At 46.2% G+C, this 113,380-nt stretch overlaps 3 protein-coding genes, 1 non-coding gene and 1 pseudogene across 6 annotated transcripts; 4 read left to right on the top strand and 1 right to left on the bottom strand.

The window, feature by feature from the left end:
- Positions 1–3,924: 3,924 nt before the first annotated feature.
- LOC101601504 lies at positions 3,925–4,907 on the top strand (annotated as a pseudogene).
- Positions 4,908–7,152: 2,245 nt separating this feature from the next.
- On the top strand, positions 7,153–9,891 carry LOC101601792 (zinc finger protein 764). The gene is made up of 3 exons (XM_004671015.3): positions 7,153–7,351; positions 7,458–7,571; positions 8,585–9,891. Exons 1-3 carry the CDS (start codon positions 7,153–7,155, stop codon positions 9,484–9,486), a joined length of 1,215 nt encoding a protein of 404 aa, XP_004671072.3. The 3' UTR covers positions 9,487–9,891.
- Positions 9,892–34,080: 24,189 nt separating this feature from the next.
- Znf768 (zinc finger protein 768) lies at positions 34,081–37,382 on the top strand. Its single transcript, XM_004671070.2, has 2 exons — positions 34,081–34,973; positions 35,262–37,382. The coding sequence occupies exons 1-2, from the start codon at positions 34,886–34,888 to the stop codon at positions 36,878–36,880; spliced, it is 1,707 nt and encodes a 568-aa protein (XP_004671127.1). The 5' UTR covers positions 34,081–34,885; the 3' UTR covers positions 36,881–37,382.
- A 5,458-nt stretch (positions 37,383–42,840) lies between these two features.
- On the bottom strand, positions 42,841–109,512 carry Itgal (integrin subunit alpha L). 3 transcript variants are annotated; one of them, XM_045131356.1, is made up of 31 exons: positions 109,375–109,512; positions 107,777–107,879; positions 104,411–104,505; positions 104,234–104,301; positions 101,769–101,886; positions 101,530–101,660; positions 98,419–98,564; positions 87,934–88,066; positions 87,674–87,824; positions 83,391–83,464; positions 83,165–83,297; positions 74,897–75,048; positions 74,222–74,359; positions 70,486–70,683; positions 70,212–70,342; positions 67,472–67,632; positions 67,211–67,362; positions 61,580–61,666; positions 59,955–60,011; positions 59,781–59,851; positions 59,296–59,437; positions 56,025–56,135; positions 55,601–55,680; positions 55,021–55,107; positions 53,661–53,736; positions 50,225–50,338; positions 49,944–50,000; positions 49,756–49,854; positions 48,772–48,867; positions 48,151–48,261; positions 42,841–44,173 (listed from the first exon to the last, which is right to left on the bottom strand). In XM_045131356.1, the coding sequence occupies exons 1-31, from the start codon at positions 109,424–109,426 to the stop codon at positions 43,997–43,999; spliced, it is 3,501 nt and encodes a 1,166-aa protein (XP_044987291.1). In that variant the 5' UTR covers positions 109,427–109,512; the 3' UTR covers positions 42,841–43,996. The 3 variants fall into 3 exon arrangements, with proteins under 3 accessions (XP_044987291.1, XP_044987292.1, XP_044987293.1); XM_045131357.1 differs by having other exon boundaries at positions 59,955–60,008; XM_045131358.1 differs by having other exon boundaries at positions 107,788–107,879; positions 109,375–109,489.
- Positions 80,287–80,393, top strand: LOC123453839. Its single transcript, XR_006633017.1, has one exon. It is a non-coding gene; the product is annotated as a U6 spliceosomal RNA (small nuclear RNA).
- Positions 109,513–113,380: the final 3,868 nt, after the last annotated feature.

The raw sequence follows: 113,380 nt of genomic DNA, 5'->3' as shown, positions 1-113,380 counted from the left end.
GCAGTTAAGCGCTTGCCTGTGAAGACTTAAGGACCCCGGTTTGAGGCTCGATTCTCCAGGACCCACGTCAGCCAGATGCACAAGGGGGCGCACGCCTCTGGAGTTCGTTTGGAGTGGCTGGAAGCCATGGTGTGCCCATTTTCTCTCTCTCTATCTGCCTCTTTCTGTCTTTGTCACTCTCAAATTAAAAACAAAACAAAACAAAAAAAAAAAAAAAAAACAGAGTGAATTCCAGGTCAGCCTGGGCTAGAGGGAGACCCTACCTCAAAAAAAAAAAAAAAAAAAATCCACAAAACCTTAACTTTGATCAAAGTACATTTATTAGAATCAGCATGGGACCATAGTTTCCTCCCATCAGTGAATCCAGTGGCAAGATTTGGGTTCTCCTGCACAGATTTTTGTAAGCATTATTCCTCTTGAGAACAGAATATAAATAATAATAATAATTTTATTTGTAAATTGAGTAAAAGTAGCTACTAGATGAGAAAGTCCCCAGGTAGTACTTTAAAAAAAATTTTATTAACATTTTCCATGATTATAAAATATATCCCATGGTAATTCCCTCCCTCCCCACCCCCACACTTTCCCATTTGAAAGGTAATACTTTTTTTTAAAGGAAGGCATAAAAACAAGCTATATCAAAATAAACTATCAAAATTAAAGCCAAACATAACTTTTACCAACATAACTGTAAAGGTGATGAAAACATAGAATATATGACTCAAAATGATAGAATTATATATGTGTGCAGAAATTTATATAAATGTGGAAGGCTATAAGCTCTAGTATTTTCTTGGAGAAAGACAACTTTTTTATTTTTATTTTTGTGAGAAAAAGAGGTTTATTTTGGCTTATAGGCTCAGGGGGAAGTTCCATGATGGCAGGGAAAATGATGGCATGAGCAGAGGGTGGACGTCGCCCCCTGGCTAACATCAGGTGGACAACAGGGACAAGAGAGCATGCCAAACACTAGCAAGGGGGAGCAGGCTTTAACACCCATAAGCCCGCCCCCAACAATACACCACCTCCAGGAGGCTTTCATTTCCAATTGTGATCAACTAGGGAACCTAGCATCTGAACACCTAAGTTTTGGGGGACACCTGATTCAAACCACCTCTGGCCCCCATAAACTGATAACCATACATGATGTAAAATATAATGCATTCATCCAACTTTAAATGTCCCATAGTTTTTATCAATTCCAATGATGTTCTAACATCCCCATAACCCAAGGCCTTTTAACTGAGCCATAATAATGAAAAATAATCACCAGAAAAACTCCATAATGGCACAAAATAAACACTCACACCGCCAAAGATGATGGCATTAGACTTAGCAAAGAAATATTCAACCAATACAAGATTTAAAACAACTAGGGCAAACATTAAACTTTGTAGCTTCAAGTCCAACAACTCTAGCCAGTGACAAATCTTCAAGTCTGATAATTCTAACCAGCAACAAGTCTCTGGACTTCCAATTCCACCCCTCCAGCTACGCTATTCACAGTCCTAGAAACCTTCATCAGGGCTGGCAGCTCCTTAGCAGCCATCTCGTGGTCCCGGTATCTCCACTGGGTCTCCACTGCAACCCTGCTTCACACCACCCATGGCCATTTCCAAAACACCTACCACACTGCAAACTCAATGACCCTCTCTTTCCCACATTTCTTATATTCCATAATAGCAGGTAGGGTGCCAATTTGTTAATTCAGGGGGGGATAAAGCAGACTTTGAAGAACAGGACACTCCTTGAGCACTCAGGCCCCTTCAAAAGAGTCTACATTCTTCCTGTTGCCCCAGTGCAGGTCAGCTGGCCCAATCTCAAAGGTTGTAATTTCTCAATTGCAGCTGAATGGGCAGCAGTTCACCCAAAGATTTCATTTTTTCTGTGCCATATCTCTCTGGTCACATCAGTTCATTTCTATGCAATGCAACCGTGCACAGCTCCTTAGGACACAGGCACAACAGCAAGCTTCTCACACAAACTGCCTTTAGCCCAGTCAAGCAAAGCTCTTTCTCACCCTCATAAGCCAAACCTCACAGTCCATAGTTATTACTCTATTCAAGTCTCTCAACTCTGGCCAGAATAGTCCATCAAGCTGTACTTAGAGCACTGCAAGGTGTCTCTCAGGCCAAGGTTTCAAATCCTTCCACATTACTCTTGAAAATCAGTTTCAAAAGGTCAAAGCCACACAGTTAAGTGTCTAGAAGCAATCCCACTCCTCGGTACCACTTTACTGTTGTTGTCAGGTTTGCATTGCTGGAAGAAATCACCCAACCAAGAGTAGCTTTTGGGGGCTGGAGAGATGGCTTAGCGGTTAAGCGCTTGCCTGTGAAGCCTAAGGACCCCGGTTCGAGGCTCGGTTCCCCAGGTCCCACGTTAGCCAGATGCACAAGGGGGCGCACGCATCTGGAGTTCGTTTGCAGAGGCTGGAAGCCCTGGCGCGCCCATTCTCTCTCTCTCCCTCTATCTGTCTTTCTCTCTGTGTCTGTCGCTGTCAAATAAATAAATAAATAATTTAAAAAAAAAAAAGAGTAGCTTTTGGGAAAAAGTTTTTTTTGGCTTACAGGCTCAAGGGGGGAAGCTCCATGATGGAAGGGAAAATGATAGCATGAGCAGAGGGTGGACATCACCCTTTGGCCAACATCAGGTGGACAACAGGGACAGGAGAGTGCACTCTTTGTTTTTATTTATTTGACAGTGACAGAGAGAGAAAGAGAGAGAGGGAGAGAGAGAGAATGGGCGCGTCAGGGCCTCCGGCCGCTGCAAATGAACTCCAGATGTGTGTGCCCCCTTGTGCATCTGGCTAACGGGGGTCCTGGGGAATTGCCTCGAACCAGGGTCCTTAGGCTTCACAGGCAAGTGCTTAACCACTAAGCCATCTCTCCAGCCCTCTCTTTTTCATTCTTGACTCAACCTCCTTTTGTCTTTTATTTAAGTTCTCTTGGTTATGGTGATATGAGCTGTGCTAAAATGTTTAGTACCCTAGAAATACACATTTATACATACATGCTGATAAATAAGAGAAAGATATTATTGTTATGGACTGTAACTCCTTTTTCAATGTTTCCCATATTTGCTTTGTCACCATTTTCTATTATTTTTTCTTTGAGCCATTTGAGAGTATAATATTGCAGATGTACTTCATAAGAATAAGCATACAATGTTCTCTGAGAATAGTTAGGAAATCAGAAAACTAACATGTATGGGCTGGGAGGATGGCTCAGTGATTAAGGGTGCTTGGTTGCAAAGCCTACTGGCCTGGGTACAATTCCCAAGCCACACATGTAAACTAGACACAAAGAGTGGCACAATAATCTGTACAGCAGGGAAGAGGCCCTGGCACCCTGCTACCCTCCAGAAATAAATAATAAAAGCATTTATACAATAAAAAATAAAATAAAATAAAAGTTGGGCTGGGGTTAAAGCAGTTAAAAGAGCTTGTTTCCAAAGCCTGAAGCCCGGATATGAGTCCCTCAACACCCATGTAAAGCCCAGACTAGAATGAGACCCGACCTCAAAAAAACAAAACAAAACAAAACAAAACAAAACAAAACAAAACAAAACAAGGGACTGGAGAGATCACATAGTGGTTAAGGTGCTTGCCTGTGAAGCCTAAGGGCCCAGGTTCGATTCCCCAGTGCCTACGTAAGCCAGATACACAAGGTGGTGCATGTGTCTGGAGTTCTTTTACAGTGGCAGGAGGCCCTGGAATGCCCATTCTCTCTATCTACCTCTCTCTCATAACAAACAAACAAACAAACAAACAAACAAACAAACAAACAAACAAACAAACAGGGGCTTTCCCAGTCCTGCCACTGTGTGCGGCGGGTTGTGCTGACCCTCCACTGGCCATAGATTGCTAAGGCCTCTGGTGTGGTGATGCACAAGGATACTCTCAGAGCCAGGATTGAAACTCTCAAGATGCCTAATCAGGATGCTGGGGGTATTAGCCCCTTCAATCTTCAACAAATGGTGGCTTCAGCAGATGGGGCTGTGGTCACCTTCCTCTTCATGATGCCCCTGGACGTGGTGAAGGTCTGCCTGCACTCTCAGAAGCCCTCAGTGACCAGTGAGCTGACACCTTCCTCAAGATTCTGGAGTCTCTCCACCAAATGGAGCTGCCTTCTGTACTGCAATTGTGTCCTGGAGGCCCCGTATCTGTGCCCAAATTTTAACCCGCTGCACAACATGGTTTCAAGATCCTACCCACTTCACCGGCAATGTGGATGCCTTTGTGAAGATTGTGAGACATGAGGGCACCAAGACCCTGTGGAGTGGCCTTCCAGCCCACCATCTACTTCACTGCCTATGACCAACTCAAGGCTTTCCTTTGTGGTCGAGCTTTCACCTCTGACCTCTACATACCCATGGTGGCTGGCGCAATGACCTGATTGGGCACTGTGACAGTGACTAGCACTTTGGAGCTTGTGTGGACCAAGTTGCAGGCTTAGCATGTTTCATACTGGGAGCTAGCCACCTCTCTCCAGTCTGTGGTGGCTCAGGGGAGTTGGTGCTCACTCTCAGCTCTCTACTGGTTCAACGATGAGCCTGTGAAGAGCTGGCTGAATGGGCATGGACCAAACGACCAGACATCCATGGGTGTCAGCTTAGGTGGCTGGTGGAATCTTATGAATGGTGGCTGCCTCCTTGACTCTACCCTTTGATGTTGTGAAGACCCAATGGCAGGTTGTCCTGGGAGTAGTGAAAGCTGGGAGAGTGAAGCCCCCAGGAGCTGACTCCACCTGGATACTGTTGTGGAGAATCAGGGCTGAATCAGGCACCAGGGCACTGTTTGCAGGTTTCCTCCCAAGGATCCTCAAGGCTGTGCCATCATGATCAGCACTTATGAGTTTGGCAAAAGCTTCTTCTGGAGGCTCAACCACGAACAGCCTCTAGGCCACTGAAAGGGCTGAGGAGCCATCCAGCCCTCGCACACAAGTAGGGGCAGGAGACAGCCAAGTGTCTTTGCCTCCGAACTAGGGAGGAATCACATGTCCTTTGCTCCCAACCTGGTCATCTGGGTTATCCTCACACTTTGATTTCTGCTGTCCCCTTCCCTAAGTTCCTACTTTCTCCCACCCAAGTTCAAGACCAAATCTGACAGATGCCCTTTCTTTGTCTTTGCTACTGTATCTTGGTCCCTAAGAACCTGGAGCCAGGCTTTGTTATTCAAGCCCTGTTCTTCCCTGTCTAAAGATGATGCCCTTTTGTGTGCTGTACAAACAAACAAAAAACCCAGCACTAAAAATTTAAGAAGATAACTCAATATAGATTTAAGCATGAGGGTCAAGGGAGGTGCTCAGAAGAAAAGCAAGACAGCCTCCCACCCCAAAGTATGGGTGTTGGCTTCTCTTAAGAGCTGCAGAAAGTAAGACATACCCAAGTGTGGGTGTGAGCTCCTCAAAAAGAATCACCATTTGGCCAGCCAGGCCCAGTGAGCCAACGGGTACAATAGTGGCACATCTGTCATGGTGGAAAGCAACTGCCCTCTAATTGGACTGGAGGCCTGCGCCATGGGAAGGAATACATCCCTGATACTGAAAACTTAAAACAGGGGTAGTTATGAGCCCTAGGGGTGTAACATCTGCTGCTGTCTGGCTAAATGTATACACTATGCTCACCAAACTGCCCAGTAAGCACTTCTCTTCATGTTCATATTATATTAATGCTACTCTCACTTTTGGTAGATAATCTTCTCTTTTCAGATGGCAGTGACCTTGGGATGACTCAGAAGGCATCATGGGGCTGGAAAGAAGTGACAGAGGAGTGCTCATTACTGAACTATCTCTATCACACCTTCCAAGGTTTAGAGTCTATTGTGGAAGAGGTGGCAGAAAGAATGTAAGAGCCAAAGGAAGGGTAGGACTCCTTACAACATGCTCCCCCCAGACACAAAATGGCCTGGATATCCATGACCTCACAGTACCTGACACTACCTACATAAAACCATCATAATAGGAGGAAAAGATCATGACATCAAAATAAAAGAGAGAGGGGGAGGAGATATGATGGAGAATGGAGTTTCAAAGGGGAAATTGGGGGGGAGCATTACCATGGGATATTTTTTAATAATCATGGAAGTTGTTAATAAAAAAGAATTGGAAAAAAAAGAATCACCATTAAGTGTCTTTTTTTTTTTTTTTTTGGTTTATTTGTATTTATTTGAGAGCGACAGACAGAGAAAGAGGCAGAGAGAGAGGATGGATGCGCCAGGGCTTCCAGCCACTGCAGAGGAATTCCAGATGCGTGTGCCTCCTTGTGCATCTGGCTAACGTGGGTCCTGGGGAATCGAGCCTTGGACTGGGGTCCTTAGGCTTCACAGGCAAGCGCTTAACTGCTAAGCCATCTCTCCAGCCCTAAGTGTCTTATTATCTTATTCATTTGATGAAAGAGAGAAAGAGAGAGAGAGAATGAGAATAAATGGGCCTCTAGCCACTGCAAGTAAATTGCAGATGCATGTATCACCTTGTGCATCTGACTTACATGGGTACTAGGGAATCGAGCCTGGGTTCTTAAGTCTTTGCAGGCAAGCACCTTAACCGCTAAGCCATTTCTCCAGCCCTGTCATGCAGTTTCGAGGTAATGACAACAAAACAGGAGAATGATGGGCTGCAGTTCAACCGACCAGAGATGCAAATTAACGACGAAATTCACCAAGACGCAACTATTTCCCGCCTTGGGCGTGAAGACCTTGAGCCGGGTGTCCTCAGAGCTGGGGCCACGGGGATGCCTCAGGGCCTCCCGCCTCCCGCGCACTGAAGGCCCCGCCCGCCTGGGAGGCTCTCAGGCTGGCACTAGTAGCCCCGGTGGCCATGTTAGATGAGGGCGACAAGACAAAGACCCAGAAACATCAGGGTGACGTCACTTTGGTCACGACTGCCAGTGAGCAAAGTTCCTGAGGTCCCATTGCCACCATTTTTATGAAGGCATCTTCCGGGCCTGACTGCACCCGCCGCCCTGGGCGGTCACCTTTCATCCACGTTCGTGGCCCTTGGCGAGGCTGGCTTCTGTCCCTTCCCGCCCGGGAGCCGGCCTGGCCCGGTGGAGGCGTGCCGGAGCGCGGACGCTGGGCGGAGCCCGCGCCGGGCCCGCGGCGGAGGGGGCCGCCCGACGCCCACGCCCACGCCCACGCCCGGGCCCGTGGTTCCCATGGCGCCGTCTCGGGTCCTGCTCCTCGCCCGGGACACGAGCGCGGCGGCGACCGCGGAGTTCTGGAAGCCCGGGGCCGTGAGCTTCGCGGACGTGGCCGTGTACTTCTCCCCGGAGGAGTGGGGCTGCCTGCGGCCCGCGCAGAGGGCCCTGTACCGGGACGTGATGCGCGAGACCTACGGCCTCCTGGGCGCGCTCGGTGAGGGCTCTGTCCGCCCGCTGGGCGCCTCGTCGCCGCCTCGCTGTGGTCCCCGCCTAGTGGGTCGGCTTCTTCGCAGTGTGGGGTTTGCTTTCTCTTCCCCCAGGAGGAGGAGGCGCCAAGCCAGCGCTCATCTCCTGGGTGGAGGAAGAGGCTGAACTATGGGGTCCGGATGCCCAGGATCCAGAGGTGGCCAGGTGTCTGACAGAAGCAGACACAGGTGGAGTACTGGGTGCGCGGGCTTTTAGGGACTGCCCTGGGGCTAGCCTATCATAACTCCAGTTATGTACCTATCACTTTCTTCCCTGAATCCCACCAAAAGTCATGCCTAGCGCCAGGATCTAGCCTAGAAAGAGATTGTGATTATGACGTAGGCCTTGTTGGGGTCCACCACTCACCCCTCCTCTCACCTAGTTAGGACTCCAGTGTCATCACTGGCTCCTCTGCCACCCTATGTTGTCGCCTTTCTTGTACATCTTTCTGCTTTCTTTAGTTCGTCCTATCAATTTTGTCAGCTGTTAGACCCCCAAACTTGTGACTGTGGCCCCATTCTGGCCATTTTTTTTCCTCGCTGATCTGGAATTCACTATGTTGTCTCAGGCTGGCCTTGAACGCACAGCTCTCCTACCTCTGCCTCTGCCTCCTGAGTGTACACCTGGGATTAAAGGTGTACACCTGGCTTGTTTTTTAAAAAAAATACTTATGTTTATTTTTTGCAAGAAGACAGAGAAAGAGAAAATGGGCACACCAGGGCCTCTTGCCACTGCAAAGAACTCCAAATGCATGTGCCACTTTGCACATCTGGCTTTACATACATGGGTTCTGGGAATCAAACCCAGGCCATTAGGCTTTGTAAGGAAGTACAAGTGCCTTCAACCACTAAGACATCTCTCTTGTCCAGCCTTTTTTTTTTTCCCTTCAAGGTAGGGCCTCAGTCAAACCCATAAACTGGCCTGGAATTCACTATGTAGTCTTAGGCAGGCCTCAAACTCATGGTGATCCTCCTCCCCTCAGCTTCCCAAATCCTGGAATCAAAGGCATGCACCACCGTGCCCAGCTATATCTTGCCATTCTTTTTGCCTTTCCTGCCATCTGTACATCCTGTCTAATCTAGCTCAGATGTTGTCCCCTACCCCACATGTACCTCTTCCCCAGCCCCATATGTGACCATTGGGGATGTGGGGAATCAAGGAAGAGGATGAGCCAGAGTTTAAGCTTGTTATCTCCCAGCAGGTTCTGGAGACAAGGAAAAGGAAATTGTACTGAAAAAGACACCTCGTACCCAAGCTGGGTTGAAGGCTCCTCAGACCCTGTCCTCTGGTCCCGCTTATGCTTTGGAGCTGCTATCCAAAGCACCTCACCAGGGCCAACCCCCTCATGGTGCTCACCCCTCTGTCCCAAGAGCAGACCAGCGTCATGGCTGCTACGTATGTGGGAAGAGTTTTGCTTGGCGCTCCACACTGGTGGAGCACCTCTACACCCATACTGGTGAAAAGCCCTTTCGTTGCCCCGACTGTGACAAGCCCTTCGGCCGAGCATCCTCCCTGAGCAAGCACCGGGCCATCCACCGAGGGGAACGGCCCCATCGCTGTCCTGATTGTGGCCGAGCCTTTACGCAGCGCTCTGCCCTTACCACCCACCTGCGGATCCACACTGGGGAGAAGCCCTACCGTTGTGCCGATTGTGACCGCTGTTTCAGCCAGAGTTCTGCCCTCCATCAGCACAGACGGGTGCACAGTGGCGTGACTCCCTTCCCCTGCACAGACTGTGGCCGAGCCTTTGCCCATGCCTCAGATCTTCGGCGCCACATTCGTACCCATACTGGTGAGAAACCTTACACATGCCCAGATTGCGGGCGCTGCTTCCGCCAGAGCTCTGAAATGGCAGCTCACAGACGGACCCACAGTGGCATCCGCCCCTACCCTTGCCCTCAGTGTGGAAGGTGCTTCAGCCAGAAATCAGCTATGGCCAAGCACCAGTGGGTCCATCGGCCAGCAGCTCTGGGCGGTCGGGTTAGGGAAGCCCGTGAGTTGCCTTTTCCCACGGACCCTGGCCAAGGGGACCTCGAACCACCTGTGGGTTTCCAGCACTATCCAGAGATATTCCAGGAGTGTGGGGGATGGTGTTCAAAGTGACAAGGCAGTGGATGAAAACCCAGACATTGCCAGAGGCCCTAGATGGTTCAGGGACATTTTCAGAGTTTTCTAGACCCCCACCAGCTTCATTTGCAGACCCCCTGCTCCTACTAATCCTGGCTCCAAGCTTTCACTGCCAAGGCAGGGCTGAGGTAGGAAACCACTCTAGTCCTCCAAATGGGAAGCTAAGGCCCTTTCTTGGCTCAGGAATGTTGAGAGACACTTGTATGACCCCATTGCCTGTTGTTTTTATTTTGTTCGGTTTTTTCCAACCATGTTCAGCCTCATTGCCTTTGTTTGTTTGTTTTTCCAGGTAAGGTCTCACTTCATAGTTGCAGGCTGGCCTCAAATCCCACTTTTTGTTTTTGCTTTTTGAGGTAGGGTCTCACTCTAGCCCACGCTTACCTGTAATTCACTATGTAGTCTCAGGGTGGCCTCGAACTCATGGCGATCCTCTTACCTCTGCCTCCCAAGTACTGGGATTAAAGGCATGTGCCACCATGCCCAGCTTCCCTATTACCTTTTATTTTTAGTTTTTAGACACACACACACACACACACACACACACACACACAGAGTTAAAAAAAAATTATGGTGAAGGTATGGTAGCACACCAGAGGCAGAGGTAGAAGGATCAAGAATCTAAAATTAAACAAGTGTATAAAACAAATTAGTGGTTGAAATTTTAAAATCAAAGCATTTCACACAAAAATCAAACTTGTACCAGGCATGGAGGTACATGCCTTTAATCCAAACACTTGGGAGGCAGAGGTAGGAGGATCACAGAGAATTCAAGGCCACCCTGAGACTACATAGTGAGTTCCAAGTCAGCCTGGGCTAGAGCAAGACCCTACCTCGTAAAAGCAAAGAGCCAGGTGTGGTGGCACACTCCTTTAATTCCAGTACTTGAGAAACCCTACCCCGCAAAACCAAAAATAAATAAATACACATTAAGGAAAAAAAAAAAAAAAGCATTGAGCTGGGTGTGGTGACACATGCCTTTAACCCCAGCAATTGGGAAGCAGAGGTAGGAGGATCACCGTGAATTCAAGGCCACCCTGAGACTCCATGGTGAATTCCAGGTCAACCTGGACTAGAATGAAACCCTACCTCAGAAAAACAAAAACAAAACAAAACAAACAAACAAAAAAAAAAAAAAATCGAGCCTGTAAAATGCCTTCAGTTCCAGCACTTAAACCAGGAGCTTGAGGCCAGCCTTGGGTAGAAGCAAGACTGCCTGCAAAAAGAAAAAGAAAGAATCATCAGGTATTTATTTGGAGATAGGATCTCATGTAACTGAGGATGGCCTTGAAGTCCTGATCCTCCTGATTATACTTCAGTGTGTGTGTGTGTGTGTGTGTGTGTGTGTGTGGTTTTTTGAGGTAGGGTCTGGAGACGCTCTAGCCCAGGCTGACCTGTAGTCTCAGGGTGTCCTTGAACTCACAGTGATCCTCCTACCTCTGCCTCCTGAGTTCTGGGATTAAAGGTGAGCACCACCATGCCTGGCTATACTTCCTTAATACCAGGATACATGCTTGTGCCACCATGCTTAGCCTTGTGGTCCTTTTAAAAAAAGGACAATGCTGGGCATGGTGGCACACACCTTTAATCCCAACACTTGGGAGGCTGAGGTCAGAGAATGGCCCTGAGTTCAAAGCCATCCTGGGCTACAGAGTGAGAGTTCAACCTGGGCTAGAGTGAGACCCTACTTTAAAAATAAAAATGTTCTCTCTATCTGCCTCTCTCTCAAATTAAAAAAAAAACAAGAAAAAAATAAAAATAAAGCTGGGCATGGTGGCGCATGCTTGCTTTCAATCTCAGCACTCGGGAGGCCGAGGTAGGAGGAGGATCACTGTGAGTTCGAGGCCACCCTGAGACTACATAGTGAATTCCAGGTCAGCTTGAGCTAGAGTGAAACTCTACCTCAAAAAAACAAACAAAGAAAAAAAAAGATTTGGGAATGATAGTAGATATTATGAGTAGTGCCTGTAAGGATCCTGCCATATTTCTGATTCGCCAGAGCACGTCTGCTTGCTAGGGACACCCTCTATCCCTCTGTGCAGTGTATCCATACCACACTCTTCCTGCTCATTACTTGTGTGTTAGCTGTCTCAGTTATTGGGTCAGCCATCCAGAACTGCAGTGCTGTGCTCAGCCTTTATTTAGCTTACAACCAGGGATAGCGACACTGGCAATTTGCATATGCCAAAAAGAGACCTTAAAGTGAAATGATGAAAGCTTTTGACTGAATATGGAGGGGAAAAATCATGCTGAGATATGATCAGTGATAAAAATAAATCTATGTGCAATTGCATAGGAGGTAAAGGAAAGTCATGCTAGTTTTGCTTTACCACTTCAGTGTGGAATAGTTGTGACTACAGTGCAAGGTAAGTGCTTAGCTGAGATAGTGTGGCATGGAGCCACACACCTGTAATCCCTTTACCTTGGAAGTGGAAGCAAAAAGATCAAGAGTTCAAAGTCATCTATGGCTTCACATATCAAGTGCAAGGCAAGCCTGGACTATATGAGATTCTGTCTCAAAAAAGAAAAAAGAAACACCAGAACTGTTAACAGCCCAGTGCTGTGTTGCAAAGCCTGTACTCACTTTGCATAGTAACCAGATGACAAAATGTTCATTTTGCAGTAGTATCATTGCTGCTAACTGAGTTGTGGTGAACAACAAGAAACTCTGCCTCAGGGAGGTAGAAGGTGGGCCCGAGCCCAGGCATGGTGGCACACACCTTTAATCCCAGCACTTGGGAGGCAAAGGTTGGAGGATCTCCATGAGTTTGAGGCCACCCTGAGACTATAGTAAATTCCATGTCAGCCTGGGTTAGAGCGGGACCCTACCTTGAAAAAAAAAAAGATAGAAGGTGACAACTAACACTCAGGGTTGTCCACTGAGCCCCACGCCCTCGGCATGGCACGGACATGTCCACGCTCACATATGCGAACACGCATACACGAAAGACTTAAAAAATGTCTTTTAAGTGAATGGTGCTGGGACAAATTGGATTTCTACTTATGTACGAATGAAGTTAGACTCCTACCTTCAATGACATAAAAACTAATTTAAGGGCTTGCCTGTGAAGCCTAAGGACCTAGTTTCAATTCCTCACTACCCATGTTAGCCAGATGCACAGATGGCACGTGTGTCTAGAGTTTGTTTGCAGTGGCACGAGGCCCTGGTATGCCCATTCTCTCTCTCTCTCTCGTCCCCCTGCCTCTGTCTCTCTTTCAAATAAATAAAAAAATATATAAAGAAATTAATTTAAGAGCTGGACATGGTGGTGTACATCTTTAACTCCCACACTCAGAGGCTGAAGTAGGAGGATTTCCATGTGTTCAAAGCCAGCCTAGGTTACATAGTGAACTGCAGGTCATTCAGGGCTACAGTGAGACCCTGCCTCAGAAAAGCAAATCGCGCCAATGAGAAAGGGGAAAGGAGTGGGAGGGAGGTGACTCGGTATAGAAAGCACTTGCTGCCCATGTGTCAGTACCTGAGTTTGGATCCCCAGAGGCCACGTAAAACCAGACTGTTAGCCCAGTACACCTAAAGCAATAAGAGAGGCTGAGACGGAAAACGTCCTCCAAAAACTCATAGGCCAGCTACCCTGGTGAATGAAGCGATGAACAAGAAGAGACCCTGCCTCAAACAAGGTAGGACTGGTGCTGGAAGTTTTCCTCAGACCTCCAGACAATGCTCACACTCACATACATGACCAGGCACATGGACTGAACAAGGGGGTGGGGAGCCAGGCATGGTGGTACACGCCTGTGATTTCATCTCTGAGAAGGTAGAGGTAGGAGGATTAGAAGTTCAAGGTTATCCTGGGCTACATGAGATTGTTTTGTTTTTTTTTTTTTAAAAACAAACAAACAAACAAAAAAACCTGAGCCAGGGTGAAGGCACATGCCTTTAATCCCAGCACTTGCAGGCAGAGGTAGGAGGATAGAGATGAGTTTGAGGACACCCTGAGATAACTTAGTGAATTCCAGGTCAGCATGGGCTAGGATGAGACCTTACCTCAAAAAACAAAAGAAGGCTGGGCATTGTCACACATGCCTTTAATCCCAGCACTCAGAGGAGGCAGAGGTAGGAGGATCATTGTGAGTTTGAGACCACCCTGAGACTCCATAGTAAATTCCAGGTCAGCCTGGGCTAGAGTGAAACCCTACCTCAAAAAACAAAACAAAACAAACACCCCAAACTTCTTAGATTAATCCATCTTCATTCCCTAGTTGTCTGAGACCTTGTCCAGTCACTTCACACTCTTAGAATCTTTATTCAGAGTTCATTAAAAGTCTCTTTTGGAGCAATAAAGATAAACCTAGGATTTCTAAACTAAAAGGGTTAAGATTGCAATAAACAGAAGAGAAAAGTCCAAAAAAGACATGGAGTTAGATATTGGAGGAGTAGCAAAGTAAAAGGTTGGGATGCAAGCCGGGCATGGTGGCACACACCTTTAATCGCAGCACTGGGGAGGCAGAGGTAGGAGGATTGCCACCTGAGACTACATAGTAAATTCCAGGTCAGCCTAGGCTAAAGCAAGACCCTACCTTGAAAAATCAAACAAACAAACAAAAAAGGTGGGATGAGGGCTGGAGAGATTGCCTAGTGGTTAAAGCATTCTCTCACCCTCTCTCTAATAAATATAAAATATTTTTAAAGCCTGGCATGGTGGCACATGCTTTTAATCCCAACACTTAGGAGGCAGAGGTAGAAGGATCACCATGAGTTCGAGGCCAGCCTGAGACCACAGAGTGAATTTCAGGTCACCCTGAACTAGAGTGAGACCCTGTCTTGAAAAAAACAAAACAAAATCTCATGTAGGGCTGGAGTGGTTAAGACTCTTGCCTGCAAAGCCTAGGGACCCATGTTCAACTCCCCAAATCCTATGCAAGCCAGATGCACAAGGTGACTCGTGTGCAAGGTCTTACATGTGCGCAAGGTGGTGCATGCATCAGGAGTTTGATTGTAGTGGCTGGAAGCCCTTGCATGCCAATGCTGTCTCTCTCATTATAAAAAAAAAAAAAAAAAAATCTCATAGAAATGCTTCCATGGCAGAACATGTATTTCAGGGCAAACTGAAACTCTCAGAGCCCAGGCCTGGTGGCACAGACCTGTAATCCCAGCTACTTGGGGGTGCTGATTCAGGAAGAGCAAAAGTTCAAGGCCTGGGTGGACTACAGGGTAGTTTCAAGACCAGCCTGGACAAGTTAGTGAGATTTGTCTCAAAGGAGACAGGGGAAGTGTTTGCCTAGTATAAGTGAGGCGCTAGGGTTCATTTCCCAGTATACAAACAAATCAACATGCTCGTTCCTCCTTTGTGGTTAGAGGAGTGTGCTTTGTGCACACAGTTTTGGTGTTAAGGCCCCATAGACAGTCCACTTTCACCAGAGAAGTTGTCTGTGTCAACACCACATACCAGGATGGGCCCTCTGTGCTTAGCCATCACTCTTATCTCCTTGGGAGTATATTGGTTAGTTCTCCCTGGGCCCAGACCTCCCCTTTGGTTTGGTTAACATATCTGTTGGTTTACTCTGAGCTGGTTACTAGTTATCCTCATATTTGTTTCAGAGCATTGTTGCAAATGAACTGCAGATACATGTGCCATCTAATGCATCCAGCTTTACATGGGTACTGGGGAATTGAACCTCGGTCCTTTGGCTTTGTCGGTAAGCGCCTTAACTGCTAAGCCATCTCTCCGGTCCTCAAACATCTTTTTTAAAAAATATTTTTATTTATTTGATAGAGAAAGAAAGAGAGAGGGAGGAAGAGAGAGAGAGAGAATGATGGGCAAGCCAGGGCCTCCAGCTGCTGCAAATGAACTCCAGACATGCACCACCTTATGCATCTGACTTTATGTGGCACTGGGGAAATGTACCTGGGTTCTTTGGCTTTGCAGGTAAGCACTTTAACCACTAAGCCATCACTCTAATCCTGACCTCTAACATCTTTAACTGCTGAGCCATCTCCTCAACACCACTTACCTTATTATTATTATTGCTGTTTTTTTCAATGTAGGTTCTCACTCTACCCCAGGCTGACCTGGAATTTACTACGTAGTCTCAGGATAGCCTGAAATTCACAGCAATCCTCCTACCTCTGCCTCAAGAGTGCTGGGATTAAAGGCATGCACCACCACTCCTGGCTCCATATTGTCATTTTTTGAGGCAGAGGCCTCTCACTGAACACAGGGCTCACTAACTTCACTAGATTAGCTAGCCAGAAAGCCCAAGGGTCTTCCTGTTTCTGACTCCTAAGTGCAGGATTTTGGGTCCAGGCAGGGATTAAATTCCAGTAAGATGCAAGAGATTCTAGGCTGTGGACCTCAACTTTTGGATTCTTATCCAAATTAGCAAAAGAATTGACAACACGGACTCCAAGGAGGCTAACTTATGAATTATGAGGTCTATTTTAGGGAGTTAGGATCCATAAGGAATGCTATCAGGAAGCTCCAAACCTAAAGGGAGAAATTCTCCCTCATATATGGAAAAGTCTGAGCATACACACAGAATACAAAGTATAAGAACCAAAAGCACAAGATCTCCTTTACATAAGATATCAGAGAGGATAAAGAGGTAGTGAAGGACTCCCAGAACAAAGAAAGATCATACATGTGGCAAAACAGGAATGCTCCACACCAAAAAAAGGCAGGAAAGGCAGGATGAGAAGAAACCCCACCCCCTTCCAGCCATGCTGGGAATGGGGAAAGAGACTTTTACACTTATGTGCAGGATGACCCAGAGGATGAAGGGACAAAAAAAAAAAAGTTCAGCTACTTTATATGGATCCAATTAGGATGAGCCTCATCATCAGACTCTGGTGAGTAAGGGAGTAGCACAAATGGTTGGTAGACTTGGGAGGATGACCCAGGAAGGGCCAGCCCACTCAGGTGGGCTAAGCTGAGGAAGAAGCAGGAAGCTGCTGCTGGGGAGTGTCGCTTGCAGCCATCTTGGATGAGGCTGAGTAAGATGTGGGTTCTAGTCCTGCTAGGGCAGGCCAGGTGGCATCCATGCTCTCTGTCCCTGACTGACTGCCTATAAAACAGGTATCTTGGGCTGGAGAGATGGCTGAGTGGTTAAGGTGCTTGTGTACAAAGTTTAAGGACCCGTGTTCAATTCTCGGGGTCCCACGTAAGCCAAACACACTAGGTGATGCAAGTGCTCAAGGTTGCACATACGCACAAGGTGGTGCATGAGTCTGCAGATTGATTGTAGTGGCTGGAGGCTCTGGCACACCAATTCTCTCCCTGCCTCTCTCTCTCTCTCTCTCTCTCTCTCTCTCTCTCATAAAACAACAAATAAATAAAAGCTATTGAGAGCCAGGTGTGGTGGCACATGCCTTTAATCCCAGCACTTGGAAGCCAGAGGTAGGAGGATTGCCGTGAGTTCGAGGCCACCCTGAGATTACATAGTAATTTCCAGGTCAGCCTGAGCTAGAGTAAAACCCTACCTCAAAAAAGAAAAAATAAATAAACAAAAATAAAAAAGCTATCAAGATTTTTTTAGCTGAGTGTGGTGGGTCATGCCTTTAATCCTAACACTCAGGAGACTAAGGTAGGAGGATCACCATGAGTTCAAGAAGAGACTGGGCTGTGGAGTGAGTTCCAGGTTAGCTTGGGCTAGAATGAGACCTTGCCTCAAAAAAAGAGGGAGGCTATCTTGAACTGGTCATGGTGACACACACCTTTAATACCAGTGTAATGGAAGTTTGGGGTTCCTTGCCAATTCATCAACAAATTTAGGGTATTCATGGATCCTTGTCTTATTAATTTAAATAATTCAAATCCATAGATCACAGGGTAAGACTTAGACTCTTTATTAGATTAAGAAAAGAGAAGGAAGGGGCTGGAGAGATGGCTTAGCGGTTAAGCGCTTGCCTGTGAAGCCTAAGGACCCCGGTTTGAGGCTCGGTTCCCCAGGTCCCACGTTAGCCAGATGCACAAGGGGGCGCACGCATCTGGAGTTCGTTTGCAGGGGCTGGAAGCCCTGGTGCGCCCATTCTCTCTCTCCCTCTATCTGTCTTTCTGTCTGTGTCTGTCTCTCTCAAATAAATAAATAAAAAATTTTAAAAAAAAAGATTGAAAGAAAAGGGAAGGAAGTACAGGGCTAGAGAGATGGCTTAATGGTTAAGATGTTTGCTTGCAAAGCCAAAGGACCCAGGTTCAATTCCCTAGGACCCACGTAGGCCAGATGCACAAAATGGCACAGGTGTCTGGAGTGTTTGCAGTGGCTGGAGGCCCTGGCGTACCCATTCTCTCTCTCTCTCTCTCTCTCAAATAAATAAAAATAAAAACAAATATTAAGAAAGTTATCTTGGTCCTGTTCCTCCTTCAGGATTGTAGGTGCATATTTCTGTGTCTGGCTTTTATATGTCTGCTGAGAATCCAAACTGAGGTCCTCATGCTGGCACAACAATCACCAAATTGACTAAACCATCTTCCCAGCCTATGCCTGTTTTTTATTTTACTAAAAGAGAGAGGGAGAAAGAGAGAGAAGAGCAGAGAGTCAGGTCAAAAAAGCTGCATGTAGACTGAATTTATTCCTTGGCCCATGCTCACAATCCCGTTAGAGTGAGTCCCACTTGCCTAACTAGCTTTTCTTTCTGGATTATTGTCTCTCTCTGAGTGTCCTGTTTTCCTGCTTATATATCTCCTGCTCCTCAGAGATGGAGTTACTCTGATGCCAGAGCCTAGTAAAGGAGCTGCCCACTGACTGTGGATTCCTCAGAATAGAGGACACATCTTGAGCAGGTCCCCACAGGGGAAACTCATTCCAGTATGCTGTGGTCTAGCTAGTGTAAATGAGCCATCTGCCAAGGAGACGTGTGGCAAACCATTGTTGGCATTATTTGGTGTCTAAGGCCTAGAGGTGGTCATAAAGGACAGTGGCTTCAGGTGGGGAACTCTCCTGTCCCATGTTCTTTCTGGGCATTTGCACTAAAGTGTCAAACCTAATATACTTTACAAATGAGTTCTCTTCAGTGTTTGAATTTGTGGTTGCGATAAATTCTTCCCCAGATATTTGCATGTTCCTTGTTGCATATAATGATGGAGCTAAGGCAAAAGTAGTCTTTTTTTGTGGGGGGTTAGAGGTAGGGTCTCACTCTAGCCCAAGCTGCCCTGGAATTCACTATGTCATCTCAAGGTGGCCTCTAACTCATGGCAACCATCCTATCTCTGCCTACAAAGTGCTGGTTAAAGACATGAGCCATGCCTGGTGTACAAGATAATCTTTTGAGGAAGTTAGTTAGTTATTTATTTTGAGATATAGGTCTAACAGAACACAGATGCCAACCTGCCCCAGCAAGACTAAAAGGGAAACTCAGTCTGACTCAACATGGAGATCAAGAGCTGCTTCCTGCTTCCTCCTTCTAAGAAATCTTTCCACTGGCTCCCCCATATCCCACTGGTGGGTTCTTTCTGAGTCTGAACTCTGTTTCCTGGCCCACCAACAAATCAAGGTCCCCCACTGTGGTGGTTTGAGTCAGGTGTGCCCCATAAATTCATGTGTTCTGAGTGCGTGGTCCCCCAGCTGGTGGTAATTTGGTAACTGGAGCCTTGCTGGAGGTGGTGTATTGTTGGGGGTGGGTTTGTGGGTGTTATAGCCAGCTTCTCCTTGCCAATGTTGGGTACATTCTCCTGCTGCTGTTATCCACCTGATGTTGGCCAGGAGATGATGACCAGCCTCTGTTCATGCCATGTTTTCTCTACTATCACAGAGCTTACCCATGTATACTTCAACCTGGCAATAAGGCTCATCCCAGCTGGATGTCTAATTTACATCTTGAAAGTTAGAAGAACTGACCCAGATTGCTGTGGGGATTTTCCTGTAAGGGGCCACTCTAACTTGGGAGCTTTCTTGCTTTTATTTATTTATTTAAGAGAGAAAGAGGAAGATAGAGAATGGGCATGCCAGGATCTTTGGCCATTGCAAACAAACTCGAGCTGGGAATATAAAGGTGGAAACACCCTGAAGTGTCAGGACAAGCATGCTTGGCATTTCCACTGGCATCCAAAGAAGAGAAAGAGGGCTGGAGATATGGTTAAGGTGGTTGCCTGCAAAGCCAAAGGACCCAGGTGTGATTCCCCAGGACCCATGTAAGCCAGATGCACAAAGGTGACACAAGGGTAAGGTAGTACATGTGCACTAGGTGGCACAAACACCTGGAATTTGATTGCAGTGGCTGAGGCCCTGGCATGCCAATTTTCTTTCTCTCACTCATTCTCACTTTAAAAATAAAACAGCGGGCTGGAGAGATGGCTTAGCGGTTAAGCGCTTGCCTGTGAAGCCTAAGGACCCCAGTTCAAGGCTCGGTTCCCCAGGTCCCACGTTAGCCAGATGCACAAGGGGGCACACGCGTCTGGAGTTCGTTTGCAGAGGCTGGAAGCCCTGGCGCGCCCATTCTCTCTCTCCCTCTATCTGTCTTTCTCTCTGTGTCTGTCGCTCTCAAATAAATAAATAAATAAATAATTTAAAAAAAAAATAAAATTAAAAAATAAAAATAAAACAGCAACAACAACAATAATAATGCCTACTTGTTAGAACCAGAATATTTCTATTTTTGGACTTGATTGCCATTTCTTTGTAACTCTCTGTTTCCCAAGAGTGATGCAGACCAACCATTCCAATTATCACTTTCCTAGAATGGCCCAAACCACCTGTTTGATTGCCAGTTCCCTGAAGTGGCCCAGGCCCTGAGGCAAGGTGGACAGTCCTGCAACCAAAGAATTCCAGTGCCCCTACTGCCCCATAAGTACCCTCTAGCTGTAACAGCAGAGGCTCACATGCCTGGTCACAGCCCTTCTCTGTCTTCCCCAATAGCTGCTGCAAACTCCAGATGCATGTGCCACTTTGTGCGTCTGGCTTTATGTGGGTACTGGGGAATTGAACTTGGGTCATTAGGCTTTGCATGCAAGCACCTTAACTGCTGAGCCATCTCTTCAGCCCTCTGATCCCTTTTTTTGCTTACCTTCTGCAGTATTTGAATATAACATGTCCCCCATAGCCTCATGTGTTTTGAATACTTGATCACCAGATGGTGGTAGTTTGGGAGGTGGAGCCTTGCTGTAGGAGGTTACTTGGGACAGATCTTGTGGTATTGCAGCTCAAGGTCCTATTGTCAAAGCCAGCATACCTAACTTCCCTCACCTACTGGCTGCTCACTATGCTATCCCTATGATGATGGATCTTCTCCTTGAACCTGTAAGCCAGAAAAAAAACCTTTTCCTCCCTCTCATAAGCTGCTTCTGGTCAGGTGTTTATCTCCAGCAATAAGAAGGTTACTGCTATAGAGAATTGGTGCCAAGAAGTGAGGCCATTGATGCAATGAACTGACCATTGGCTTTCCTAGTCTTTTGCAAATTTTGTGGAAGGAAGATATGGACAGATTTGGAACTTTGGGCTAGAGAAGCCCTGTGTGCTATAAACAGAGCTTATGAACTATTCTGGTGAGACTTTGAAGTCAGAGAGAACTATGGACTGTGGAGGTTTGATTTATGAAATTCCAGAGGGGGAAAAAGACTTTGCCAGGAACTGAGTTAAAAGTTGCATGCTATAAAAAAAAAAAGTTGCATGCTAGCCTGGCATGGGCGCACATCTTTAATTCAAACACTTGGGAGGCAGAGGTAGGAGGATCGCCGTGAATTCGAAGCCACCCTGAGACTACATAGTGAATTCCAGGTCAGCCTGGGCTAGAGTGAGACCCTACCTCGAAAAAAACAAAACAAACCAACAAACAAAAAAAAGCTGCATGCTGCCTTAGTCCTGAGAACCTGGATTTGTAATGGTCTAGTGTGTATGATGGAAGAGAGGGACTGCTGCTCTAGCTGTAGCTGTTTAAGAGATTACCACCACTGGGTATTGGGCTAGTTGCTCTGCATTGGGACATAGGATGAGTGCTGAGGGGGACTGAGGGAAAATACGGAAGTTTTCAGCTCCTCCAAGGTGTCTTAATTGCCCCCTGGATTAACAAATTTGGTGGGCCACCTGGTACTGGTTGTGAAAGTATGATAAATGTAGTAAAAAGGAAGTTATTGGATTTGCAACATGTTTTTTCAGTGATGTGGATAAAGGTCATAGTTCCTGCATAGTGGCCATGAAGAACCATGGCATGGAACTGTGAAGATGAACCATGGGTTGCAGAGGAGATGCCAGGATTTTAGAGATACCAGCACTATGGGATGGCACCACAATAGCTACTCATTGTTTTGTTTTTTTCAAGATAGGGTCTCATTCTAGCCAGGCTGACCTGTAATTCACTCTGTATTCTTAGGGTGGCCTCAAATTCATGGCAGTCCTCCTACCTCTCCTAAATTCTGGGATTAAAGGACCTTTTCCATTCAATTTAACAAACAAGTTATTTTTCCTTCCTAACCTCCCTCCAACTGAAAAAGCCCTATAAAGTCCACTACCTGAAAACGTAGGTTGGCTGTGCTCTGCTTTTGATAATCAGCCGCAGCAGCTCATGCTTTTCCCAAATCAAAGCTTTCATCATTGCCTCAGAGTGGTTTGCATGGTCTTGGTCACTCCCAAACCTTATAAGAGCTTCAAGTAACTTCCAGATGCACAGAGGCAGAGTTGTGCCCTCCATTCAGCAAGCCCTGGCTTGTGAGTACATGGGATTCTGTGGCATGTGTAGCCACTGTGGCCATGTTGGATGAGGGCAAGCAGACAAAGGGACCCAGAAATGCCACAAAGGAGCAAAGGTCATGAGCCCAGCTGGCTGCCATCTTCGTGAAGGCTGCACCTGTGCTATGGCAAGGGCACCATTGTGGAGCAACCGGGGAGGTGGCTGGGGGCTCTGCTGGTGCTGCCTCCACCCCACATCTCACCAGAGAGAAAGAGGCATACAGAGAGAAGATGGGTGCACCAGGGCATCCAGCCCCTGCAAATGAGCTCCAGATGCATGCACCACCTTGTGCATGTGGTCTAAGTAGGTTATTTGGCTTTGCAGGCAAGTGCCTCAACCACTAAGGCATTTCTCCAGCCAATGTTTCTAATTTTAATCAAATAATTAAATAGACTTCTGGTTAAGATGGTGGTGTAGGTACCACGCCAAAGCAGCCTAGGGGGAAAAAGCCACCCCCCCAAAAAAAAACCCTCAGCAAAATATACACTTTTACTAAAATGTGAGGTGTATAGGAAATTGAAACAGCAGTGCAGAAGTAGGTGAGATCCAGAGCATCCAGAGCCCACACAGGCAGGCAGAAGCAGCTCCGGCAGGTCCGCCAACCGCGGTAGCGATGGTGGCACAAGAGAAAGCCACCAGGCTTGGCTTGAGCTGCAGGAAAAGCCAGGTAAGGGGATTTTCCACTCACACTGGAGCTCTCCGCAAACTCAAGAAACGTGAAGGGAGAATAGCAGTGGACTACAGAGGAGCAGATCACAAGGTAGAAGACCACGTGGAACAGCAGGAGAACTAGAGCAGCATCGGCAGCCTCCCCTCCCCCACCGACAGTACCCAGCTCCAGCAAACAGAGCAGTGGTCCAGGGACCCGGCCACACCTACTTGAACCAACAGTGGGACCAAGCAGGAACAGAGATAACTAGGATTACACCAGGGAAGGGTCTCATCTGGTCACAAGCTGACTTGGAACCCTCAACAGGTCAGAAATCTTAACCTCCTTGTCGTCAGGATTAAGGGTGTGGGTGGGGCACCACACACCCTAAGGGACAGTTAGAGGATATGGTTGTCATAATACCTACTCTTGGATAAATACCCTGAGAGTCTTGAGAGCCACACCTAAAGCCTTAAGCTCCTACCCTGAAGTTATATAACATCAGATTGTCTGAGACATCTAATAATACCCAGCTAACTAGAAAATCCAATCATTAAATAATCCAGGATGAAAAAATATATACAATATAACACAAGAAACACCAAATATCAAGACAATATAAACCCACCAAAAAGTGTTAATACATCAGAAATGATCTCCAGTGAGAACGAGTTAGAGGAAATGCCTGAGAAAGATTTCAATAGAATGATTGTAAATATGTTCAAAGAAGTCAAAGAAGAAATCAAAGAGGAAGTCAAAGGAATCAAAGAAAACATAGGACACCAATTTAATGAAATAAAGAGGTCAATACTAGACATAAATAAGGAAATAGAAATAATAAAGAAAAACAAGTCAGAATTACTAGCAATGAAGAACACAGTTAATGAAATAAAAGCACCCTGTAGAAAATCTCACCAGTAGAATGGATGAAGGAGAGGACAGAATATCTAAGCTCAAAGACCAGGTGGAAGATCTAATACAGTCCAACAAAGAGAAAGACAAACTAATAGAAAAGTAAGAGTAGGAATTTCAAGATATTCGGGACACTATGAAAAGATCAAGCATAAGAATTCAGGGCATGGCCTGGAGAGATGGCTTAGTGGTTAAGCGCTTGCCTATGAAGCCTAAGGACTCTGGTTCGAGGCTCGATTACCCAGGACCCACGTTAGTCAGATGCACAAGGGGGCACATGCATCTGGAGTTCGTTAGCAGTGGCTGGAAACCCTGGCGTGCCCATTCTCTCTCTCTCTCTCTCTGTCACACTCAAATAAAAAAATAAAAAAAACAAAAATTTTTAAAAATTATTAAAAAAAAAAGAATTTGGGGCGTAGTAGAAGGGGAAGAATTTCACTCCAAAGGCATAGTAGGCATCTTCAACAAAATCATAGAAGAAAACTTCCTCCAAATTGGGAAAGAGATGCCAATGCAGATACAGGAATTCTTTAGAACACCAGCCAGACAAAACCTGGAAAGAACCTCTCCTCGCCATATTATAATCAAACTACCAAACACATCAAACAAAGAAAAAATATTGAAAGCAGTCAGAGAGAAAAATCAAGTTACCTACAAAGGCAAGCCCATCAGGATGACAGCAGATTACTCAACACAAACTTTAAAAGCCAGAAGGGCTTGGAGTGATGTATTCCAAGTCCTGAAAGATAACAACTGTCAACCAAGGTTACTTTATCCTGCAAAACTATCCATTCAAATAGATGGAGAAATAAGTACATTCCACGACAAAAGCAAGCTAAAGGAGTATTTGAAGACAAAACCAGCTCTACAGAAAATACTTGAAAGAATCCCCCATGCTGAAGAAAAAGAAAAGCACACAAATAAGGAACTGGAAAAACACAAACAATACTCACATACTAGTTAACACAAGAGAGCAAAGGTAAAACCAGAAGAACTACAAAAAATGGCCAAAATGTGTACACACCTTTCAATATTATCTCTTAATATCAATGGCCTCACTGCCCCAACCAAAAGGCATAGGTTCACAGACTGGGTTAAAAAGCAGGAACCTTCAATTTTTTGCCTCCAAGAAACCCACCTTTCTACAAAGGATGGACACTGCCTTAGGATGAAAGTTTGGAAAATGGTGTTTCAAGCAAATGGACCTAGAAAATAAGCAGGGGTTGCTATCCTAATATCTGACAAGGTAGACTTCAGTCCAACATAAGTTAAGAAACATAAGGAAGGTCACTATATATTGATTAAAGGCACACTCCAACAGGAGGACATTACAATCCTAAACATATATGCACCTAACATGGGAGCCCCCAGATTCATCAACAAATGCTATTAGAACTAATGTCACAGATAACACCAAACACAGTGGTAGTGGGTGACTTCAACACCTCACTCTCATCAATTGACAGGTCATCCAGGGCAAAAATAAACAGAAAGGCATCTGGACACAATGAGGTCATAGAAGGAATGGACCTAACAGATATCTACAGGACATTTAATACAAATGCTGCAGAATATGCATTCTTTCCAGCAGCATCTGGAGCATTCTCTAAAATAGACCATATATTAGGACAGAAAACAAATCTTTTAAAAAAAATAAAAAAATTTTTTTTTGCTTATTTTTATTTATTTATTTGAAAGCAATGGACAGAGAGAGAAAGAGGCAGATAGACAGACAGAGAATGGGCACGCCAGGGCCTCCAGATGCATGAACCCCTTTGTGCATCTGGCTAATGTGGGTCCTGGAGAATTGAGCCTTCAACCAGGGTCCTTAGGCTTCACAGGCAAGTGCTTAACCACCAAGCCATCTCTCCAGCCCCAGAAAGCAAATCTTAACAAATACAGGACAATTGAAATAATTCCTTGCATTCTATGTGACCACAATGGAACCAAAGTACAAATCAATAGCAAGAAAGACTACAGAGCATACACAAAATCATGGAAATTAAACCACACACTACTAAATGATGAATGGGTCAATGAAGAAATCAAGAAGGAAATCAAAAAATGTATAGAGTCAAATGATAATGAGAACACAACATACCAAAATTTCTGGGACACAATGAAGGCAGTCCTAAGAGGGAAATTTATAGCTTTAAGTGCCTATAATAAGAAATTAGAAAAGTCGCAAGTAAATAACTTAATGCTTCACCTTAAAGCCTTGGAAAAAGAAGAACAAGGCAAACCAAAAATCAGTAGACGGGAAGAAATAATAAAGATTAGGGAAGAAATTAATGAAATAGAAACAACAACAAAAACAATCCAAAGAATCAATGAAACAAAGAGTTGGTTCTTTGAAAGGATAAACAAGATTGATAAATCCTTAGCAAATCTGACCAAAAGAAGAGAGAAGAGACACAAATTAATAAAATTAGAGATGAAAAAGGTAACATCATAACAGATTCCAGAGAAATTCAAAAAATCTTAGGGACATACTATAAAAACATATACTCCACAAAGTATGAAAATCTGAAAGAAATGGATGAGTTCCTTGATTTATATGACCTACCTAAATTAAATCAAGATGAGATTAATCACTTAAATAGACCTGTAACAAGCATGGACATCTGAACAGTTTTCAAAAATCTCCCAACTAAAAAAAGCCCAGGCCCAGATGGATTCACTGCTGAATTTTACCAGACCTTCAGGGAAGAACTAACAGCATTGCTTCTTAAGCTTTTCCATAAAAGAGAAAAAGAAGGAATCTACCAAATTCTTTCTATGAGGCCAGCATCACCCTGATACCAAAACCAGGCAAAGATAGACCAACAACAAAAAAAGAAATTACAGAGACTTCCGGTTAAGATGGCGGTGTAGGTACCACGCCAAAGCAGCCTAGGGGGGAAAAAGACCAAAAATACTCAGCAAAATACACACTTTTACTAAAAAGTGAGGTGTACAGGAAATTGAAGCGGCAGCAGAGAAGTAGAAGAGTTCCAGAGCATCCAGAGCCTGCACAGGCGGGAAAAGCGGCTCCGGCAGCTCAGCCAACCGCCGTGGCCGTGGCGCACCAGAAAGCTGCCAGACTCGGCTCCAGCCGCAGGAAAAGCCAGGTGCGGGCGCTTTCCCTCACACCGCGCTCTCCGCAGTGAGGGGAGAGCGGCAGTGAGCAACAGAGGAGCAGACCGCGAGGTAGAAGAACACGTGGAGCAGCGAGAGAACCAGAGCAGCTGCGGCTCCCTCCCCTCCCCCACCGCCTGAGCCCAGCTCTGGCGAACAGAGCAGCGGCCCAGGACCCGGCCACGCCAACAGCGGGACCCAAGCAGGAGCAGAGTTCGGCAGCAACATCAGCGGCTCCAGCACCGGTACCAGCGGCCCCAGCAGCAGCAGACCCAGGAGCGGCAGCAGCGGCAGACTCGGCAGCAGCAGCTTCAGGGTGAGCAGTGGCTAACGTGGGACCTGGGGAACTGAGCCTCGAACCGGGGTCCTTAGGCTTCACAGGCAAGCACTTAACCGCTAAGCCATCTCTCCAGCCCAATAGCCCAAATATTTTTTATTCACACTTGGTTGAGTCAGTGGATAGAGAACCTACAGATACAGAACATTGAACAGAATAGTCATTATGTATGTGTGTGTGTATGTGTGTGTATGTATGTATGTATGTGTGTGTATATATATATATATATGTATGTATGTATGTATGTATGTATGTATGTATGTATTTTTTTTTTTTTTGGAGGCAGGGTCTTGCTTAGCTCAGGCTGACCTGGAATTCACTATGTAGTCTCAGGGTGGCCTTGAACTCTTGGCAATCCACCTACCTCTGCCTCCTGAGTGCTGGGATTAAAGGCATATGCCACCATGCCTGACTGGTTTAGCGGTTAAAGCATTTGCCTGCAAAGCCAAAGGATCCAGGTTTGATTCCCCTAGACCCATGTAAGCCAGATGCATCTGGCATTCATTTATAGTGGCTACAGGCCTTGGCGTGCCCATTCTCTCTCTCCCTCCCTCCCTATTTTTCTCTCTCTCAAATAAATAAAAATATATTTATTTGCCGGGCATGGTGGTGCATGCCTTTAATCCCAGCACTCGGGAGGCAGAGGTAGGAAGATTGCCGTGAATTTGAAGCCACCCTGAGACTCCATAGTGAATTCCAGGTCAGCCTGGGCTAGAGTGAGACCCTGCCTCAAAAAAAAAAAACAAAAAAAAAGAAAAGAAAAGAAAAGAAAAAACAAAATAAAACAAAGACATATATATTTATTTATTTTACATGTGTGTGTGTGCATGTATGTATATTTATATATGTGTGGGCACATGTGTGCACATGCAATTGGAGGTCAGAGGTTGATGTCAGGCATCTTCCTTGATTGCTCTTTATTTTACTAAAGCAGGGAGGGTCTCTAACAATACAGCTAGTCTACCTCACCAGCTTGCCCTGAGTATCCTGTCTGTGTCTTCTGAGTGCTGGGACTGAAGATTGACCACTACGCCCTGCCCAGCATTTACATGGGTGCTGGCAATCCAAACTCTGGTCCTCATGCTTGCATGGCAAGTGCTTTATCCAATAAGCCATCTCCCTAGCCCAGTGATTATATTTCCAAAGTAAGGCCTTTCTGCCACATTACATGGGGTGTTTTCTTTAAATTATTTTAATTTTAATTTATTTATTTGTGAGAGTGTAAGAGGGAGGGCGGGAAGGAGAGAGAAAGAGAACGGGTGCTCCAGGGCCTCCAGCCACTGCAAACGAACTCCAAACACATGTGCCACCTTGTGCATGTGACTTACGTGGGTCCTGGAAAATTGAACCTGGGTCCTTTGGATTTGCAGGCAAATGCCTTAACTGCTAGGCCATCTCTCCAGTCCTGGGTGTCTTTTTGAAGTGTAGCTATTGTTCTTTTTCATGGCACCCCCTAAATAATCAGCCAAGTAAAGATGAGTATCTCTTCCCCAGTCACTGGCAGTGAGAAGCTCATTGAAGTGGACAGAAGTTCCTGCTGATGGTCTGGGTGAAGACTGAAAAGGTTATGTGGTCAGAATCATGGTGGAATGACAAAGCTTCCCCATAAAGCAGGCATCTTCACCCATGGCTGAATGTGGCTGCTACTGAGTAAGGGCATTCCTATTATCAAGGCAAACTGGAGAGAGTGTAAATCTGCTTGGTTCTTGTCTTGTGAAAATGGAGAGAAGGAGCTGGGGAGTGCTTGCCTAGCATGCATGGAAGGAAAGAAAAGAAAAAGGATAGAAATGATTACACTTTGAAAAAATAAATTACCTGAACATAATGACCCACACCTTTAATCCTAGCACTCAGGAAGCAGAGGTAGGAGGATTGCTGTGAGTTTGAGGCCAGCCTGGAACTACAGAGTGAATTCCAGGTCAATCTGGACTAAAGTGAGACCCTACCTCAAAATACAAACAAACAAACAACAATAACAACAACAACAAATTTGGCTTCCAGTGCTGGGTATTGAACTCAGGGCCTTGAGCATGTTAGGGAAGTGCTATGTCACCGAACTGCATCCCCACACTGTCTTTCTTTTTTTCTTCTCTCTCTCTCTCTCTCTCTCTCTCTCTCTCTCTCTCTCTCTCTTTCTCTCTCTCTCTCTCTCTCTCTTTTTTTTTTTTTTTTTTTTTTTTTTGAGGTAGGGTCTCACTCTAGCCCAGGCTGACCTGGAATTCACAATTCACTATGTAGTCTCAGAGTGGCCTCGAACTCACAGCGATGCTCCTTCCTCTGCCTCCTTAGTGCTGGGATTAAAGGCGTACACCACCATGCCCAGCTTTTTCTTTTCTTTAATTTCTAATTTTTTATTTTTACTTATTTATATGAGAAGAAGAGGCAGAAAGAGAGAGAGAACGAGAATGGGCACACCAGGACTTCCAGCCACTGTAAATGAACTCCAGATGCACGTACCACTTTGTGCATTGGCTTACATGGGTACCGGGGAATTGAACCTGGGTCTTTAGGCTTCCCAGCAAGCGCCTTAACCACTCAGCAATCCTTGCTCTTAGATCAGCCAAGGATACAATTTCACCAGACCGAGACTTTGAATGTAGCCTCTCCCTGCTGCCAGAAAGTGACAAAGCTTTAGCTCCTCTGCATGACTGCCTAGAGATCACCTCCGCCTTCCAGGGACTCCGCCAGGACCTGACAGATGAGGCCTGGCCAGACCCTAATCTGATGATTTTGTGTTTTGTTTTGTTTTTCCAAGTAGGGTCTCACTCTAGTCCAGGCTGATCTGGAACTCACTATGTAGTCTCAGGGTGGCCAGGAACTCATGGCCATCCTCCTACCTCTGCCTCTTGAGTGCTGGCATTAAAGTCATGTGCCACCATGCCCAGCACTGGTGATGTATTTTGATGGCAGCAGCTTTGTCCTGGATGGAATCAGGTATGTATGAGTGACTATGGTGACCATGGAAGAAACCCTGTGGGCTAAGCCCCTACCCAAGGGGACATCATCTCAGAAGGTAAAGACATTAAAAATAAAATTCTGTCTGGGCATGGTGGCACACGCCTTTAATCCCAGCACTCGGGAGGCAGAGGTAGGAGGACTGCCATGATTTCAAGACCACCCTGAGACTACATAGTAAGTTCCAGGTTAGCCTGAGCTAGAGTGAGACCCTACCTCGAACAAAAACAAAAACAAAAAAATAAAATAAAATTCCATACTTATTGGCTGCCATTTGGGCACCTGCTAAAGTGGCCATAATCCACAGTCTGGTCATGAAAAGGGGGAGACCACGGAAACAAGAGGAAATAGATTGACAGACCTTGAAGCAAAGAGTGCTGCCTCTCAGCATCCTTCAGATTGTCTGGTCACTCTCCTGGCACCCACTCTTCCGGAGCAGCCAACATACACAGAGAAGGACCTGTAGCTCACCTCTCACCTGATAAAGGAAAGACTCCACAAAGATGGCACCAGCTACAAAATGTTGCTGCCTCAAGCCCTGGAACAAAGACTGACTAAACAACTGCATGAAAGAACTCACTTCTGAAACAAGTTAACTGAACTAATAAGAAAAGAGTTTTTCTTTCCCAGTATGGACTCAATCTTCAAAGACATCACCACCCGCTGTCAGGCCTGCCACAGACAAATGCCTCCTCTGGTAAGGTACCACCAATGGGGACAAGAGAGCAGGGAACAGAGCCAGGTGGACATTGGGAAGTAGATTTCACAGAGGGAAAGCCAGGTCAGTATGGATATAGATATTTACTTGTTTATGTTGATAGCGTCTCAGGATAGTTGGAAGCTTTCCCCACCAAGTCTGAGACAGCCCAAGTAGTGACTAAGAAATTGTTAGAGGAGATAATTCCCCACTATGGGTTGCACCTCAGGATAGGATCAGATAATGGACCTGCATTTGTGTCAAAAGTCACTAGGGAATTGACAAGACGTTTGGGGATTAATTGGAAACTACATTGTGCCTATCATCCCCAAAGCTTAGGACAGGTTAAAAAAAAAACAAACAAAAAACTGGGCATGGTGGTGCACGCCTTTAATCCCAGCACTCAGGAGGTGGAGGTAGGAGGATCACAGAGAGTTCGAGGCCACCCTGAGACTACATAGTGAATTCTAGGTCAGCCTGAACCAAAGTGAGACCCTACCTCGAAAAATGAAAAAAAACCAACCAACCAACCAACCCACCAAACAAACAAACAAAAAAAAGAAAAAAATGAAAAAAAAAAGAATCGGTCCCTAAAGGAGACTTTAACTAAATCAACCCTAGAGACTGGCAAAGACTGGATGGGACTCCTTCCCTTTGCCCTGTTAAGGGCCAGGTGTACCCCTTATGTAAAAGAAATTACTCCACTTAAAATTAGGTATGGGGACTGGTGAAAAAATAAAATAAAATAATGTATGGGAGCCGGGTGTGGTGCTGCATGCCTTTAATCCCAGCACCGGAAAGGCAGAGAGGTAGGTGGATTGCCATGAGTTTGAGGCCACCCTGAGACTACATAGTGAATTCCAGGTCAGCCTGAGCTAGAGTGAAACCCTACCTCAAAAACGGAAAAAAAATTATGTATGGGTATGATCCAGATCGGTCTTGAACAGATGTTACTAGTGAAAGGCTTCTTCGTTCTATCCGAGTTTCACAGAGTACAGAAGTCCATTGTTCCGGCAGTCACGGCTGCTTTTCAGACATTCCCTATTTGCCCCCTTTCCCTTTCAACCCAGTAAGAGAGTTTGGATCAAGAGATACCATACTGAGATGTTGCCCCCCCCCCCAACTGGCAGGGCCCACACCAGGTCATCCTAACTACTCCAATGGCCGTGAAAGTAGAGGGGACAAAATAGAAGAGGATTAGACTTACTTTAAATGACACAAGGGGGTCTATGTATGGGTTTAGGTGAAACTTGTCGCTTTTATGCTTATCAGTCAGGAATAATCTGAAATACACTGGCATTAGAGGGAATCTCAAGGAAAGAGAACCTCAGAAACAGAGACGAGCCACTAATAATTGGTTTCAGTCTGTGTTTAGTTGGTCTCCATGGCAAACTTCCCTTGTCTCTTGTAATGCTGGCATCCTGATACTACTGCTTTTAGGCCTTACCATAGGACCCTGCATTATTAATGCTCTAAGTAAATATGTAAATAATAGGACAAGTTCTGTTAAACTCATGGTATTGTGGATGCAATGCAATCCCTTAGATAAAAACACCCTAGACACTGTTCTTCACGAGTCAAGGATTTGACTTAGTGTCATATCAGAGGGGGAAAGGGAAAAGGGAATGTAGAGGGACACAACAGACCTGGTTAAACATCCCCCTGCGCAGCCCTTGCCTTTAGACACACATAATGGAGGTCACCACCCAAGTTGATCTTCCTGACAAATAAAGGAGAGGTTTCAGGAATTACCACAGGCCTTATTGCAAAATGCAGGTTATCCTGTTATCCACTCCATAAGGAATGGAATGACCTCTCTGTGCAATGTACCACAAACTCTGTTTCTAAATACCTTTGTGATTACGTAGCATAGAATGCTTCTTGCCTCAGTTCCACCTATGTAATAAATACCTTATGATATTTTTGGTAATGACCCCCTTGTTTAATAGTAACTTTATGTAACTTTGTGGTCTAACTCTCATCCTGTTTTTGCAATGAGCATCTTGTGGCGGCTTTCTCCAGTAAAAGCTGATTCTCCAGCAGTTTGGGGCTGCACTCAGAGAATCTGACCTCTAGGGTGTAGTCCTGATGCATCAGCCCTTACCCAGCATTCTGCGAGTTGGTGGTCTTATTTGTGCAGTTAATGAACCAAGTCCTCCTGTTTGAATGATACAGCAGCCAGATCCCATAACAGCATGCGACATTTTTAGCAAAGGTTTTTGGAAAGACATTGTGATAGAAGAGAGGCATGCTGATGAAAGCTGTTCTTTTGGATGGCAGAAAGATGCTACCACTTCACTGTGGAAAAAAATCTGGATTTTGTACATAAACCTCTATTGATATCATTTATCTTCAGCCCTTTATTTCTTTTGTTTTACCCAGACAGGTTGTAGCAGCTTCAGCCTCTCCAGTGTAGGGATTACAGACCTGCACCACCACCTGTGGTTCTCTGGTATTTTACCACTTGACAGTCTCCAAATAATCGTTCTCTTTTTCAGGAGAAATGAAAGTGTCATTTTTATTTTCGACCAGTTTCTTCCCTTCATTTGTTTGGCTTGGGCACCAAGAAAATATACACCCCATGGCTGCTGTATCATTCCAACAGGAGGACTTGGTTCATTAACTGTCAAGAAATGCTCCCAAACTTGTTTTGTTGGAAGGGTAGAAAAAGGACAGGATTGGATGATATTGTCTTTCTAGGGTCACTTTCTTCAGCAATCAAGCCTGGGTTCTCAGGTTCCCTTCCTCCACAAGCCAGACAGGACTGCGGAGTTCGTGTGTGTGTGTGTGTGTGTGTGTGTGTGTGTGTGTGTCACAGACTAAGGTCCTCGGGGATTAAATTAAACTCGGGTTTTGAGGAAAGTGGAGGGCGGGGGGGGGGGCGAGTGGACAGCAGGCCAGTGTGGAGGTAGGAGAGGAGAGCCGGTGAGGAAAGCCAGATCCTTCGCCTTACATTCTTCAGAAAGACATAATGGAGGACCCATGGCGCGGAAAAGTTTTGACAGCCCCGATCACGCGCGAAGGTAGACGTGTGGCACCCTCCTCTCCACTCTCAGACAGGTGGAACCGGCCGGCCCCTTGAGTCGGTGCCTGGCGAACGTCGATGCGGGGCAGGACGGAGGCAGGCCGGCCGCGGGCGCAGGGCTGATGCGGAAAGCGGGCGGCTCGCGGGGGCGGGGCGGGGGCGGGGCGGTCTCTCTGGCAACGCGGTTAGCCTGGGGGCGGGGCGGGCTGGGGAGCGGGGAGGGGGCGCGGGGCCGTGGATGGAGCGCCGCGAGCGGGTTCCGGGCTCGGGGCCTCGGCGAGGTCGGAGGGGAGTCCGCCCTCGGTCCCGAGATGCGGTCGGAGCTGACCCCGGGGGCTCGGGAGGGGAGCCGAGCTAGACGCCTCCCCCGCTGGCGCCGGGAGGCGTCGCTCCTTCTCGCTGACCTTGGTCTCACTTGTCGCCTCGCCCTTGACCACATGCGCTGACGGACGCCAGGTCCTCGACCTCGACCGACGGGAGGACCCTGGGCAGATCGAGACTCGAGATACAGGGAGACAGACTGCTCTAGCCCCCTCCTGCCAGCTCCGGGTCGTCGGGTCTCCCCCTTCCCAAGGCCCGGGCCATCCAGTCCAGGGTTAATGCCAACGAGTTTCCACCTCCAGCCGCTCCTAGAGAGGCCGCGGCGCAAGCCAGCAGGGGGAACTGGCCTCGGACGGACACTTCCTGTGCAGGGGGAGGGGGGTCGGAGAGCAGTAGCCCAGCCCCCGGCTGGGGGCGAGACGGCGGGGTCTCGGGCTGGGAGCCGTGGCTGGGGGCGGCAGGGCGAGTCGACAAGCCCCTCATCTCTGAGGCCACGGCGCGTGGAGGCCAGTGGGGACCCCAGGACAAGCAGAGACCTTGGGAGGGGGCGGGGTCGCGGGGAGGGGAGGGGCCCGAGGGCCGGAGAGGATCAGGGTCAAGACGTCCGGCCTTCGGGGCCCTGGCCAGGTCGCCGGGTTTCCTGGGCGCGCTGAACCGGCAGGTGGTTAGGGCTTGGGTCTCCAGACACTCAAGTCTTGTCTCCGGATCGTCCACCATCGCCACCGCCGCAACACCAGGAGCTGGCTGGGATGGAGCGGGAGGCATCGCCGTGGGGCCGCAAGCTCCGGGATGTGCAGAGTCCTGACGAAATGGGGAGCCCTGAAGGGTCCCCCAAAGGTGAGGGAGGGGCTCCTCCTACTAGGAGTGTACCTGGGAATGAGAGAAGTGGCTGTGGTCCGTGGGAGGGGGAAAAGGGCTGGGGGTCTTGGATACTTGGGACTGGGGAGGGGGGCTGGGGACTGGGTGTTCAGGGTCTTCAGTAAGGAGGTTGTGAATTTCAGCACTTGCTGGAGAGCCAGAGACCCTGCTTGGGGATGGGGATAGAACTTTGTGTTAACTAATGAACTAAATGACCTTCCAGGCCCCCACACAATCTGGATTTTCTGTAATTCTCTCATTCTGTAGGCAGCACTAATGAGAATGAGGAAGAGGAAATTTCACAGCAAGAAGGCAGTGGGGACTATGAAGTTGAAGAAATACCTTTTGGGCTTGAACCCCAAAGTCCAGGGTTTGAGCCACAAAGCCCAGAGTTTGAATCCCAAAGCCCCAGGTTTGAGCCAGAAAGCCCAGGGTTTGAGTCCCGAAGCCCTGGTTTTGTGCCTCCCAGCCCTGAGTTTGCACCCAGAAGCCCTGAATCAGATCCTCAGAGCCCTGAGTTGGAATCCCAGAGCCCTAGGTATGAACCCCAAAGCCCTGGTTATGATCCCAAGAGTCCTGGCTATGAACCCAGTAGCCCTGGGTATGATCCCAAGAGTCCTGGCTATGAATCCCAGAGCCCTGAATTTGAATCTCAAAGCTCCAGGTACGAATCCCAGAGTCTGGGGGATGAACCCAAGAACTCTGGGGATGACTCTCAGAACCTTAAGTTCAAAACCCAAAGCCCTGAATTTGAAGCTAAAAGTTCCAAATTCCAGCAAGAATCAGAGGTGCTTCTGAACCCTGAGGGAAGTAGTCCCCTGACCATCCCTCTAGATGTTCACCCCCTGGACTCCTTCTCTCAGGGGCTTGGGGAGCAGCCCACAGGAGCACTGCCTCTAGGACCATCTTTTGATATGCCTACCGGGGCCCTGCTGGCGACGCCCCAGTTTGAGATGCTCCAAAATCCCCTGAATCTTACAGGGACCCTTCGGGGTCCAGGTCGTCGGGGTGGTCGGGCCAGGGGTGGGCAAGGACCCCGGCCTAACATCTGTGGCATTTGTGGGAAAAGTTTTGGGCGGGGTTCCACCCTGATCCAGCACCAGCGCATCCATACTGGTGAGAAGCCCTATAAATGTGAGGTCTGCAGCAAGGCCTTCTCCCAGAGCTCTGACCTCATCAAACACCAGCGCACCCACACGGGAGAGCGGCCCTACAAGTGTCCCCGGTGCGGCAAGGCCTTCGCCGACAGCTCTTACTTACTTCGACACCAGCGCACCCATTCGGGCCAGAAGCCCTACAAGTGCCCGCACTGCGGCAAGGCCTTCGGCGACAGCTCCTACCTCCTGCGGCACCAGCGCACCCACAGCCACGAGCGGCCCTACAGCTGCCCCGAGTGTGGCAAGTGCTACAGCCAGAACTCGTCCCTGCGCAGCCACCAGAGGGTGCACACTGGGCAGCGGCCTTTCAGCTGTGGCATCTGTGGCAAGAGCTTCTCGCAGCGATCAGCACTTATCCCCCACGCCCGCAGCCACGCCCGAGAGAAGCCCTTCAAGTGCCCGGAGTGCGGCAAGCGCTTTGGCCAGAGCTCGGTGCTGGCCATCCATGCCCGCACCCACCTGCCAGGCCGCACGTACAGCTGTCCTGACTGCGGCAAGACCTTCAACCGCTCCTCCACCCTCATCCAGCACCAGCGCTCGCACACGGGCGAGCGGCCCTACCGCTGCGCCGTGTGCGGCAAGGGCTTCTGCCGCTCGTCCACGCTGCTGCAGCACCACCGGGTGCACAGCGGCGAGCGGCCCTACAAGTGCGACGACTGCGGAAAGGCCTTCTCGCAGAGCTCGGACCTCATCCGCCACCAGCGGACCCACGCGGCCGGCCGGCGCTGACTGCGGCCTCATCAGGGATGGGCAGGTGGTAGGCAGAAGAGAAGGGGACAAGGAGCTGAAGGAAACCGTGTGAGAGGATAGTGGCAAAGCTGCAGAGAGGTAGAGCATTCTAGAAGAGGGGCCAAGGTGCAGGAGGTTGCATGCCCTGGAAGCCCGTGGGAAAGGGGGACTGGAGGGACGCCCGATAGGCTGCAGGAAGCACTTGGAGAGATGCGTGCTGCTTGCTTCCAGCAGCAGCATGCTTCTTGGTGGGTCTCTGCCTTGGCCAAGGGCTAGGTGGGGAGGGGGGAGGGAAAGGGAGGGTCACTAATTAGAGTAGGGTAGCTTAGATTGGTAGGTGCTGAGACCCTTCTTGGAGTCAGGAAGAGGGCAAAAGAGTAGGTTAGGTGGGGAATGGGGCTTTAGGGCAGAGCCTGGGCCTCAAGTGAGAACCCCAGCCTTGTCTTCCTCAGGCTTTGGAGCCCCTGAGTTTGAGTTCAATAAAAACTTTTATGTGGCAAAAGAGATTTGTTCTTAAAATGTGTGTGTAGACAGTGTCCTGGGCAGTGGGAGACACTAGTCATAACCGAACAGCCAGGGCCTGGCCTGGGAAGTGCTTTTATGCTTTTTGGTTCACTGGAATCTTTGCAGTTAAAGTTCAAGAGCATGATTTGTAACTTTCCAAGTTCATATCATATCCTATGCTTCACATTGTGCACAAATTCAGAGGGGTCATTGTGAGAAGAGGTATGAGAAAGTCCTTAACTTCATAGCATCCCTCTTCCTAAACATGGAGGGCCAGAAAGGAGACCAGTATTTTCATATTCAGGTATAGCTTGTTTTCCTTTTCACTGGCTTACCCCCACCCAGCTGGTTCTGAGACTAGGTTCTGCCCCACCCCGAGGGGAGCATAATTTGACCAAGTGTGAAGAATCCTTCAGCCCCTCACAACCCTCCCACAAGGCTGGGCTTGATTTCCACAGCTCTGCTTTAAAAATAAAATTATATATATATTTGCAAGCAGAAAGAGAGAGAATGGACTTGCCAGGTCATCTAGCCACAGCAAACTACAGATGCATGCACCACTTTGTGCATCTGGCTTTACATGGGTAAACTGAACCCGGGCCATTAGGCTTTGCAGGCAAGCGCCTTAACTGTTGAGCCATCTTTCCAGCCCTGTTTCTTCTTTTTCCTCTTTTTTTTTTTTTAATTTTATTTTATGAGTTAGGGTCTCACTCTAGTCCAAGCTGACCTGGACTTCACTTTGTAATCTCAGGTTAGCCTCAAACTCACTGTGATCTTCCTACCTCTGCCTCCCAAGTGCTGGGATTAAAGGTGTGCGCCACCACACCCAGCAACTCTGCTTCTTTTTTGGGACCTCTACCAATTGGTGGGACTACCCAACCCTACCTCTTCTGCTTCCCATTTCTGAGTCCCAGCCTTTGTAACACAGTCCCTCAGGAATGGACAGGGACTTAATGTCCTCAGTGAGTCTGGACAATTTTGGAGTGTGGTTTGTTGTGACCCTAGCCTAACTTGCTATTAGGCACATTTTGAGAGAATGCCTATTAAGGGCCTGTTGGAGTCCTCTAGGTTTACTCATTCTATTTTAGATAGGGAAAATGGAACTCAGCTTGCCTAGAGTCACTCTAAGAGGCAGATGGGACATTCAGATCACATCTACATGGCTCCACTTCTCCCACATAGGCACATTTGGATCTCTTAAATTCCCATCCTTAGGGCCTTATAACTTGTATAACTTATAATTTGTGAGAGTAACTCACACTGTAGTCCCATAGTGGACTCAAACTCAGTGATCCTCTTAACTCTGCCTCTGCAGTGCTGGGATTAAAGGCATATGCCACCACACCTGGATGTAATTCATTTTTTAATGATAGGGTCTTATGTGTCCTAGGCTGACCTCATAGTTGAGGATGATCTCGAATGACTGATTCTGTTGCCTACACCTTCCAAATACTGTGATTACAGATGTGCATCACTCACCCAGTTTATATGGTACTGGGGATTGAACTCAGAGCTAGGAAGGCACGTTCCCCACTGAGCCAATCCATGACCCTAAAATAGTTTTGAAAGCAGAACACTACTATTGGCCAAGTGAAATCTTACAGTCTCTCTTTTTTTTTCTTTCTTCAAAAAAAATTATTTATTTGCAAGGAGGGAGAGAGTATATGTTTGAGAGAGAATGGGTACACCAGGGCCTCCTGCCACTACAAAAGAACTCCAGACACATGGGCCACTTTGTACATCTGGCTTTATGTGGATATTGGGGGATCAAACCCAGGCCATCAGACTTTTGTAAGCAAGTACCTTTAACTGCTGAGCCATCTCCCCAGCATCCCCCCCCCCAAACTCTTTTTTTGAGGTAGGGTCTCACTCTAACTCAAGATAACCTGAAACATGTGCACACACACAAATAGTGGGCTGGGGAGATGGTTTGGCAGCTAAAGGCTTTTGCTGGGAAAACCTGTGAACCCAAGTTCAATTCCCCAGTACCCAAGTAAAGCCAGATGTATGAGGCGGTACATGTGTCTGGAGAATTTTTTGCAGGGGCAAATGGCCCTGGCATGCCCATAATCTGCCTCAAGTAAATAAATAAAAAATATTTAAAAAGAAAAAAGTTGTAAAATATACTTGTTTATTGTATGTGTCAGTGTGAGCATACCCATTGCATAGAGTATGTGTGGAGGTCAGAGGATAAATCTCAGTGGTTTCCACCTCATTTGAGGTAGGGTCTCTGATTGTTTACCAATCCTTTTGTGAACTAGAAATTCTCCTGTCTCCATCTCTGCCTCTGTCTCCCTTCTCATTGTAGGCTCACTGGGTTACAGAAGGCTGCCTCAGTCTTTGGCTTATGTGGGGTGTGAGGGACAAACCGGGGTACTCAGGCTTGAGTGACAAGTACTTTATTCCTGAATCACCACCTTAAACAGTTCAGGGTGCTAGCCAGGCACACACCTTTAATCCCAGCACTGGAGAGGCAGAGGTAGGAGGATCACTGTGAGTTTGAGGCCAGCCTGGAACTATGGAGTGAGTTCCAGGTCAGTTTGGGCTAGAGTGAGAAAAAACAAACAAACAGAAAGTTCAGGTGCCATCCTCAGTTAGATTTACAGAATGCCTCTCCTCAAAGACTGTTCTCTGTTCTCTTATCCAAATGAGCTTCTCCACCACCTGCTGACCTGTTATCCTGACTGGTTTTCTTTTTCTTTTCCTCCCTCCTTTCTTTCTTTCCCTCTTATTTAGATTATTTATTTATTTATTTATTAGAGACAGAGGGAGAGAGGATGAGAATGGGCATGCCACGGCCTCTAGCCACTGCAAAAGAACCCCAGATTGCATGCACCACCATCTTCATCTGGCTTACATGGGACACCTGGAAAATCGAACCTGGGTCCTTAGGCTTCGCAGGCATGCGCCTTAACCGCTAAGCAGTTAAGGTGCCCTGCAAAGCCTAATGACCTCTTTTTGGTTTTGCTTTGTTCTTTTGAGGTAGGATCTTACTCTAGTTCAGACTGACCTGGAAATTCACTATGTAGTCTCAGGCTGGCCTGGCCTTGAACTCATGGCAGTCCTACCTCTGCCTCTTGAGTACTGGGATTAAAGATGTGTGCCACTGAGCCAGGCGTGGTGGCGCACGCCTTTAATCCCAGCACTCGGGAGGCAGAGGTAGGAGGATCACCGAGAGTTCAAGGCCACCCTGAGACTACATAGCTAATTCCAGGCCAGCCTGGACCAGAGTGAGATCCTACCTTGAAAAAAAAAAACCAAAAAAAAAAAAAAAAAAAAAGATGTGTGCCACTACATCCCATTAAAGTTCTGTGATATTTCTGATAGTTGAATATTGTCTCCTCACCAGGATGTGTTTCACTACTGGTGTCCTCTTAGGAGCTTTTTCCATGGTCCCTTGGGGCAAGGCCAAGAGAGTGGCTAGAGAGCCTGGCTGACTATGAATGTCTTGAGTTTTGCATGCCAGGCTTGGGAATAGTCATATACTCCCTTGTTGGCAGAGACCATGAAAAGTCACTGCCTGGGGGACCTCTCACCTCTTGCCATATGTATATGTGTATATGTATATATATCTATATATGCACTGTTTTATCTTTTCCCAGTGCTGGGCCAGGAGCTGGCTTCCTTCCCTTTCTCCATCCCTTCCTGGGGTCCTAGTGACCACTAAGGGCATCAGTTACTGACTCCCACTGTGGCTTCTAAAGAAGGGGCCTGAGGGCCAGGGCTCTCTCATTCTTCCTCTAAACAAAAGATGAGGGTTCATACTTCTCCCATCTTCCCTGACCCCACCCAGTTCCAAGGATGGAACCCAGGGCCTTATGCATACTGGGCAAGCTCTCCACTACTGAACTGCACACTCAGCCCCTTATATGCCCATCTTCTGTTTGTTTGTTTGTTTGGAAACAAATTTATGCAGCCCAGGTTGGCCTTGAATTCCAGATCTTCCAACCTCTCAAGTCTTTAGTGATACTACTAAGCCCAATGCATTTTTACCATTTCAATGAACTATCAAATGGGCCCAGTCTCTTCTCCCATTTGGACTCTTTTTTTCTGTCTACTTCTGTTTGGAATTAACCTACCATGTCAGGTATAGGCCTATGCCTGGGGGACATCATGGCAAAAAAGGGGAGGGGGAGATGCCTTAGTCAGTAGAGTGCTCATGTAAAAGCCACTCCTGGGAAGGTGGAGACAAGAAAATCCCTGGGCTCACTGGGCAGCCAACCTAGCCAAACTGGTGAGTTCCAGGTTCAATGAGAGACTTTGGCTCCAATAATAATAATAAGGTGGTGATGAGGAAGACACCTAACATCAATCTCTGGCCTCCATACATACATATGTGTGCCCACGTGCATATGAACATGCATATAACCACATGAATACACATGACAAAAAAACAACAAAAAATTAAAATCAGGGGCTAAAGAGATGGCTTAGTAGTTAAGTGCTTGTCTGTGAAGCCTAAGGACCCCAGCTTGAGACTTGTATTCTCCCAAGACCCACGTAAGCCAGATGCACAAGGTGGTGCATGCATCTGGAGTTCATTTGCAGTGGTTGGAGGCCCTGGTGCGCCCATTCTCTCTCTATCTGCCTCTTTCTCTCTCTGTCTGCTGTTCTCAAATAAATGAATAAATAATAAACAAAAACATTAAAATCAAACTGGGTGTGGTGGCACACATCTTTAATCCCAGCACTTGGGTGGCAGAGGGAGGAGGAATGCTATAAATTTGAGGCAAGCCTGAGACTACAGTGAGTTCCAGTTCAGCATGGGCTAGAGTGAGACCCTTCCTTGCAAACCCCCACCCTCACGAAAAAATTAAAATTACTGCCTAGGGCTAAGAAGATGCTCAATGGTTAAAGGCAGTTGCTTGCAAAACCTGCCTGGCCAGCAGCTCACATAAACCAGATGCAAAAAGTGGTGTAAGGGTTAGAGAAATGGCTTAGTGATTAAGGCACTTGCCTGCAAAGCCAAAGGACCTCAGTTTGGTTCCCCAGTACCCATGTAAGCCAGATGCATGAGGTGGCATGCATCTGGAATTTGGTTGCACTGGCTGGAAGCCCTGGAGCGCCCACTCTCTCTCTCTGTTTGTCTCTTTCCCTCTCTCAAATAAATAAATAACTATTTATTTACTTATATATTTATTTGCTTATATATAAGTATATATATATAAGTATATATAAATGAATATTTATTTACTTATATATAAATTAATCTCATATATATATATAAGTGGTATAAGCTTCTGGCATTTGTTTGCAGAAGAAAGAGGCTCTCATACATGTGCACACACACAAAAGTAAGTTATAAAAAAATCGCTGCCAAAAATCTCTGATGAACTACTGGAGGTGTAGGTGGGAAGCAGGGCTGATTATCTTGGTTCTAGTTGGTGAAAAGGTTGAGAATGTTCATTTAAATGAGCAAGGCTGGAAATACTGCACCAGTAGAAAAAGATCAGACAACTGGATGGATTTTCACATTTATTGGAAAAAGGTATGCAAGCATGTGCTTGGTGTTGGAGTTCTACCTGGATAGATTGTCCCCACCCTAAGCTCACCTTGCAGGGAGGGGTGGTGGACAAGCTGTGAAGGAGCCTGAGAAGGCTGAGCCTGGAGGGGTACAATGCTGAGGGCTCACCCAAACTTACTCTATACCTACCATGGGCTCTATCATTAAGTCAGTGAAACTGTCAGGCACCCACTACATGCCTCACCCTGGATGCTACCAGTGAAACCAAGGTGAGCAGGACAGATGCCCTACTCTTATGGAGCTCCCCGGTTGAGAATCAGAAATTAAATAAATCACCAAACAGTGAGGAAATACAACCTTGGGGATGAGAGAGGTAAATTCAGCATAGGTATGGTCATGATGGGAATACCACCGAGCTAGGAGGAAATGGGTGAGTGCTAGGTCTGACGGCTGGGGGTGGGGTGGGGGTCTGGGAGACAGTGAGCCAGAAAAGAAGGGGGCAGTAATGTTCTAGGCAGAGGAGGACATCTGGACAAAGACAGAGGCATAGGAAGGAGTCTGGGTCCTGAAAACAGAAGTGGCTCTTCTCCAGGACAGGCTGAGAAGGACCACAAGGGCCCAGTTTTGCCGGGTCTTGAAAGACTTATTTAGAAATCTGGTCTTTGACCACAGAACCAGGTGTCTGCAGCAGCAGGACAGTGACACACATGAGATTTATTGTCTGGCGCTACAGAGTGGGGGGAGGAGAGGGGTGGGCTGGACTCCAGGCAGTAGAGAGGCCGAGGCAGATAGATAGGAGAGCCTAAGGCACCTAGACACACCCAAGGACAAATGAGGAGGCTAGTCTCACTGGGTCCCGAGACTATAGTTTCTTCAATTTGAAATCAGAGGAGAAGACCAAGGCAGGTTAGCAGAAGGCAGGACAACCTGGTAGTTACACCTCAGCTCTGTGACCCTCCCGGCCCCTCCCTCAGCAGATTCGTACCATGTGCCTTCAGATGAGGAAGGTAGCAATGAGCGCTGTGCTTGAGAGGTAAACTAAGGCTGAGGGAGAGCAGGATGTGCTAAGAAGACACAGGCTGAGTTAGGCTGATTAAACCAGGTATTTCAAGTCCAGTCCCAGGCGCTCAATGCATCAGGCCTAGGTCTTAGTCATTGTCACTTCCACCCTGGGCCTCATCTGGGTGGATGGGCTCTAGAGTGCCCAGGTCCTTGGCCTCTTCCCTAGGTGCTACCAGAGGCCCATGGTCTTCACCAGGGATTCCGTTTGGCACACTTCCATCAGCCTCCATCTTCTCCTTCAGGTTCCGCTTGAAGAAGCCGACCTGTCAGAAGCAAATAGTGAGTGAGCAAAAGTCCACACAGATCATGTGGACTGGCTGCCCCAGAAAAAATGTGAAGAAAATCTGTGTTAATAAGTCACATATGCCACAGTCATGTGGATTCTATTCCTGGGACAGGGGGAGGGCATCTGCTTATTATTTTTCTTTTTTGTAATTTTTTGAGGTAGGGCCTCATTCTAGCCCAGGCTGATCTGGAATTCTCAGGGTGGCCTTGAACTCACAGCAATCCTACCTCTTCCTCCTGAGCGCTGTGATTAAAGGCATGTGCCACCACATCTGGCTGGTTCTTACAAAGATATATTTTTGTGGTCTGGAAAGATGGCTTAGTGGATAAAGGTGCTTGCAAAAACTGCCAGTCCAGATTTGATTCCCCAGTACCCATGTAAAACCAGATGCATAAAGTGGCACATGTGTCTGGAGTTTGTTTGCAATAATAGCAGGAGACCAAGGCATGCCCATTAATTCATTTTCTCTCTCCCAATTAAATAAATAAAATAAATGTTTTTGAAAAAGAAATACATGTATTTACTTTTAGTCTTGCAATACTTGTTTGTTTTTCTTTCTTTCTTTTTTTGGTTTTTCAAGGTAGGGTCTCACTTTAGCTGCGGCTGACCTGGAATTCTCTATGTAGTCGCAGGGTGGCCTCGGACTCATAGTGATCCTCCTACCTCCGCCTCCTGAGTGCTAGGATTAAAGGCGTGTGCCACCACACCTGGCTTCTTCTTTTTTTTTTTTTTAAATTTATTTATTCATTTGAGAGGGAGAGAAAGACAGAATGGGCCAAGTGAATTCCAGACACATGTGCTACCTTGTGCATCTGGGTTTATGTGGGTAATGGGGAATCAAATTTGGGTCCTTAGACTTCGCAGGCAAATACCTTAGCCACTAAGGATCCGTCTCTCTCTCTTTTTCTTTCTTTTGTTTTTGTTTTTCAAGGTAGGGTCTCACTCTAGCCTAGGCTAACCTGGAATTCATTATGTAGTCTCAGGGTGGCCTTGAACTCACGAGGATCCTCCTACCTCTGCCCTCTGTCTCTCAAATGCTGGGATTAAAGGTGTGCACCACCACACCCAGCTTGTTTATTTATTTATTTATTTATTTTTTTAATGCCAGAGTGCAAGAGACAGAGATAGAGAGTTGGCACGACAGGGCCTTGAACCACTGTAATAGAACTCCAGATGTGTGTGCCACCTTGTGTGCATGTGTGACCATTTGCATCTTGTGTTGCCTCGTGTATCTGGCTTATGTGGGACCCAGAGAGTCGAACATGGGTCCTTAGGCTTCACAGGCAAGTGCCTTAGCCACTAAGCCATCTCTCCAGTCCTCTTGTTTTATTTTGTTTGTTTGTTTTTTGTTTCCTGAGGCAGGATCTCACTCTAGCCAAGGCTGACTTGGGGCTCACTATGTAGTCTCAGGCTGGTCTTGAACTCACAGCAATTCTCCTACCTCTACCTCTTAAGTGCTGGTATTAAAGGTGTGTGCCACCATACCCAGCTCTGTCTCTTCTTGTCCCAAATGTTTTATTGATTGATCTATCTATCTATCTATCATCATATAAGAGAGAGAGAGGCAGATTGGGGGAGAGAGAGAATGGGCACACCAAGGCCTCTAGCAAATGAACTTCAGACACACACTTCACCTTGTGCATCTGGCTTACATGGATTCTGGGGAATCAAACCAGGGTTCTTAGGCTTCGCAGGCAAGCGGCTTAACCACTAAGCCATCTCTCTGCCCAATATTTTTTTTTTTCAAGGTAGGGTCTCACTCTATCTCACTCTAGTTCAGGCTGACCTGGAATTCACTATGTAGTCTCAGGATGGCCTCAAACTCATGGCAATCTTCCTATCTCTACCTCCCAAGTGCTGGGATTAAAGGCATGCACCACACACCTGGCCCCCTATCTCTTTCTTTTTTAAAAATTCTATTTATTTATTTGAAAGGAGAGAGAGGGAGAGGGAGGGAGGGAGGGAGGAAGAGAGAGAGAGAGAGGGAGAATGGGCATACCAGGGCCTCCAGCCACCACAAATGAACTCCAGATGCATGTGCCCTTTGTGCATCTGGCTTATGTGGGTCCTGGAGAATTGAGCCTGGGTCCTTTAGCTTCGCAGGCAAACACCTTAACCACTAAGCCATTTCTCCAGCCCCCCAATCTCTTTTTTTTTTTAATTTAATTTTATCGGGCATGGTGGCGCACGCTTTTAATCCCAGCACTTGGGAGGCAGAGGTAGGAGGATTGTCAAGAATCTGAGGCCACCCTGAGACTACATAGTTAATTCCAGGTCAGCCTGGACCAGAATGAGACCCTACCTCGAAAACCCCCCCTAAAATAATAATTTTATTAATTTTATTAATTAATTTATTTATTAGTCCCCAGTACCCATGTAAAGCTAGATGCACAAAGTGGCACGTGCATCTGGAGTTTGTTTGCAGTAGCTAGAGGCCCTGACATACCCATTCTCTCTCTCTCTACCCTTCTCTGCTTTCAAATAAATAAATAGATAAATAACAATATTAAGAAAAAGCCAGGAATAGTGACTCATGCCTTTAATCCCAGCACTTGGGAGGCACAGGGAGGAAGAGCACCGTGAGTTCAAGGCCACCCTGAGACTACATAGTGAACTCCAGGTCAGCCTGGACTAAAGTGAGACCCTACCTTGAAAAACAAAAAAATTATATATATGTGTGTGTACACACACACACACACACACACACAAAGAGAGAGAGGGAATGTCATATGAGTTGGGATGTGGTACAGTTGGTAGAGTGCTTATGCACTGGGGGATATGGGGTTTGTTCCCAATAAAACTGGGTGTGGCATGTTATTCTTCTAATCCCAGTATTCTTTAGGCTCATGTAAGATCTCCCTGAGTTTGAGGCCAGCCTCAGCTACAGAGTGAGTCCTGAGTGTCAGGATAAAGTGAGACTTTGCTTCAAAAGGCCAAAAAAAAAAAAAAAAAAAAAAAAGGTGTGTGGGGGGAGCTAGAGAGATGGCTTAGCAGTTAAGGAACTTGTCTGTGAAGCCTAAGGACCCAGGTTCAGTTCCCTAGTACCCACATAAGCCAGATGCACAAGGTGGCCCATGTGTGTGGACTTCATTTGCAGCGGCTGGAGGCCCTGGTGTGTCCATACTCGCTTTCTTCTTTTTCTTTCTCTCAAATAATAAATATTAAAAAATTAAAGCTGGGCATGGTGGTGCGCACCTTAAATCCCAGCATTCAAGAGGCAGAGGTAGGAGGATTGCTGTGAGTTCGAGGCCCGCCTGAGTCTACATAATGAATTCCAGGTCAGTCTGGGATAGAGCAAGACCCTACATCCAAAAACCAAAAAATAGAGATGGGTGTGGTGGTGCACGCCTTTAATTCCAGCACTCAAGAGGCAGAGGTAGAAGGATCACCATGAGTTTGAGGCCACCCTGAGAGTATATAGTGAATTCCAGGTCAACCTGGGCTAGAGTAGTGAAACCCTACCTTGAAAAGCCAAAACAAAACAAACAAACAAACAAACAAACAAACAAGCCAACTCTTCTGAGTGGCCTTCCCGGACTGTCCAGCTTGAGGGACGGTGCATACAGGCCCCCTGTAATCCTTATTATAGTTTGTTCCCAACTGTCTCCCTTTCTTTTGACTGTGGACTCCACAGGGACAGGGAGCGTATTTGAGCTATGTGCTTCCACACTGTGTGGCCTAGTGTAGTGCTTGGTACCAGAAAGCCCTCAATAAATGGAGACCTCCTTCCCTTTCAATTCTCAGCCTAGCTCTGGCTGGGCCAGTGCCGGGCTAAGTGATGGTGAGGATGGGGTCTCTCTTGCTCTTTGGGTCTCACAGCATTACCTGTTAGAAAGAAGAGTGTAGGGTAACACTTGTGCCAGCTGGCCTGGCATTTTTCCTCCTGACTCCTGCCAATACCCTCTCCCCACCAGACCTGGCTGTCTTGGCAATGCCCACTTGTCAAGCTCCCACCTTGTAGAGTGCAATGAAAATGAGCAGCAGCAGCAGCAGACCCCCACAGCCACTGAGCACGTACAGATAGAGCATCTCCTTCTCGTATACCACATCCACCTTCATGAGGACCTGGGGACGAAAGTCAGCTGAGTGCGGGGAGGGACCTTCGCCCTCAATGCTCCTGTGTGCCTGGCCCACCTCTAGTCTCATCACATCGTCCTGGCTGCATCACAGCACCACGTTCAGGCCACAGACCCTATCCCTCCAGTGTGGACCCATTGTGGCCACCAGTGACTTGGCCAACAAGCACCACGGTGACCTTCAGACTTCTACAATTTTCAGGAAGAAAGCCACAGCCTGAACTGGGCATAAAGGCTTTGCAGAAGCTGGTTTCTACTTGTCATATTGTAGATCCATATGCCAGCCAGGATGGACTGAATTTCTAGCTCTCCCAGCTCTGGGCCTCTGGGCTTGCTGCTCTCTCTCTCACTGGGCTCCCCAGTGAGGTGGGACTGCCCCCCTGGGGGGAGGTTCTGACTTGGGCCAACCCCCTTCTCCCATGTGGCCTTCCCACATGCACTCTGCACAAGGCTCCTGAGGCGCAGGCCTGTGTTCTTGGGCTTCCAAGGCGGTACATACCTGGGCCAGGGAGGTGTTGCTGCCATACAGGTGAAAGTGCCTGCTGCTATTGAAGGAGATGGAGAGTGAGGTGCAGAGGCTGTGCATGGAGGAGGCCTGTAGGGAGGTAGGGTGTCAGCCAGAGCAAGACTGGGAACCTGAACTTCCCACTTCAGCAGGCAGGAAGAGAGGGATGGGGAGAGGGAAAGGAATGGACTGACCTGCTTTGCTGCCTCATTTTAGTTCTCTACCAACATCAGAAGGGAAATTTCCTACAAGCAGCACCTAGCTATCCATGGGAGTCGGGTGTGGTGGCACACACACCTCTGATTCCAGCACCCAGGAGGCTAAGGCAGAGCATCACAAGTTCTAAGCCAGACTGACCTGCTTGAGGAGACCCTTTCTCAAAAATAAATAACTCAGCTGGGCGCCACATGCCTTTAATCCCGGCACTCAGAGCAGAGGTAGGAGGATCACCATGAGTTTGAGGCCACCCTGAGACTACATGGTGAATTCCAGGTCAGCCTGGGCTAGAGTGAGATCCTAACCTTGAAAAACCAAAACAAATAAAAAAGCCTACCCATAAGCCCCCCAAAACAAACAAATTCTGTTTCTTTCATCTTCAACTATGCAAACCTGTGTGGTTTTAAAAAACTATTATTATTAAGATAGAAGAGGGCTGGAGAGATGGTTTAGTGGTTATGGTGCTTGCTGCGAAGCCTAAGGACCCAGGTTAGATTCCCCAGAGCCCATGTAAGGCAGAATCTCAGGTGGTGCATGTGTCTGGAGGTTGTTTGCAGTGGCGAGAGGCCCTGGCGTGCCCATTCTCTCTACCTGCCTCTTTCTCTCTCTCTCTCTCTCAAATAAATAAATAAAATAAATATTTAAAAGAAAAAAAAGAAGACAAAAATGGAGGGAGTAAGCCTGGTGGGAGCCCCTCACCCTCGCTCCGGAGGCACCTGGGTCCCCAACCACTTCCCGTTGCCAGCTATGAGCAGGCGCTACCTTGATCTCCTCCAGGAGCTCCACCGTCCCGATCACTTGGATGAGGATCTCTTGCCTGAAGTCAATGGGGCAGAGGAACTGGACTCCAGGAAGACAGGGCTGCGGGGCCAGGAACAAGGGTCGGAGAGGCCCGTCTTCCCCAGCACACCGCCCACCCCTGCCGGCTTTTGTAGCTCCAATGCCCGTACCTCAGCTGCACTGGGCCGTCTGTTTAGGTCTTCACGGTAGCAAGTGACAGGAGGCTCCTAGACATTGGGGGTAGAGCTTCTTGAGGCCTGGGGCCTCTTCCTACCCCAGATAAGAATGCAGGCATCCCAGTCTCCTCCCAAGGTCAGCCTCGGCTAATTTAGACATCACTGAGCTTGTGCAATTTGGACCCATCCAGCCTTATTCCTCTCCTATATCCAGAACCCTGGACCAGCTCAGCCATAGGTGTGGACAGCCGTCCTCCTGGGGGGGTAGCACTCACCATCTGCACTGTCCATGTGTGTGTGATAAGCCCATCGCTGTGAGGCTGTGGTACCCCAACCAAGGCTTCCAGGGTGGGCACATGGTGATCATAGGCAGAAGGCTGAATCCTCACCTGGAAGAGAGGATAGAGATTGCCCAGCCTAAATGCTAGCTCCCCCGAGTGCCACCTGCCTCACCTTGTGTGCCCTGAGGTGCTCTCTGGTGTAGCTCCAGGGACCTGTATTTGCTGGCAAAGTGCAATGATAGAGCATACCTTGTCTTGTCCTGTGTGGGTTCCATGGGCTTCTCTGCTTTCTCCACTTTGCACCCCTCACATATCCTGCAAGGTCCTGGCCCCGATACCATCTCTGAAGGTCTGACTGACTCCTCAAAGACAAGGTAGCTCTGCCTCTTATGGAACAGTACTCTGTCTAGCTCTAGCAGGATGCCATAGAAACTATTTTCATGTGTCTAGTTCCTCAAGACTGTGAGTTTACTGGACAGGAGCAATGTCTTACTTCATCTGCAAGTCCCCAGTGTTTGACAAAGCACCTACCACATAATAGGCCTCAAAAATACGGGTGTTTTGTTGTTGTTATTTTGTTCTTATGTGGGTACTGGGAATTGAACTCCGGTCATTAGGCCCTGCAGGCAAGCACCATAACCACTGAGCCATCTCTTCTGCCCATAGTTTTTAAAGCCAGGAGTGATGGCACACACCTGTAATCCTAGCACTTTCTTTGCTCTTTCCTCTCCCTCCCTCCCTTCTTTCGTTATTTATTTATTAGAGACAGAGGGAGAGAGAATGAGAATGGGCACACCAGGGCCTCTAGCCACTGAAAATGAACTCCAGTACTTGGGAGGCAGAGGTTGAAGGATCAACGTTAATTCGAGGCCACCCTGAGACCACATAGTGAATTCCAGGTCAGCCTGGGCTACAGCAAGACCCTACCTCAAGAAACAAAAACAAAAAAACACAAAATACAACAAAAAAGGTTAAGGTGGGTGTTGTTTTTGGTGCTGGGAATTGAACATAAGTAAGAAGTAAGGCCTTGTACATCCTAAGTATTTAAAAAATATTTTTAGTTATTTATAAGCAGACAGAAATAGAGAGAAGAGAGACAGAGAGAACGGGCACACCAGGACTTTTAGCCACTGCACACAAACTCCATGTACCACTTTGTGTATCTGGCTTTATGTGGGTACAGGCTGTCTGGCTTTGCAGGTAAGTGCCTTAACCGCTGGGCCATCTCTTCAGCCCACATTCTAAAGTATTTCACCATGGGGCTATGCATGCCAAGGAAAGTAGACACTTCAAGAGATAAAGAATGGAAGACGTTCAGAAAAGGAGGTCCTCGCCAGGCATGGTGGTGCATGATTTTATCCCAGCATAGCGAAGCAGAGGCCACCCTGAGACTACATAGTGAATTCCAGGTCAGACTGGGCTAGAGCCTACCTCGAGGGTGGGGCGGGGGGAACCCTTCTAGCTGGAATTGGTAGATATGAGGATATGTGGATATGGTGGTATATGCCTTTAAAAAAATTTATTGTTTGATTTTTCAAGGTAGGGTCTCTCTCTAGCCCAGGTTGACCTGAAATTCAATATGTAGTCTTAGGGTGGCTTCAAACTCATGGTGATCCTCCTACCTCTGCCTCCTAAGTGCTGGGATTAAAGGTGTACACTATCATGCCTGGCTAGGTACATGCCTTTAATTCCAGCACTTGGGAGGCCAGTTAAGGCACTTGCCTGCAAAACAAGGACCCAGGTTAGATTCCCCAGGTCCCCATAAGCCAGATGCACAAGGTGTCTGGAGTTTGTTTGCAGTGGCCAAAGGCCCTGGCTCACCCATCCTCTATCTGTTTTTTCTCTCTCTCAAATAAATAAAGAAATTCACTGAGTATGGTGGCGCATGTCTTTAGTTCTAGTAGTCTGGGAGGCTGAGGTAGTAGCTAATGTTAGCCTGGGTTACAGAGTGAGTTCAGTTCAGCCTGGACTACAGGGAGACCCTGCCTTGATAAAAGCAAAAAAAAAAGTATTATTTTAAAAATACTTTATTGTTTTATTAATCTGAGAGAAAGAAAGAGGCAGAGGAACAGAGAGAGAGAATAAAAATATGGGAAACTGGGCATACTGGCACACACCTTTAATCTCAGCATTCTGGAGGCAGAGGTAGGAAGATTGCCGTGAATTTGAGGCCACTCTGAGACTACATAGTGAATTCCAGGTCAGCCTGAGCTAGAGTGAGAGCCTACCTCAAAAAAAAAAAAAAAAAAAAAAAAAAAAAAAAAAAGAATATGGGCATGCCAGGCCTCCAGCTGCTGCAAACAAACTCCAGACATATGCGCCACCTTGTACATCTGGCTTATGTGGGACCTGGAAACTTGAACCTGGGTCCCTTGGATTTGCAGGCAAGTGCCTCAAGTCATCAGGATTTAAGCCATCTCTCCAGCCCTAATTATGTTTTTTTTTTAAAGGTTTTTTTTTTAAAAAATTAATTATTTATTTATTTGAGAGCAACAGACACAGAGAGAAAGATAGATAGAGGGAGAGAGAGAGAATGGGCACGCCAGGGCTTCCAGCCTCTGCAAACGAACTCCAGACACGTGCGCCCCCTTGTGCATCTGGCTAACGTGGGAACTGGGGAACCGAGTCTCGAACTGGGGTCCTTAGGCTTCACAGGCAAGCGCTTAACCGCTAAGCCATCTCTCCAGCCCCCTAATTATGTTTTTTAAGACAGGCTCTTGCTATGTGGCCCAGGCTGACCTTAAACTCATGTTTTTCCTGGCTCTGCCTCTTTTTTTTTTAAATTAATTAATTTATTTATTTATTTGAGAGCGACAGACACAGAGAGAAAGACAGATAGAGGGAGAGAGAGAGAATGGGCGCGCCAGGGCTTCCAGCCTCTGCAAACGAACTCCAGATGCGTGCGCCCCCTTGTGCATCTGGCTAACGTGGGACCTGGGGAACCGAGCCTCGAACCGGAGTCCTTAGGCTTCACAGGCAAGGGCTTAACCGCTAAGCCATCTCTCCAGCCCCCTAATTATGTTTTTTAAGACAGGCTCTTGCTATGTGGCCCAGGCTGACCTTAAACTCATGTTTTTCCTGGCTCTGCCTCTTGAATACCACTATGGCAGGTCCAGGTTCTCAGTCAGAGTCCATGCTCTCAAATCCTGTGGTTTTAAAAATGATGTGTCAAAAAATAAAAAAAATAAAAACAAAAATGATGTGTCTATCATGGAAAATGCTAATAAAAAATTAAAAAAATGATGTGTCTGGTGGTTGGGAATGTGGTAGATTATCATGCTGCATTGACTAGAGGCTGCCAATCACATATGTCTGGGTCCCCTGAGGATGGGACAGTGTCTGATTGTCATGTGCTCCCTCCATCCCCAGGACAGGTCTGAGTGAGAGTATAACTGGCCTTTAAGGAGTCTTACTCCATGGAAGATCATACCTGGTAGATGTGCTGGACTTGGTGGATCTTGGGACCTTTAGGGGTGAAATTGATATACTGGGTGGAGTTCTCCTGGCTGTGGAGAGAGAAACGTAGAAATGGAAGGTGGAGAAGATGTGACTCCAAGAAACATCTAAGCCACCAGCACCATGCTGGGACCTCATAGGTAGACTGTCATTTACTCCTTTGGAAACTAAGGCCAAATAGAGGGACAGGCCTGGAGACTTGGAGTCAGGGTAGTGCCTTAGGGTTTTTTTTTTTTTTTTTAATCACTGCATGCCAGGACACCAGTGTCTCCACTGGCCTTTGGCCCCTGCTAATCCCCTAGATAACTGCCTTCCCACCTGTCCTCGGGGGTGCTCTGCCCTCTGGCCTGCATGCTGTCGCTTTCATCTTGCATCTCACTTTCTGAGCCCTACCTGGCTCCCTGCTGCCTACAAGGGTTCCAAGCCCCATATCTAACCTTCCTTTCCACTGCTCTCTCACACCCACCTACCACGGGTACCGTGGGGTTACCCCCTCCAGCCCCTCTGCCTTTACCTATGCTCTGCTCTCTTCCTCCTGGCCCTCTTCCCAGTGCTCCACCCTCTAGACCTCAGTCAAAGGCCCATTTTCCCCAAGAACCCTTCAGTCTCCCCACCACCTGCCCTGATGTTTTTGCCTCCAATTTCATATTAGTATCATTCTTGACATTTATGTTCAAAGGCACTGGAGACCTCAGCTCAAATACTGTCCCTAGCTTTAGCTCACAGAGCCAACTTGAAAAAGCCTAGCTTCTTTTTCTATACAGTAACTAGAATATCCAATTTGAGTCTTCCTGCCACAGCACACTGAAGTCACTGACTGTGTGTGCACCAGTGTGACTGGACTGTAAGTTCTTGGGGTACAAGGGTGACTGTGGCATTCCTCCCTACTTCAGTCCCAGAAGGGAGGGAAACTAGCACAGGTGGAAACAGAGCTTTGGAGCCAGATAGACTTAAGTTCAGACCCTGTCTTCAGTCCTTGCTAGCTGGGCAAGCACCTGCCTTCTCTGGGCCTGTGTTCATTAGTAGAACAGGGAGGTTGTAGCTGTGACAGAGATAGGGAAAGCTCCAGAGAGAGCCTGCAGTCAGATGGCAGGAGAGAACAGTGCCTCGGGGTCCACAGTCAGTGTGGTTTTCCTCCCATAGGTCTGACTCAGAGCTCTTAAGAATCTCCCACTTTGCATTCCTGAAGCCTCTTGAGGTTTTGGCTGGGATCAGTTCTAACAGAACCCTGGGAAGTGCTAAAAAAGGAAGGGGCTGAGAGGAGGAGCCTTTGGTGGCCACCCAGGTGGGCAGGCTAGGTGAGAAGAGGGTTCAGCTTGGTTCAGAATACTTACTCTTCGATGAGGACATTGATGGGGTACAGTACAGGGATGTGGGTGGTGACTGAGTTGTCCTCCAGGAGTCCTGAGTCCTCATTCTCACTGTGTGGGGCAAGGTGGAGGACCATGTTAGAATGGCTAGGTTTGGGCTGGAGAGATGCCTCAGTGGTTCAAGGCATGTGCTTGCAAAGCCTGATGGCCTAGTTGTGATTCCTCAGCACCCATGTAAAACTAGATGCATAAAGTAGTCCAAGTATTTGGGGTTTGTTAGCAGTAGCAAGAGGCCCTGGACCACCCTCTCTCTCTCTCTCTCTCTGACTGCTCTTGATCTCTTGCTCTGACTGCCTTCCTTCCTTTCTCTCAAGTAAATAAATAAAAATATCTAAAAAAAAAGAATTGCTGGATGTGGTGGTACATGCCTTTAATCCACTCAGGAGACAGAGATAGGAGGATCACTGTGAGTTCAAGGCTAGCCTGAGACTATAGAGAGAGTTCCAGGTCAGCCTGGGATAGAATGAGACCCTACCTTGAAAAGAAATGGCCAGGCTTCATGGTGGTGTGAACATAGAACAGAGAAGTGGAGAGGCCTACTCACCAGTGCGCAGTGGCATTCAGCTCCACAAAGTCCCCCCAGGAGCTGTTTAACAGGGTATGAAACATCACCTGGACGCTGACCTGGCCGGGAGGGAGAGGGGAAGAAGACAGGTGTGTCAGGAGTAGCCTGAGTGCTTCATGGCCCCAGCTGGGTCACTAGGACTCTCCAGGTAAGTGTTCCATAGACGAGGAAACTGAACCTAAATGGTTAGTCCACGTGTGCAAGGTCACAAAATGCATGACCCAATCCCAGGTTTGTCAGCATCCCAAGTCCAGGCTTTCAAACAATATGCAAAGCAGCCTTGTACATTGTCCTCTAGAGGCAGAATGGACCCTTCCTCACCAGCCACCTGCTCCCTTCTCTACAACCCAGGGACCATTCCCATCTTCCAGCTCAGACCCTTGGATGGATGCCCAGCACTCACCGAACCACCTGCTTTTAAGATGGGAAAGCTCACGTTACATGCCAGCATCCTGGTCAGAAACTCTGACTCCTTAGGAAGCTCCTCACAGCTCACGGGCATCTGGCGGTGTGGCTGGGTGACAGGAGAGAGAGCTGGCTTTGTTGGTGGACAAAGCCCAGGGTCCCTCAGAGGTCATACACTCTCAGGCCTGCACGGTAGGTAAGTAAATCACCTAACCCTAGAAGTTTGAGGCCAACCTGGGAAACACAGCAAGATACCTCGCCCCATCAAAAAATCCTAAAGTCTCACCAACCACCAGAAGTCTTAAAAAGAGTATCCTGGTATGGTGACGCAGGCCTTTAATCCCAACACTTGTGAGGCAGAGGTAGGAGGACTTTGTGAGTTCAAGGCCAGCCTGGAACTATAGAGTGAGTTCTAGGTCAGCCTAGGTTAGAGTAAGACTCTACCTCAAAAGAAAACAAAATTAGGGCTGAGGTGATGATTCAGCCAGTACGCATGAAGACCTGAGTTCAGGTTCCCAGCACTATGTAAATTTTGGGTGTGATAGTGTGACCCTAATAATCCTAGCATTGGGGAGGCAGAGAAAGGCAGATCCCTGGGGCAAGCTGGTGAGCCAATCATCAGCTCAGAGTTCATGAGAGTCCCTGTCTCAATAAATAAGGTAGTGAGTGACAGAAGGAGACAGCCCACATTGACCTCTAGCCCCTACACACACGTACATACATGTGCACATGTATACATGTATACCCACACACATATCAACATGCATACTACATAACTACATATGCAAAAAAATTTGGCTGGGCATGGTGGCACATGCCTTTAATCCCAGCACTCCAGCATTTGGGAGGCAGAGGTAGGAGTTCACCATAAATTCAAGGCCATAATGAGACTACATAGTGATTTCCAGGTCAGCCTAGGTAAGAGTGAGACCCTACTTTGAAAACTCAAAAAAAAAAAAAATATTTTTTAAACACAGGAGAAAATAAGTATGGAGAGAACTATGTCAATTAGTTAAAACAAATACAAAATGAATTCATAAAGTAATGTGTGTATTATACATGATAAACAAAGATATAAATATATGAGACCATATACAAGAATAGAAGGATAAACACCAAAGAATAGAAGTAGAATTGCTGCTGGACGTGGTAGCACATGCCTTTAATCCCAGCACTCAGGCGGCAGAAGTAGGAGGATTGCCATGAGTTCAGGGCCACCCTGAGAATACAGAGTGAGTTTCACGTCAGCCTGAAATAGAGTGAGACCCTACCTTGAAAAACAAACAACAAAAAAGTAGAATTGCTGGATAGAAGATTGAGCTTCCTGGTAAAGCGCCTGCCTAGGATGTTTAAGGCCCTAGGTTCAATCAGCAACATCGTAAAATAAATGACCTACCTCTGCCTCCCAAGTGCTGGGATTAAAGGCATATGCCACCCACCATGCCCAGTTACAGTGAGAATGGGCGTGCCAGGGCCTCTAGTCACTGCAAACAGACTCCAGATGCATGTGCCACTTTGTGGGGAATCAAACTCAGGTCATTAGGCTTTGAAGTAAAGTGCCTTGACCACTGAGCAATCTCTCCAGCCCATAATTTTTTTTCTTTACTAGTTTTCTTTATTTATTTGTGTAAGTTTTTTTTTTTTTTGAGGGGGGTTCAAGGTAGGGTCTCACTCTAGTCCAGGCTAACCTATAATTCACTATATAGTCTCAGGGTGGTCTTGAAGTCATGGTGGATTAAAGGCATGTGCCACCATGCCTGGCTTTTTTTTTTTTTTTTTTTTCCTGAGGTAGGGTCTTACTCTAGCCCAGTTGACCTGGAATTCACTATGTAGTCTCACGGTGGCCTAAGACTCATGGCGATCTACCTACTTCTGCCTCCTGAGTGCTGGGATTAACTATGTGCACCATCATGCCAGCCTCTTTATTTATTTATTTGTGAGGAGAGAGAGAGAGGACCCTGAATTTTTCACCCACCTGCTTCCACCTCCTGAGTGCTGGGATTATAGACAGGTACTGTTGCATTCAGTTATATGTGGTACTGGGAACTGAAAGAACCCAAAGGCTTTGTGCATGCCAGACAAGCACTCTATGAACTAAACTACATCCACACAAAGTTTGATATAAAACATGCCAGTGGGGCTGGAGGGATAGCTTAGTGGTTAAGGCATTTGCCTACAAAGCCAAAGGACTCAGGTTCAAATCTCTAGGACCCATGTTAGCCAGATGCACAAGGGCGTCTGGAGTTCATTTACAGCTGGAGGCCCTGGTGTACCCATTCTCTCTCTCTCTCTCTGTGTGTGTGTGTGTGTCAAATAAATAAATAAAAATTTTAAACCATGCCAATGAACTGGGAATATAGATCATGGTAGAAGGCTCACCTAGCACTTGTGAGGCTGTGAGTTCAATCACTATACCTCAAAAAATTAAATGGACAAATTTTACAATTTATATTGTCCCAGATTTTTTTTGTTTTTTGTTTTGTTTTGTTTTTTTCAAGGTAGGGTCTCACTCTAGCTCAGGCTGACCTGGAATTCACTATGTAGTGTCATGGTGGCTTTGCACTCATGGCGATCCTTCTACCTTTGCCTCCCTAAGTGCCAGAATTAAAGGTGTGGACCACCACCATTCCAACTCCAGGTCTTTTAAATTTGTATTAAAAACAAAACAAAAAGCCCTGCATGGCGGCGCACACCTTTGATCCCAGCACTCGGGAGGCAGAGGCAGGAGGATCGCTGTGAGTATGAGGTCACCCTGAGACTACATAGTGAATTACAGCCTGGACTAGAGTGAGACCCTACCTTGAAAAAACAAAACCAAAACCAAAAACAAAACCAAAAACAAAAAAAAACAAAAATTGATCAAATCTGTACATTTTATATCGTTCCAGATATTTTAAAGATTATAATAGAAACAAAACAAAATGAAAGTAGATAATGTAGTAAAACACTTCAGAACATTGCTCAGAAAGACTGGCCACCTCTCTAAGGAAGGCAAATACATTAGGGATGTGGTCTCAGTGTATCTTTTCATCATCTTGTGGGTGAACCCAGCCTCCCTTTTTGGTGCCAGAATCCAAGGTTCAAAGAGAATACAGCTTGTGCCTCAAGTGAGAGCTTGAGGACACCATCAGGCTGGGAGCCCAGATGTGACCCTCAGACCTATGTTCCAGCTGCTGCCCGCCTACTCCAGCTGTACTGGCTGCCCCAGGCTCACTGAGGAAGCTAGAGCTGGCGCAGGAAACGTGGGCAGGTACCACCCTTAGGCTCACCTTGAGCATCTCCACCTTGCGGAAGGAGAGTCCCAGTGGGAAGCTCAAGCCCAGCTGGACGTAGTAAGCATCCTCCCCAGAGTTACTTAGCGTCCACTCCACAGCAAGGCTGGCAGAGGAAGTCAGAGGCAGAACTCCAGATCTGAGGCATGGGGGAAGATCAGCGAACAGTTATGGGGACCAAGATGCAGGAAGCAGGATCAAGGTGGAGACTTCTGTACTGAGGAACTTGGCAGACACCAATACTCAGCTCTTACGCTCAGGTTCTCAGTTCTGGGGTCATGTGACCCCAGTGGGAGCTCTGCTGGGACTGCAGGTCTTAGAGGAAGAAGTCAAGGCCAAGAAGGGAAGTGGCCTCTAGTGGATTTATCTAGTCTAGGCATGAAGGAAGAGAGGTCTTGGACACTGGCCCAGCCATCTTTCCCGCTGCCTCAGGACAGCAGAGTAGAATTGAGGGAGGACTCAGGGGACAAAAGCTTACACACCTGGCAGGTGATGACAGCCTCAGGTTTGCCTCACACTTCTTGTCCTCACCACAGTTCTTCTCAAAGGGGATCTGAAAGGCCACAGAGGGCTTGGGAGACTTAAAGTCCTAGACCCAGCAGGGCAGGACAGGATAGCGACTACAAGTTCGTGCATCTGCCCCTCATCTTTCTTACCTCCTTGGTCTCTGAGTGTGGCGAGGGTCTCAGGATGGGTTCCATGTCCCTGTCCTGCTGAGCATAAAGGGGAGAAGACAGAGCACTCAGCACAGGTGGCAGGTATTACCAAGGGAGAGGAGGGGCTCAGGGCTTGTCTGGAATGGCTGTGGTCTTCCCCTCAGGTCAGGGCTGGCCCCTTTCTCCTGTATGCACCCATGATCAGGTATGTCATCCTCTCTGGTGATAACTTTGCAATGAGAAGCTGAGGCTTAAGGTGCCCCTCCCTCCTTTGGATGGAGATCTGAGCCAGGGCAACACTGTCCACAGATCCCCCTTGGCAGGAGCTCCTGTCTACTCAGTCTCTGGCCTTACATGTGTACTCATAGCCCTTTACTGTGGTTCTCCTTGGCAAACCCTTCTCCCCCTGGGCTCTTTCTCCAACTCCAAGTCGAGGTTTTCAACATTTCCCAAGCATCTACTCCTGAACATGCTGGGTGCTGGGTCTATGCCAGAGAGCAAAACAGATGCACTGCCTCCCATCTGGAGGAAGAGATGATGGCAATTCCAATGGTGTTGGGATGGGACAAGTGTAGGGTGTCTTCAGGGCATGGAAAAGAGACTCCTCCCCTAGACTTGGAGGTCAAGGAAGTTTCTTGGAATGGCACCCAACTGAAATCTAGCCAATGTTTTTATTTTATTTTATTTATTTATTTGAGAGAAAAATAGGCAGGTGAGAAAGGGACAGGGGAATGGACATTCCAGGGCCTCCAGCCACTGCAAATGCACTCCAGGCATATATGCCACCTTGTACATCTGGCTTACGTGGGTCCTGGGGAATCAAACCTGAGTTCTTAGGCTTTGTAGGCAAACACCTTAACCACTAAGCCATCTCTCCAGCCTCCAGCTGAAATCTAAATGCTATAGTTTATATCTGGAAAGCCCCCACAGTTTCATGTATTAAAGGCTTGGTTCTTAGTCTGTGAAGCAATTGGGAGGTTGTAGAACCTTCAAGTAGTGAGTCCATGAATTGGAGAGATGGCTTAGTGGTTAAGGCACTTGCCTGCAAAGCCAAAGGACCTGGGTTTGATTCCCCAGGACCCATGTAAACCAGATGCACAAGGTGGCACATATATCTGTAGTTCATTTGCAATGGCTAGAGGACCTGGCTCACCCATTCTCTCTCTGTCTATCTGCCTCTTTCTCTCTCAACAAAATAAATAAATAAGTAAAAATTAAAAAAAAACAAAAACTCTGGGCCTTGAATGATGGTGGTACACACCTTTAATCCCAGCACTTGGGAGGCAGAGGTAGGAGGATCACTGTAAGTTTGAGGACAGGCCAGCCTGATACTATGTAGTAGATTCCAGGTCAGCCTGGGTTAGAGTGAGACCCTACCTTAAAAAGAAAACAGCCAGTCAGAGTCTTGCAAGTCTTTAATCCCAGTACATGGAGGGAGGATCACTATGAGTTCAAGGCCACCTTGAGACTACATGGTGAATACATAGTGAATTCGAGGTCAGCTTGGGCTAGAGTGAGACCCTACCTCAAAAACAAAACAAAAAAGACTCTTAACACAATCACTTCCAGCTGTGTGTTTTCTACTCTTCCTACTACCCATCAACTCCTCTGCAGTCTCTACTTACCACTTTTCCATCCCATGGAGTCCCTTCTTCCAAAAGAGAGAAATTCAGGGAGACGCTGATCGGGGAGATGAGGTCTTGAATGCAGACCTGCGAAGAAGAGCACAGCCTGCCTTATGACTCCAACCTTTGCAATCCCAGCCTTTCATGCTTTGCCATATTTTACCAATGACGAAGCTCTAGTAGCTATGTGTCAATTATATTACCACTTTCCCACTACATACACTTAAGTACACTAAATGCATTCACAATTTAGAAGGTATTTATAATGTGTGTTGCAGTCAGGTTCATATTACTGGCAGAAATCACCTGATCAAGAGCAACTTGTGGGGAAAGAGGTTTATTTTGGCTTATAGACTTGAGGGAAAGTTCCATGATGGCAGGGGAAAATGATGGCATAAGTAGAGGGTGGACATCACCCCCTGGCCAACATAAGGTGGGCAATAGCAATAGGAGAGTGTGCCAAACAATGGGGAAACTGCCTATAATATCCTAAATCCACCAACAATACACTGCCTCCAGGAGGTGTTAATTCCCAAATCTCCATCAGCTGGGAGCCTAACATTCAGAACACCTAAGTTTATGGGGGACACGAGTCAAACCACCACATTTTGCCCCTGGCAACATAGACTGATAACCATACATGATATAAAATACACTGCATTCAGTCCAACTTAAAAAATCCCCATAGTTTTTATCAATCCTAATGATGTTCAAACATCCCCATAATCCAAGGTCTTTTTAACTGAGCCATAATAACAAAAAAAACTCCCCAAGCCTGCAAAATGGGACAGAATAAACACTCATGTTGCAAAGGATGGCACTGGGCATAGCAAAGAAATACCCAACCAATACAAGATTTAAACAGGACAAGCATAAAACTCTGAAGCTCCAAGTCCAACAGCTCTAGTCAATGACAAATCTCCAAGTCTGATAATTCTAACCAGCAACAAGTCTCTGGAGTTCCAATTCCACCCCTCCAGCTAAGCTACTCACAGTCCTGGAAAACTTCATCAGGCCAGCAACTCTCCTTAGCAGCTATCTCATGGTCCCAGCATCTCCACTGGGTCTCCACTGCAACCCACAGTTCATCCTCACTGCTCCATAGGGACTCCATGCAGGCATTCAGCAAACCTGCTTCACACCACCCATGACCATTTCCAGAACACAAGACCACACTGAAAACTCAATGACCCTCTCTTTCCTGCATTACTTATACTCCACAGTACCGTATTGTTTGTTAATCCAGGGGGGAATAAAGCAGCCTTTGGAGAACAGGACACTCCTTGAGCACTCAGGCCCCTTCAAAAGAGTCTACATTCTTCCCATTACCCCAGAGCAGGTCAGCTGGCCCAATCCTAAAGGCTGTAATCTCTCATATAATTGCAACTGAATGGGCAGAAGTTTGCGCCCAAAGATTTCATTTTTCTGTGCCATATCCCTCTGCTCATACCAGTCCATTTCTACACAATGCAGCCCTGCACAAATTCTCAGGACACAGGCATACAGCAAGCCTCTCACAGAAACTGTTTCCAGCGCAGTCCAGGCTAAGCTCTTTCTCACCTTCACAAGTCAAACCTCACAATCCATAGTTCTTACTGCCTTCATGTCTTTCAACTCTGACCAGAATAGTCCATCAGGCTGTGCTTATAGCACTGCAAGGCATCTCTTAGGCTAAGGTTTCAAATCCTTCCATATTCCTCTTGAAAATCAACTCCAAAAGGCCAAAGCCACATAGTCAGGTATCTAGAAGCAATCCCACTCCTCGGTACCAACATTACTGTTGCAGTCAGGTTTGCATTGCTGGCAGAAATCACCTGACCAAAAGCAGCTTGTGGGCAAAAAAGGTTTATTTTGTCTTCTAGATTCAAGGGGAAGCTCCATAATGGCAGGGGAAAATGTCATCATTGTCAGGTGGACATCACGCCCTGGCAAACATAAGGTAGACAATAGCAACAGGAGAGTTGCTGAACACTGGCAAGGGGACAATGGCTATAATATCCATAAACCCTTCCCCAACAATACACTGTCTCCAAGAGGCATTAATTCCAAAATCTCCATCAGCTGGGAACTTAGCATTCAGAATGCCTAAGTTTATGGGGGACACCTGAATCAAACTATCAAATGTGCCAGGGGTGCTTCTCAGCATAAGCTTTCATTCTTCAGCCCAAAGTCCACTTCCGACTTGATCAATCCCAGCACTGTGTCCCTCTGAGTTGTAGTGGCAGCGCTTTCTTTCTCAATTTGATCTAGGCAGGGAGCTGGCTGCTCGGGACTGTAACCTGAGGACTCCAGAGGCTGAGGCAGAAGGAGCTTATGAGTTTGAGGCTGGCCAGTCTGGGCTACAAAATGAAACCTTATCTCTACCAAACAAACAAACCAAATTGCTCTAGGGAACTATTTTTAAAGTTTATACAAGGGCTTGAGACATGGCTTAGTGGTTAAAGCACTTGCCCGCAAAGCCAAAGGACCTAGGTTTTATTCCCCAGTACCCACATAAGCCAGCTCACAGGGAGGTGCACACATCTGGAGTTTGTTTACAGTGGCTGAAGCCCTGGATCATCTATTCTCTCTCTATCTGCTTTTGTCTCTCTGTCTCAAATAAATAAAATATAAAGTTTGTACAAGAATATTCCCAAATAACTAGGCTTTACTACTTCTGCAATATAATTTCCTTGAAAAGAGGGATGGGATCAGTCTTTTGTTATTAATAGTGCCTGGCAATGACCTTTGGTAGGCACACAATTCATACTTCACCCTAAATATTCTACTGATTTTAACAGGTAGGAATGGTCATTCATAAATTCAAAATGATGAAAACAAGCTCTAAGAGCTGACATATTGTCCTTAGGACTAGTACTGGGAGTAATAGAACCAACCAAACCCAAAGTCTTAAAAAAAATTGCATTTATTTATTTGCAAGGTGGGGACCGGGATGGGAGAATGGATGTGCCAGGGCCTCTTGCCACTGCAGATAAACTACTGATGCATACACCACTTTGTGCATCTGGCTTTATGTGGGTACTGGTTAATTGAACTCAGGCCATCAGGCTTTGCAAACAAGAGCTTTTTATCTCTAAGCCATCTCTCCAACCCAAGGCCCAAGATAAAGATCATGCTCATGTCATGTGGTAAATTGATGCTTGAAGTTTCCAAGCTTGTCAGGGATGGGGTTCTAGGAGGAGGACATTGTACAGAGTTAAGAATGAAATGAGGCCAGGCGTTGTGGCGCATGCCTTTAATCCTAGCACTCAGAAAGCAGAGGTAGGAAGATTGCTGTGAGTTTGAGAGTAAAACCCAACTTGAAAAAAAAAAGAATGAGGGCAGGGGATAGGATGGAAAGTGGAGTTCTGAAGAGGAAAGTGAAAGGGAGGAAGGAATTATCATGGTTTATTGTCTAAGAGTATGGAAGTTGTCAATAATAAATAAATTAATTAATTAAATGAGGGCTGAAGAGATAGCTTAGCAGTTAAGGCATTTGCCTGCAAAGCCTAAGGACCCGGGTTCAATTCACCATTGCCCATATAAGAAGATGCACATGGTAGCACATGTGTCTGAAGTTTGTTTGAAGTGGTAAGAGCTCTTAGTGTGGCCAATCTCTCTCTTTATCTAATTCTTTCCCTCAACTTGCAAATAAATAAAATATTTTTTTTCTGTCTTTTTTTTTAAATTTCTATTTATTTATTTGAGAGCGACAGACACAGAGAGAAAGACAGATAGAGGGAGAGAGAGAGAATGGGCGCACCAGGGCTTCCAGCCTCTGCAAACGAACTCCAGATGCGTGCGTCCCCTTGTGCATCTGGCTAACGTGGGACCTGGGGAACCGAGTCTCGAACCGGGGTCCTTAGGCTTCACAGGCAAGCGCTTAACTGCTAAGCCATCTCTCCAGCCCAAATAAAATATTTTTAAAAATGAAATAAAAAAAATTAAATGAGGGCTGGAGAGATGGCTTAGCAATTAAGATGTTTGTCTGGAAAGCCAAAGGACCTCAATTTGGTTCCCCAGGACCCAATTTAAGCCAGATGCACAAGGGGGCGCATGCATCTGGAATTCATTTGCAGTGGCTGGAGGCCCTGGTGCACCCATTCTCTCCCTTTCTGCCTCTTTCCTTCTCCCACTCTCTCAAATAAATAAATAAAATTTAAAAAAATGAAATGAGATTATGAGTTGATAAATATTCAAAAGGATTACTACCTTTTGGTTTACTGTTTCAACTTTTTTTTTCTTTTTCAAGGTGGGGTTTCACTCTAGCCCAAGGCTGACTTGGAATTCACTCTCTATTCTCAAGGTGGCCTCAAACTCACGGTGATCCTCCTACCTATGCCTCCCAAGTGCTGGGATTAAAGGTGTGCACCACCACGCCTGACCTGTTTCAATGTTTATATGTTTGATATTCCCAAGGCCTGGAGAATTGGCTTAGTGGCTAAAGGGCTTGCTTGCCTGTGAAGCCTAAGGACCCATGTTTGACTCTCTAGATCCCACATAAACCAGAGGCACAAGTGACACTAGCGTGCAAGGTCGCACACACGCACAAGAAGGTAGACACATCTGGAGTTCGACTACAGTGGCTAAAGGCTCTGGCATGCTAATTATCTCTTTTATTAAAAAATGCAACAAAAATCAAAAAATAAAAAAGTGTATATTGCTGGGCATGGTGGTGCACACCTTTAATCCCAGTACTCGGGAGGCAGAGGTAGGAGGATTGCTGAGAGTTTGAGGCCACCCTGAGACTACATAGTGAATTCCAGGCCAGAGTGAGACCTACCTCAAAAAACAAACAAACAAACAAAAACCAGAAATAAATAAATAAAATAAAAAATAACTATAAGGGCTGGAGAGATGGCTTAGCAGTTAAGGCATTTGCCTGAGAAGCCAAAGGACCCAGGTTTGATCCCCAGGACCCTCATAAGCCAGATGCACAAGGAGCAAATGCATCTGGAGTTCGTTTGCAGTGGCTAGAGGCCCTGGCATACCCATTCTCTCTCTATCTGTCTCTCTTCTCTCTATTTCTCTCTCTGCTTGCAAACAAATAAATTTTTTAAAAAAGTAAAAAAACAAACAATGAAATCTGGACATGGTGTTGCAAGCCTTTAATTCCAGCACTCAGGAGGCTGGAGTAGGAGGAGCACTATGAGTTTGATGCCAGCATGGAGCTACAGAGTGAGTTCTGGGTCAGCCTGGGCTAGAGTGAGACCCTACCTCAAAAAAAAAAAAAAAAAACTATGAAAGCTGAGGACCAGCATTATTAATAAGTACATGACAAGAGAGAAGGGAAATGGTGAGGAAACTGCAGTCATGCTGGAAATGGCTGGTGTTGCCCACCTGTAACCCAGCTCTTGGAAGCTTCCAGCAGGAGGACTGCCACAAGCACAAATCAAGCTTGGTCTATGTACCAAGAACCAAGCCAGCTAGGGCTGCGTAGCAAAGACTGTCTCAAAAGAACAGAACAAAACAAAAAAGCCTATGAGAATATAGTAAAGAACAGAGGAAAATATATAATGTTTCCCAGCAGAGGAAATAAATGTTAGTCAAGCAGATCGGTGTGACTTGCCACAGCTGGGCCTTTGCTCTCCCTGCCTCTTGCGGCACTCAGCTCCCCAGCCCTTCCCAGAACACCAGCATTGGCTCTCTTACAGGAAAGTGAAACCAGAACTTCAGGCAGGATTTGGCTGGGCTGACAGCTGTATTCCCGCTGAGCTTGTGGGTCCCTCCTGGGAACAGCCCCCGGCTCCTGGTCCGATGGCCATCCAGTTGCAGAGTGTAGGTGAGATTGGCAAGCAGACGACCTGAGCAGGCAGGATGAAAAAGGCAGGAGGTGGGTGGTGGGGGATGCTCGGGGCCAAGTGGCAGGTTTGGGGTAGGCAGCTATTCTGGGAGCAGGAGGATGGCACTGACCTTGGAAGTGGGGCATGAGAGACTGAACCTGGAAACAGACGGTAAGGTTGACTCCTTCCTTCTTCCTGGGACTGGCTGAATAGGAACACTCTGCCTCATGCACAGGGATCTCATCTGGGAAGAAGGACAGCTCAGGGACAATATCCACCACAGGCCGGGAGCTGCAGAATAGAAACCCATCAGATCTCCCCCTTGGCCTCAGCTGTGTACCCCACCAGGCTTGGTGGTTGCATGCCTGCAGGCTCTGTTCAGCAGAGGCCAGAGGATTCTCTTTCAGGCTGCTGTCTGAAGACTCTCAATAATAGCAACAACGACAATTAAGGCTCCCTAGTTCATTATAGGCAGCCTTGTGACCCACTTTCTCTAAAGGAATGTTTTAAAAAAGAAAAGTCAGCTGGGAGTGGTGGCACATGCCTTTAATCCCAGCACTCAGGAGGCCAAGGTGGGAGAATCTCTGTGAGTTCAAGGCCACCCTATGACTACATAGTGAATTTTAGGTCTTCCTGGGCTAAGGCAAGGAAACCCTCTTTCAAAAAAGCAAAAAGAAAAGAGAAAAAAAGGAAGGAAGACAGAAAGGAAGGTAGAAAGAAATAAGAAACAAAGGAAGGAAAGAAGTAAGGAAGAAAGAAAGAAAGAAAGAAAGAAAGAGAGAGAGAGAGAGAGAGAAAGAAAGAAACAAAAGTCATGAGTTAGGGAGATGGCTTAGCAGTTAAAGGCGCTTGTTTGCAAAGCCCGATAGCCCAGATTCAATTCCCTAGTACTCACATAAAAGAAGATGCATAAAGTAGCACACGCATCTGGAATTTGTAGCACCAAGAGGCCCTGGTATGCCTGTCCCTCTCCCTCTGTCTCTCAAGTACATAAATAAAAACATAAAACTTGGGACTGGGGAAATGACTCAGTGGGTTAAGTGCTTGCTGCTCCAGTATGAGGAGCTGTGTTGGCCCATCGCCAGCGCTCACGCAGAAGCCGGGCATGGCAGTGGGCACCTGTAATTGCAGTGCAGCGGAGGCGGGCGGGAGGATCCCTGGTCTAATGCAGCCGAGTTGGTGAGCTCTGGCTTCAGTGAGAAACCCAGTCTCAAAAAATAGTAAGGTTAAACCAGGCATGGTGATGCATATCTTTAATCCCAGCACTCTGGAGGCTGAGGTAGGAGGATCATCATGAGTTCAAGGCCAGCCTGGGCTAGAGTGAAACCCTACCTTGAAAAACCAAAGTATTTTTTAAAAAGCAAGGTGGGCCTGGGGAGATAACTTGGTGATTAAAGGCTCTTGCTTACAAGCCTGCTGGCCTGAGTTCAATTCTCCCTAGCACCTAGGTAAAGCTCGGTGCAGGTGGCATGTGCATCTGTGATCCCAGTGAACCTATGCCATTGGGAGGTAGAGCCAGGAGAATCCAAGAGCTTGTGGAACAGCTAATTTGGCCTTCCCAGTGGCAAAAGAAGAGAGGCCCTATCTCAAAGAAGATGGAGAGGATGCACATCTTGAGGTTGTTCTCTGGTCTCCATATGTGTGGCATGGCACTTTTGCACCCATACACATGCACACATGATTTTTTTCAAGCTAGGGTCGCACTGTAGCCCCAGCTGACTTGGAACTCACTCCATAAACCCACACTGGCCTTGAACTCATGGCTATCCTCCTACATCTGCCTCCCAAGTGTTAGGATTAAAGTTGTGTGCCACCATGTCTGGCACAAATATTTATGTATATATATATTTTGGTTTTTCTAGGTAGTGTCTCACTCTAGTCCAGGCTGACCTGGAATTCACTCTGTAGTCTTAGGGTGGCCTCAAACTCACAGCAATCCTCCTATCTTTGCCTCCAAGTGCTGGGATTAAAGGTGTGTGCCACTACACCTGGCTAATTTTTTTAAAAAAAATATTTTATTTATGAGAGAGAAAGATCTATACCTATCTATATCTATATCTATATCTATATCTATCTATCTATCTATCTATCTATCTATCTATCTATCTAATCAGAGAGAGCGAAGGAGAGAATGTGTCTACCTGGGCCTCTAGCTTCTGCAAATTAACTCCAGACTCATATGCCACCTTGTGCACCTGTCTTTATGTAGGTACCAGGGGCTCAAACCTGGGTCCATAGGCTTTTTAGGCAAGTGCCTTAACTGCTGAGACATCTCTCCAGCCCACAAATAAAAATTTAAAAATAATAAAGTAACCAGGCGTGGTGGCGCACGCCTTTAATCCCAGCACTTGGGAGGCAGAGGTAGGAAGATCACCATGAGTTCGAGGTCACCCTGACACTACATAGCCTGGGCTACAATGAGATCCTACCTTGAAAAACAAAACAAACAAACAAACAGTCAAAAAAAGAAGTCACAAACAAGTTCCAGACAAACCTAGACTGGTGAGAGCTTGTCTTAGGGAAGAGGGGCTGAGGAGGTGACTCAGCAGGGACAGCGTCTGCTGCCTGCGGAAGTGTGATGATCTTAGTGTGGATCCCAGATTCCACATAAAGCTGGATGCAGCAGTAAGTCTGCAATCCCAGCCCTCCTACAGTGAGATGGGAGACAGAGACAGTGGCAAATCCCACTTCTGTCACTGGATGGCAGCTGCAGAACCAGTAGCAAGACACAAAGACCAGAAAAGAATCCATCTCCCAGGATTGCGGCAAAGACAAAATGGGCAGCCCTGTAAGGCCTTTGCACGGTGACCCAGTCATACTCGCAGGACGGGCATTGAAATTGTCAGGGGGACTCAGGAGTTCCATCTTACCTCAGCACAATCACCTGGCCCTCAGCTCCCACAGCCACATCAACAAGGTTGTCCCCTCCAAGGTCCTTCACCCCGTGGATGGAGCGTCCAAACCACTTGATTCCTGAGAATACCTGGCTCCCTTCTATCCTCTGGAGGGAGGAGAGAAAGTCATGCTGAGTTGGGAAGAGGCCAGGTGCACAGCGGGAAATCAGGCGGAGACTAGACTGGGCTTTGGGCTTGGAGGCTTCAAGGTGCCGGGCAACAGGGTTTGATAGGGAGGCAAGTTTTTCACCTGGCTTGGCTGGGTGCTGAGCCCACCGCGCTGCCCATTGAAGATGTACACGGCTCCCTGCTTCTCCAGAGGGGCTCCCACAGCCACATCCATCCACCCATCCCCGTTGATGTCTTTCAGGGCAGCCATGGCAGCTCCAAACCGCCCAAGCGGGTATCCAGGGTCTCCCTGCAGCTGTGACACCATTTGGAACGTGGACTAGGAAGAAGCAAGGACACAGGTCACACCTCAACCCCAGCAAGCTTTCCTAGAATGCAGCGTTGTGAAGAGTGCTTTAGTAACGAATGCTAAAGACTCGTGCTCTACGATCCCCTCTCAAGCTCTTCCCCTCTCTCCACTATGACCTCTTTCTAGCTTCCTGGCCTCTACAGACACTCACTCCCACTTAAACAAACAAATCAAAACATTTGAGCCAGGCATGGTGGTGCACACCTTTAATCCCAGCACTCAGGAGGCAGAGGTAGAAGAAATGCTATGAGTTCGAGGTCAGGATGAGAATACATAGTGAATTCTAGGTCAGCCTGGGCTAGATTGAGACCCTACCCCGAGGAAAAAAAATATTGTAACTAGAGTCCACAAATGAAAAAGAACGTCGAATTTGTCTTTCTAGGCCTGGTTTACTTCATTCAGCATAATATTGTCTTTCTTACAACAGCTGTTGGATGCAAGTGGGGTTCATAAGATGCCCCTCCTCCTAGAATAGCTATTGGCAACAGATACCAAAAAAATTCAGAAAATCATAAGGACACACTTTAAGAACATATGAATGCTCCACTGTTTGAAAATCTGAAAGAAATGATTTCCTTGATTTATCTGACCTACCAAAATTTAAATCAAGATGAGATTAACCTCTTAAATAGATCTATAACAAGTACAGAGATCCAAGCAGTTATAAAAAAATCTCCTAACTAAAAAAAGTCTAGGCTCAGATGGATTCACAAGTGAATTTTACAGACCTTCACTGAAGAACTAACAGCAGTGCTTCTCAAACTTTTCCATAAAATAGAAAAGGAAGGAATTCTCCCAAACTCCTCCTACAAAGCCACCATCACTCTGATCAAAACCAGGTAAAGACAGAACAAAGAAAATTATAGAGCAATCTCTTTCATGAACATAGATGCACAAATTCTCAACAAAATGTTGGCAAACAGAATACTAGAATATATCAAAAAGACCATTCACCCTGACCAAGTAGGCTTTATCCCAGAGATGCAGGGATGGTTCAACAAACAAAAATTGACAAATGTAATACACTATATAAATGGACTAAAGGACAAAAATCATGTGATCATCCCTATTTATGACCAGCCAGTATAACACTAAATAGGAAGAATTTGAAAGTTTTCCAATAAAATCAGGAACAAGAAAAGGGTCTCCACTGTCCTTACTTTTATTTAATATAGTACTTAACTATAGCAATAAGGCAAGAGACACACATAAAATGGATACAAATTGGAAAGGAAGAGATCAAATTATCATTATTTGCAGATGATATGATTCAATATACAAAGGACCCTAAAGACTCTACCAGCAAACTATTAGAGCTGACAAACACTTTTAGTAATGTAGCAGGATACAAAATAAATACACAGAAATCAGTAGCCTTAGCTGGGCATGGTGGTACACACCTTTAATCCCAGCACTTGGGAGGCAGAGGTAGAAGGATCACCATGCGTTCAAGGCCACCCTGAGACCATATAGTGGATTCCAGGTCAGCCTGGGATAGAGTGAAACCCTACCTTGAAAAACCAAAATAAATAAATAAATAAACAAATCAGTATCCTTCCTATATACTAACAACAAACATGCTGAGGATAAAATCAGGGAATCACTCCCATTCACAATTGCCAAAAAATAAAAAAGAAAAAGAAAAGAAAAGAATCTTGGAATAAACCTAACAAGGAAGTGAAGGATCTCTACAATGAAAGCTTTAAAATACTCAAGAAAGAAATTGCAGAAGACACTAGGAAATGGAAAGACATCCTTTGTTCTTGGATTGGAAGACTCAATCTTGTGAAAATGTCAATCTTACCAAAAGCAATTTATACATTTAGTGCAATCCCCATCAAAATTCCAAAGGCATTCTTCATGGAAATATAAAAAAACAATCCTAAAAATCATTTGGAAGCAACACACACATACAAAAAAGAAAAAAAAAAACCTCAGATATCCAAAACAATTTTGAGCAACAAAAATAAGGCCGGTGGGCTGGGTGTGGTACTGCACACTCAATTCAAGCACTTGGGAGGCCACTCTGAGACAACATAGTGAATTCCAGGTCAGCTACAAATGTTTGGACTTGTATGGTACTTGGAATAAGACTGTAGCAGAGGCCAGTAAGCTAGGAAGGAGCTGTAAGGGAGGGAGGAGAGGGGAGGACTTAAGGGAATGGCATTTGTATATGTGTAAGTAGAAGAACAGATCGCTGGGGGTGGAAGACCTAAGTGAGGTCAGGGGAAGAGACTGAGTAAAAATAGGGTGAGAGGAGGGTCAATCAAAATCTAAGAGCATATGAATCAGTCATATGGCAACCTACTTTTTTGGACAATGGCACACCCAAAGCCATAGATTGTTACTAGAAAATTTTCAGTGCCAGGGATAGGATATCTTCCAGTGAGTTATCTTGCCTTCCCACCAGGAATAGATGGTAAACCCCATTGCGGAAGTCTCCACATGTTTCAGCTGCAAGGTCACTGAGAAATCAAGCTGGAGCTGAACTGAAAACCCTTTAGACCAGCTGACAGAAAGCTGGAAAAAGCTACACTGCATGCAGCTCCATGGTGGAAAGAGAAGTCATCAGTGGAGGTAAACAACAGTGGACATTGCAAGCCTTAAGTTTGGCAAGTCAGGCCAAATGACCCAATAGGTGCGATGGTGGCATGTCTCTTATAAGGGAAGCCAACCACTCTCTAATTGGACTACAGGCCTGCTCCATGGGAGGGAAAAATAAATCCCTGATACTAAAAACCTACAACAGGGTAGTTATGAGCCTTAGGGGTGTAACGTCTGTTGGTGTCTGGCTAAATGTATGTACTATGCTCACCAAAACTGCCAGGTAAGCACCTCTCTTAATGTTTATACCCATATATTAATGCTACTCTCACTTTTCAGATGGTGGTGACCTCTGGAATGACTTAAAAGGTACCACAGTGCTGAGAAGTAGTGACAGATGAGGGTTCAGCACTGAAACATCTCTATCACACCTTCCAAATCTTGGGGCCCATTGTGAAAGAGGTAGGGAAAGAATGTAAGAGCCAAAGGAAAGGGAGGACTCCTTACAATGTGCTCTTCCAGACACAAAGTGGCCTGGATATCCATGACCTCACAGTGCCTGGCACTACCTACACAAGAAGGAAAAGATGATGACATCAAAATAAAAGACAGACTGATTAAGAGGGGGAGGGGTAAGATGGAGAGTGGCGTTGTGAAGGGGAAAGTCAAGGAGAGGGAATTATCTTGGTTTATTGTCTATAATTATGGAATTTGTCAATAATAATTTAAAAACACAAATGCCTCCACCTCGTCCAGCTTTTGACATGGGTAGTTGGATTCCTAACTTGGGTATCATGCTTGTGTGATAGGTTCCTTATCCGCTAAGCCATCTCTCCAGCTACTTGTGTGTTCTAAAGGTTTGGTTTCAATTCTGAAGGAAAAGCCCTTCAGAACAACTGGGACCTGAGCAAGCCTGTGAATCTCCACTTGTTCCCTTCTGCCTCGCTCAGGGTCCCGGTCTTACCTGTTTTCTCTGGTAGATAAACACCCGGCCTCCTCTTTGCTCTCCATAGAACAGTGAGGCTCCAACCAGCAGCAACTCTGTCTCTCCATCTTGGTCCATGTCAATGCCACAGAGTTCCCCACCAAAATAAGATCCAATCTGTAAGAACAGGAAGATGTGGACAGGAGAGATGGCTCAGCAGTTAAGGCACTTGTCTGCAATGCCTAACAGCCTGGGTTCACTTCCCCAGTACCTATGTAAAGCCAGATGCACAAAGTGATGCATTCATCTGGAGTTTCTTTGCAGTGGCTGGAGACCCTGGAACACCCATTCATTTTTTTTCTCTCTATCTGTCTCCTTGCAAATCAATAAATAAAATAATAATAATAATAATAATAATAAAGTAGGAAGATGTTTGAGGAAGAGTCAGTGGGGACAGCAGGAGTTGGCAGGCCATCTGATGCTACCCTACAGTGGTACCATGCCCATCCCAACTCCTCAAATGCAGAATCAAATGTGTTCCCCCCCTGGAGACGACATGAATTAAAACTATTTGTGCCCTTGTGAGTTAAGTTTATTAAGCTAGGGACTGAAAATGACAAGGTTTACCTCAGAGGGGTTTCCTGAGGTAAACTAACATGACCAGACCTACTCTTCCTTTCAAGACAGGAGAGAGTGTTTGAAGGTCATGCTCACCTGGGTTCCATCTATGTTTTGGACCTGTCTCCATTGTCCTCTGTCCTTTGGCTCTTGGAACAGTAGCACACGCCCCACATGCTGGTACCGCGGTGCGCCGGCTGCCAGCAGTGATGTGGACCTCTGTGAGGGCAGCCAGGTGACAGTGTAACCTGAGGAAAGAGAGGGTGAGGGCCTTGGATTAGCAATGCAAAGAGGGCTGGCAGGAGGAAACAGCTAGAAGGAGGGTCCAGGAATTGGGCACATAACAAAGATGCATGGGACTGGTCAGGAAGCCTTCTCCTGAGAAGGACAGTTATGTACACCAAGTGCCCACAGCTCACCATCCTGGCTGCATTCTTCCATGTGGGCAACATGCTCACCCAGGGAGGAACAGCCACATGCCACTGGACTGGAATGGCACACCTCTGAGGCTCAGTGTGCCTGAAGATTGGTAAGGGAGGAGATAACAGTTTTCTTAAGACACAGTCCAGCCTCAAACCCTTGACCCTCCTAATTCAGTCTTTTGGGTGCTGAGATTACAGCCATGGCTCTATTGTTCTTGACCCTCTTTTGGTCTCTAATAATGAAATAAAGTTGGGTATGTGCGATGATGAATCTTCATCGTCAGCTTGACTACATTTAGAATCAGTTGGGAAACATGTCCCTGGGTCTGTCTGTAAGGGCATTGCAAAAGAGGTTGAACCAAGGAGGGAACACTTACTCTGAATGTGGACAGACCCATTCTGTGGGCTGGGTTTCCTGGGCAAAGCAAGGAACTGGGGAGATGACTCAGTAGGCATGAGCACCTGTAACCCCAGTCCCACAGGGGAGCAGAGACTCGAGCCCCACAAGCCCCAGAATCAGTAGAAAGATACAGAAGAGTGATGGAGTGGCATGCCCGACAATGTTCCACTCTGGCCATCCGAGGTGAGCATTTGGGGTGCCAAAAGGGCACATAAACATGCATATATCACACATAGCACATTACACACATGTGCACACACACATGCAAACAAATAATAACAAGTACTTTTTAAAAAGAAGATGAAAGCCGGGCATGGTGCACGCCTTTAATCCTAGCACTTGGAAGGCAGAGGTAGGAGGATTGCTGTGAGTTCGAGGCCACCCTGAGACTCCATAGTGAATTCCAGGTTAGCCTGGGCTAGAGTGAGACTCTACCTCGAAAAACTGAAAAAAAAAAAAAAAAAAAAAGATGATTGGGCTGGAGAGATTGCCCAGTGGTTAAGGCACTAGCCTGAAAAGTCTAAGAACCTGGGTTCATTTCCCAAGTACCCACATAAGCCAGATGTACAAGGTGGCACATGCTTCTGCAGTTTGTCTGTAGTGGCTGGAGGCCCTGGTGTGACCATTCTCTATCTACCTCTCTCTCTGCTTCTTTCTCTTTCTCTCTCAAATAAAAAAATCAAATAAAATATACTTTTCTAAATGTCACTTCAGACCATCTTCTTGATTTTTGTCTTCTGAGGCAGGGTCTCACTTTAGCCCAAGCTGATCTGGAGCTCACTCTGTAGTTTTAGGATGTCCTTGAACTCTCAGCGGCCCTCTTATACCTCTTATACCTCTGCTTCCCAAACTCTGGGATTAAAGATGTGCACGCCATACCTGGCCAGACTAACTTCTATCTTCCTTTCTTTTTGGCATATATCTGTGTTATGTGCATGGTGTATGTGTAGCACAAGCGTATGTGAAAATGTATGTGCCTTGTTTGCATGCATGTGGAGGCCACAGGAGAGGGTTGGGAGTCCCCCTCTGTGGCTCTTCCTCCTTATGTCATTGAGACAGAGTCTCTAACTGAACCTGGAGCCATGTTCGGTCAGGCTGGCTGAGCAATGAGCCCCAGCAATTCTCCTGTCTCTGTGCCTAATAGTACTGGGGTTATAAGGGGCATGACCACACTCAGTCTTATTTATTTATTTATTTATTTTTGTTTGTTTTGTTTTTCTGAAGAGGGTCTTGCTGAGCCCAGGCTGACCTGGAACTCACTCTGTAGTCTCAGGCTGGCCTCAAACTCACAGTGATCCTCCTACCTCTTGCCTGGGATTAAAGGCCTATGCCACCACACCCCACTACACACCCAGCTTTTTACTTGGTGTTAGGAACTGAACTAGGGTCTTCTCACACCCTCAAGTTGTGCTGAACTGGAGTTCACTATGTAGTCTCAGGGTGGCCTTGAACTCACAGCAGTCCTTCTACTTCTGCCTCCCTAGTGCTGGGATTAAAGACATGCACCACCACGCCCAGCTATCAATTTTTTTTTTTTTTGAGGTAGGTTCTCACTCGAGCCCAGGCTGACCTGGAATTCACTATGTAGTTTCTGGGTGGCCTCAAACTCACAGTGATCCTCCTACCTCTGCCTCCTGAATGCTGGGATTAGAGGTGTGTGCCACAACAACCAGTGAGTTTTTTTTAATTTTATTTTTATTTATTTATTTAAGTGCAACAGACATAGAGAGGAAGAGGCAGAGAGAGAGAGAAAGAAAGAGAGAGAGAGAGAATGGGCGCACCAGGGCCTCCAGCCACTGCAAACGAACTCCAGACGTGTGCGCCCCTTGTGCATCTGGTTAACGTGGGTCCTGGGGAATTGAGCCTTGAACTGGGGTCCTTAGGCTTCACAGGCAAGTGCTTAACCACCAAGCCATCTCTCCAACCCCAGTGTTTTTGTTTTTTTTTAAATAGGTTCTTTGAGTAAACAACCTTTCTACCTTACCCTCCCTCATCATGCCTAGCTTAAAAGAATTTGAAACTGAATAAAACCCTGGAGTTCCTGGGCAATTCACAAGGAAGAAACCCTGTGGAAGAGCTACCAGTCATCTTATGAATAAGACAGTTTGTCAAAAATGTACCTGGAAAAGCCATAGATTGTTATTAGAAATTTTTCAGTGCCAGAGATGGGATACCTTTCAGTGGGTTGTTGACTAGGGAGGCCCCAGATGCCCCCCAAACATTACAGGCCATTGCCAAGGCTCTTGGTTTCCCACCAGGAATAGATGGTAAGACCCTATTGCTTTTCTAAAGACTCCACATACTTGTGCTATAAGGTCACTGAGGAATCCTGCAGCAGCTGAACTGAAAACCTCCTCCATGTAGATGAGCTGACAGAAAGCTGGAAAAAGCTGTGCTACATGCAGTTCCATGGGAGAGAGAAAAGTCATCAGTGGAGATAAACAACAGTGGACACTGTAAGCCTTAAATTTGGCCAGCCAGGCCAAATTTGCCAATGGGTGCAGTAATGGCATATCTGCTATGAGGGAAACCAACCACTCTCTAATTGGACTGGAGGCCTGCTCCATGGGAGGGAATACATGATTGATACTGAAACAGAGGAAGTCATGATCCCTAGGGGTGTAATGTCTGCTGGTGTCTGACTAAATGTATATACTATGCTCACCAAATTGCCCAGTCAGCACTTCTCTTAATGTTCATACCCATATATTAATGCTACTCTCACTTTTGGTTAGAGAAACTTCTCTTTTCAGATAATGGTGACCTCTGGCATGACTCAAAAGGTACCACAGGCTGGGCATGGTGGTGCACGCCTTTAATCCCAGCATTCGGGAGGCAGAGGGAGGAGGATTGCCATGAGTTTGAGGCCACCCTGAGACTCCATAGTGAATCCCAGGTCAGCCTGGGCTAGAGTGAGTGAGACCCTACCTTGCAAAACCAAAAAAAAAAGGCACCACAGTGTTGAAAAGTGACAGAGGAATGTTCAGCAATGAAACATATCTATCACACTTTCCAAGGCTCAGGGTCCATTGCAGAAGAGCTGGCAGAAAGATTTAAGAGCCAAAGAAAGGGTAGGACTCCTTACAATGCAATCTTCTAGACACAAAATGGCCTGGATATCCATGACCTCACAGTGCCTGGCACTACCTACACAAGACCATCATAATAGGATGAGAAGATGACATCAAAATAAAAGAGAGACTGATTGAGAGGGGGTGGATATGATGGAGAGTGGAGTTGCAAAGGGGGAAGTGGGGGGAGGGAATTATCATGGCTTATTGCCCATAATTATGGAAGTTGTCAATAAAAAATAAATAAAAAATGCATCTGGTTGGATGGGAGAGATATCTCAGTGGTTAAAGTTACTTTCGTACAAAGCCTGACAGCCTAGGTTTGATCCTCTACTACCCATGAAAAGCCAGATCCACAATGTGGTACATGTGTCTGGAGTTCATGTTGGGCTCATTCCCTCTCTCTCTCTCTATTTACAAATAATTAAAAAAAAATTTTTTTAAATGTACCTGGGGCTGGACATGGTGGCAAATGCCTTTGCTCCCAGCACTTGGAAGGCAGAGGTAGGAAGAGCACTGTGACTTCGAGACCAAGCTGAAGCTACAGAGTGAGTTCCAGATCAATCGTCTGGGCTAGAGTGAGACCTTGCCTCAAAAAAAAAATTTTGGGGGGGCTGGAGAGATGGCTTAGCAGTTAAGCGCTTGCCTGTGAAGCCTAAGGACCCTGGTTCGAGGCTCGGTTCCCCAGGTCCCACGTTAGCCAGATGCACAAGGGGGTGCACGCGTCTGGAGTTCGTTTGCAGAGGCTGGAAGCCCTGGCGCGCCCATTCTCTCTCTCTCCCTCTATCTGTCTTTCTCTCTGTGTCTGTTGCTCTCAAATAAATAAATTAATTAAAAAAAATTTTTTTTAAAGGCCAGGCATGGTGGGGCACGCCTTTAATCTCAGAAGTTGGGAGGTGGAGGTAAGAGGATCGCTATGAGTTCAAGGCCACCCTGAGACTACATAGTACATTCTAGGTCAGTCTGGGCTGGAATGTGACCCTACCTCAGAAAACCAAAAAGGAAAAAAATAAATTAAAAAACAGGACATGACCCACCAGTTAAAGGCACATGTTTGCAAAACCTGCCAGCCAGGGTTCAATTTCCCAGCATCCATATAAGAAGGATGCAAAGCCAAGTGCAGTGGCGCATGTCTTTAATCCCAGCACTTGGGAAGCAGAGGTAGGAGGATAACTGTGAGTTTGAGGCCACCAGAGATGACATAGTGAATTCTGGGTCAGCCTAGGCTAGAGTGAGACCCTATCTGGAAAAAAATAAAGGGGAAAAAAAGCCTGATGTGGCTGTTAATCCCAGCACTCAGAGGTAGGAGGATGACTGTGAGTTCAAGGCCAACCTGGGAGTTACAGAGTGAGTTCCACAGTGAGACCCTACCCCAAAAAATGAAAAATAGGGCTGGAGAGATGACTTAGCAGTTAAGGCACTTGCCTGCGAAGCCTAAGGACCCAGGTTTCATTCTCCAGGTCCTATGTAAGCCAGTTGCACAAGGTGGCACATGTGTCTGGAGTTTGCAGTGTCTAGAAGCCCTGGTACACCCATTTTTTTTCCTCTCTCTCCCTCTGTCTTAAATAAAAATAAATTAATTAAGAACAATATGCGCTTTCTTGGGCAGCGCATATACTAAAATTGGAACAACACAGAGAAGATTAGCATGGCCCCTGTGCAAGAATGACATGCAAATTCATGAAGCGTTCCATATAAAAAAATAAATAAGTAAAATGAATAGCCAGGCATGATGGCACATGTCTTTATTCCCAGCACTGGAGAAGCAGTGGTAGGAGGATTGCTAAATTAAAGGCCACACTGAGACTACATGGGGAATTGCAGGTTATCCTGGGCTAGATTGAGACCCTACCTCGAAAAACCAAAATAATAATAATAGTAAAGCCAAGCATGGTGGTGCATGCTTGTAATCCCAGCACTGGGGAAGCTGAAACGGGCAGATTCTCGGGATTAGTTTGCTTGGTGAAGTCCAGGCCAGTGAGAGACCTGACAAAACAAGTGGGCTGAGCCGGGCACAGTGGCGCACGCCTTTAATCCCAGCACTCAGGAAGCAGAGGTAGGAGGATCCCACGAGTTCGAGGCTAGCCTGAGACTACATAGTGAATTCCAGATCAGCCTGGGCTAAGAGCAAAACCCTATCTCAAAAAACAAAACAAAACAACAACAACAACAAAAAACAAATGGCCTGTGCCCGAGGAACAGTCTGAGCTTCTTTGGTCTCCACATGCGTGTGCACACGCGCACCCACATACCTGGGCGCACACACACCAGAAAGGAGGAGGTTTACTATGGAGCTGCCCAGTGGCAGGTACAGCACTGAATGCTGGGCAGATGAGGACGTGGCAGGCCAGGGAGAAGGCAGAAGCTTGAGGTGGGAGCATGGCCTGGCGAACTCATGTGGTTTACGTGGAGAGGATGGGGAGTAGGGCGTGTAAGTCTGAGCTGCTTGATTTTTTTCTTTTTGAGGCAAGCCCAACAAACTGGTCTTTTGTTGTTGTTTGTTTGTTTTGTTTGTTTTTTAATGCACACACAGAGAGAATTGGCACGCCAGGACCTCCAGCCTCTGTGATCAAACTCCAGACGCATGTGCCACTTCGAGCAACCTTGCACACTTGCATCACCTTATGGGTTTGGCTTACGTGGGATCTGGAGAGTCGAACTTTGATCCTTAGGCTTCACAGGCAAGTGCCTTAACCACTAAGCTATCTTCCCAGTCCAGATTTTTTTTTTTTTTGAGGTAGGGTCTCCATCTAAGCCAGGCTGAGGATCTGAGTTCAGATTGTCAGGACCCCATGTAAAGTTGAACACTGTAGTGCTGGCATCTGTAACCCCAGAATTCCAATATAACATGGGAGATGAAGCCAGGAGAGTCTTGGAAGCTCAAGGACCAACTGGCCTGATGTATATAGCAGTGTATGATAAAAACACTGTCTCAAACTAGGTAGATGAGAACTAACACCCAAGGTGGTCTTGACCTACACACAGTGCTAGAGAGATTGCTCAGTGGTTAAGGTGCTTGTCTGCAAAACTTAATGATCCAGGTTCAGTTTCCTAGTACCCACATAAAGCCAGATGCACAAAGTGGTGTATGCATCTGGAGTTCATACGAAGTGGCTAGTGGCCCCAGAACACCCATTCTCCCACCATTCTCTGTCTCTCCCCCTCCTCTCTCTGTCTCTGCTGGCAAATAAATATTTTTTTAAAAATTGGGGTCTGAGCCGGGCGTGGTGGCGCACGCCTTTAATCCCAGCACTCGGGAGGCAGAGGTAGGAGGATCACTGTGAGTTCGAGGCCACCCTGAGATTACATAGTGAATTCCAGGTCAGCCTGGGCTAGAGTGAGACCCTTCCTTAAAAAACCAAAAAAAAAATTAAAAAAAATTAAAAAAAATAAAAATAAAAAAATAAAAATTGGGGTCTGGAAAGATGGCTTAGTGGTTAAGGCACTTTCATGCAAAACCAAAGGACCAGGTTTGATTCCCCAGGACCCACATAAACCAGATGCACAAGGTGGCACATGCTCAAGAGTTCATTTGCAGTGGCTGGAGACCCTGGCATGTTCACTCTCTATCTGTCGTTATCTGCCTTTCTCTCTCTCTCAAATAAATAAAAGCATAGATATATAGATAGATATAGATTTTAAGTTTAAAGGGGCTGGAGAAATGGCCTAGTTGTTAAGGCATTTGCCTGCAAAGCCTAAGGACCCAGGCTCAATTCCCCAGGACCCACGTAAGCCAGATGCACAAGGGGGAGCATGCATCTGGAGTTTGTTTGCAGTGGCTGGAAGCCCTGGTGCGCCCATTCTCTCTCTATCTGCCTCTTTCTCTCTGTCTGTCACTCTCAAATAAATAAATTAATTAAATTAAATAAATTTTAAAAATTTAAAATAATTTTAAAAATTATTTTATTATTTATTTATTTGAGAGAGAGGAAGAGGCAGAGAGAGAGAGAATGGGTATGCCAGGGCCTCCAGCCACTGAAAACAAACTCCAGACACATGCGCCCCCTTGTGCATCTGGCTAATGGGGGTCCTGGGGAATCGAGCCTTGAACCGGGGTCCTTAGGCTTCACAGGCAAGTGCTTAACCGCTAAGCCATCTCTCCAGCCCTTAAAACTTTTTAAGGGCAAAATACAAACACTAACAAAGAAGAATGTAATAACCATATTTAAGCTCTGAGTTTGTTCATGCTGATTGCTTAAATGCTTTTACTTGCCAGGGGTGGCTTGTGCCTTTAATCCCAGCACTTAAGAAACTGAGGCAAAAAAAGAAAAAGAAAAAGAAACTGAGGCAGAAGGATCTCTGTGAGTTCGAGACCATTGTGGGGCTACAGAGTGAGTTCCAGGCCAGTGTGTGTTAGAGTAAGACCCTGCCTCCAAACAAAACAAGGAAAAATGCTTTCAATACTATTTTGAAAGACAGTCTGAGCTGCTTTCTGGCCCATCCAACCAGGACCTAGCGGAAAAGAAATTACCCAGGTATCCAGCTCTCACATCTGGGGTCAGCGGTTCATTCCCAACAAACACAGCATCCTGCAGGTCTGCCTTGAGGTCCAGAAAGCCCCCAGACCAGTCCTTTGCTCCAACTGCCCCCACGACCGCATGGCCCTGTCCAGGGAAGCAGATGAATAAGTGAGGACCATACAATGCCAGCGGCACCCCATCACATCCCTCGGCTCACCACTGCAGGCCGCCATGCACCTTGCTGAGGTCTGCGCTCATCCCACTGGAGGACAGCTCCATGTTGAAGGATGTCAGGTCTTGTTTGCTTGTGCCTGAGAGACAACGTAGATCCAGAGGTCAGGAAGAACAGTGAGCCAGGCACAGCGGCACACATCTGCCATCACTAGGAAGGCTGAGGTAGGAGGATCACTGGAAGTCCAAGGCCAGCCTGGGCTAGAGTAAGACCCTGCCTCATTAAAAAATAAAATTAAAAAAAACAAACACTTGTGGGAGCACACACGCTTTTAATTCCAACATTGGGAGGCATAGGTAGGAGGATTGCCATGAGTTCGAGGCCCCATGCTTTCTTTCCACATAGCAACCAGAGTAATATTTTTTTTTAAAATATATGACAGGGTTGGAGAGATGGCTTAGCAGTTAAAGTGTTTGCCAGCAAAGCCAAAGGACCTAGGTTCAATTTCCCTGGACCCATGTAAAGCCAGATACATAAGGTGGCGCATGTGTCTACAGTTAGTTTGCAGTGGTTGGAGGGCCTGGCGTGTTCATTCTCTCTCTTTCTGCCTCTTTCTCCTTCACTCTCAAGTAAATAAATAAATAAATAAATAAATAAAATATTTACCCAGCACTTAGGAGGCAGAGGTAGGAGGACTGCCGTTAGTTCAAGGACACCCTGAGACTACATAGTGAATTCCACGTCAGCCTGGGCTCGAGTGAGAACCTACCTCGAAAAACCAATAAGTAGCTAAATAAAATATTTAAATATATAAAAAGAATGCTGCAATACATAAATATCACATTCCATGTGAATTTTCAAGACACATCAGGTTAGTATCTGGTGCCGGGGATACAACAGAAGAAGCAGATTCGATTGCAAGGACAGCCTCACAGTTCCGTGCGGGAATTAGAGTGAGTGAATAAATAAATTCATGCTCACCACATGCCACGAGATCTGTGACAAGGAGCACACAGTGGTGACAGCAGCACCTTACCCAGGCTTGGGTGTCAGCGACAACTTAACCAGAGGAAGTAACATCTGCACTAACAGCTGGAGGATGAGGAGAGGCAGGAAGGAAAGAGGGTGGGGAGCACAGACCAGAGAGCACCTACAACAGCCCTGGCACTTACTAAGCTGCTGCTGAGCAGTTCTAATCCCTGGCACCTCAGGAGGTGAGGTCATTTTGAAATAGGGTCTGTATGGGGAAAATCCAGTTAAAATGTGTGGTCATTATGGTAGATTCTAATCCAACATGGTCAGTGTTCTTATAAAAGGGCAAATTTATGGCCAGAGAGATGGCTCAGCAGTTAAAAGCACTTGCTTGCAAAGTCAGATGGCTGCCCAGGCTTGATTCCCCAGTACCCATGTAAAGCCAGATGTACAAAGGGGCACATGCTTCTGGAGTTTGTTTGCAGCAGCAAGAGGCCCTGGTTCTCCTATGATCTTTTCCTCCTCAAGAAAATAAATAAAATAATTTTAAAAATAAGCCAGGGGCTGGAGAGATTGCTTAGTGATTAAGGTATTTGCTTGTAAAGCCAAAGGATCCTAGTTCGACTCTCCAGGACCCATGTAAGCCAGATACACAAGGGGGCACATGCATCTGGAGTTTGTTTGTAGGGGCTGGAGGCCCTGGTGTGCCCATTCTTTCTTTCTCTCTGCCTCTTTCTCTTAAATAAATAACTAAAATATATTAAAAAAAAAAATAAGCCGGGCGTGGTGGCACATGCCTTTAATCCCAGCTCTAGGGAGGCAGAGGTAGGGAGGATTGCTGTGAGTTCAAGGCCACCCTGAGACTACATAGTGAATTCTAGGATCTCCTTAGCTACAGTGAGACCCTACCTCAAAAACAAAAACAAAAAACAATAATAAATAAAAGCGAAGCCAAGTGTGGTGGTACTCATCTTTAATATCAGCACTTGGAAGGCAGAAATAGGAGGATAACAGTGAGTTGGAGGTCACCCTGAGACTACATAGTGAATTCCATGTCAGCTTGAGTTAGAGTGAAACTTTACCTTGCAAAACCACAAAATAGTAAAAAATAAAAATACAAGGGGGCCGGGCATGATAGCACAGCACTCAGGAGGCATAAGTAGGAGGATCACTGTGAGTTCCAGGTCAGCTTGGGCTAGAGTGAGACCTCACCTCAATAAAAAAACAAAAAGAACTGGATAGATGGCTTAGTGGTTAAGGTGCTTGCCTGCAAAGCCGAAGGACCTAGGTTTGATTCCCCAGGATCCATGTAAGCCAGATGCTCAAGGTGGCACATGCATCTGGAGTTCATTTACAGTGGCTAGGGCCCTGGCAAACCCATTCTCTCTCTCTGCTTTTTTTTCTCTCTCTCTCTGATAAATACATAAATAATTTTTTTTTAAAGCCAGATGTGGTGGCACACACCTTTATTCCCAGCACTCAGGAGGTAGAGGTAGGAGGATTGTTGTGAGTTCAAGGCTTGCCTGGGACTAATTCTAGGTCAGCCTGGGCTAGAGCAAGACCCTACCTTGAAAAAACAAAAATTTAAAATTAAAAAAGGGGAAATTTCAATGCAGGGACAGAAACAGCAGAGGGGCAATGATAAGAAGGAACGGAAACAATGATCGTAGGACTAGAAGATGCTACAAGTCGAGGGATGCCAAGGGTCACCAGCAAATAGAAATATCCAAGGACAGGCTGGGTATGGATGCACATGGAAACTGCTAGAGTCTGAGGTAGGAGAAATACTTGAATCCAGAAATTTGGGGCTAAAAGAAGAGGCTTCACACCTGGGCTAAAGCAAGCCCCTACCTTATAAAACCTAAAACCATAATCACAAAGAGTATGGTCCTTCCCACTTCTTGATTTTGGACTTCTAGCCTCTAGAATGTTGCTTTAAGCCATCTGCTGACCCGGTCTCTGTCACAGAGGCCCCAGGGAACTAATTACTGCAGCTAACCCTTATATGACTAACCTACAAGGAGGGTCTAGTCATATAGGTCTAAAATCTGTATTACTGGTGTTAGTATCCCCATTTAACGAAGAACAATTTCAACAGAGGGGGAAGAGATCTACCTGAGGTCATACAGCAAGTAAGAAGCACAAAGGCTTTTGAGCAGCTCTGCCTGGTACACCCTGTCCACCACAGCACACCTTTCACTGAGTTGAACACAAAGGCCATGTCCTGGCAAAGGGGACTTCCCCATGGGAATCATGACTCATTCAGCGGACTGGGCTGCTGGGGGCAATGCCACCCAACTGCTGACTGTGACAAAAACCTTCTCATAACTGAAAAAAAAATTCTTTTATTATAGGCCAAGGAAGATTGCCTGTGGCCCCTCACACTTAGCTCCCACCAGCTTGCCCATCTTAAGTAACGTGAGGCCTAAGGTCAGTGCAAGTGAGGGACTGGACAAGAGGAGGAAGAAGTCAGTGCCATCCTGCAAGGAATTGGACGGCACTAGAGGATATAGATCAGTTTGAAACCCCACGTCTAATAGGAAGATGGAACTTTTTTTGTTTGTTTGTTTGTTTTAGGGTTTTTCAAGGTAGGGTCTCACTATAGCTGAGGCTGACCTATAATTCACTATGTAGTCTCAGGGTGGCCTCGAACTCACGGTGTTCCTCCTACCTCTGCCTCCCAAGTGCTGGAATTAAAGGTGTGCGCCACCATGCCCGGCTGGAACTTTTTTTTAAAAAAAAATTTATTTATTTATTTGGTTTTTTTGAGGTAGGGTCTCACTCTACCCCAGGCTGACCTGGAATTCACTATGTAGTCTCAGGGTGGCCTTGGACTCATTGCAATCCTCCTATCTCTGCCTCCCAAGTGCTGGGATTAAAGAAGTGCACCACCATGCTGGACTCAAAGATAGAATTTTTCAATTTAGAGTCAGCTCTGAAGTCACCCTGTCTCTAATCCCTACTCCTGGTGCTTCTATTTGGGTTTTAGGAAAGCTCTTAGCATGGGGCCAGATACCCAGGGCTCACTATTAGTCATGGTCTCTTTAATGTCCTTAGTGAGGTTGTTTGTTTGTTTGTTTTTGAAACAAGGTGTCTTAGCCCAGGTAGGCCTTGAACTCCTGATCCTGCTATTTCCCAAATGCTGTGATTACTGACATGAAGCTCTACGCTGGGGTCATGGGAGGTTTCTTGTTTGTTTGTTTAGAGGTAGTATCTCACTGTAGCCCAGACTACTCTGTAGTCCCAGACTGGCCCCTGGAGATCCCCCTACCTCTGCCTTCTGAATGCTGGGATCAAAAGTATATGCTACCACACCTGGCTTCTGGGAGGTTTTGGATACAACTTCCTTGGCTCTCGCCTGCAGTCTGCCACTCACCCTCAATGGCATAGATCTTCCTTTGCAGCTCAGTGAATAAATTCTTGAGCTTCTCAAACGTGTCCAGGATCTTTACAAACTCCTCCGTGGGTTCTGACGCAAATTTGTGGAGTGATTCCTGGCTTTGTGTGGTCTGAAAATACTTTCCAATCTGTGAGGGAGTAGAGTATTCTATCACTGTCAGAAGAGCTTGGTCCCAGGAGAATGGAACCTAGGGCTCAGGTGTAAAGAGAAGGTGAGAAGCACCCGGGCCTCCGTACCCCGATGATATAGCGGATGATATCTTTGGCTGCATCAATAGTGCCTGTGTCAGAGGCCTCCCCATCCGTAATGATGATGAGCACTTTGGTAGCGTCTGGCCGGGAACCCAGCTCTGGTCGGAACACCTGTGTTCTGTGTCCAGAAAAGGGAGAGATGAGAGACTCCTCCCAAACCACGGCCTAAAATCTTCCTACCCACCCTTCTCAGGAAATCACCGCCTTGGCAACTGGGCAAAAGCACTTCTCCAGTCTACTGGGCTTCAAACGTTCTCAGTGCTCAGTTCCTTCCCACATCCCAGCTGCCACAGAGCTCTGCCAAGCCAGTTAACTTGCTGGCTTAAGCAACTCATCTTGGTGAGTTCTTCAAGGAAACAACCACATTTCATTTGCTGCTGGATCTCTGGATCTCAGCCTGGAGCAGTGTTGAGACCTCTGGTTCTAGCTGGGACTTAAAAATGTTTCTCTTAGGGCTGGAGAGATGGCTCAGTGGTTAAAGGCACTTGATTGCAAAGTCATTGACCTGGGTTTGACACACTAGTACCCACATAAAGCCAGATGCACCAAGTGGTACATGCATTTAGAGTTTGTTTGCAGAGGCAAGGGGCCCTGGCAAGTTCATTCATTCTCTCTCTCTCTTTGTAAATGAATTAGTAGTTTGTTTTTTTTTTTCCTGGGGCTGGAGAGATAGCTTAGTGGTTAAGGTGCTTGCTTGCAAAGCCAAAGGACCTAGGTTCGATTCCCCAGGACCCACATAAGCCAGATGCATAAGGTGGTGCAAGCATTTGGAGTTTATTTGCAGCAGCTGGAGGCCCTGACACACCCATTCTCTATCTGCCTCTTTCTCTGATTCTTTGATTCAAATAAAGAAATAAAAATAAAAATTATTTTTTTCAAAAAGTCCAGGGCTAGCCGGGCGTGGTGACACATGCCTTTAATCCCAGCACTCGGGAGGCAGATGTAGGAGGATCGCCGTGAGTTCGAGGCCACCCTGAGACACCATAGTGAATTCCAGGACAGCCTGGGCTAGAGTGAGACCCTACCTCGAAAAACCAAGAAAACAACAACAAAAAAAATCCCAGGGCTAAAGGGATGGCTTAGTAGTTAGGGCACTTGTCTGTGAAGCCAAAGGACCCATGCTTGGTTACCCAGGACACATATAAGCCAGATGCACAAGGTGGTGCATGCATCTGGCATTTGTTTGCAGTGGCTGGAGGCCCTGGTGCACCCATTCTCTCTCTCTACCTCTCTCAATAAAAAAATTAAATTAAAAAAAAATTCCAATCATGGAAAATGCTAATAAAAATTAAATTAAAAAAGGAAAAAATAAAATAAAATAAAAGACATGAAAAAAATTTCCAAATTCCATCCATATGGACACAGGCCTGTTCATGGGTCCTGCCACCTAGTTCAATTACTCTTCATCTGGAATTTTCAGTAGCCTTGTACCTGGCTCCACTATTGCTCCCTCTACAGCCTAGTAATAACCCTGTAGTAAGAGGGATCTTAGCCTTTTAAACCCAGCACTCTGGAGGCAAAAGTAGGAGGATCACTGTGAGTTCAAGGCCAGCCTAAGACTACATAGGGAATTCCAGGTCAGCCTGGGCTAGAGTGAGACCCTACCTTGAAAAAAACAAAAAAAATAGAGGGATCTTTTCCTAAATTTATATATTGACTTATTCATATATTTGGGGAGTCTCACTCTATCCCAGGCTGATTTGGAACTCACTGTGTAGCTCCAAGCTGGCCTCAAACTCAAAGTGATCCTCCTACCTCTGCCTCCCAAGTGCTCGGATTAAAGGTCTGCGCCACTACGCCTAGCTCCACCCGGCTTTCTTCTAAATTTAAATTTTGCTTTTTGTTTGCTTTCTGCAATCAGGTCTCATGTAATCCAGACAGGTCTAACACTTGCTATGTAGATTTTATGTAGTGCTGGGGATAGATCCCAGGGCCTCATACATACTAAACAAATACTCCACCAACTAAGCTATATCACCAGCCCTAAATTTTAAAAAATTCTTTCTTTTTAAAATTTGATTATTTACTTATTTTTGGTTATTCAAAGTAGGTTTCACTCTAGCCCAAACTGACCTGGAATTCACTATGTAGTCTCAGGGTGGCCTTGAACTCACGGGTGATGCTCCTACCTCTGCCTCCGAGTGCTGGGATTAAAGACACGTGCCACCACATCCGGCTTAATTCTTTCTTTTTGGTTTTACTGAGGTAGTCTCACTCTATCCCAGGCTGACCTGAAACTCACTTTGCAGCCCCAGGCTGGCCTTGAACTAACTGCAATCCTCTCCTACCTCTGCTTCCTGAGTGCTGGGACTAAAGGTGTAGCCATCATGCCTGGCTTAAATTTTATTTATTTATTAATTTTTTCTCTCTCTCTCTCTCTCTCTCTTTTTTTTTTTTTCGAGGTAGGGTCTCACTCTGGTCCAGGCTGACCTGGAACTATGTATTCTCAGGGTGGCCTCGAACTCTCGATGATCCTCCCACCTTTGCCTCCCAAGTGCTGGGATTAAAGGCGTGTGTCACCATGCCCAGCTCTCTCTCTCTCTTTGATACAAGACAGTAAGAGAGAAGAAGGGAGTGAGAAAGAGAGAGAATTGGTGCACAAGGGCCTCCAGCCACTGCAATCGAACTCCAGATGTGTGCAAACCCTGTGCAACCTTACACACTTTTGTCACTGTACATCAGGCTTACATGGGACCTGGAAAGTTGAACATGAGTCCTTAGGCTTTGTAGGCAAGTGCCTTAACCGCTAAGCCATCTCTCCAGCCCAAATTTTATTTTTTTTAATAGCCAGAAGAATCTTTTTTTTTTTTTTTTTTTCTGAGGAAGGGTCTCACTTTAGCCCAGTCTAACCTGGAACACACTCTGTAGTCCCAAACTGGCCTTGAACTCAGAGCAATATTACATCTGCCTCCCAAGTGCTAAGATTAAAGGCAAGCAGCACTATGCCTGGCTCAAGAATCTTATTATTTATTTATTTATTTTGGTTTTTCAAGGTAGGGTCTCACTCTAGCAGAGGCTGACCTAGAATTCACTATGTAGTTTCAGGCTGGCCTCAAAGTCACGGTGATCCTCCTACCTCAGCCTCCCTAGTGTTGGGATTAAAGGCATTAGCCACCACACCTGGTCCAAGAATCTTTTAAAAAAAGTTTTAAGGGCAGGCCAGGGAGAGTTCGAGGCCACTCTGAGACTATATAGTGAATTCTAGGTCAGCCTGGGCTAGAGGGAGACCCTACCTCAAAAAAAAAAAAAAAAAGTTTTAAGGGCTGGAGAGGTGGTTTACTGGTTAAGGTGCTTGTCTGCAAAGCCTAGGGACCCAGGTTCAATTCCTCAGTACCCACATAAAGCCAGATGTACAAAGTGGTGTATGCATCTAGAGTTTGTTTGCAGTGGCGTGCCCATTCTCTCCCCATATATATCTGCCTCTCCCCCCCCGCCTCCCCCCCCCCCGCCACTCTCTCTCACACACACACAAATAAATAAGTAAATAAAATATTTGGGCTGGAGAGATGGCTTAGTGGTTAAGGTGCCTACCTGCTAAAACAAATGACCCAGGTTCAATTCCCCATCTACCCATGTAAAGCCAGATGCACGAGGTGGAGCATGCATCTGGAGTTCATTTGCAGTGGCTAAAAGCCCTCAAGTGCCTGCTCTCTCTCTCTCTCTCTCATCTGTCTCTCTTTCTCTTTCTCGCTCATAAATAAATAAATAAAATATTTAAAAATTAAGGTGCACTCAGACTGGGAGAGGTGCATGTGCCCTGGGACCCATTAAGGTGCCAGAGTGTTTGGAGCTTGTGAGTTTAGGGCAGGTGAGGCGCAGGGCAGTCTGGGGCCCATGGGCTCTGAATGGGAGAGGTGCAGGTGTGTTTGGGCCTGTGCACTTGGACCGAGTGTGGTGCGGGTGTGTTTGGGGTCTGAGCTGTTTGGAGCCTGTGGCTCAGACCAGGCGAGGTGCCAGAGTGCTTGGGGCATGTTCACTCAGAGCAAGGGGAGGTCAGGTGGGATTGGGGCCTGTTTGCTACTGGTGGTGATTGCCAATGTGTTTGGGGCCTGGCCCACAGTGGGTTAGGAAGTGCTGGTTACAAGTGCCTTTGGGACCCCACAAGGGAGGTTTTAAGAACTTCTCCAACCTTGAATACTCAAAATTGCTAAGCCTGTGGCTACAGCCTTAGTGCCCACACGCTCTTGGGGCCAATTTGCAACCTCTACAATCTGCGCTTCTGTGCCGTCCCACTCCAAGCGGGTTCAAACCCAAAACAGAATGCTCACCAAAGATCCTACAAGGGCAAATTTTTGCTTCCTCCTTAATAAAACAAGATTTTTACCCCAAGATGGGTAGATCCCAACACATACACACACAAAAAATAAAGCAATGGGGGCTGGAGAGATGGATTAGCAGTTAAGGTGCTTTCCAGCAAAGTTAAAGGACCCAGGTTCGACTCCACAGAACCCATGTAAGCCAGATGCACAAGGGGGTGCACACATCTGGAGTTCATTTGCAGTGCTGGAGGCCCTGGTGCGCTCTCTCTCTCTCTCTCTCTCTCAAATAAATAAATAAAAATAAAAATATTTAAAGGCGAGCAAAATAAAGCAATGTACCAGACCTGGTGGTGCATGCATTTAATCTCAATACTTAGGAGGCAGAGGTAGGAGGATCACTGTGAGTTCAAGGCCAGCCTGAGCCTACATAGTGAATTCCAGGTTAGCCTGGGCTACAGTGAGACCCTACCTTGAAAAAAACAAACAAACAAACAAACACAGAACAATAAACCAAGAGATATCCCCCCAAACTGCCTAGTCTCACAATGGAAGTCTCAAATGAAAACATAGAGAAGACAAAAGAAATAGAATATAGAATTCCAAGGGCTGGAGAGATTGCTTAGTGGTTAAGGCACTTGCCTGCATAGCCAAAGGACCCAGGTTCGATTCCCCAGGGCCCATGTAAGCCAGATGCACAAGGTGGCTCATGCATCTAGAGTTCGTTTGCAGTGGCTGGAGGCCTTGGTGTGTCCATTCTCTGTCTTTCTCCACCTGCCTCTTTCTCTCTCAAATAAGTAAATAAAATATTTAAAATCATATACTTAAAAAAGAAAAGAGAGAAAGACATAGAATCCCAAAATGAAACAACAATAAACTATGTGATCCTGACCAAGCCAATTTCTGAATTGGAAGCAAATCATCAAAAAAAAAAAACCCAACAATTGGGCTGGAGAGTTAAAGCGTTTGCAGTTAAAGTGCTTGCCTGCAAAGCCTAACCACCTGAGTTTGATTCCCCAGTGGCCAAGTAAAGCCAGATGCCCAAAGTGGTACATGCATGTGGAGTTTGTTTGCAGTAGCTAGAGGCCCTGGCATGTTCCTCCCTCCCCTCTCTCCTTACAAATAAAGAAATGAAGATATTAAAAAAAAAAACAACCAGCAATCACATAAATGAAATGCAATGGAATCATCTCTTACAGCACACAGCTTTAACTTAATTTAACACGAGGCTTAACTTAATTGAGGAAAAACAGATAGATCTCAAAAGAGAGATAAACGAACAACAAATAGAGGATTGCAATAACCAGTTGATTAAGCTTAATGAAGGCATGATTAAATACAAGAATGAATTCCAAGAAGCATCAAGAAAACCAAGTCATGACCTGAAATTGGAACTTGAAAAAGGGATGGATAAAATACAGAAAAATACAACAGAAAACAAAAATCAAATAGAGCTTGTAAAACTCTCTCTAGAGCCAGGTGTGGTGGTGCATGCCTTTATTCCCAGCAATTGGGAGGCAGAGGTAGGAGGACTGCCATGAGTTCAAGGTCACCCTAAGACTACATAGTGAATTCCAGGTCAGCCTGGGCTAGAGTAATACCCTACCTTGGAAAAGAGAAAGAAAGAAAGAAAGAAAGAAAGAAAGAAAGAAAGAAAGAAAGAAAGAAGGAAGGAAGGAAGGAAGGAAGGAAGGAAGGAAGGAAGGAAGGAAGGAAGGAAGGAAGGAAGGAAGGGAGGGAGGAAGGAAGGAAAGAAAGTGAGAGAGAAAGGGAAAGAAAAGTCTCTATAGCCAACAAAATTACTGAAGAAAACATTTCCACCCTTTCAAAAGAGGCCCATCCAGATATAAGAAGCTTACAGAACACCAAACAGAGTGGATCAAAGAAGAATCTCTCCAAGGCACATCATCATTAAAACCCTAAACAACAAAAACAAAGAGAGAGTGTTAAAAGCAGCAAGAGAGAAACAACTCACTACTAACAAAGGCAATGACATCAGAGTTACTTCAGATTTCTCAAAGGAAACCCTAAAAGCCAGAAGGGCTTAGAATGGAACACTTCAAAGCCTTAAAAAGTATATGGCCTTCTTTGTCCTTTTTGATCACTTTTGGTTTGAAATCTATTTTGTCAGCTATTAATATCCACACCCACTTGCTTCTTATTTCCAACTAATTTCTACTTTATGCAACTAAAGTATCCCTCATAATAGGTGGTGAAAGGAAAACCTTCCATGGTAAGAACCAGCTCTCTGACTATATAAACACAAAGCCAAATCTATAGAGAACACTTCCAGGAACAATCCACACAGAAGAGTTGAATGAGCAACCTCAGGAGCTACCAGAGGAAGAATACAATGACCAAAACTGGAGCAGGGAAGAAAACATTCAAAACTGAAGAAAGCATCAAACCCCCAAACCCTCCAACATGGCAGGGATTAAATTGAACCTTACACTTATAACTTAAATATCAATGATCTTAACTCACTCATCAAAAAACACAAGATGAAATGGCCTGGAGATCCATGACCTCATAGTGCCTGACACTACCTACACAAGACCATCATAGGAGGAGGAAAAGATCATGACATCAAAATAAAAGAGAGACTGATTACAATGGGGAGGGGAAATGATGGAGAATGGAATTTCAAAGGGGAAAGTGGGGGGGGGTTACCATGGGATATTTTTTATAATCATGGAAAATGTTAATAAAAATTGAGAAAAAAAGAAACACAAGATGGATAGCCGGGCATGGTGGCGCACACCTTTAATCCAGCATTTGGAAGGCAGAGGTAGGAAGATCGCCATGAGTTTGAGGCCAGCCTGAGATTATATAGTGAATTCCAGATCAGCTTAGGTTAGAGCAAGACACTAATTCAAAAATCAATTTAAAATATTTGGGTTTTTTTTGAGGTAGGGTCTTACTCTAGTCCAGGCTGACCTGGAACTCACTATGTAGTCTCAAGGGTGGCTCCAAACTCACAGCAATCCACCTACCTCTGCCTCCCAAGTGCTGGGATTAAAGGCGTGCGTCACCACGCCTGGCTTAAAATATTTGTTTTTGAGAGAGGGTATGGGTGCACCAGAGCCTCTTGCCTCTACAAAGGAACTCCAGACACATGAACCACTTTGTGCATCTAGCTTTAGGTGGGTACCAGGATATTGAATCTGGGCCATCAAGCTTTGCAGGCAACCAACTTTAACCCCTGAGCCATCTCTCCAACCCAAGAAAAACCTTAAAAGAACAAATGAGCTAGACATGGTGACCTATGAGTTAAAAATAAGAGTCCAGCCTAGGATACAGAGTAAGAACCCTGTCTCAACAACAAAACAAGGCAATAGGGCTGGAGAGATGGCTTAGCAGTTAAGGCACTTGCCTGCAAAGCCAAAGGACCCAGGTTTGATTCCCTAGTTCCCATGTAAAGCCGGATGCACAAGGAGTCCATGTGTCTGGAGTTCATTTGCAGTGGCTCAAGGCACTGGTGCACCCATTCTCTCTCTTTCTCTTTCTTTATCTGCCTCTTTCCCTCTCAAATAAATAAATAAATATATAAAAAAAAGACTATAACTAAAATACATCAGAGGCTGGAGAGATGGCTCAGTAGTTAAAGGCCTGCAAAAACTAGCCAGGCGTGGTGGCACATGCCTTTAATCCCAGCACTTGGGAAGCAGAGGAAGGAGGATCCCTGAGTTCAAGGCCACTCTGAGACTACATAGTGAGTTCCAGGTCAGCCTGGGCTAGAGTGAAACCCTACCTTAAAAAACAAACAAACAAACAAACAAACAAACAAAAGAAAAACAAAGAACTGATGGCCTGGGTTCAAATCCCTGGTACCATGTAAAGCCGGATGCACAAAGTGGTGAATGGGTTTGGAATTTGTTTACAGTGGGAGGCCCACACTCTCTTTTTCAAATAAATAAAGAAACACAAACAAAATCATAAATCAGGGGTTGAGAAGATGGCTCACTGGGTAAAATAACTTGCCACATGAGCATGAAGGCTGGAGAAGGCTTGACTCGTCTTGAGTTTGAATCCCTGGCACCCATGTAAGTAGCTGAGTCTGGCCACACATACCTGGAACATGCTGTTGGCTAGAACTATAGTCCTGGGCTCGTGTGAATAGCAGCACTAGGTTCAGAGAAAGGTTCTGCCTCAAGGAAATATGCAGATGAGCGATTGAGGACACACACACACCCCACACACCACGTACTACGCTAAGCATATACTACACATTTACATATACAAATATGTAGATAAATAAATAAATCAGGACTGGGGATGTAGCTCAGTTAATAGAATGTTTGCTTAGTATGCTTGAGGCCCTGGGTTCAATCCTCAGCATAAAACCAGATTGGTAGCCCATTCCTGTAAGCCCAAAACTTGAGAGATGGAGGCAGAAGGATCAGAGGTTCAAAGCTGGGCTTAGCTATAGCTCAGTAATACAGCATTGAATGACTCTGAGTTCAAACTCCAGCACTGAAAGGAACAAAAAGCTCAAGGTCATCCTTGCTTACATATAAAGGCCAGCCTGGGCTATGTAAGATCCTGTCTCAAATCTACTTTCCACCTCCCTAAAAAAAGGAACCTTACCCTGAGACTACATAGTGAATTTCAGTTCAGCCTGAGCTAGAAACCTTACCTCGAAAAACAAAAACAAGAACAAAAAATGAAAAAATAAAAAAAACTGCTTTAAAAACAAAACAAAATAATAATATTCATAGGAAGATAAGAGAAGGTTACTTTTATTTTTATTTTTTGGTAAGGTAGTCTCAGGCTGGCCTTGACCACATAGCAATCCTCCTATCTCTGCCTCCAGAGTGCTGGGATTAAAGGCGTGCACCACCACACCGGCTTTGGCTTAGCTTTGAGATGAGGTCTTGCTGTTGCTCAGGCTGACCATGAACTCTAGGCCCAAGAGATCCTCTCACATCAGTCTATTTAGTAGCTTGAGTAACTGGGATTGCAAGCATTCACCCACCATCACAAATAGCTCAAGGTAGGTCTGGGAATTTTTGTTTTGCTTTGTTTTGGGTTTTTTGTTTGTTTGCTTGCTTGTTTTTCAAAGTAGGGTCTCACTCTAGTCCAGGTTGACCTGGAATTTGCTATGTAGTCTCAGGGTGGCCTTGAACTCATGGTGATCCTCCTACCTCTGCCACTCAAGTGCTGGGATTAAAGGCGTATGCCACCATGCCTGGCAGTTTGGATTTGTTTTTAAATATTTTATTTTATTTTATTTATTTGAGAGAGAGAGAAAGAGAGAATGGGCGCACCAGGGCCTCCAGCTACTGCAAACGAACTCCAGATGCCTGCGCCCCCTTGTGTATCTGGCTTACATGAGTCCTGGGGAATCAAACTAGGGTCCTTAGGCTTCATAGGCAAATACTTTAACTGGTAAGCCATTTCCGCAGCCCTGGATTTTTGTTTTTTGATATGATCTTACTATGTAGCCAACGTTGCCCTCAAACTTAAAAAAACAAACATGGAGTGCTCATGCCTCAGCCTCCCAAGGCTAGAATTACAGGTTGTGTCACCATACTGTTATAGGAGGGAGTCTTTCCTTCTGGCGCAATATGCTGCCATCTTGGAGTAGAGATTACCTTGGCCAGGTAGTCGTGGCAACTCATGAGCTAAACAACACAGTGATAGCCAGGTCTATGGTAATGATAGCAGTAACAGAGCTCCTGACACTCCTGAGTAGATGGAGGAGAGTGGGTGGCAGGGACACCCCTGGGAGTTCTGCTGCTCCCCTCTAGCCCTCCTCCACCGCTGCAAGTGATGGTGAGAGATGACTGGAATGTGCAGGAAGTGGAAGGTAAACTGAAGGGGGAACTCCATAATGTTGCTTGCATGGGTCATCATCCATGATGAGGTGGGACTTTGTGGTGATGTAGCAACTTTGGGGTCACCCTCACTCCTATAAGTAACCCCTAACCCATGCTTTGTATGTAACCCCAATTAACTCATAGATTCACCAAGTTGGACTGGTGGAATCCTTACTTGATCTGTCCTCAGTCCCTTATCTGGGGTGGACAGACATTTGTTCAAATAAATGGAAAAGTTAATGCAGCATACACTATACTCTCCAGTTGTGCTCATCCATACAGTAGACTGCATCTCTCTGAACCTGTCAGTTCATTTCCTATATCATGCAACCGGAAGGGACTACCTCACACAGCACCAATGAATACACACAGTATATCCTCAGAAGGGAACTCACGCAACATAGTTGATGGCACCAAAGGTGTTGGTCACGAGACGCATGTGTGTAACATTGCCTAGTAGAACATCAGGGTCCTTCAATTTAACATAATCCAAAAAAGAAAACTCTATTTTGTAGGATGAGGAAAACTGGACAGCAGCAAACTGGAAAAGGAAGAAACAATATGCAGTTATATATCCCTTGTCTCCTCTCTGCTCCAGTATCTAGTCCACTTTGCTGTTGCTTTGTTTTGCAAGGTAGGGTCTCACTCTAGCTCAGGCTGACCTCAGTTCACTATGTAGTCTCAGGCCTCGAACTCATGGAGATCCTCCTACCTCTGCCTCCTAAGTGCTGGGATTACAGGCGTGCGCCACATCGCCCGGCCTCATCTACTTTTATGCAGGATTTGAGCAACCCAACTCCACACTCTGCTTCAAGTTACTCTTCTGAAAATAAAGATAAGCAGATGCAGAAACAAAATTAAAGAAGTCTGAGGAGCATGGTGTTGCACACCTTTAATCCCAGCACTCAGGAGACAGAGAAAGGAGAATCGCCGTGAGTTTGGGGCAAACCCTGAGAGACTACATAGTGAATTCCAGGTCAGCTTGGGCTAGAGAGAGACCCAACCTCAAAAAACCAAATAAAATAAAATAAATAATTTTAGAGCCGGGCGTGGTGGCGCACGCCTTTAATCCCAGCACTTGGGAGGCAGAGGTAGGAGGATCGCCGAGAGTTCGAGGCCGCCCTGAGACTACATAGTGAATTCCAGGTCAGCCTGAGCCAGAGTGAGACCCTACCTCGAAAAACCAAAAACAAAAAAAATAAATAAAATAAAATAAATAAATAAATAAATAATTTTAAAAATAAAAAAAAGGATGTCTCTGCTTCCTTAACAAAGAGCTGCTGACTGTGCTGCCTAATTTACCTACAGGGACGGTTCCCAGCAACCCTGTTTCTATGCAGTGGCCCTGCTGAGACACCCAGCGGGGCCAGGAGGGGCCGCCTGGCTGAGGTTACGCCATCAGAATCCCTACTCAGAATGAGAATTTTCAATTTTTTTTTTTGTTGTTGTTTGTTTTGAGCTAATGTCTCACTCTACCTCAAGCTGACCTTGAATTTACTGTTTAATCTCAGGGTGGCCTCAAACTCATGGCAATCCTCCTGGCTCTGCCTCCTGAGGGCTGGGATTAAAGGAATGCGCCACCATGCTCAGCAAGAATTTGCAATTTGAGGGCTGGAGAGATGGCTTAGTGGTTGAGACACTTTCCTGCAAAGCCAAAGGGCCCAGGCTTGATTCCCCAGTACCCATGTAAAGGCAGATACACAACACAGCACATGCGTCTGGAGTTCATTTATAGTGGCTAGAGGTTCTGGTGTGCCCATTCTTCTCTCTCTCACAAATAAATAAATAAATAAATAAATACTTTTTAAAAACAACAACAAGGATTTGGAATTTGAAGCCAGTTGTGGATGGAGATATGGCTTAGTAGTAAAGGTGCTTACCTGTGAAGCCTAAGGACACAGGTTCAATTACCCAACACCCACATAAGCCAGATGCCCCAAATGACGCATGTGTTTGGAGTTTGTTTGCAGTGGTTGGAAGCCATGTGCCCATTCTCTCTCTCTCTCTCTTTCTGTCTCTTCCTTATTCCCTGTCTCCCTCTCCCTCCCTCTCTTTCTCACATAAATAAATGAGCCGAGCAGGTGTTTTATGCCTTTAATCCCAGCATTAAGCAAGCAGAAAAAGAAACATTGTCATGAGTTCAAGGCCATCCTGAGACCACATAGTGAATTCCAGGTCAGCCTGAGGTAGAATTGCTTTGTTGCTTTGACCCTACCTCAAGAAACCAAAAATAAATAAATAAATAAATAAATAAATAAATAAATAAATAAATAAAATACTTGAAGACAGCCGGGCGTGGTGGTGCATTCCTTTAATCCCAGCACTCAGGAGGCAGAAGTAGGAGGACTGCTATGAGTTCAAGGCCACCCTGAGACTCCATAGTGAATTCCAGGTCAGCCTGGGCTAGACTGAAGCCCTACCTCGAAAAACCTAAAAACAAATATATATATATTTGAAGACACAGTTGGTTGACAAGAAGGTAGGGCATCCTTCTTGAACTAACATATGAATTTTGGAGCTTTCTCCAGGCCCATGTGACCCAAAGAAGTAAGGGAACGTCTACAAAGAGAGCAGGAGAGATTAGGAAAGCAACACACAAAAGAAACAGGTGGAATATGAAGGAAACCAACCACTCTCAAATTGGACTGGAGGCCCACTCTACGGGAGGGAAAACATACCTGATACTGAAAACCTATTGACGGGGAAAGTCATGGGCCCTAAGTATGTAACATCTGCTGGTGTCTGGCTAAATGCATATATTATGCTCACCAAACTGCTCTGTAAGCAGTTTTCTTAACATTCATACCAATGTATTAATGCTACTCTCACTTTTGGTTAAAGAAGCTTCTCTTTTTAGATAGTGGTGACCTCTGGGATGACCCAAAAGGCACCACAGTGCTGAGAAGAAGTGACAGAGGAGTGCTCAGCACTGAAACATCTCTATCACACCTTCCATGGCTCAGAGTCCATTGCAGAAGAGGTAGTGGAAAGAATGTAAGAGCCAAAGGAAAGGTAAGGCTGCTTACAATGCAATTGTTCAAACAAATTGGCCTCGATATCCATGACCTCATAGTGCCTATTACTATCTACACAATACCTTCATAATAGGAGGAAACGATAGTGACATCAAAATAAAAGAGAAACTAAGCCGGATGTGGTAGCACACGTCTTCCATCCAAGTGCTCAGGAGGCAGAGGTAGGAGGATTGCCATGAGTTCGAGGCCACCCTGAGAATATAGAGTGAATTTCAGGTCAGCTTGAGCTACAGTGAGACCCTACCTTGAACCACACCCCCAAAAAAAGGTTACAAAAAAGAAAGGAAGGAAAGAAGGAAGAAAACTACAGAAAATCTCAGAAACTTTGGTTCTTGGCCTTGTCAGTGGTCTACTTGTAACCATGCCCATAAGTCCTGCAGACACACTTCATACTACACGTTCCTTTAATGACTTGAAGCCAGTTCAGAAGGGCATGCACTTCCTGGGATCATCATTAGGACACGTACGTACCTGGTAGGAAGAATTGCTGAGTTTCTTCATCACATCCTTCATAAAGTCCACGATTTTCAAAAATTCTTTTTCCTCTAAGCTCCTTGAGCCATCAAACAGAAATACCAGGTCAACCTTGCCCTTTATACATTCTGCAGAGATCAGAAACGAAGGGACCTGATTGACAGTTCTTGGCCTACTCAGGCTGGTTCCCACAGAAGGACAGCTACTCAGAAGTACTGTTACCACCAGGTACTTACCCTGGTAAGCAGGACGCCCTTGCAACACAGGACCCTCCAGGTTCTGAGTGAAGAGGTAACACAGGCCACTAAGATAGCTGTTCTGGTCACACGTCCGAGACAGCCCAGGGTCACAGGCCTGTAGGAAGGAAAGGAAGAGGTGGGGCTTCTTGCCATATGTCATTTGCAAAAGACAAACCCCCTCAGAATCCTGTCCCTTCCCTCCCATCAATGCCCACCTCTCCACCCCTAATCTCAGTGCTCTATGCCAATGGATGCTCACTGCCTATGGAATAAAGTTTCACCTCCTTAGTTGGTAATTCATGCTGTTTACATTTAGGCACTGTCCCACATTCTAGAGCATTCCTAATCACACATTCTGCATAAGCAAATCAAAACTTCACACTTAGGGCTGGAGAAATGGCTCAGCAGTTAAGGCATTTGGCTGCAAAGCCCAACAACCTGGGTCTGATTCCTTAGTACCCACGTAAGCCAGATGCACAAAGTGGCACATACATCTAGAGTTCATCTGCAATGGCTAGAGGCCCTGATGTGCCCGTGCTCTCTCTGTACTGTCTCTCTCTATATATCTCTCTTCTTGCAAATAAATAAGTAAAATATTTTTTAAAAAACTTACAATTCCAGAATATACAGCATTGCTCCTTTCATGTATCTTTCCTGAAAACCTGCAATTTCTAGACAGGGCTAATGTCATAATCATCTTTGTACTGTATATCCTTTACCTCATCGGATCTGAGCACAATGGCTGACATGGAATAGTAGCTAAGTAAACAATCTAGACAGGGCTGGAGAGATGGCTCAGAATTTAAGTTGCTTGCCTGTAGAGCCCAATGACCCAAGTTTGATTCCCCAGAACCCATGTAAAACTAGATACAAGGTGAAACATGTATCTGGAGTTTCTCTGAGGCGGTTGGAAGCCCTGGTGTGCCCATTCTTTCTGTCTCTCTTCTCTCTGCTTGCAAATAAATAAGTTAAAAAAAAAAAAAAAAGCTGGAGAGATGGCTCAGCAGCATAGACACTTGCCTGCAGAGCCTAATGACCTGAGTTTGATTCACCAGTACCCATGTAAAGCCAGGTGCCCAGTGGTGCATGCATCTGGAGTTCATTTGCAGTGGATGGAGGCCCTGGCATGACCATTCTCTCTCTTTCTCTCCTCCCTATCTCTCTATGCTTATAAATAAATAAATAAATAAATAAAGTTATACAGTTAAACACTAGGTCAGGTGGGGCATATAGGCACACATCAGCAATCCTAGCACTTGGAAGACAGAGGTAGGAGGGTTGCCACAAGTTTGAAGCAAGTCTGGTTAATACAGGAGTTCTAGACCAGGTGTAAGGAATTGCAGGTGAAGTTTGGTTGGTAGAGTACTTGTCTAGCATTGCATGAAGCCCTGAGTTCCATTCCCATGTAACTGGGTGTGGTGGTAAAGCCTGATAGAGGCCCCAGCACATGGGAGGCAGAGGTAGGAGGATCACCATGACTTCAAGGCCACTCTGAGACTACATAGTGAATTCCAGGTCAGCCTAGTCTCGAATAAGACTCTACCTCAACAAAAAAAAAAAAAAAAAAAAAAAAAAATATGGCTTAAAAATTAAGGCACTTGCCTGTGAAATCTAAGGACCCAGGTTTGATTTCCCCAGCTCCCACATAAAGCCATATGCACAAAGTGACCCATGTGTCTGGATTTCTTTTGCAGTGACTAGAGGCTCTGGTGTACCCGTTCTCCCTCTCTTTATCTGCCTCTTTCTCTCTCTCAGATAAATAAGTAAATAAGATTTAAGAGAGAAAGAAAGAAGGAGAAAGAAAAGAGCTAGGTTGTAGTTGGTAAATACTGATTTAATCTTGATATTTCTGATGTTCTAAACTTTTTTATTTTGATTTTTTTTTTCAAGGTAGGATCTCATGCTAGCCTAGACAGACCTAAAACTTACTCTGTAGTCTGAGGTTGGCCTCAAATTCAGGGCAATCCTGCTACCCAGGCCTGCTAAGTGCTGGGACTAAAGGCATGCGCCTCTACACCCCACTCCATTTTCTTTTTCCCCTCTTATTTTATTTTATTTTATTTTATTGTTTACTTTTATTTATTTATTTGAAAGCACCAGACCAAAAGAGAAAGAGGCAAAAAGAGAGAGAATGGGCACACCCAGGCCTCCAGCCACTGCAAACAAACTCCAGATGCATGCACCACCTTGTGCATCTGGCTTACGTGGGTCCTGGAGAATCGAGCCTCGAACCTGGGTCCTTAAGCTTCACAGGCAAGCACATAACTGCTAAGCCACCCCCCCTTTTTAAAATGAGACAGTGGAGGCGGGGAAATCCCTATGTAGCACAGGCTACCTCAGCTGTCCCTGTGCTGGAATTAGAGGTGTGAACCACCATATCTGCCTTTATCGCCCTCTTTTCAATTTCTCTTTCTTGGTATAGAGCTTCACGGGCTCTGATCACTAACACATAAAACTCTTACCAAAAGGCTTCCGTCTGCCGGGTCTGTCACCAAGGTCATTCCCAAGTACTTGGAGGTATAGTTCAAACCTGTAGGCACCGGAAGGGTGGTTTAGAAGAACTCAGATGGTTCAAGTGTATTGGAGGCAGCCTTATTTCCAAAGGCCCTACTTCCTGGTCTCCCTCACTCCCTACTCACCACTCAGGTTCACTAGCAGGCAGCTCCTCTCGCCTGGCTGGCACTGGTAGAGGCTTCCTGTTTGGTTCCCCTCACCTGGAGCTCCCACAACAACTCTGAAGAGAAATGTCACCTGTGACATAGAGCTGCCCAAGACTTTACCCACCCACTCCTGTTTACTAAGGGGCTTCAGAACCCACCAGGTATCACAGTAGGTATTTCTTTTTCTTTTCTTTTCTTTTTTTATTTTTTGGGGTAGGGTCTCACTCTAGCCCAGGCTGACCTGGAATTCACTATGTAGTCTCAGGGTGACCTTGAACTCATGGCCATCCTCCTACCTCTGCCTCCCAAGTGCTGGGATCAAAGGCATGCACCACCATGCCCGGCCACAATAGGTATTTCTTATTTAAATTTTATTTATTTATTTGCATGTGTGTGTGGCGGGGAGGGCTTAGCAAAAGAATGCCAGACACAAGTACCACTTTTTTTATTTATTTATTTGAGAGTGACAGACAGAAAGACAGAGAATGGGTGCACCAGGGCTTCCAGCCACTGCAAACGAACTCCAGATGTGTTCGCCCGCTTGTGCATGTGGCTAATGTGGGTCCTGGGAAATGGAGCCTCGCACCGGGGTTCTTAGGCTTCACAGGCAAGCGCTTAACCACTAAGCCATCTCTCCAGCCCACATGTACCACTTTTTTTGTTTTGTTTTGTTTTTTTCAAGATAGGGTCTTGCTCTAGCCCACGCTGACCTGGAATTCACTATGTTTAGGCTAGCTTTGAACAGTGATCCTCCTACCTCTGCCTCCCTGGGATAAAAAGTGTGCACCTGGGCTGAAGAGATGGCTTAGTGGTTAAGGCGCATGCCTATGAAACCTAAGGACTCAGGTTCAATTTTTCAGGTCCCATGTAAGCCAGATGCACATGGTGGTACATGCATCTGGAGTTTGTTTGCAGTGACTGAAGGCCCTGATATATCCATTCTCTCTTTGCTTCTTTTTTTCCTCTCTCTCTCTTTCAAATAAATAAAATTAAGTAATCAAAAAAAAATTAAAGCCAAGTGTGGTGGCACATACCTCCCTCTAATTCTAACACTAGGGAGGCAGAGGTAGAATCACCATGAGTTTGAGGCCACCCTGGTTCTACACAATAAATTCCAGGTCAGCCTGGACTAGAGTTAGTCCTCTACCTTGAAAAACCAAACAAAAGGTTTTTTTTGATAAAAATCAAAATAAATAAGCATTCTTAAACTGGGCATGGTGGCACACACCTTTAATCCCAGCACTCAGGAGGCAGAGGTAGGAGGACCTTCGTGAGTTCGAGGCCACTCTGAGATTACATAGTGAATTCCAGGTCAGCCTGAGCTAGAGTGAGACCCTACCTTGAAAAACCAAAAGAAAAAAAAAATGATGACTTCAAAATAAAAGAGAGACTGATTGAGAGGGGAAGGGGTATGATGGAGAGTTGAGTTTCAAAGGAGAAGGTGGAGGCAGGGAGGGAATTACCATGGGTTGTTGTCTATAATTATGGAAGTTATCAATAAAAAAAAATTAAACAGAAAAGAAAAACAGGGCTGGAGAGATGGCTCAGTGGTTAAGGCGCTTGCCTGCAAATCCTAATGACCCAGGCTCCATACTTAAGCATAAAGTGGCACATGTATCTGGAGTTCCTTTGTAATGGGTAGAGGCCCTGGCCTGCAGGTACTCTCTTCTCTCTCTTTCTGTATCCTTTCTACCTATATTTCTCTGCTTGCAAATAAATAAAATTTAAAAATATATATTTATTTATTTGAGAGAGAAACAGAATGGGTGTGCCAGGGTTTCCAGCCACTGTAAATGAACTCCAGGTGCATGTGCTACCTTGTGCATCAGGCTTTATGTGGGTACTGGGGAATCAAACCTGAGTCCTTAGGCTTTGCAGGCAGGTACCTTATTTGCTGGGTCATTTCTCCAGCCCTGGTTTTTTGTTTTTTGTTTTTTTAATTTTTGAGGTAAAAACAGGGCTGTCAAGTTCAGCGTGGTGGTGCATGCCTTTAATCCCAGCACTGGGGAAGCAGAGGTAGGAGGATCACCCTGAGTTCAAGTCCACCCTGAGATTACAGAGTGAAATCCAGGCCAGCCAGCCTGGGCTAGAGTGAGACCTTATGTCAAAAATAAAAAAAAATAAAAAAAAAAAAAAAAAAAAATATATATATATATATATATATATATATATATATATATATATATATATATATGAAAAGGCTGGAGAAATGACCCAGTGGAGGTGCTTGCCTGCAAAGCCTAATAATCCAGGTTTGATTCCCTAGTACCCATGTAAAGCCAGATGCACAAAGTGATGCATGCATCTAGGCATGCATCTAGGGTGTGTTTGCAATGCCTGGAGGCCCTGGAGCACCCATTCTCTCTCTGTCTCTCTCTGCTTGTAAATAATTTTTGTTTTAAATTAAAGCTGGGTGCAGTGGCTCACACCTTTAATCCCAGCCCTCCAGGGGCAAAGGTAGGTGGATCACTGTGAGTTTAAGGCCATCCTGAGACTACATAGTGACTTCCAGGTCAGCCTTGGCTACAGCAAGACCCTACCTCAGTAATAATGATAATAACCATAATCATAATAATCATAATCATAATCATAATCATAGCTGGAGAGATGGCTTAGCGGCTAAGTGCTTGCCTCTGAAACCTAAGGACCCTCCCAGTACCCATGTAAACTAGATGCACAAGGTGGCGCATGTGTCTGGAGTTCATTTGCAGCGGCTGGAGGCCCTGATGCGCCCATTCTCTCTCTGCTTCTTTCTCTCTCTGTCACTCCCAAATAAATAAATAAAAGTAAACAACAAAAAATATTTTAAAATAATAATTAAATATATATATATATATATATATATATATATATATATATATATATATATATATATATATATAATGGGGGGGTCGAGGTAGGGTCTCACTCTAGCTCAGACTGGCCTGGAATTCAGTCTGTAGTCTCAGGGTGGCCTTGAACTCACTGCGATGCTCCTACCACTGCCTCCCAAGTGCTAGGATTAAAGGCGTGCGCCACCACGCCCGGCTAATAATAAAAATTTAAAAATCAGGCAGACAAAAACAAACAAGGGCTGGGAGGTGCAGCTTAGTGGCAGAGTACGTGCCTAACATACATATATGTTCAATCTGCGACTTTAAAAACAATCCATTTACTGCTTTCCCGCTATGTGCTCAGCTAGAATAGGAGCCCACCGGCAAACCCCGCGGAAGGGAGGCCCACCCCATCTCACTGAGAGGGTGAGCGTCGCGCTTTCCAGGGAGGTGAAGGGTGTCCCTAGATGCAGGGGTGGTCCCGGCGCCACGGCGGGGCTGTGGCAGAGGACCCCAAGGGACCGCAGCTCACCCATTTCCGACCTGCAGGACGCGGTAGCCGAAGTGCCTCTGGGTTTGCGGCGAGGAGAAGCTCTGCGCGCGGCGCACATCCAGGTTGTAGCTCCGGGCCCTCGCTGAGGGAAGCAAGAGCCGTCAGCTGCTTCCTGTCGGGGCTCCCCGGCTGCTCACGCACCCCAGGTGAAGACACACTGGCGGCCACCACGTGCCTTGTTTATTGCAGGCTCCCCAGACGGGCTACACCCAGGCAGAGACGCAGGTTCCTGGACTTCCCCTCCAGGGCCTCCACTGGGGGAATCTGGAAGCCCACTGGCTCTCAGCTTCCCTCAGGCCAGGGTACTCTACACCACTTCCCTTTTGGCCCATTGGCAAAGAAGGAAGGATAAGAAGGGGGAGGCCTGTAAGAAAAGCCAGAAAAGGGGCCCGAGGCATAGGGCAGCCAGTTCCCAGGCAGGAGGCAAAATGGGGATGCCCAAGTCATGATGTATTGTTTCACACACCCCTTCTGTGCTCACGGAGCCCATGAAAGGCAGGATAGAAAATTTTAAAGTAAACTTAGTAAAGAAACAGCTGGTTGCTAACAGCTAGGGGACAGCCTGAACTGTATTTTCAGAAAGGAGTAAACCAAAAATAGGCTAAAAGATAGGCTGCAGGTGGCCCAAGATATGGGTTGGTTGGGTCAACCTAAACTTTGTGTCCCGGGAAGATGATAAACAAAAATAGTTTTGAGAAAAACCGAAATAATAGAATAGTTTCCCAAGACAGCCTGACCAAGGACTTAAACTCTGGTTATGCACAAATAAGATATGTAGACATAACTGTATAAGCTTGGCAAATACCCTTATGAAACCCCCTCCCCTTTCCCTTCTTTGCTAAAAACCCTATAAAAAGAAGCACCCAATAGGGCTCAGGGTCGACTCCTCTGTCTCCTACATGAGATACATGTCGACCCCAGAGCTCTGGTTTCCCGAATAAAGCCTTATGCTTTTGCAGCAAGTTTGGTCTCCCGTGTGTCTTTGGGTGCGTGCTATCTCGAGACTTGAGTGAAGGTCTCCCTCTGGGGGTCTTTCACCCAGACACCGGACAACTCAGTGACCAGCTTCAGGGATTCAAGATGCCTTGGCCCCTGGAAAGCCGCCGGAACCTCCCGCGCCCCAACTCCTCTAAGTGACAGGTGTCTCCTGTACCTTTAGATCTCAGATCCCCGATCCCCACCCATCCCCTATCTGAGAAAGCTGGGACATCATCCACAAACTTGTCTGGCCTGCTAACCTTCCAGGCATCCTGGGAGGACGGGGATGCGGGTACCTTCATGTGTTCAGCGAAGGAGGCAGAGACCCACGAAAGAGTAGCGTTCCACCTGCGCCCTCCTCCCAGCCCTAGTGCCCTTTAACCCTCGCCCTTAAATTTCAATGGCTCCCTCCTGCCTCTTTCATTAAGCACCTTTGTCGTCCTTCAACACAGTCTATTCTTTAAATTCTGGCTTGCTTTCTTTTCCCCTTCTCCCCTCCGGACCCTGAGAGCCCAGGTTACCTCTGCCGCCCACTCTTTGTTTCCTCCAGTTCTACAAACCCTCCAAATGTTCCTTCCCTTCCCTCCCCGATTTCCTACCAAACAGGAAGAGCCCAGACAGCAGCAGTCTCAAGTCGATGCAGGAGTTCATCGGTGCCACCCTGGAGGGACGTGTGGACCCAGGCTCAGTCTCAGAGAGCTCTTGAGATTTGCTGGCAACCTAAATAGGGTGAAAGAGGGAAATGATGAGGTCCTGGGAGCCTCTTGGAATGGAACTTTCTCACTGAGACACCAGGCTGGTGACACTGAGTGGGGGTGGAGGGAGGGGTATGTGCCTGCAGGCATTGTGAAACCTCTCTTCAGAGAGGAAGCATAGGCAGGTTAGACACATTTCCTGTGCATACTTGCATTTTCACATCATCCAAGAACAGACAGCATGGTGGGTAGATGACGGCTGCCTCTGCTCAGCAGCAGCTGCGCAGTGATCCTCACCAGCACCCCAACTCCACCCTCCTTAAAGCCCAACAGAGAGCTGGTCAAGGAAAATAGTACTACTGGGTTGGGGATGCTACGGAAGCATGAAAAAAAGAATATGGGCCCGGTGGCGCTCACCTTTAACCCTAGCTCTTAGGAAGCAGAGGTAGGAGGATCCCTGTGAGTTCTAGGCCACCCTGAGACTACATAGTGAATTCCAGGTCAGCCTGGGCTACAGCAAGACTCTACCTCGAAAAACCAAAAAAGAAGAAGGAGGAGGAGGAGGAGGAGGAGAAAAAAGGAAGAGGAGGAGGAGGAGGAGTAGAATATGGGTGGTAAAAAGAAGATAGGAAAAAACGAGGCAGTCCCCTCTTGAGAGAGAAGAAAGGCAGATATAGAGAATGGGCACTTCAGAGCTTCTTGCCAGTGTATCTGAACTCCACATGCATGTGCCACTTTGTGTAGCTGGCTTTACATGGCTATTGGGGAATCAAACCTGGACCATTAGGCTTTGTAAGCAAGCACCTTTAACCACTTAACCATCTCCCTAGCACCAATTTATACTTTTTTTTTTAGTTTTTCCAGGTAGGTCTCTGAGTGCTAGGATTAAAGGCATGCAACACCAAGCCCAGCCAGTTTATACATTTACAAAATATATTTTATTTATTTTTATTTATTTATTTATGAGAGGCAGAGAAAGAGACAGATAGAGAGAAAGAAGATTGGTGCTCCAGGACCTCTAGCCCCTGCAAACAAACTGCAGATGCATGTGCCACCATGTGTATCTGGCTTTATGTGGGTACTGGGGAATTGAACCTGGGTCCTTAGGCTTTGCAGGAAAGTGTCTTAACCACTGAACCATCCCTCCTGGCCCAGTTTATACATTTCTATGTCATGTGAATTAAAAAAAATTATTGACAACTTTCATAATTATAGACAATAAACCATGGTAATTCCCTCCCCTCCCCCCACATTCTTCTTTGCAACTCCACTCTCCATCATATCACCTCCTCCTCTCAATTAGTCTCTCTTTTATTTTGATGTCGTCATTTTTTCCTCCTATTATACTGGTCTTGTTGTAAGTAGTACTGGGTACTGTGAAGTCATGGTTATCCAGGCCATTCTGTGTCTGGAAGAGTGCATCGTAAGCAGTCCTATCCTTCCTTTGGCTCTTACATTCTTTCCACCACCTTGCCTTCAATGGACCCTGAGATTTGGAAGGTGTGATAGAGACATTTTAGTGCTGAGTGCTCCTCTGTCACTTCTCAGCACTATGGTGCCTTCTGAGTCATCCCAAAGCCACCACCATCTGAAAAGAGAAGCTTCTCTAACCAAAAGTGAGAGCAGCATTAATATATGGGTATGAATGTTAAGAGAAGTGCTTACTGGGCAGTTTGGCGAGCATAACATAAACATTTAGTCAGACACCAGCAGGCTTTACACCCCTAGGGTTAATGACTTCCCCCATAATAGGTTTTCAATAGCAGGCATGTATTCCCTCCAGTGAAGCAGGCCTCCAGTCCAATTAGAGAGTGGTTGGTTTCCCCCATAACAGACATGCCACTACTGCATCCATTGGCTCATTTGGCCTGGCTGGACAAATTTAAGGCTTAAAGTCTCCACTGTTGTTTATCTCCACTGATGACTTCTCTCTCTTCCATGGAGCTTCATGCTGTCAGCTGGTCTACATGGGTGAGGGGGAGTGGTTTCAGCTCAGCTCTAGCTTGATTTCTCAGTGACCTTGCAGCCCAAGCTTGTGGAGTCTTCAACAATAGGGTCTTACTATCTATTCCTGGTGGGGTACCAGGGATCTCCCTAGCCAACAACTCACTGGAAGGTATCCCATCCCTGACACTGAAATTTTTATAGTAACAATCTATGGCTTATGGGTGTGCCATTGTCCAAAAAAGTGGGTTTCCATATAAATTATTCATACCCTTGTAGATTTTGATTAACTGTCCCCCAGCCTTTCCTTTACTTAATCTCTTCCCCTAACCTCACTTAGACCTTTCCACTCCCAGTAATTTGTTCTTCTACTTATATACATACAATATCATCCCCTTATATCCCCTTTCTACCCTTTCTACCTTACTAGCCTCTGTTACTGAGTTTTATTCTAACTCATACACAAGTCCAAACATTTGTTGCTAGGATCCTCTTGAGAATATTTTTTTGTTGTTTGTTTTTTTGAGGTAGGGTCTTACTGTAGCCCAGGCTGACCTGGAATTCACTATGTAATCTCAGAATAGCCTCAAACTCACAGCAATCCTTCTACCTCTGCCTCCCGAGTGTTGGGATTAAAGGCGTGCATCACCACGCCCAGATGAATTTTATTTTATTTTATTTACTTATATGAGAGAGAGAGAGAAAGAGGCAGAGAGAGAGAGAGAGAGAGGATGGGCACACCAGGGTCTCCAGCCGCTGCAAATGAACTCTAGACACATATGCCATTTTGTGCATCTGTTTTATGTGGGTCCTGGGGAATCAAACCTTAGCTTTTTGGTTTTGCAGGCAAGTGCCTTAACCATTAATCCATCTATCCTTGTATGATTCTTTTTCTTACAATAAAATGTATAACTTTAGCATTTAAAATACAATAATAAAAAAATAACATGGGCTGGAGAGATGGCTTAGTGGTTAAGTGCTTGTCTGTGAAGCCTAAGAACCCTGGTTCAAGGCTTAATTCCCCATGTTAGCCAGATGCACAAGGGGCACACACATCTGGAGTTCGTTTGCAGTGGCTGGAGGCCCTGGTGTGTGTATTCTCCCTCTCTCTCTCTCTCTCTCTCTCTCTCTCTCTCTGTCACTCTCAAATAAATAAAAATAAACAAAAAAATTTATTTAAAAAAAACTATAATGTGTCGGGTGTGCTGATGTAATCCCAGCCCTCAGGAGGCAGATGTAAGAGGATTATCGTGAGTTCAAGGCCACCCTGAGACTACATCGTGAATTCCAGGTCAGACTGAGCTACAGTGAGACCCTACCTCAAAAAACAAAAACAAAACAATAACAACAATAACAAAAAAAAAAAAAAAAACGCAGAAAGCTGGGAGATGGCTCAGTGGGTAAAGTGTGACACAAGTGGGAGGGACCTGAGTTCAATCCCCAGAACCGCACAAAGCCAGACTCTGTGTCTCAGGTGTTGTAACCCTACAATGCCTAGGGTGAGAAAGGAGGCAGAGACAAGAGAATGCCAGAAGCTAGCTTAGAGAATGGCACAGTGAACAAGAAATCCTGCCTCAAGGCCAGGCACTCAGGAGCCAGAGGTAAGAGGATCACCATGAGTTTGAGGCCACTCTGAGATTACATAGTGAATTCCAGGTCAGCCTGTGGTAGAGTGAGACCCTACCTCAAAAAACAAACAAACAATTTTTCTTTTTTAATTTGGGTTTGGGCTGGAGAGATGGCTTAGTGGTTAAGGTGCTTGTCTGCAAAGCCAAAGGAGCCAGGTTCAATTCTCCAAGACCCATGTAAGCCAGATACACAAGGGGGCACATGCATTTGGACTTTGCAGTGGCTAGAGCCCCTGGTGTGCCCATTCTCTCTCTCTCTCAAATAAATAAATAAATAAATATTTAAAAAAATTAAGAATTGGGGTCATGCCTCTGTGGTATAGCACTTGCAAAGCCTG

Source organism: Jaculus jaculus, chromosome 12 (assembly GCF_020740685.1).
Source record: "Jaculus jaculus isolate mJacJac1 chromosome 12, mJacJac1.mat.Y.cur, whole genome shotgun sequence".
NCBI lineage: Eukaryota > Metazoa > Chordata > Mammalia > Rodentia > Dipodidae > Jaculus > Jaculus jaculus.
This window is presented reverse-complemented; position numbering and strand designations above follow the sequence as displayed.

Bases quoted from the DNA above. Each gene is read 5' to 3' on its own strand.
- LOC101601792 (XM_004671015.3), top strand. From the start codon at position 7,153: ATGGCGCCGTCTCGGGTCCTGCTCCTCGCCCGGGACACGAGCGCGGCG. The intron at 7,352-7,457 runs GTGAGGGCTCTG...CTCTTCCCCCAG, and splicing joins CGGCCTCCTGGGCGCGCTCG to GAGGAGGAGGCGCCAAGCCA. The intron at 7,572-8,584 runs GTGGAGTACTGG...ATCTCCCAGCAG, and splicing joins TCTGACAGAAGCAGACACAG to GTTCTGGAGACAAGGAAAAG.
- Znf768 (XM_004671070.2), top strand. From the start codon at position 34,886: ATGGAGCGGGAGGCATCGCCGTGGGGCCGCAAGCTCCGGGATGTGCAG. The intron at 34,974-35,261 runs GTGAGGGAGGGG...CTCATTCTGTAG, and splicing joins CCCTGAAGGGTCCCCCAAAG to GCAGCACTAATGAGAATGAG.
- Itgal (XM_045131356.1), bottom strand. From the start codon at position 109,426: ATGAACTCCTGCATCGACTTGAGACTGCTGCTGTCTGGGCTCTTCCTG. The intron at 75,049-83,164 runs GTAATTTCTTTT...CTCTTTCCTCAG, and splicing joins TGTGAGAGCTGGATACCTGG to GTTACACTGTCACCTGGCTG. The intron at 70,684-74,221 runs GTAAGACCGGGA...GCTTCTTCCTAG, and splicing joins TTATCTACCAGAGAAAACAG to TCCACGTTCCAAATGGTGTC.